This window comes from Sphaerodactylus townsendi, linkage group LG16 (assembly GCF_021028975.2).
Source record: "Sphaerodactylus townsendi isolate TG3544 linkage group LG16, MPM_Stown_v2.3, whole genome shotgun sequence".
NCBI classification, from domain to species: Eukaryota; Metazoa; Chordata; class Lepidosauria; order Squamata; family Sphaerodactylidae; genus Sphaerodactylus; species Sphaerodactylus townsendi.
This window is the reverse complement of record NC_059440.1, coordinates 19,165,545-19,304,651: the sequence shown is the minus strand read 5'-3', so window position 1 is coordinate 19,304,651 and position 139,107 is coordinate 19,165,545. Positions and strand designations below refer to the sequence as shown.

The window sequence follows — 139,107 nt, the reverse complement described above, 5'->3', positions numbered from 1 at the left end:
CATTTGACTTCTCTAGAAGCACACAGCCAACATTAACCAACGACATTTCAAGTCGCCTTTGTCCACATTTAATAGAACAGGAAATTACAGCTGAGAAAATGATTAAACTCACTCAAGGCCACAATCAAAAGGCAGAGCTAACGCACGGGCAGCTCTAGAGCGTTTCCCTGAAACTTTGGACAGCATACATTAGGGTTGGACCTGCATTATATTCTTAAGGACCTAAAGCAACCTGCCCTACAGCTCTCAAGGGTTGGGCGGTTTGAGCACTTGAGGACTGAGGCTCAGCCCCACAACCAGTAGCCAACAATATTTTGCTAGACATCCCACAGATCTGTGGTTTCCAAAAAATGCGATTCAAGAACACGAGTAGCAAAACCACCCAGCTCAATAGAAGAGGCAGACTGCAATTTCTTGTGCCCCCAAACGGCTGAGACATTTGGAAATCAAAAGTAAAGGATCCATTTAGACATAACCTGAACCCTTAGCAGTTGCCCAACATTAATTACTTCTGAACCATTGCCACAATCAAGGGTCTACTGAACAAGAAGGAAACCTCTGCCCCAAAGAGATTACACATTTGCTAACATGGCTGTAAAAACTGTTTATACACAAGGCATCCAATTTCTTCACACCACGAAATCTCTGCTGAACATTGGCCCGAGTCTGGTGCCAAGTTTTCTCCACTCTTCTTCCAACTTGTAAGGAAAATGTTTAGCCATGCTTTGCAAAGCGGCCAAGAATGTACTTGAATTCAGATCTCTTGAGGCAGGGCCACCTGAACGGCAAAATGCTTTCTGTGGCTCATAAGCCTCCATAGAAGAAAACATCTCCAAACGATGACCAATAGCAGATAGACTTCTTACATGGGCATACAATATACTCCTAAACAGGATTATGCCTTTCTAAATCTACTGAAGACAATGGGCTTAGAAGGGCATAACTCTGTTTTGGAATGTGCTGCAAGGGTTCCAACTCCTTCTTTTAGAAGCTGACCTACATTTGCGCTGTAGATGCTTTTGTTTTGCTTTTGTTGTGTTTTTGCCAAGTCATAGCTCTCTTGCAGGATCTGGTGAGGTTTGGGAAGAGACAGTCAGAGGTGGTTTGCCTTTCCTCTGTGTCGTGACCTTGGTATATCTCAGAGGTCTCCCATCCAAAAACTTGCCAGGGAAGACCCTGTTTCGCTTCTGAGATCTGCCAAGATCGGGCCAGATTTATGGAGGAGAAGTCGATCTATGGCTACCAATCTTGATCCTCCATGATCTGAGACTGCAAATGCCTTAGCAGACCAGGTGCTCGGGAGCAGCAGCAGCAGAAGGCCATTGCTTTCACATCCCAAAGGCCACTGTGAGTAGCAGAGTGCTGGACTAGATGGACTCTGGTCTGATCCAGCAGGCTCTTGCTTATGTTCCTATGTTCAGGGTTGCAGAGGCTTGCAACGAATCAAAACCTTATTGGGATAGCCTGGGCAGCTCTCAAAAGCCAAGCAGGGTTCGTCCTGGTTAGTAACTGACAGGACACAATCAAGGAAGTCCAGGATAGCTACCCAGAGCCAGGCAACGGCAAACCACCTCTGTTAGTCTCTTCCCTTGAAAACCCTACGAGGTTGCTATAAGTTGGATGCAACTTGACGGCACTTTACGCGCACAAGTAAAGCAGAGGATGGAGCACAGGCTCCATTCCACTCCCGCCAACAGAAGCTTCGTAGCCCTTTCCCATAAAGCGATGCCCAAAGAACACCAAGCTAGTAAAACCAAGGCTGGTTCGCATCTGGCTTCACAGTTTCTGCAGGGCCTCGCCCACGAGAGACTCCGGGGGTAACCCCAGACTCGGCTCAGTTAGCACAAAGATGATGGAGACACCGAGGCTCCCAGAAGGGGCTGCCTCCAGCAGGCGCTTCACGCCACCAGCATAACAATGAAAGGCTCGGAGCCCACAGACGTAGCACGCCAGCACTGTACAGCTTCGGTGGATACTGTGCGGCAGGTACAGGGGCCAGGCACGCAGGCGGAGCTGCCCGTTCTCCAAAACACCAGCCACAGGGAGCATCGGCACAGGCGAGCGCTCCCAGCAGCATCCACAGGGCTTCCGTCACGTTTCAGCAGAGATGCTCACGCCAACAAAGGGCAAAGCAGCACGGAGGATGCCGCCAGCCACCTTGTTTTGGTAAGGGCTGGGCGGCACTCCAGCAGGGGTAGGTAGCACACGGGGGTTAGCCGCACACTGCCACTGCGGTCCTGGGCAAAGGAGCTACTATCCAGAGAAAGCGTTTAGCAGACAGCCAGGGATGTACTGAGATCACCAGGTGTTTTGCCAGGCTGTACCATCGCCCGGCTGAGATGCTGGCACACCCGGGTCTGAACTTGCCCACATCAAGTGCAGTGAGGCGCAGAGGGCAACCCCATGGGGACCTCTCCGCTCCACCCAAGCACAGGTCAAATCGGGTCTGGTCCCCCCAACCTGTAGACCAGGGGGCATATGGGGCTGACCAATGCACCAGTGGGGGGGGGCCCTCCGGGCACGCCTTCTCAAGCCTCCCGGACCGGTTCTTTCTACCGCTGCCCTCCCCGCACATCCTTTCCCTCTAATCCAGAGGAGGGTCCTGAGCGCAGAGAAGGGCCGGGCATCTGTGCCAGCCTGGCTTTGTGGAAGGGGGGGGACTGGTCCCCACCTGCCCCGGCCCGCTTACCTGGCGCAGGTGCCTGAGCAGGTCGGTGGCCTCCTCCTGCCTGCCCTGCTTGACCAAGCGCAGCATGTCCTGGATCATGCCGATGCGGCGGTGGTAGGGCGGGAGGCCGCCCCCCTTGCCGAACTTCTCGCCCGAGCGGGCCACCAGGGACGCCAGCAGGTCCCCCCCGCGCTCCCGGGACGAGGCCGCCACCCCCTTGCGGCGGGCGACGGGGCCCGGCGGCGGGCTGGCCCCCGAGGGCGCCGCGGCGCACCCCTTGGTCTGCTTGGCGCCCATGCCGCCCCAGCCAGGCCTCCCTCAGCAGCAGCAGCAGCAGCAGCAGCAGCAGCACCCAGGCATCCGGCTCTCCGGCCGGCGGGGCGAAGGCGCGCCGCGGCGCCCGGCTCCTGCTCTCCGCGGCGGGCGGCGCCTGGCAGCCGCCTCCCTCCGCCGGGCATCTCCCGCCCCAGCCGCAGTCGCCTCCTCGCCCAGCCGCTGCAGCGACCGGGCGCAACTTTGGAGAAACTGTTGCACGGCGGGCGGCAAGGAGGGCGGAGCGGAGACGCCGAGGAGGACGTGCCCGCCCAGGGGCCCTCCCTGCTTGGCGCGGCTGCGGCCGGCGGGGGGCGCCCCCGAGGCGAGCAGACGGAGCGCGGGCGGCGCCCTCCCCTCTGCGTCTGGCCGGCCCTCCTCGCGCGCGGGGGCGGAGAGAGGCCTTTGCCGCAGGGCGCGCGGTCCTCTGAGCACGTGCAGAGCGTGGCGTCTTTCTCCCGGAGAGGACTCTTCACATGCATGGATTCCAGACTTTTAACCGTTTGGATCCCCCTCCTCTGCACATGCTCCAGCTTCGCAATAGCCTCCTTGAATCGTGGCGCTCAGAACTGGACACGGTGTTGTCCCAGGAGAGGGCTGACCAAAGCAGAATGGTACTGTTGTACTATTACTTGCCTTGATCTAGATCAGGGGTCTCCAAGCTATGGGCCTCCAGATGTTCATGGACCGCGATTCCCATCAGCCCCTGCTAGCATGGCCAATCGGCAGTTGATGGGAATCATAGTCCATGAACATCTGGAAGGCCATTGGTTGGAGACCCTGATCTAGACACTATCCTATGGATACACCCAACAGTTGCTGGTAGAATAGAAACCACCAATTTCTGTAAGCTTTCTATTACATTTCTTCTTAACCCTTTCTGTTCACTGCTACGTTCTGGCTTGTTGCCTCTGGGCAGTGTCACAACAGCTGCCACAGTGGTGTTTGTTCCATTGCAATAGAACTCAATTAAATAATCAGCGCTACTTCTCAGCAGGTGGTTCACATAAGAAGTTTGGATTTATATCCCACCTTTCTCTCCTGTAAGGAAACTCAAGGTGGCTTACAAACTCCTTTCTCTTCCTCTCCCCACAACAGACACCTTGTGAGGTAGGTGGGGCTGAGAGGGTACAGAGAGAAGAGTAACTGGCCCAAGGTCACCCAGCCAGAATGCAGGAGTGCGGAAACACATCTGGTTCACCAGATAAACCTCCATAACTCAGGTGGAGGGGAATCAAATCTGGTTCTCCAGATTAGAATCCACTTGAATTTGGACAGCATGGAATATCAAACTAGAGTTAGCTGAAACTCAGGGGCAGCCTGAGTGGGGCAGATTGTACAAACTGTCCCTGGGAACGAGATGCAGATCGTCTGTTTAGCTGCAGTGTAGTGATAATCATTCAGTGAAGCAATAGTACAAACTAGGTGACTTTTTTTCCCTTTTGAAAGGCGGTGGAAGGATGTGTGCTGTAAATGTTGATGAAGGAGGCAAAGTCACAATGAAACCACCTTACACAGACAGGGTAACCCAGCTGGTGAAGAATTTCAGTGGCACAATATCTACTAACGTCTAGCACCTCTGTTGTATGTCCATATATAGCTGACTGGAAAGGGAACAATTAAGGCAATGCCAAGAGACTGCAGGGAGTAATTGCCCTCAGCATTCCCATTAGTGGTGTGATGGGTCATTTGAAGTACTAGCAACCACATACTTGTGTGTAGCTGAAGCTTAACAAAACTCATACTATTTAGAATTAAAATGTTGATTTTTTAAAAAATTGGCATTTTTGTTGGTTACTAGCTAAATCATCAAACCTGTGTGTGGAATCACTGGGGTGCTTTCACACATACCATGCACTTTCAGTGCACTCTGCAGATGTGTGAAATGGCAAAATCCACTTGCAAATCATGGTTAAAGTGCACTGAAACCGACTGAAAGTGAATTATTCAACATGTGCAAGAGCACCTGGATCACAGACTCTCCAAGCAAACCTAATCCAGCCCTAATTCATCTTCCTACTATGCTTCAATTCTTGCCGATAATAATTGTGCAGGTGAGGGAGTGATGGCAGGTTATACTTTTCAGTGCCCTGAAACACCTCTGTCCTGGTGAGCCGTACCTGGTGTGTTCCTTTCGCACACACAAGAAGAGCACATCAAGATGTCTGCAACAGTCGAGACTTCCAGCAGAGTCTTCCCCCGGGGCCTCTGTGGGTGTCCTCTTGAGGAAAATTACTCCAGAATGGGAGCTGTGCTAATGACTCTTGCAGCAAAAAATAAACAGAAATTGCCACTAGACTTGTTTATTCCTGCGTAAATGAGCTACTGGATCGCAATGGGAGGGGAGCAGAGGTAGCAACTGATCTGTTTTCCACTGCGAAGACAGTGCACAGGTAGTTGCCAGAGGACATTTTTTCCTTGTAACAGAAGAGGAGTTGGATTTATATACCCTCCCCTTCTCTCCTGTAAGGAGACTCAAAGGGGCTTACAAACTCCTTACCCTTCCCCCCCCCACAACAAACACCCTGTGAGGTGGGTGGGTGAGGCTGAGAGAGCTCCGAAGAACTGTGACCAGCCCAAGGTCACCCAGCTGGCATGAGTTGGAGTGCACAGGCTAATCTAGTTCACCAGATAAGCTTCCACAGCTCGTGGCAGAGCGGGGAATCCAACCCGGTTCTCCAGATTAGAGTGCACCTGCTCTTAACCACTACACCACGATGGAAATAGCAAAAATACTGGGTTTTAACTATCTACTACTTTATGGAAGTTTCATGACGGGAGCCACTGAGGTATGACTGGCATTCCCGTCTCTCTTGAAGTCATCCAAGTCATTCTAGTCACAAGAAGAATACACAGAATGAGTGGGAGGAATGCAAAAAAAAAACCATCTTCCCTGTTGCTGGCCGACGCAGCTACACCATAATATTCAGCAGAGAGGAAATAGGCAAAGGCAGTAACAGGTACAAAGACTTTTGAACACCTGCCACAATACCCCCTCTATGATCAAAATTGCTCAGATCACTTTGGTCACTGACCTCGTCCAAAGTGATCCAAGCAAACTGGATCACTGGTGGATTTGGACCTTCAAAAAAACAGGTAAGGCTACTGATTCCCCCTCCTACCCCCCCCCCCCACCTCGTGGCTCAGGGCTTTTCCTTCCCTCCCCTATTCCCACATTTTTCTGCCAATTATTGCTGCCAGTATTTGGCAGAACTAAGTAACACTCTTTCAAAAAGGTAGCTCATATTGATATCAAGTGGAACATTTTGCTTCTGCCAAGGAGAGTATGAAACTGCTGAAGAGCAACGGGGAACATGATAACAGAAAACAAGGCCACTGTTCCTAGAGACAGAAAGCCTCGATAGAACATGGGAACTGGGTGTGAGCTTCGCTACTGGGAATCTTCTACAGGGGACTCTTCTATGAAATCATGGGTATCAGCAGTGCTTTACAACAGTCCCTTTTCCTCAGGTGGATAGATGCCAGTGCCTTGCCATAGGGCAGTGGTGGCGAACCTTTTCGAGACCGAGTGCCCAAATTGCAACCCAAAACCCACTTATTTATCACAAAGTGCCAACACGGCAATTTAACCCGAATACTGAGGTTTTCGTTTAGAAAAACGGTTGGCTCCGAGGTGTGCGTTTCTTAGGAGTAAGCTTGGTGGTAGTCAGTGCAACTCTTCCAATGGGTGAAAACATCAATTCTAGGAGGGTTTTATCTTTCAGAAGCAAGTCCCCATTGCCAGCAACCGGAAAGCTTTACTCCCCAGGTAAAGTTGATCACGCCTTTTAGTTCTTCGTGATGAAAAAATCCTCAGTGCGGGCTTAACAGCGCTTTAAAAAGGGTTACCTACACTGCTTCCCCAAAACTAGGTCTTAGGTTTAATGCTAATAATCGAGCCCAGCAGCACAGGCCAGATTAGATGTGGGGGGGGGGGGGCACTCTGCGCGTGCCCACAGAGAGGGCTCTGAGTGCCACCTCTGGCACCCGTGCCATAGGTTCGGCACCACTGCCATAGGGGCTAACGAACACTGCAAACTTTTATGCAACTGCTCTGAGTGCTTCTTGAACACGGCTTCATTGTTTGCATGGCAAGAGGAAGTGGTTGATCTTCTGCAGTGGGAAACAAGGAGAACTTCGGCCACAGCAATTACCAGGATGGACAAAGCCAATTAAAGTTTTATTTGCAACCTGCTCGCCAGACAGGTGTCTTGTGTAGCTTCCTCTGTTTTTATCAAAAAAGATGTTCCATGAAGCCTCCTGAGGCATATAACAAAGCCTATCTTGGGATTGTGTGGGCTGGATATTCTCCCCATCAGCCTTAGGAAGGGAGGGCTTTCAAGCTCGAGGCATCATGGGGAGTAGCCTTTTTCTTCTGCCCTTGGATAATCACAAGCACCGTGTCTCTAACACAATACATAGGAACATGTTCTTTGAGGCCAAAGATCACATCTGCCACCAATTTTGGGGAAATCAAGTTGATAGGGTCAAAGATCAGGCTTCCTCACCTACTTGGGAATGCACGTTGCCCGATGGCCTGAAAATGTAGCAAAAGAGAGGGTAACACAATTAAGCTGATCAACCACAAACATAAATAGTAGGAGAATGAAGTGCAAAATCCTTGTTCTTGGAGAAGGAGGTCTCCAGGCGCAGTACTGGCATTCCGCTCCTCATGAATGGGCGATTCCCTTGGTCGCCAAATTCTAGTGACACAGCGCCTCTATAAATGGGGCCAAGCAGTTCCTCAAACTATTTCCCAGGGATCCGATTCTACACCTATCTCACATCTTGGGCTGTTTCTAACCCCCAAAAGTGCAGAAAAAATAAAGGCAGAGTAGGAAATCAAGCTCCTTCATCAACGGCCGGCTTCCTGATTTGCCAAGCCTAAAAATGTCAAGGTCTGCAGCAACATGCTGTATCGCACTGAAGCCTTCAAAGAAAGGCTTAGGTTACCAAGTGAAAGAGGGAAAGCCCACTGAAGTGGTCGGTGTTCCTCTTTCAGCCCTCCCAGGAGCTCCCACTGGGAACTCCGAAGCCTAGTTCACTTGGTAGCCCCCCCTCCCCTCCCCGACCATGCTCCATATTCTCATCAAAGTTAGAGCCTTGTGCAAGTTAAAAGTATGTTCAAGAGGATTTAAGAGACAATAGAGAAAAGCCACCTGCGTCAAATGAAATGCTTCACGCAGCAAATATTTTCAAGGGGACTGATAGTAATAAACTTTATTTTTGCAAAGCAATATCCACATCTCACAAACACACAAATAAAATTAAAAGAGAGAAATGTCATTACCAAAGTCAGTTACTGACCATCAGGCCCAGAGGCAAGTAAATAGCCATCTTAACCATACATCTCCTGCAGAGGAGTTGTTTTGGGGGAAGGGGGGGGCACAGGAAGAAAAATAAAGCTGTGAATCTTCATATAATGCCAAAAGAACAACACAACAGGAATGGAAGAGTTTCTAACAAGAAAACACAAACAGAATCAAAACTGATTCAAGTAATAGTGAAAAACGAAAACAGGAAAAAAAAAGTTAAGATCAATATGATCCGAACAAGCACTGTGATATTCCATTTGAATCATTCTGTTTGGATACGTTTTAGCTTCTGCGCACCCACACACCCCTCTATGACTGTCCCCCAATTCCCCTCTCTCTGTTATCATGACTGAACCATCGCTATCTAATGTCTGGAACGGACCATAAAAGCAAAAGGAAAGAGGAGTACAAGATTTTTTTCCCCCAAAGCCCACAATTCCAGGCCAGGACACTTAAAACTTCATTTCGTTAACAGTTTTCTTCAAAGAGGATGCTTTTTTTAAACTTCACTCCCAGACTTTTACCCAATATTAAAACCTGAAGGTTCCTGGATATAATCCTATCTGGGAGACATGACAACGTAACAAAAAGTAATCCAGAGAATGAATAAAGGAACTCCGACATGAAAGCAATCTACAAGCTTTGTTAATTTGTGTAAACACTAAAAGAAGCCACTTACAAACTACTCGAGGAGGAAGAAGAACCCAAGACAATGTTGCTATCAGATAGGGAAAGCAGAACAGGAGAGTCATTAAGGCAACCAGCAATGTCTTCAACGCAGTGGCAACAAGTGTGTTCAGGAATTCTCTGTTATGTTTAAGTGACACTGAAGAATGGATTCAAAAATAGTTGTGCAAACAAGAAAGCTGAAGGAAGGGCAGAGAAAGGAAAGCTGTGCATAATCAACAGAACTCCCAACAAGCAAATGACTGAGCAGAGTCCAAATCTGAATGCAGGGACTACCCAGGTGGAGGTCTGTCTGTCCAGATGGATTCCTCCACAGCGCAAGTTTCCTGCTGTTTTCTTTTTGCAGACAATGAATAAGCCAAAAAAAAAAAAGTTAAAAAAGGCTGGATCAACGGGACTACTTGCCCAGACTGCATGAGTCTGGCTTCTTTCTCCTTTTGTTAAAGATCCCCAAATCCCAAATGGAATTTCAGTTTTCACACAGTGACCAAGACACGCAGATCAACCACAGGGCACAGGCGGCCCAGGACAAGGCTCCTTCAGATAAAAGAAGAGGCATTGCATGTTTGAACAGCTCACCCCTCCCGACACACACTCAAACAAACAAACAAAAATACCTGCATACTGAAAAGTAGCATGTCAGGAACAAGGCTAATCTACCTCCTGAAATGCAAGAGACTGTTCTACACCTCAAGATATTTCCCCCCCCTCTTCTTGCAGGGAAGCATTGGAAAATTGTCCTCCCTGCCTTCAGCCTGAAATGAGACAGTTCCAAGAACTCCGTATTCTATCATTTCCCTGCATGCACAGATTATCATTAAAAGCTGTGCTACAGGGACTCCTCTGATTCAAGATCCAGGATGAAACCAACAAAGAGGCAGCCTGAAGCAACTTCAACATTTTAGCACTTTTGACGGAAGTTTTGCTTTTCTGAATCTAAAATGACAAGCACGCTATCTTTCCTAGCTACAGCCAGTAGTAAAACAGGAATATGGTGTTGTTGTTTCCACCCCTATACATCTAGGGGTGTCTAGATATATATATATCTAGGGATATTGGTATCTTTCTGCAAGCATGGTGTGAATGGAAAAGAAGAAACTGTCTCTCTCGCACACTGAGTCCATGTAGAGTTGCAGTATTGTAGCAGAGATGCAGATCGTCTCCAACACGCTGTACATACCACTGGGAAAATAAGGTGCTTTTTTTCCTTTTGAGATGCTTGCAAAAGGCATCTTAACTGTCCCAATGCAGCAAATAATAATAATAATAATAATTAAAAGAGACACCCCCTCTGGCTCTGACCACACAGAGCCTCACCGTCACAAAACAGTCCAACACGAACAGGGAAAATGGTTCCAAACAGTACCAGCTGCACTACAAATGTGATCGAGTGCCCTGGCTTTAACCGGTTCCAAGTACACTTTATATAAATATCCATTACAGGCACTTAAAAAGTCTTTGGTTGGAATAACCCAACGTCACAAGATACTGAAACCGTAAAGAATGAGGGCCCAGTTCTGGGTTCAGCAGGCAACGATTGCAGACTCGGTCGCTTTTGGAGGAAGGTACTGGCGGATCACGCTTCTGTAAAAGCGGCCTGAAGAAATCAAAGCAAGAAGATTAATTACCAAATTAAAGAAATGATCATAGCTACCCCATCAGCGTGTGGCTTGAGCAGAGAAGGTGCTCACGGTGTAGTGCCAGACTCAGGGGTTTCTGGTTGTGGTGGGTTTTCCGGACTGTGTGGCCGTGGTCTGGTAGATCTTGTTCCTAACGTTTCGCCTGCATCTGTGGCTGGCATCTTCAGAGGTGTATCACAGAGAGAAGTCTGTTACACACTGCGTCTGTGTCAGGGGTTTCTGTTTCTAAGCAACCGTCAGCAGGGTACAGTGTACAGCTTAATAGATGGCAATGGTCTGGGTTCAAGTACTGAAGCTCGTGGCACATCCTTTGGTAATTCAGTAGCTGTCTCAGCCTGGATATCCTTTGCATGGGATACCCTGAGATCCATGAAAGCATAGGATACGAGGCTAATAAAAAGTAAGCTAGCAGAGGCTGAAGTATGTTCAAAGCCACCACAATGAGAGGCAGATACAGCCAACTGGAGGTGTGGTATGAAATCCTTTACAGCTGTCCCCTGAGTATGAAGACCAAGAAGATACCTGAGCCTGCTTGTTCTTGCATGTTGCCACTGGCTGCAAGAGCAGGTACTCCCCACTGGATGGTTTGGAGTCAACCGATGACTGGCTTTTGTGCCAGTGGGGAAACCAAACTGGAGTGTTTTAGGGGGGTTTAAGCGTCCCATAATATCATCCTCACTTCATCTACTTTTCTTTCTCAAGCCTGTTTTGCTACATGTTCTGAAAGACCACGGTCACACATTAACAGCTGTATGGATGAAAAGGTACACTGTTTCGAAACTCTGCCTAGGATTAGCACCATTGTGTTGTCATTATCCCTCACACCCATTTCCCTCTACTGAACCACTGGAGGGCTTTTTGACTGCTTTTAAAAACAATGGCATTTGCTATCGCTTAACAGCGATATACCAAGAATCTTTTCAGTCAACAAAAAGCCCTCTAGAAATGAGAGGAAATGGCGAGCACAAGGGGATGATGAAAGAAAGCACAGAGCAAATCCCATGAGAATGGTCTGCCACTGATGCAAATGTCTCCACAGTTGGTATTTGGTCATTGACCGTAAATAAAACTTCACTTCACTTCCATAGTTGTAGCAGCAATGGCTGCCAAACAGAAGTGTCGTGCGTGGAAGTAATCTAATATGAAAGCACATGGGCGTCTTTTTCAACTGATGTCAATGCTCTTGTTCAGGACCAGGAACTGTTTTCCACACCTACCTTCTCAGGGCAGAACTCTGAATTGCTTTGCCGTAGTTTGCTTGGTCTGCCTTTGATGACAGCGTAGCAGAACATGGTGATGACCATCACAAAGAGGAAGTAACTGGTGTGCATTAAGTGCAGGTTAATTAGGGAGCGGTCATCCTGTGAGGAAGAGATACAAACAATTTCCTGAGCCCATAGGATAAGCTTCAAGAAAACCATATACAGTCACTGCCATGGTGGCAAGAGACATACCACACTCCCAAGAGAGAGCAAGCATAATATAGTGGTTAAGAGCAGGTGCACTCTAATATGGAGAACCAGGTTTGATTCCCCACTCTGCCACTTGAGCTGTGGAGGCTTATCTAGTGAACTACATTAGCCTGCGCTCTCCAACACATGCCAACTGGAAGACCTTGGGGTAGTCACATTCTTTGGCGCTCTCTCAGCTCCACCCACCTCACAGGGTGTTTGTTTGAAGGGGGGAAGGAGTTTGTAAGCCCCCCTGAGTCTCCTACAGGAGATAAAGGGGGGAATATAAATCCAAACTCTTCTTTTTCAAGGTAGAATTTCTCAGTCTATCCCTCTATGCTGCATCCCACAAATTTACACCAACAGGATCTGTCCAGTGCTGCATCCACAAATTTACACCAACAGGATCTGTCCAGTACTGAAATGTCCCTGAACCCTATTAAGTCACAGACTGAAACAAAGACATTGAGAAGATGATTCAAAGCAACTAAAAGATAAGGAGGTGACTTACATCTGGAACAATAACAGTCAGTTTAGGATTTAATGCGTGATAGACTTTTCCAATAGCTCCTTTGTAACACCAGAAAGGGTTGTAATCTTGGGCGTATTTTGTGTTGGAGTCCCGTGCAGTGGTAAAGATCTTGTACCAGAAAGTGGCGTTAATGTACGTTTCCGGAATGCAATGAGGCGGCTGACTGTGGAGCAAAACATCAGGCTTAGTTGCACACTGAAGCTCTCACTAGTTTCCCCCCCCACTAGCTAGCTACAAATCAACTGATGGGTGACATAAAAACATAAAGATAGACTGAAACCTAATAGTGCTACCAACATCCTAATTAAGGCTCCAATTTGGATATTCATAGTGTGATACTATGTTCCTATATGACACGAGAAGCTGTAAATCTCACTTTGCAGACAAAAGGGCACACAAACACCACACACTAGTACCAGACAGACACTGGCCTCCAGTGTTTTCTGAACACTTAAAAACTTGCTCTCCTCCCAATGAGCTCCACCCACATCTACGCCGCTACTCTCAGTAACTCCAACTACACTCAGTTTGTTTATGTACACAAAAAATCCATGCAGGAGTCAAGATGGCTCTCAAAATCCAGTGGTGGTACTCAAATTCCTGTATTTGGTGACAGGAGGGGTCAAATGGCAGTGGGGCGGGGCGGGGGCGTAAAATTGCCCTCCACCCCCAGGGCCTGGGGGGGGGGGGACAGGAGGCAGCCTGAAGGGAAGTGGACGGGTGGCTTAGTCCACTGTGGTGCCCATCTGAGCTGCCCCCGTCCCTGAGCGCAGAGGAGGCGCGGGGGTGCCCGGAGCAGGTGTTGTCCCCGAATGCCATTCCCCCCCGATACGCCTCTGCTGCAAACCCATAGCCGTAGACTGTGGAGGAGGAAAAAAAGGGCTCTGCAGATGTACTGTCAAAGGTTTTCACGGCCGGATCCAACTGGCTGTTGTGGGTTTTTTGAGCCACGCAGCCTGGAAAACCCACAACAGCCATAGACGTTTTTAGCAAGACAGTTCTCTGCTTTTCCTCCCCATTGGCCCTCCCGCCCCACCCCCGTTTTCTTGTCCAGCACTTGCTCATTTGGGGAAGGTGGCATGAGTGCGTGGATGAATTAAAAATCTGCATTTGCAACTTTTCAATATGTGAAGCTCAACTAAATATAGTCTTTAAAAAACAACCACCACACAGTATGCATGGATAGCCAGCTTTCCACCGCACTGACTGTCTCACTGCTTCAAAGCAAGCCCACCGGCCCGAAAGCAATGGTGAGAAGTCAGCCCGGCAGGAAGCAGTATGGAGAGACCCTTACACTGTGACTGGAAAGACAGTGCTGGCTGCTGTAACCGTCATGCAGGTGGTGAAGCTGACTTGCTCGCAACGAGCGTGGAGAATGCAGTCGTCTGAGTTCCAGGCGGCGGGCAGGGTAAATGTGATGTTGATTTCCTCGTGAGCTTCTCTGCCTTCAAGCGGGAGGGGGGGAAAACATTTTACATCAGTTGGCTAGAACTGCACTTCCCTTGAAAGAGTCCGGCTATGTCTGGTACATTCCCCACAGTTATTAAAGTGCCTTTGTTGTACAAACTGCACATTTTTTAAAAGACAGAAAAGAGTGTAAGAGCGTGTCATGGGCCTGCAGTTTCCAACCTACCAGGCTGAATGGAGTTTTGCACAGTAAAGAATGGCAGCCCTTTGGTATGTCCCCTGCTCTTCTCCTGCCATGAATCATGAAGAAACAAGAGGCAGGCCCATTGGGCTTAGCAGGCTACAAAACTGGCAGATCTGTGACATATATCAGGGCAGTGTAGCCCCGAGGTTCATATTGACACGTGCCCCATTTTAAATGCTCTACTTTAACAATACTTGTGAGATCTGGGATTTTTGCATCATGTGGATTGGGACTATCCCCTCCTCCTCCTCCTCCAACCAATCAGAAAGACACCTTTTCCCAGAAGCAGACTCGTGCAGCTCCCAGTCTTCAGGACTAAGGTTAATACAGATTGCTGGCAATTTCTAGTGACATTTATGCTCGTGGAACTATCCTCCTGCAGGCTGTAATATTTTGGAACACTAACTTCAGAAATGCAATTTAGAATAAGATGTACCTGAGAGCCCAATTTGGTGTCCAAAAAAGGTGGAACTCAAGTGTGTGACGTTTCGGGAAAAGCCACCAAAGGGTTTGAGGGGGTCCAGAGTCAGAGTGATGACTACTGAGATGTTGATTGGACCAGAATCCTCAAGAGTCTGCGGCGACGGTGTGGAAGGCCTGGCTTGGCTACTGGTCATGGCACTTTCCGGAGTCGTGGTGTCATTAATTAGATGCTTTAACGTTTCGTTCTCCGAAATACAGAAGTCCAAGTCATTAAACCGCAGAAGGAAAGTATTCCAGTCCTTAAAGGCAAACAAGAACTTTACTGCTTCTCTCTGTCAAGGTAGATACTAGGTCTTGCTATATCAGGGTGCATTCAAACATCACTGGGTAAGCAGTTCACAATGACCGGGCTTTGTCCAAAAGCCAACTGTAATATGGGTCTAAGAAATACCACCATTGAGAAATTCTGCATGAATTTCAAGGCAGCAGGCCACTCAAATATTATAAATGTTTACGAGACTAATTACTCTTTGAAGACTACAGAAGATATCCAACATCCTTTCCCAACCTTGTGACAAAGACAATAAAATAAAATTCAGCAAAAGCTGGGCAATGATGCAGGGACATCTTGGTAATTGCTGTTTAAAAACTGAATGTCCAGGATTTATTGCATAAGAAGAGAGAGAGAATAGGGTCTTGGCCTGGTGGAAACTTCGGCCTCAGCATTTTGAATGTCTCCTCCTAGGCTCCAGGCAGTCTACAATCAGACTTGGTCTGATCAGCCTAAATTAGTATCATAGTCAGCATACAGTATCAGTTTAGAACTTGGGTGAGCCAGGTTTGAATCCCTGTTCTGCCATGGAAGCATGCTGGGTGACCTCAGACCACTCAAACACTCTCAGCTTAACCTCCTTTGCAGGGTAATTAATAGGGTAAAAGGAGAGGATTTTGTGAACCACTTTGGGTCACCGCTGGGGAGAAAAGAGGGATATAAATAAAGTGTTGTGCACTCAAGAGGGCCCTGGCTTGTGTCTACTGAACAGAAAACTGCAGTGTCACTTGGCAAACTGCTTTGATTATGTGCTTTGATTGTGTGTTCCTGCATAGCAGGGGGTTGGACTTGATGGCCCTTGGGGTCTCTTTCAACTCTATGATTCTATGGCTCTATGAAACCATTTCTTATACCAGTGGGATTTTCAAAAGCTGCCAGAGACTTGAGGAGATGCAGACACGTTTCTACTTGGGCTATTCTTTGGCTTCTGACCCTTCACCCATGAAATATTACAACTCAAGCCAATAAACCAGAGAGTCTGTTCCAACCATTTATAGTCATATTTATTTTATTTTATTATTTCTATTCCGCCCTAGACTGATTTTAGACTGTCGAGGATATAAAGCTAGCAGGAAATTACAGGGCAACCCACACCCTTCCTACCCTCAGCAAGAATGTGCAAATATGTACACTGTTTCATATTTTACCTCTGCCATTTCAGGTGACTTGATCTCCTTAATCTTAAAGAAATAGCCCAGGGTCAGGAAGGCAATCGCCATTGCACTGACGCTGATCATAAACACCACAAGCGGAGGTCGGCTGCTGATGTAAACCTTGAGGTTCTCCAGAGGATGGATGTTCAACATTATTCTTACAAGGCCCACCTGTGAAACAGCAACAGCAGAAACTGGAGATATGACCACACTTCCTGAGAAGCACCCCTGATCAAGCTAGTTGGCAAGCACCTGCAAGACTAAGAAAACTCAGCACTGTTCTCAGATATAAAACACTCAACAGCCAGAAAACCTTTGAGAACGCTAGAGGGCCAAGCAAGGCGATCAGGAATCTGAACTGAGTCCAGCACAGGGCACACACCTGCTGGGTTCCAGCACACACAAAGGCTCTGTGTCCTGTTATTGTGAGCACTGCATTTCACCTCTGCAGCCGGAAGAAATGTGCTCCCTCATCCCTCCTCAGGTCAACTGGCAAGATCCGTGTTTGCTTTGTAATTCCTTACTACTCCCTTTGTTAGGCATCAGTAACACCTGCTGGCATTTGGTGGCTCCCGGAAGAACACACCCATACTATAGGGCCATTCAAGGGAATTTTTAAAAAGCGAAGGGGGGGAGCATATGCACACAATGGCACAGTCAAGACAGGGCATGATCCAAACCTGCTACAATGGTTCCTACCCTGACATGCGCACCACAGCGGTGTTCCTTTTTGGGTCTGGCCCCAGCCTGGTGGAACTCTCTGTCAATTGATACCAGGGCCCTGTGGGATTTAGCTCACTTCCACAGGGCCTGCCAGACAGAAATGTTCCACTGGGATTGTGGTTGAGGCAGTGATGGCTTTTCTAACTTTGCTGGCCTCCAAATCTCCCCCTCCCCTCCTTATTTGATATAAATTTGGAAGAGCGGGACAGGAGTGCATTAATCTGGCCATGGATGCCATTCCCTTGCTGGCACTAAATAACTGTTTAAACGCCAAGTGGAATAGGAATTTTAATGTTTTATTGTTGTTGCTATTTTGTGATTGTTGATGCTAATGTGGCAGAAGGCATTAATGCCCTGTGTCCTAATAAAATATCTGTGGCTCCACAAAACTCCTGCACACTATTTTTTTTCTAAACAGAAACACAGGAAATTCACATTGGAGTATGGAGACAGCCTGTGAAAGTCGCAGTTTTTCCGGTGAGCAGCCAGCCACCAATGGGTCTCCGCTGCATTCTTTTTGTGTTCTTTCTGTTCCCGATGTTTTAAGGCGTATTTCAAATATGGAGCTAGCCAGTTTTATACCGCTAGAACATGAAAAGGGAGTCTAGCCATCAGCAGATTTGCCTCCGTTCTGGAACTATTCTCAGCCTAGAGAACCCTGGTTTGAAAGAAATACAACCCACTTTTACACTTATAGTAGATCAGCTGCTGTTTTATATACAAGTTAAGAGCCTCACTGGATGGACCGGTTCTAATCAAATTTGTCCTAAATGTCAGGAATTGAGCAGCATAGGAATTGTGAAACAGCCACATTTACAGGCTTTCCTGAGTTAAGTTATTGAGAATGTGACAGAGTCATAAGAACATAAAAGAAACCTAGCAGAGCTGCTCTCTCACATGACTCAAGACGAGAGGATGACATGAATTCATTCCAAAAATAATTACAAGTTCCTTGACTCTGAAAGAATGTTAGCATATGAAATATTTTTGATCTGAACAGTTTGCGTAACTTCCCTGTTGAAAACACTGGGTCACAAGGTAGTGAATGGCCAAGAACACAAGCTACATAGCCCCAAGACACGTCAGTACAGCTTACTGATGGAAGAGATAGCGATTTTGCTCTCCTGCCCAGTTCAACTCCATTCAACCTGTATGGCTATTAATATACATGGGCCCTACAAGCTCTCAGAATCGTGTTTCTACAGGTCGGAATGTAGGGGAAAGAGAATACAGTAAAGATCTGCCCTCCAACAACTGGCAGTAGTTAAGATTGAAGATGTGAAATATTCAGAAATGTTTAAGCCATAGGAAAATGCAATGTTGGGGAAAAATTTTGATACACGCAAAAAAGCAACATGAGCAATCTGACCCAAAAAGGAAAAGGTAACTTCAGCCCTAAGAAAATTCTTCTCTGTAATTATTAGACCAATTTATGAAACAGAAGGTACAGGTGTGTGTGCATGGCTGTCAATTTTTAGAAAGAAACTAACAAGCAGTGATCAATACATCTTAATCCACTAAAACAAACATCCCTACATAACTGGTTGTGGTGGGTTTCTGGGCTGGTAGATCTTGTTCCTAACGTCTCACTTTCAGGGCTTCAGGGAAGGAAATTCTCTGCCTTCATTTTTCCTTTCTTGATATAGAAGGAAAGAAAAAGGAAGCATACTTCTGGCATTGAGGCGCAAGACTACACAGATTAGAAGCCAGGTTCAGTTACCAAAACCACCTACTCCACCACTTCTCTCAGAACTCAGAGCATAATAGGGTAGCTCACCTGCAGCATGCAGGCCACAAGTTTGCTTCCTGCAGTAGCTTTCTTTCTAAACAGCTTGGCAATGGGAAATTAAACACAGTCCAGTTTTCACCCAAAACAAACAATTCAATTAACATCTGGTGGAGCAGGAGGGACCAGTTCAAGAGCTCCATCTCTGAACACCAGAAATAAATCTAACAAAGCCAACTTGAAGCACATCCTGTGTTCAAGAGGCTGTTCTGATTTTTGCCAGACTTTTCAGAGCTTTTCCTTCTTGGGGTGAATTTTTACACCTGCCTCTTCCTGGAAAAATGTTTGGGTGAGAATGTATTTCCAAAACAAGCTTGCCAGCCAGGCTTCTTTGCACAACCACTTTCAAGTGGCAAATACTGAATGTTGGAGAGGTGAAAACAGAGACAAGCATTTCCCAGGACAGACCAGCTCTACATGATCCTGTCTAAAACATTCCCCTCTACAAAAAAAAGGCCCAAGTTGGCCTTCACCAACATCAATACCCCTTAAAATATCACAAATCGTTGGACATACTCTCACCATTGAAATTTACTTCAGTTGCCAATGAATCAAGAGCCACTGACCTGCAGTGAAAAAATGTGCGGAAGCGAGTAAGCTTGCAGCAATTCTTACAGCTCTATAAAGATGGAATCAGAGATGTTGAGGGAGGAGCATAGCTGGCATAAAGGTTCATAAAGGACTCCTTTATGCACCCAACAGTGTTAAATCAGCCAACAGGATATAGGATTTTCCCAGTCAGTCACTTGTTCATTACATTCAGAAACGTTTGGAGAGCCTAGCTTAAAACTCGACTTATCTTCTGTCTGTCTCTGCCTAAGAGTGCCAAATCTCCACTCACTGAGTGACCCGTTGACCTTGAGTCCAGTCATAAACTCACAACAGGATTGTTAAAAGGGAAACCCTGAATGCTGCCCCAAACTCCCTAAAGGAATGGGTAGGATAAACATATATTAAAGAAATAAAATGAAAACACTTTTCACTTCTACCAAAAAGCAAATGTAAATCCAGTGTCTACGCCAGTATTACTCTGGGCCAACAATGAAATGAAGCAGCCAAAGAGAATGAGGAAAAGAAAAATGAGTTAATTGTAATGCTTCTTGTTCACAAGCCAATCCACTGCGCCAACCCTAGGCTTCCTAGATTATCAAGATGAGCAGGAATAGAGAATAAACAACAAATCCAGCATACATACATACTCACTAAAGGCTGGGCTTCCACCAGAAGATGCCACATCATCATTAGAAAATGGATTTAATCTCTCAATGACTTGAAGCTTAGGGTTTAGAAACTGGAATACCACAACCTATGTATAAGGGCAATACTGGCAGAAGCCAATAGTTAATCTTTATGTGCATGATGGGATGTTGGGATGAGGGATTTTAGGCTAAGATACCTGACCAGTCGCCATCTTATTGTTCTATTGTATTTTATTACAATTAATTAGTTAATGCTTTAAGTTAAATTATTACAATTGCATGTGTGAAATGTTTTTATTATTATGTGTATAAGATGCCCTGAGTATCAGTCAGGTAAGGATGTTGTATCAAATTTAATAAAATAATAGTAATAATAACCAACATCATGACAGATAAAGTGTTGGCGCATAATACACCGGACATCACAGTGGTCGAAGACAAGAAAGTGACCATCATTGATGTGGCAATTCCTGGTGACAGCAAGATACATGAAAAAGAACATGAGAAGGTCACTAAATACTGTGATTTGAAAACTAAGACTCAATTACTATGGCACAAACCAGCTGAGGTCATCCCAGTGGTACTTGGCACCCTGGGTGCCATTCCAAAAACACTAGGGCTGCATTTGAAACATCTTCAAATTGACAAAATCAACATCTGTCAGATTCAAAAGGCAGCCCTGCTGGGATCTGCACGAATACTACGTCAATATATTACAACACCCTGGGCCTCTGGGAGAGGCTCGCATTGTATTGGAAGGCCAACAACCAGCGAAAGCTGTGAAATTAATAATTACCCCACATTACCTGTACAGACGCATCTGAGAAGATGCACAAAGGCCCGCACAGAAACAGAATGACCAGTCATGAATGGTGAGATTCCCAACAGCAGTTCTAGAGTCTCTGGGAATTCCACCAACCATAGCGGGATTCCCTCAACACTTGGAAACAATGAATCCCTTCAGCCCAATGAAAGGCAGGAACCATTCTCAATCCAACAGGCCCTACCTCTCAGCCTCAGGTAATCTGGGGAGAAGGAATGGGCATCAGAAATAGGGCTTCCTCGGTGGCGGCCCCTTGCCTTTGCAATGTCTTCCCCATTGATGCTCCGCTGACTCGTGCTTCACTGTCCTCCAGAAGCCAGACCAACATTTTTCAATCCACTTTCACAATTGTTTGCAAGTGGATTTTGCTATTCTGCACAGTAAAATCCAGCTGCAAAGTGGATTGAAAGTGGATTGTTCTGCAGTATGAGTGCGTTTTATGCCTGATTTTTTTTTTGTCGCCTGTTATCTTTTAATCGTTTAACGGGGGAATTTTTTTTTTTTGGTCATCTTGTGAACTGCCTCGAGCAAAGCTCTAAAACGGCAGCAGCAGCACCTCAACTGTCTAAGCAACGGGATCGACAGATCACCCGGCGCCCCAAGCTCCAGCCGAGAAACTTCGTGTGATAAGAAGGAAAAGGAACCGAGCCCGGAAGTCGAAGTAGCTCTCGGCATACTCGGGCGCCACTGAAGCCCCGGAAGGCTGACCGGGCAGGGCTGCTAGACCCGGGAGGCTCAAGGCCCGGCGGGCGAGGGAAGAGCGGCCTGAGACATCACCTCCGGGTGAGGCGAGGGGGGGACCTCAAGTCACGTGGTCACGTGTGGCAGGGAGGCTCGCAATTCTGTCAGGCCTAAAGTCTGAGGGAAAGAAGAAGCGAAACTGAGTCTTCCACCACCACCACCACCCCACGAGCTTCCCCACGGACCGTCTGCACACGCTCAGAGGCACCACGGCTGAGTCCTGCTTACCACCGGCGGGCTCAACGTGAGCGGCGTCGGGGCTGCAGCATCGTCCTGGCGGCGGCGGCGGCGGCGTCTCCCTCGGCCTGTCAGGAGGGCGCGCGGAGCCTCCTCAGCTACCCCGCCCGCAGTGGGCAAGAGCGTGCGCAGAGCAGAGCAGCGGCTGGGAACGGAAGCGCCGGTGGGACAAACTTCCTCGCCGCCGACTTCCCGCGAAGGGCTCGACGCGCGGAGTGACGTCGACGCGACGCGCCAATACTTGAAGTGCGATTACCGGCCGCGTTGGGTTGCCAGCCTCCAGGTGGGGTCTGGAGATGCTAGAACTTGTCTTCTCTAAAAGTTTGTTGTTAATACTAATAGGAAAGAAAAAACTGTCATCGGAGCACCCCTTCTAAGGGGCGATGGCGCAGCTACACCTCTGAGCAGGTGCCCAGTGTTTCTTGAGCTTGCTGGATAAAAATGCTCAGTCACGATGTGTAGTAAGGGGGCTGCATTCACTGCCTCTGCATTGGACTCTGGTCCCACGGAAGTTTAGCCTACAATAAGTCTTCACAGTGCGCCAAGAGCAAGGCTCTTGTTCGCTATTGCTGTTAAGAACCTCACCACGTCTTTCTGCTCCAATCCGTTCTTTGGCATGAATTGATCGTTTCCAAACTTAACTCAAAGCTAATCAGGATCTGCCAGGCTGGGAAAGGTGTACATTGAGAAGGCTGGGCTGTCCCTCGCCCAGGCAATTCTCAGTTATACCTCATCATTCATATGCTCCCATCCCTTCCAAAGAGTAAATAATGTCCCTGCAATCAGAATGCCTTCTCATGCCCGTAGTAGCACCCTAACTGAGCCATGAGGATACCCAGGGTGACAAACATGGTGCCTGATGATACATTACACGTCTATAGACTACTTTTGAGCTAGCAAGTGCACAGCCACACAGATTTCCTCACAGCACTTGCCTATACGAATGGTTCAAGCAGGTCAGTTTGTTGCAGTCCTTTGCTGCATAGCAACAGCCAGGTTGTAGCTGCCTTTGGCTAAAGAGAAATGTATTATCAATTGAAGCTGGACATACATAGGTGGTACACTGGGTTTGCAGCAGGAATTGAAGTATCAGATCTGCTTCAAAGTCTACAGGTGAAACACATCTCTTGTACAACATACACGAAAGAGAGCAGGGGTGTGTGTGTTAGGTTTACTCCTCTTTTTCATCTACTGTTAGCCCAGCTCTTCATTTGTGGTTATTCACAAGGCAGAGGCTTAAGGGTAACTGTTACTGCTAGTAGTAAATCTCAGTTTGCTGAATTTAGCTGCTCTGTGAAGATTAGATTTCACCACCCATTTCTTCCACACTTCCAGGCTCAACTTGAGATCTGGAAGCCTGCCTGCTGAACCTGTTGAATTGTGGTCAAAGCTCTTCATACTTACTTAGTGAAAACTCTGCGTATACTTAGAAAGGCAGTTCTCAGTACTTTCCGGGCAGAAATTAGAGCAGAAAGTGCAAATTTCAGAACAAGAAAAAGTGTAATCTACACAGGTGGGCTAGGACAGGACTAGAACCCACCACATTAGTGCTTCGGGTCAGTACAAGAGTTAAGGGTTGCCATTTTTTAAAATAGAAACTTTAATTGTAACAGGAACCTTTGATAGAATAGTAATTGAATATGATAATAGTTATATATTCCAGGCTTCAGATAAATAAAATGCATCAACACAGTCTATTACAGTGATCAAACATTGTGTTTACTTGCTTTCACTGACAGTCTTCAGAAGACGTACTTAACAAATGAGGGTCAATATTGAACAGGGAAGTTGAGACCAAATAGTTTTCATTCCTCCTCCTTGTTGTCTTCTTGTTATTCCCTGCATTGTTCTTCTCAGACAAAAAGCTCACAGCTGATCAGCTCTTAGTTTTCCAAAGCCTCAAAACATTTGTTGCATACAAAAAAAATGGGGAGAGGGAGAGGATACGGGTCCCCAGAGGAATGAAAAGAAAAGAAGGAAGACAGAAGAGATGACTTGACACATTGCCAGATAGAAACTGAAAATGCTCCTGGCAGAATTCTTCTAGGGCAAGAAGCTCTATAAATTCTGTCCAAATAACATAGCAAGTGTCTCCTATACCACAACACGGAATGAAGGAATCCACTGAACAGCATTAACTTGCCTGACAAAAAACAAATGGTCAGATGGTGGGGGAAGAAAACAGGTCATACACATCCACATACCAGGACAATAAGAAATCAGGACAGGAAGCAATTGCTCTGCCTTGTAAGAGTCAATATCCCCCCCAAAACGTCTCCTGTTACATACTTGAACTGCACGGATGAAATCTACCTATTAAAATGTTCACTGTAGGCAACAGCAAAAAAATTCAAAATATATAAAAGAATTAACATTTCCATTGCTTAATTTTTTTCCAAACATTATACAGACTGTAGATAATTTTAAAGTTAATTTCAACAACAAACAGAAAGCACCTTAGAGGACTCTGTGTACCCAGCTGCTCAATCTTCATTTCAGATTTTAAAAAGTTCTGAAAATGTAGGAAGCTAGTTCTGGTGGGTTATAATCCAGAATTGCTTGCATGGGATGGCAGAGAAGACTACTGCTTTAGAATCAGCCATTTTACACTTGGGCCAGTTCTGGAGGAGAAGCCGGCGTTGGCCCACAGAGATGACATGTGCTAGCCACCCGGAGAAGGACCAGGAAGGCAAAGGTGAGTTATTAGCAAGAACAGTACCATGTCCCAAAAGGAGGGGGCGACCAACAATTTTTCCTTCTTCTTAGAGACACAACCTGTGAAAATATAACACCACAGAAGTCTCCTACACACACACCTGGCCAGACAGTTCTTGATGGCTTCCAGGGAAACACACCTCCCCCTGCCCCCAGTAATGTCTCCTCCACCACACTCTAGATGAAACAGGATTAGCCATGCCGCAGAGCACAGCTCCTGGTCCTAGACTTTCCACTTTGTGGCCACCAGCAAAGTCACTAGGCTCCAGAGAATGCCAAGGGCTGTCATGATTCTGTGTCAGAGCCAGAGCTGCTCTCCCGGCTGATTTCGATTTGGAGCGAGGGCAGGTTATCTAGGCGGCTTTTCTTCTGACGTGACTGTTCCTTCTCCTTGATCAGGGCCCCCCATGCCCGCTGGAGTTCAGAGTCATCCTCCTCAGGAGACGTGGCCGACTTTTCCGCTTTATCAGGGGTCTTCTCCGGCATCTTGGATGCTGACCCTAAGCGAGTCCACAAGTTTGCTGAGAAGGTAACAAAAAAACAAAAAAAGAAGAGAAATCTTAATGTGAACCGTAGATAAGGAATGCTCTGGAAAAAGCAGGAAGCCACAGGTGGCAGACATTTCCTACACTGGAATTTTACTATCTTCTGAATACTCAAGGTTGAAGGAGCATTCAAGGATGTCTCTTCATAAAACACTTCTGGCTTTTCAGCAGTGTTGTCTTGCCTCTATGCATTTAGATGACAGACATCTCTCCTTTGAGGCACTCTGCAATGCTGCCTCGCCTCACTTGCGTAGGATAGAACTATAGGAACCAAGATGCTTATACCATGCAAAGAAGAACCCGTCCCCCAGGAAAATTACAGTATTTGCTTCCAGCAGAACAGGGATCTGCAACCTGCAGGTCTCCAGGTGTTCATGGACTACAATTCCCATCAGCCCCTGCCAGCATGGCCATTGCAGACCCATGCAGCAAAATATTGTTGCCTCGCATGGTTTTATTTACTGTAAATTATTTCTTGAAACCTTTAAATTAAAGAACATATATAAGTTTTTTTATTTTGTTAAATGTAATCTGGAATCCCACGCTAGTAATTTCCTCAGGACCACGCAGCCCTTCAAAACTGCTTTAAAGTTTAAGCACACTACTTCAGGAGAAATTATAAGGGGGTTGGAATTAAATTCCTGGTGGCAGTGAAATATAGAGAAAGAAAGTAATAAACAAACATTATTTTGCATCTATTGTATTAATTTACTAAGAAATAAGAGAGTGGGTACTGGATTTTTTGGGTATTTCCCAGCAGTGGACAATATACCCATCTAGAAACAGAGGAAAGGCAGACCAAAATACAATACTCCACTTCTGGAACACTGGGGCTGACCTGATTTTTTCTCCCTGGTGTCCGAGTACAGGCCTTTCACATCTTGCTTGGGTATGCCTAACCGGCTGTGCACATCAGAGATGGGCTCGCGATGAGAAACAGAGGTGCCGCTGAGCTGTTTGGGTTCTGGAGAATGGGGTCTCTTGCCAAGCCTCTGCCGAACATCTGGAAACAACAGTAATGCACTGAATTTAATTTTTTAATATTCAATCTTCACCCCAGTTCCCAACCCCTACTCATTTCATATAGCCTTTCATCAAAGAGTCAATGGGTAGAAGAGCATTGTTGGAGATCGAGCAATGGCCTAAGCCACTAGGTCAGAGGTCGGGAACCTTTGGCACCCAGGGAGCCATTTGGACCCGTTTTCCATGGAGGGGAGGGCACTTGGAGCCGCAGATATTTTTGGCATTTGAAATGAGGATATCACTGTATATGTTGTTTTTTGCCTTCATACTTTGTATAGAGTAGACAGTTGTAGTGTGTTGTTATGGAGTCCATGCGGTGCTACAGGTGAGAAAATCTTTCGAATTTTACTATGTATGGGAGTAACAGTGGATTTTGAACATTTTTTGTGGGGGTGTGCGGGTAAAGGGTGGAGAGCCTCATGGGAACACGTGCAACTGGGGAGAGAAAAGTGGGGAGGGGATCCCTTTTGTAGCGGATGAAGCTCTGTAGTGGCAGCTGCATGCTTGCTTGCCTGGGCAGCTGGGGTGAGGCTTGGGACACCAGGACCTCTGAGTTTCTGGCTTTCCCTGGCACCACCTCCTCCTCCATTTTTCCCACCTTCTGTCCTTTTTTCCTTCTCCCGGTCTCTCATGCCCTCCTCCCTCTTTGTCCCCTCCTCCAGCACACACACACACACCTGATTTCCATGCGGGCGCTCCGACAAGTTGAGAGCGCCGGTGGAGATGTAGCTGCCGCCCTCGTCCATCTGCCAAAGGTCGACAGCGATGGCGAGCGAGCGTTAAAGGCTACCGTCAGCTGCCCAAGCCGGTGCTGGCGGGGACCGAGGAGGAAGGGGCTGGCGACGGAGATGCAGCGTAAGCGCAGCATAGAGCCTGTGATCTGGTCGACAGCAGCAGGCGGCAGCGGGAAGCCTGCGCCGGCGCAGCTGATCTCGAAAACCCCACAGAGGGCCCCAACGCGAAGGCGCCGGAATCGATGCGCCCGGACAGGCGAGAAGGAGGGGAGCAGAAGGAGGAACCGACACCCGGACGGGGCCGAGGTGGAGAGGGGGAACTTTATGGATTCGACAAGCTCTGGAAGTGAAAAAAGGTGGAGGGCTGGTCGCAGAAGAGGGCGGTGTGCTCTTCTGCGACCAGTCCTCCACCTTTTTTCGCTTCCGGAGCTTGTCGGATCCATAAAGTTCCCCCTCTCCACCTCGGCCCCGTCCGGGCGTCGGTTCCTCCTTCTGCTTCTCTGCTTCTCGCCTGTCTGGGCATCAGTTCCGGCGCCTGCTGGGGCCCTCTGCAGCTGGGGCCGCTCGGCCTAGGCTTGCGCGGGCGCAGCTCCCTTTGCCGCCTGCTGCCCTGGCTGATCCGGCCAGGTCCGCGGGCTCTATGCTGCGCCGCTGCCATCTCCGTCGCCATCTCCATCCTCCCTCCGGTCCCACCCAGCCGGCTTGGGCGGCTCGGTAGCCGCCTAACGCCTCGACGCTGCTGACCTTGGCAGAAGGATGAGGGCTGTCGCCAGCCATCTCCACGGCGCTCTCACTCGTCGGAGCGCCCGCGGTCAGGGGCTGGCTGGGGCTCTCTGCGAGGTCCAGGAAGGGGAGAGTCCCCACTCCCGGACAACTGTGTTGTGCCCGGGCGGAGCCGCTGTGCAGGGGTGAGGGAGCCGCATGTGGCTCGCGAGCCGCAGGTTCCCGACCCCTGCACTAGGTATACAGAAGCGCTGACCCAGGATTTATTCATGTCAGTGTGAGATATGCTCTGGCCATGGCTGTGAGGCCCCCACCTTAACGAGACTCTGAAATACCACAGCTTCAGAACCTTCCCCTCCTCCCAACACACAGATATATCAAAATGGCTAACCAGGAAAAAAATTCCTGCAGCTTCACTGGATCTCTCAAAAGATGTACAAAATGATCCTAAGCAATACTACTGTTGTGGCATCGAGGCAGCAGAGGAGACACAAACTTCTACTTCAGAGTGTGAATGTTTATTTATGTAGAACAGGAGAGTCCAACTCTGGCCCTCCAGATGTTCATGGACTATGATTCCCATCAGCCTGTGCCAGCACTACGCTGGCAAGGTCTGCTGAGAATGGTAGTCCATGAACATCTGGAGGGCCAGAGTTGGACACCCCAGATGAAGCACTTTACAGCGTTCAAAGCACTTTATATCAATCAATCATTAATTCTTACAGATCTGCACCCCCACCAAAGGAAGCTCAAAAAAAAGCAAGTCCAGTCTGCCACACTACCTGATTTCACCAAGCTGGGCGGCTGGTGCTTCCCAGTACTCCCGTGCCGTTTTTCCTCTAACAATAATCGAACATCAGCAACTTTCTCTGAAGGTCCTTTGCTTCCGATTCGGTTTTTCACATTGCTGAGTGCTACAGTGTCTGCTCTCATCGAATTCCTGTAGTGTTGAAGAAAACAAAAACCCCAATTAGGATGTCCATTAGCTCCTTACATTAGCTATGAGCATGAGAAGAAAGAGGTTTTGCTTTGACAGAAAAAAAACACAGGATACTTTAAGGGTGAATCCCAAGCATCTGCAGAAAGAGAGTAAAATTTTCCTGCCCACTGTTCCTGGATGTTCATGATTTACAGGGATACAGAAGGCCACTGTGCAATGGGTGAAGTGCAGAAATGGGCTGCTGTGAACACTATTCCACAAATGTTAGACAAGACCTATCCCACTGCTGTTTATTAAAATTTGCACTCTGCAAAAGATGCATTTAGGACATTAAGAGGGGAAGGCAAAATGGCCAAGAAGCTTATTGCAGACAGCCTGGCAGCAGGTTAGGCCACATACCAAAAGAAGGGCTCCCTGCAGCTTAGAACAGGCAATCTCAGCCCTGTCCTTAAGAAGAAGAATTTGGATTTATATCCCCCCCTTCCTCTCCTGTAAGGAGACTCAAGGAGGCTTACAATCTCCTTTCCCTCCCGCCAACACCAAACACACTATGAGGTGGGGGGGGGGGGGGCTGAGAGAGCTCCAAAGAACTGTGACTAGCCCCAGCTGGCATGTGTTGGAATGCACAAGCTAATCTAGTTCACCAGATAAGCCTCCACAGCTCAAGTGGCAGAGTGGGGAACCAAACCCGGTTCTCCATATTAGAGTGCACCTGCTCTTAACCACTACACCACACTGGCTCTTAACCTTCCCTCAACACAGCCAAGGAAGTCCTCAGAGTCTCTCCACCATCATGACTGTAATTTCCTTATCTGAGAAGGATTTGGGGGTCTTGATCAACACTGGCCGACAGGCAAGAAAAACAAAGGAGGACACTCCTGCCTTCTTGACCCCAAAGGAGCGAGCTAGACATTGGGGATCCCTGCCAAAACCGCTGCTGCAGAGAAGAGCACGGGCGCTTGACCTGGGAGGCGAATGACCAGCCAGGCAGACCAGACAGCATCAGACTTACCTAATGCTTTTCAACTGAGACTCCACTGCATCTGCGTACATGGTCATTTTCATGGTCTTCTTAGGCGAGGGAGTAGAAATCATCTTCAACTCAAGGTCGTAGTCCATTTCGTCTGAGTCCGATTCGCTGGCGCTGGACCGCCGAGCAGCGCTCCGCTCTCGGGACTGCTTGAAAGCCTGCAGTTCGTCTCTGTATTCAACAACCACCCTGTCATCTTCATCCATATCCTGGTCATCGTTGTCGTCTTCCTCCTCTTCCTCCTCCTCCTCCTCTTCAATGGGCTCCTCAGGAACATTCACTAAACCTGCAGGGCAGAAAAGACCATTTTGACAGGCTATAAATCAATATGTGTGTGTGTGTATGTCCCACCTACAACGAAAAACTTAACATGGATAGCAAAGTTCTATTTCCTTCAAGACTCCCTATGTTGAGACAGGTCTCACTCTTCTGTCTGTTACTCTGGAAAGCACCACGTACATCAGCAACGTGATCTCTGCTTTCCAAAGATCATAGCAGTGAGTGGAAAGATCGTGGGGAGCAACTCTTGAAGTTCATTTAGTTTATGCAGACAGGAATGGCCATCCTGCTGCAATTCAATGAAACTGGGGCCACACCAACACCACAGACAGATGCAGATGGCAAGGCCACTCCCTCCTCCCCTGCACGATGATTTTCACAAGGTTCTGCCACCACGCAAGAACCGCTTTCGACACACATAGGTTGCACTGCCGCTATCACCAAGCCCTTCTTGAGCATGACCACAGAACGAAAACTCAATGAGCAACCTAAAGAGGGATAACACCGACTCCCAAGACAAGTGAAAACAAAGGTGACAGAAAACATCCCACTTCACCACTTTGGCAAGACCCACATGCCAGCACTATGGGAAGTCATGCGCAACTCCATGGGCGGGCGGGCGCGGCAGAGAAGCAAGTTGCCAGTTACCTGAGTGGCGATGTTTGTAAGGTGACGCCAAGCCAACATCGTCCCCGATGAGAGTCCTTTTCTTAATCACGTCACGGTGGACTCGGCGTGAATGGTACCTCCGCTTCCTGAGATGATGCGACACGGGAATAAGGGAAGGCAGTCGTCACTCACAGCAGCACTAAGGACGAGGCAGAAGAACCCGCCTGCCCACACCCTTCAGTGGCTTCAGAGACATAGCAAGCAGAAGGACAATTCCACTCTCCCCTATTTCCCCCACAAATCAAAGAATCAAACAACGGATTTAAGAAAACCTAGAAATGAAGTTACGTGCTAAATGTATGGGGAGCTGATGGAGCCTGAGGATGAAGAGTTGTGCGATCCAGGAGGCCTCTGCCATGAACTCTCTAGGTGGTCTGAGACAAGACACTCCAGCCAAATCTCATCCCCTCACCTGTGATGTACTGAACATTGTATGGAGTACAAGCAAGACAGCACATGGAAAAGGACTTTCAACACTGAAGGCACCGTAGCAGGGGTGCAAAACTAATTTGTTACAAAGGCCTGAATTTATTATGCTGTCAATGCATTCACAACTCCTTGGGGCTTGGCAGAAGCATGTACAATTATCTAGCGCTGGTTCATATCTATGGCTGGGAGAGGAGAAAAGAGGCCAAACTCTTAAAATAGAAAGGGGTCCCATGATAAGAGAATCAGATCAACAGTCTGGCAAAGATTCCAGGTGCCCCATTTGCCACTGCTACTCACCATGAGTTGCTCAAGATTCCTTTCATGCCGCCATAGTTGGGATTCCCATATTTCATGTAATACTGGCTCCTCCTGGCAGCTCCGAGCTCCTTCTTGTCATCTGCAGAAGGAATATAACAAAGAGATCAAAGCTCTCCTTGCAGGAAAAATTTTCATGGCAAAAAACTGTGGGCCATATAAGAGATGGGAAAACAAGGTTCTAAAAGTTGTGTGTATGTGATAAACCTAGACTGTAACAGCCCACTTGTGCTTCTGTCACAGCTGGTTTATTCTTTACCTTGTGTAGCAAACCTCATGAAGAGTTTGTTTCCTTTGGCCAGCTTGCAGGCAGGACGAAGGTCATTGCGCAGGAGGGAGTCTTCTTCCGCCTGGGAGAGCGTGTCCAGCTATGGAAAGAATACCTTTCACGGTTCAGTACTGCAGTTGGCATGTAGGCCCGCCACTGTCCTAAAAGAGGCATCTACTCCAGCTCAGCTTAGGGAGCAGTGGATCATTATAGAGTGGCCTGCCTGCCTGCCATCAATTCAGCATAAGGCTCTGCTGCTCCCACGCCAGACCCTTACAGTAAAATCCTAAGCAGAGATGCCCTCCTTTATGTTCAAGGGATGAGAAAGGGGCAACTTTGCTCAGAGCTGCCCTGCGAGATGGGCAGGGTTGGCCAAACAAGGTTGACAGGAGTCGCCATCAGTGGGTTCTGCAAGCATGAGCAGACGGCCAGCTGGGCAAGGTCCAACTCAAGTAATAACAGTGACAGGAACGCAGGGCTGCAGTCAGAATTTTTCGCTCTGTATCAGGTGTCACAAGTCAAGCATTTGTAGTTTCCCGAGAGGTTTCTCCATTCATGCACTGACTAGACAGGGCCCTCGATGGACACAAAAAGAGTAAATATTTTCTGAGAATCAGACTAAATAACAGCAGCAATTAAGAAACTCAACAGAGTAACAAATGGACACTGGCTATTGTCGTCACACTGAAATGCCCATTGTTCTTTAGACAGGGAGATTCCCTCCCAGTGGCCATGACCGCAGTGTTCTTTGTTTCTTCTAAAGAACTGCATTTTCCTCTACAAAATGAACACAGTTTTCCCCATGATCACATACCCAAACTTATAACCCCTGTATAATAAACCTGAGGCGCACCTCTGTGTCACTTGGGTGGTCATCCTCTACTTCCCCTTCTTCAGTTTCATCATCTGAGCTCTCCTCTTCTTTCTCTAAAGAGAAGCAAAAAAATGTTTACATTTCCAAGCTTCCCTGTGAGTCTGGCTTTCCTTAGAGGACTGTATTTGGTGCGTGTTGGTAATGAAATTACTTCATCAAAACTATAATCGACAGGGCACTGGTATGAGAAGGAGTGGAACATTTTAATCGAAGAAAAGGTATCTCACAACTGAAAATATCAAATCACTTATCTTGACAAACTTTTGAAATAAACAACTTCCCATTCTAGAAGACATGGAGAAGAGGGCATCGCAAAGGAAACGATGCCCACGAAACTACTGTACCATTTACATTTATTATGTACTGCTAAGCGAATACAACAAAAAGTATAATTTCTGTAAAAGCATTAATGTACAGTAGACCAAGTACTGGAACATACGGACAGTACTGGCATGTTTAACCTACTGCTGTTCAATTTTTATTTTCTTAGTGTCGTACGCTAAACTTAAAATGAAGTAATGGGGGGGGGGGGGGGAACTGTAATCCACAAGTATCCTGCCACATGGCTGGAGCAGACAGGAAGCTACAGTTGCAATAAAACCAGCACTCCAGACCCCCAAGCACAGGGACACGTAGAAACAATATGAAGGGAAAGAACAGCAGTGACAACAATAACTGAAATGGAAAGTATTGTGGATGCAGTGCTTTGGTTTGATATGAAGAAAGACACCTTTGGGAACAGCCCATCAATCAGTAGAAAAGTCCACGCTTTGCTCATCGAAGGCCACAGGTTCAATGTACTGTTGATGGTTTTTACAGCCAGAATCAACTCGTTGTGTCATGGAGAAGAACGCATCTTACCGTGACATGCCTCTGAAGATGCCAGCCACAGATGTGGGAGAACCATTAGGAGCTAAAATCTCCAGACCATGGCCACACAGCCCAGAAAATTCACAACCGTCAGCCATAGGTTCAATTGGCATTCCCATCTTAAGAACATAAGAAAGAGCCTGCTGGATCAGACCAGAGTCCATCTAGTCCAGCACTCTGCTACTCGCAGTGGCCCACCAGATGCCTTTGGGAGCTCACATGGAGGATGTGAAAGCAATGGCCTTCTGCTGCTGCTGCTGCTCCAGAGCACCTGGTCTGTTAAGGCATTTGCAATCTCAGATCAAGGAGGATCAAGATTGGTAGCCATAAATCGACTTCTCCTCCATAAATCTGTCCAAGTCCCTTTTAAAGCTATCCAGGTTATTGGCCATCACCACCTCCTGTGGCAGAATGTTCCAATATCTTCAATGAGAGACTGAACCCCAGACTCAAACCAAGTGCTCTGCAACTGGGCTCTAAGGTTTGAATTTATATCCTGCCTTTTCTCCAAATGGAACCATAAGAATAGAGAACATGTGTCTGGCAGATTGATACCTTTCTTGCTCTTCTCCCCTGCTTTCTTGCTCTTTTCTTGGGGCTTCATCTTCTCTTCCTCAGGCATGGAGCTCATGTTGATGAGAGCTCGTGTTGCTGTCACTTCGTCAAGCCAGACGACGTTGCCTGGAAAGGAAGCAGAGATCCAGCTGGCTGCAGAGCTGGGGAAAGCTCCAATGACACCCGATTCTAAAAAGCTCAACTCATAGGTAAGAACACCATCACAAAGACAGACAAAGAAATATCCAGGCAAAAAAGGAGTCGCTTTTTTCTATCCTAACATAGTTGTCCCCTTTCTACAAGAATGTTGTTCTATTCATCTGACAGATGGGAAACTGAGTCTGAGAAAGAGCGATTTAGTAAGTCCACTTGGTGAGTCTACAGGAGAGATCACCTCAAACTTATTCCAGTTTTTTAGTGGCTGGACAGCCATAGCTCTCTCCCCCTTCAACCAGATATAGATTCTGTGGTCCCTGTCTTGTGGCACTTACTGTAAAGACACCATTTCTCTAGTACTTTGAAAATGCCTCAGAAGTGGGAGCCAAGCTACCCTGTATGACTGAAGCAGTGCCTACAAATGACCCACACACTTCAGAGGTGAAGGATTCCCCGCCTCAAATCTCACATGAGAGCAGCGATGAAGAATATACAGAATAAAAGCATATTTGCTCAGCATTCTTTTCCAAAATAAAGTTTCATAGGTTAAAAAGAACAAGTGGGAACATTACAGCCAGGGGTAGAAAATAAATTCTAAAAATGGGGGAAAGGACTGTGATTGTTCACTGGGATATTCCAAACAAGGTAGCACGTGAAAGGAACAAGGCAAAGAGGATAAGTTACAAAGTTTTTGTGAGTGCACATACCAATCTGTTTGCAGTGTACACTTGATTAACTATGTGCATTGAGTATGTCTCGTGTTACATTCAATACACATGCAGCTTAAAGTGTGATACAAACTCCACATTTATTTAGGAACTGGTCCCTGTTTTCAATTGCAAAGTGATTGCATGTTGCCTTTTCCTTAACAAACAGATGCACATATGTTCACTGTAACACACAAACATGGCTGGTGTGTGCACCCAGAAACGGAAGAAAAAAAGACAGACACTGAGCTGACCCAAAGCCACAAAAGGATGCCTGCGGGTTATGAGTCCCAAAGGTACTTACATGATGTGTCGTCCAACCACTCAATATGAGCAGAGGGGTACTCTTTGAAATAAGCAAAGATATCCTGAGTGCTCATTTCATCTACGCCGCAAACATATAAGGTGTCCAGGCGCACTTTTGGAATAGCTGCAAAAAAAGTCCCCAATCTGGTTTAGACATCAGTGACAGGTTGGATTAAAACAAACAAATGTGAAAGCATGCATACATACACAAAAACATTTTGAAAAGTAAAGAAGAGCATCACAAGATGGCAGCAATGAGGCATCACTTGCCCATTCCACCTCCCACAATCCATTGTCAAAGTCCAGAACTGAAGCACGAGAGCCCAGACAGAAGCACCAAAGGACAGGTAACCCAACATCTCAGACTGAAACATCAAACAGATTTGGAGGCACCAAGCCACACTTCTTAATTATCTAATTTGTACTTTAGTTATTTGTAACCTGAGTCACTTTGGTTTATGTGACAGGCAGCATGTAAATATTTTATTAAATAAACCAATGAGGGGCAATTTGATGATAATGTGATGCACTTGAGGGCAGAGTGGTAGTGGAGTAAAGGTCAAGAACCACAGAGCCAAACTACTTGGTAAAAGCAAGCAACAGGCAACTTTTCGTACCTTTCTTCATCATGTCCCGATCCAACGCCACATTTCTCTGGGACAGATTCACCTCCGCTCGAAAATGGAAGCGTTTTGCTCTTTGCTCCTTCTTCTCAATTGCTTCCTACAAAAGGAAACGGTACCCAAAGGAGAACACGTGAACTTGCTTTGCCCAAACTAGACGCTACAGCAGTTTGCAGGAAGCAAATAACACTTGTAGGAAAATTAAACGAATGCTTTGTGATTTTTTTTAAAACAGGGTTGCAACATTCTTTGACACAGAAGAGAAACCATGCAGTTTAACAGGACTAGCAGCTTGCTACCTTCTATGAACTCACTAGGTAATCAGGCAAATTCTAAATCTCCATTTTAATTGGGGTGACGAAATTCAACGCTAGCATAAAGCAAACCCTGCAGAGAAGTAAAAACTCAAAGCTGATTTTGTTGTAGCTGGAAGTGACTACATGAACTACTTAAAAAAAGGAAAATAAACAACTGGAAAGTTTCAGGGTCTAAAAAATGTAAGGTTTCTTGGTCAGATTGAGCCAGCATGGTGTAATGGTTAAGAGAAATGGACTCGAAACTGGAGAACCGGGTTTGATTCCTCACCCCTCCACATGAGCAAGAGACTCTAATCTGGTGAACTGGGTTTGTTTTCTTGCTCCTGCACATGATGCCTGCAGAGTGACCTTGGGCTAGTACCAATTAGTTCAGAGGTCTTAGCCCCACCTACCTCACAAGGTGTTTGTTTTGGGGAAGGGAAGTAGTTTTCAAGCCACTTTGAGACTCTTTACAGGAAAGAAAAGGGGTATGAATTCAAATTCTTTCACTCTTTGGCAGGAACTGTATTATGAAAGCATAGATTACTGCCATCACTACCCTCATGTATCTACAAACTAATGGAAGTTCACCCTCCCAAACACAGGCTTGTCTTTCTGTCTGACTCAGTTTGGTTAGTTTTGCATGGAGATTTCAGGGCTACGTAAAGGAATTCCCCGCATTTGTTTCTTTGCCCCTGGCAAACATGCACTTCCAGACACAGTACTCTAATCTCTTGGCAAAATACAACTTTTTTGTAGGCTGGAAACAAAACTTTGGCTACAGATCCATAGAAAGACACTGCATTCAGTTCCTCCACAAACCTGCTTCAATGAAACATCACAACATACTTAAATTACATCTGACACAAAAAGGAAATCATGACAGCACTGGGGCACTGTGTACCATTTATCAATTAAACTCTTCTGAAAAGTCAACTCCAGAAAAGAAAGCAAACTGTAACAATACTGTCTGCTTTCTATATTTCAAAGTTGTACAGAAAACCCTAGACTCTTCAACCAAATACATACCTTTGAATTGACATCTATGCCAGTGATAAAGCTTCCAGCTTTGTTTTCATATCTTCTGCTCATATCCTTAAAAAAATCACAATAGATTGCAACAAGTCTAGCAAGCTAGGTTGTTGTTATATAGTTTCCAGTACTGACAACAGGAACGCACAGTTTGAAAGACTAGGCTAGACCATAATATGTAAAACAGAAAAGGGGTGTGCAACAGAAATAACAAACCAGCAATAGTTGCACACAACATGGCTAGCAGTTGTAGATCTGTGAGTTATTAAGTCTACAATTTGTGCATTTAAAGGGCTTGTGTCTCAGTGATGCCCCAATACACCTTCAAGTGTTTCTCTCATACAGACATAAGTACATTCACAAACACTAGTTAACACTATTACAATACCACTATTACACACAATTGCTTCCCTAGTCTCCTCAAGGACAGCTATTAAGTAAATATTGAAAACCCAACAGGAACTGTCCAGCTTTTGGATATGTTGCGGCTTTGAAAGTCTTCAAGGGCTCGTGAGTACTTGGCATTTTCAATTTTGACCAGGAAGTCACATATAAGCTTGTTCTTACAGAAATCAAGCCAGATTTCATTTGTTTCTACAAAGCTTTCTCTTGCTGAAAAAAACATCCTTCAAATTTTCAAACTGCAAAGGATGCAAGAGGGTTTTCGCTTTCCGTGCATCTCAACCATTATACACAGAAACCTACTCCTTTGCTGCAAATCCTTCTCCCTCCTTTCCAATATTATTCATTCTTAGGGCCTTTCACAGGATCAAATCACACAATCGCTTGTTCCTTGCTGTCCCACACTGATGTTTTCTGCTGGATAAGAAACGTGTGGGGGGAAACACCACATGCCCAGTTTTCGATTGCCCTGTCACTCTTAACTTACATAAGTTTTAAATTGAATCCTCAAAATTCTTAACAGCCCACTAGTTTCCCCCCTCCTAAGATCTGAATCCTCGATCAAGGGATGCCTGTGTAAATGAACTTTCCGCATCTTGTCTGTCTTCCTGAATGTAGCAGACATGTAGCAGAATGTAGCCGACATCTGCCACCCTTCCTGTGGAGGCTTGTCAACGTCCAAGCCTTTTTGGGAACCATTTCCCACCCCCCTTTCCTTACTGAAGGCTATTCCCGTTCTGGGGTAGGCGGCCATGCTAATGGGTGGCCAAGGAAGAAGAAGAGTTTGGATTTATATTCCCCTTTCTTTCCTGTAAGGGGGTTTACAAACTCTTTTCCCTCCCCCCCCTTCACAACAAACACCCTGTGAGGTAGGTGGGCCTGAGAGCTCCTAAGAACTATGACCAGCTAGCCGAAGGTTATCCAGCTGGCATGTGTTGGAGTGCACAAGCTAATCTGGTTCACCAGATAAGCCTCCACAGCTCAAGTGGCAGAGCAGGGAATCAAACCCGGTTTCCCAGATTAGAGTGCACCTGCTCTTAACCACTACACCGCACTGGAAGAAAAGACATTTCCCAGTACTGACAGTGGGAACAGTGTTCGGCCTCTCCCGCCTCGCAGGCCTGTCCCTGCCCTCCACCCGTGGGGACTCTGACTCCTTTTGCGCTCTGCACCTACTCAGAGGCACTTTCGCCCAATCTGACTTGTGGCGGCGCCCAGGTGGGGCTGGTGGCCTTTTCCCGCCTACGGCGAGGATCGAGCCCAAAGAGGCGCGGGGGGACTAGGAGCCCCTCCCTTCTCCTTCAGTTACCGGCAACAGCTCCCGCAGCGAGCGCCGCACCGGGACTGGGCCCGCGGCGGCATCGGAGGACTCGTCGGGAGGCGGCGGCGGCGGCGCGGCTCCGGCTTGCAGCTCGCCTTCCTCCACTTCCATGGGCTCCGGGTCAGCCGCCTTGACCGAGATGCGGAGACCCCGAACGGCCGCCATCGCCTCCCGGGAAAAAGGAGAGGAAACGGCCGGAAACAGGAAACACTGGAGCGGAAGTGGATGCTGTAGAGTCGGAGGCACAGAGCGTCGCCGGAAGTTGCTGCCTTCCTCGCTGAAGGGACCTTCTTCCGAGGTGGCGCAGGCGGTTTACCGTGAACTGGTGGCACGTGGGCGAGAAGTCGGGATGACAACACGAAAGGAGAAGCCCTCCTGGTCCCGACCTTCCCTGAGCTGGGGGAGAGACATGGACAGGCCTTATGCCCGAAGCCGTCGCGGGTTCCAGCAGATCGCCAAGAAAATGAATGGGGCTGGAAGCAATGCTGGGGAAAGCGAAACCCCTGCGTAGAGGATGCAAGAAATGTGTGAATCGCCACCATCACTTAGGATCTGGATGAAAAAGAGAAAAGCCTTGCACAGAGGCCACAAAATATGTGTGGATTGCAACCACCATTCAGGATGCAGATGAAAGAGTGAAAGTCCTTCCTTTCCCCAGACTTCTTAATCTGGAGTAGTGGGGTGGGGACGACGACTATCTGAACACTTCAGGCCCATCATGCTGTTTTACTATGTGTAAGAAAAGAGGCCAGATGCTGGAGAAACACCAGCCCCCTGAAAGAATTAATTGGGATGCTTATTATGTAAAGCCACATTGGAAGCTTATCTGAATTCACATCCAACTGCAAGTCAGTAAGTCAAGATCCTCTGGAGATGCCAGCCACAGATGCAGGCGAAACGTCAGGAGAAAAAAATACTGCTAGAACACATCCATACAGCCCAGAAACTACACAACACCCCACCAAAAAGAGAGCCGTTTTTCCATTTGGCTGGAGGGTTTAGAGGTGGTGGATATTGGGTCTTTTGTGAGACATTGTCTACCTGCATACTTGCTTCTGTGCCTGCCCTGTAACATTTTCATGAATGTACATCAATTTATAATTGGTAATATTGCAAATTCACTGGGCTGCTTCCACTCAGAACATTATCTGTGCCTTGGCTTCCAAATTGGAACATTTTTTTGGTGTTATATTCAGCCTGCTTCTAGGTTTCTACCCTTCCTCAACATACTGTTCCCCAAACTGGCTTAACTCTTTTTGGGAAGAATGCAACTGAAGTTCATTAGCACACAATCTGTAAGGAATGGTGTACTTTTCCCTGCCAACATCTGCACCATGTCAGCCACACTGTTTTCTTGCCATCATGCTCTTGTGGGTGTCATTTTCCCAGCAGGGTTTTTTTTTTTAAAAAAAAGGTAACGTTTATAGTGTTATAGTGCTATAACGTTCCATTGCCACTTATTTCTACTGCTATAGCGATTGTTACAGTGCTATCGCACATGCAAGAAGAACAAAAAAGGAGTGGCCAGTCACCATGATGGCTGTGATGACCACAGCCTCAACCAAAGCAGAGTTACTGTAGAACATACATGGAAGGGAAAAGTTAGAAACGAAGAAGAGGAGTTTGGATTTATATCCCCCCTTTCTCTCCTATAGGAGACTCAAAGGGGCCTACAATCTCCTTGCCCTTCCCCCCTCACAACACACCCTGTGAGGTGGGTGGGGCTGAGAGAGCTCCGAAAAGCTGTGACTAGCCCAAGGTCACCCAGCTGGTGTGTGTGGGAGTGCACAAGCTAATCTGAATTCCCCAGATAAGCCTCCCCAACTCAAGCGGCAGAGCTGCGAATCAAACCCGGTTCCTCCAGATCTGAGTGCACCTGCTCTTAACCTCCTACCCCACTGCTGCTCCAGGAACAGGAACATGCACACAAACACTGCACATGTGAAAATTCCTTTGCTAACATACATGCCTCTGCATTTGGTGACAAAAGTAATATGGAGAATTTTTGCCATGTGGAAACAGCTTTATTATTCAGTGTCCTCTATTCCTGTAAAAGTAGCCCTGGGCTCCCCACCATTTTCAAAGAGCAGGCATGCCAAGCAGGGAATTGCTCCAAGCTGCAGATCATGCACTTGTTCATACTGTGCTTTATATTCTTGGCTCCTTTCCTGATTTCTGAGCTCTGGGCTAGGAAACGTTCTTCGCTCCCCTCCCCGCTGAAATGTTTTCAGTGATATTTTGAGAGCGGGAAAGGCCAGCAGGCCCCAGCCAGTGGAAATGTCACCTCTTCATTTAACTCCTAACTGCGGGTCATTTGGCATTTCAAGCTGAGAGTCGGTTTGTCTTTGCTGATGAGCCTTTAAGGATGTTTAGTCCATTAAGTTCTGTGATGCCACAGCTGGCCCTTAGCTCTTTGCCCTGACATTTTCTTGCCCTCTGCCAAACACTTTAATTCTGTATGTTCCCCACTTAGACGACCCCACCCCAGAGACTTCTTCAGCATACCTCCTCCCTTTCAGATTGCAAAGAGGTACTATGATTGATGAGTCTGTCATAGTGAAATAAAAGTCCTCCATTGCAGGCTTTCCTCTGCCTGGAAAAGCAAGCCCCCGGTTCTCTCTCTGTGTGTTGGATTTCCTCTATAGCCACTCAGAAATCCTCCTGCAAACATTGCGTTTGTTTAGATTTTTTAATTTGCCCTTCCCTCTTTGGGCTTAGGGCAGCTTCCATCCAATAGTCAAACTAACAGCTCATAAAATACTATAATAAATATAATTTAAAACAATAGCTTTATAACATTCTCCTGCTGCACCCTGCACACTGTTCATCAGAGCCTCCTTTGGGGGCACCCCAAGTATTCCAGTCTCTTCTGCATATTCTATGAGCCAGATGCTCCTTCGGTAGCCTATTGTCTTGTGAATTCTGTGCTCTACCTTTTGGAGGGGCCATTGGCCAACCAGCAATCATTAAATTTTTATGGCAGTTAACACATTGAAGAAAAAGAGTTTGGATTCTATACCCCCTTTCTCTCCTGTAAGGAGACTCAAAGGGGCTTACAATCTCCTCCCCGCCCCTCCCCACAACAAACACCCTGTGAGGTAGGTGGGGCTGAGAGAGCTCCAAAGAACTATGACTAGCACAAGGTCATCCAGCTGGCATGAGTTGGAGTGCACAAGCTAATCTGGTTGCCCAGATAAACCTCCATAGCTCAAGTGGCAGAGCAGGGAATCAAACCCAGCTCTCCAGATTGGAGTGTACCTGCTTTTAACCACTACATTATATCGCTACTTCAAAGACAATGTTGCTGTTTATGTCCGGCAAGGAAGGGGTTGAATTATTTCCATCGAAATCCCATTTTTTCAGCCATGCCCTGCTGGGAGCAGCATGTGTGTATGTGAAGTGCCATCAGGTCACGGCTGACTTGCAGCAACGTCAAGGCAAGTGAGAAGCAGAGGGGATTTGCCATTGCGTTTTTCTGTAGAGCCTTGCTTGGCATCTCCCTTCCACGTACTGACTCTGCTTAATTGCGGAGAGAGATCTGACGAGATTGGGCTATACCATGCCGCCTTCCCTCCTTAAAACAGCATACAACAGAATTAAAAACATTAAAAGCATCAATGAATTATATGACTGGTGAGACAATGAGAAATAATAATGCAAACAATCTATATTATTGACAACTGCTGCTTAAGATGAGAAGAGCTGTTATCGCATGCAGACACCCTTTGTTCCCGTCTCTATTCCTTTTGCTGGTGGGTTTGCTTTGCTTCCAATTGCTGATGAAAGATGGGAGGGCTTCTTCTCTGGAAACTATACAGTAAGCACAGAGTCTCTGGAAACTATACAGTAAGCACAGAGTCAGGTATTCCTTTAAAGCTCCCGTTCCTTTGAAGACGGTAAGGCCGCGCTAGCAAGGATGAGTGGAATAGGATGGTGTTAGGCTTAGCTCTTGTGCCATTCAAACCTGCCTAACTGGAAACAATTCAACAGACGGAGCTTTTCCGCAACCCAGGAAAAGTGCAGCTGCCAAATTATGTCTGTCATGCTGCTGTTAAAAACGTAGGAGCCCTGTCATTACCAGGGAAATGCTGGCAACCATACTGAGTGTAGAAAACAGGGCTTCCTGTTCAGAAATCAAATGAAGTTCAGTGCCCTTTATGTGGCAGTGCTCAGAAGTAACACTTAACAGGCTCTCATAAGTTTTCCACCCAGGATGAGTCCCTCCAGACATAAGCACAGCTGGCTCTGCAGGGGAGGCCGTCTTCCAGTCCTTCCCAACAGGCAACAAATCTGCAGGGGGAGGATGGGGGGAGAATAACCCCAGGTGAGAAGGGAAAGAGAAGGAGAACGGGGAGACCAAAGAGGCCAACTCTGTCCCTATCAGCATGCCAAGAATGCTTATATCTCGCCTCAGGAATGTGCTAGAGGATTGGTTAGACTACTTGAGGAGTGTGGCTATCCATGTGTTATCAGGCAGGAAAACCACTATCAGCTGGAGACCCAATAGACACCAGAAGAGCCCCCAAGAATGTCCTATCATGGCAGCTGGAGTGTTTTGTGGAATGCAGAAAGAGCACTCTCAAGCCGAAGGGAGATGAAGGAGTCAGGAAGAGGAGGGAACTCATAGAAGAAATGCTGGAGCCTGAGGGGAGCAAATTCCCAGAGGGCTAGGTAGTGGAAGGCACACATTCAGAGAGTTTGAGCCAACTAAAGGTTATCAAGACTAAAGTCCCTCAGAAACCTACAGAACGCCTCAACTCCCACTGCTTGGATAGGGCTGAGGTACTTCTCATACACATGTGCAACAGCATGAGAGGAAATTTGGCAGAGTTGTGTGATGTAGATATATGTCTAATGTGATTGTATGAGCAAATCCTGGGGAATAGTGACCCCAAGTTATTCACACGTGTCCCTGCAGCATTGAAGAGGCTCTCATGTATGTAAAAGGTGATCTAGTATTACCTGGATCACAGCCAGAGAACCCGCTTGCTCAGTATTTGGTTGAGCCATGCAAGTCGTGGGATTGCTCCATGAAACCAAAGCTGAACTTTGCAGAACGCTGGATTCCGTTCAGACACAGATGTCACACGTTCGTGCCACAATCAGCTAAAAGCTGGTACAGCAATGCTATCATGTAGCAACCCTCCAGGTTTTAGAAGAAGAAGAGTAGAAGAGAAGAGTTTTGGATTTATACCCCATCTTTCTCTCCTGTAAGGAGACTCAAGGTGGCTGACAAGTTCTTTTCCCTTGCTCTCCCCACAACAGACACCTGGTGAGGTAGGTGGAGCTGAGAGAGTTCCAAAGAACTGTGACTAGCCCAAGGTCACCCAGCAGGAATGTAGGAGTGCGGAAACACATCTGGTTTTCACAAGATAAGTCTCTGCCAGACTGCCACTCAGGTGGAGTGAGAAATCAAACCCGGTTCTCCAGATTAGAATCCACCTGCCCCTAACCACTACACCAGCATGGGGTGCTCTGCAGCCCTGCTGCTTTCTCTGGTTTGGGGTCTCTTCCCTTTGGTGCCACTGTATGGTTGTACCTGGCCCTCTCATCGACTTTCTGTCTTCCCATTTTAGGAGAGCATCCTATGGCCACACACAGCTTGGGGTAACTGGGAGTTGTTCTAAGGTTTTGGCCTTTCTCTTACTGTATGCACGTGCACTTTCAATTCACTTCCAATGCACTTTAAATTACTGTCTGCAAGTGGATTTTGCCATTTCACAATAAAATCCAGCTGCAGCGTGCATTGAAAGTGCATTATTGGGCAGGTGTGAAAGTGGCATTAGTCTTCCTTTCCCCCTTTGCTTGCTCAGAATTATGCAACCATGCCTTTGACAGCATGGTGTTTACCACTACAATATTTGGTTTCTCATCATGGAAACAAGCCATAATTGTAGCAAAGCTAGAGATCAGATTGGAAAGTGAGTGGGGTGAAGAGTCAGGTCGGGACAAAGCGTAGACTGTTTATCTTACCGGGCTGGATGCTTCATTCCTTCGCCTTTCCCCAGATAGCGTTCAACGTCCTGAGCAAAGTGATAGTCCCATCCAGACGCCTCTTCTCTCCAGTGATGCTGTTTTACTGTCTTTGCTACACACAAAAGATAAAATATCATACACTCAGATATCTGAAGGGGGGAAGAAAGAACACAGAGTTGATCTTTTCAGAGATGTTTTGGTTTTCTTTGCTTACATGACTGACTGACTTTCTAAATGTTTACTGGTGGAAGTTTTCTCTCTGGCATCCCAGATCAACTCCCGAAGGCAATTTGAGAATGATTAATCCCAATCCGGCATGTGGCCATTGCAGAGAATGAATCATGGGCCTAGGGCAGTGATGGCAAACCTTTTTGAGACAGAGTGCCCAAATTGCAACCCCAAACCCACTTATTTATCACAAAGTGCCAACACGGCAATTTAACCTGAATACTGAGGTTTTAGTTTAGAAAAAACGGTTGGCTCCGAGGCACGCATTACTCAGGAGTAAGCTTAGTGAAGCAACTGCAATGCTTCCAACGGGTGAATCACGATCCTAGGAGGGTTTACTCAGAAGCAAGTCCCATTGCCAGCAACCAAACTAACTTCCAGGTAAAGGATCATGCCCAGGCCAGCCTAGATGTGTGTGTGTGGGGGGGGTGATTTTCCACCCCCCTCCCACATGATGAACTTTGTGCGTGAGTGCCCACAGAGAGGGCTCTGAGTGCCACCGCTGGCACCCGTGCCATAGGTTCGCCACCACTGGCCTAGGGTGTTAGCTCCCCCCTCCACACCATGACCAGTGTGTGGGGGGAGGGGGTACAGGATGCCCTCCAATGTTCAAAACTGCACTATTGGTTTCTGTGCTACGTTGCCACATTTGCTATGCTGCTTTGTTTTACAAGCGGCTCTCAAGATAATGTTTAAATTCTAAAAAGCAGATTGAAATAAACACTTCACTTGGGGGGCTCTTCATTGAATTAGGGTATATTTATTTCATTGAATAAAATGGACTTCTGGGACTAATCTTATTCACACTCAGTGGAGACCAGCTAAATGCAACAGTGGTGGGAATTTGCCTTGGGGTTCTCTGGCCGTTGGTTTCTTTGTTTTACAAAATGCACACCTCGCCTTTGTGCCCTCACAAGATCCACCAGATGGCTGACAAATAATAACATCACATTTTAAAACCATTAACCTCTCCCCCCAATACACATAATTAAAACGCTTTTTTAAAACAACTAAAATACATACAAAGGCATTAAAAAAGAACACTTTTAAGCATGGGTCAGAAAGAAGGGATCACTGAGGAAAAACAAAACATCTTCACCCACTAGTGGAAGATTTGTGGCAGAAGGGAACAGAGGAATCTCTCTAGGCAGAGAGTTCCTGAGCTGGGTGCCGTGAATCTCGAGAAGGTTTCTCTCTCTGGTTTGGAGCACCTTCCTAGTACCGCATAAGTTACCCCAGTGGCTTGACATCCGAAAATGACTGTTGTGTTTTCTTGATCCATAACACGAGCTCTCCACTGCTCTCTGACACAGCAATTATGATCTTGGGCTGCCAAAAAGATACCTGTCTTGAAAGATGGCAGGACAACAATAATGTCTTAAAACAGGTTTATTTACAGCTAAAAATAAGAACTCCTAGAACAGCTAACCGAAGCTCTTAGTCTTAACTCTCTCAGGTCTCAGTTCGAACTGCTTTTCCTGGGTCCCTAAACTCTGCCCCTCAACTCAAACTCTTAAGGGCATATCATCACAATACCCACTAAGTAACGTCAGCAGTGCAGTTCTACCTTGCAGTCCTCTGTTCTCTAGATTACTGATATAAGTTATCTGCTGCTCTTGTCTGGAGCAACAATGGTCCAAGGCTACCAAGCAGACATACTGGAGACTTATTAAATAAGGTGTCCCAGTTATGGATCTGCTTTTGGGACACCACAATGGTTTGTTCGATTCTGAGCACAGGTTCTCTGCTGCACTGTTCCAAAGCAACGCAAAAATATAAGTGGACATGCAAAGTTTTTGTTGTTGTTGTTGTTGTTATTATTATTATTTATTGGGTTTATAGACCGCCCTTCCAAGTTCCACAATGGAAGAGGGTACAGTTGCTTTAAAAAAAATGAACGCTGGGTATTCACAGAATCAATTACACTTATTGTTATAATAGTATGTAGATTTACGATTAAAATGGGGAAAGTCCCAGTGGCCCAAAGAGGGACAGAAGGTCACTGCTTGGGACTGAGGCAGAGAATCTGCAGGGAAAACTGTTGTGTGGAAGCCCGGTTGGCACTATGCTGTATTGGCACTAACAAGAGGGAACCACACAAGCGTGGGAGCAAAGAGGCAGCCAGAAGGATTTGAGGCACTGAATAAATGCAAGAACTCTGCAAACAAAAATCAGCTAATGAGGAGTCCCACTGCAAGATGGAGCAGATGCCAAGGAAGCTGTCTTTAAGGGAGGAAGGCTGGGGAAGCGACTGTATTTCCCACCTCTTCTGCAGCAAATCTCTGAAAGACCACAAAAGCCCCATATCCCCTCACCAAGCCAACTGACCTTCTCCTCCCTCCCTCCCCACCCTCCAGCCCTCTGCCATGGGGGTGTCATATTGCCTTAACACTGCAAACAGCTAGAACTTTGATCTGGAAAGAATGGGAGCCACCCCAGGAATGCTGTCAAGACCCTGGTCAGATAACCGTTTTGCTGAAAAGAGGGCAGCCAGCCCCTGCTGTTGCCTGGAGCCAGTATTGGGGAAACAAAGTTTGCAGCCATGGCAACAGCCACTGGCTGCTTGCTCACCCCCAGGCATACCAGGGACTTGAGGCTCTGAGGGGGACTCGGCCACAGAGAGTCGGAGGCTGTCAGGTCAAGCCGGAGAAAGAGCAGAAGCCCAGAACAGAAAGAGGAATCCAATGTTTCCCATGCCAGTGTTTGGAACTGGGTTGCCAAACCTTTCTTCAAAAACAACTGAAAAGCCAATTGAAGGGTCAGATGCAGGATGCTGGTGCTTTTCATTGTAAACGGTTGGATCATGGTTGGAAAGCATAGTTTATACCCCTGTTCGGTCACGTGGCTGCACTGGGAGGCCTTGGCCAAGCTAGACTGCTAATTTTGCCACCTCTGAGTTGAGAAATTCTTGGGAGTTTCTTGGAGGGGGGAGCCTGGGAGAGTGGGTTTTAGGGAGCGGGGGGACCTCAGTGGAATATAAAGCTATACAGTCCACCTTCCAAAGCAGCCCTGATCCCCGTAACCTGGGGACCATTTGTAATTCGGCTACCACCTGGAGACTGGCAACGCTACTCAGGGTGTTCAAGACAACATAGGGCTACTTTTCGACATAGGGTCATTTCCTCACTTACCATCGACCACCCTTTGCTGCGCGCGTCATTTCTGGAGCTCTCCTGGGCTTCCCCATGACCCCGCGCAGACATCAAAAGGCGCCGTTTTGAGGAGCGCCAGGAATGACGCGCGCTGAGGGGGCACGAGAGCGGCAGCATCGGGGCGGCTGCGTTGTCGCTGCCCCTGTAGTGGGGAGTGCCACGGGACTCCGCGCTACTTGGCGAGAGTAGCGCGCAGCAGATGGTAAGTGGGGAAACGACCCTAGATACACCTCTGGACAACACCAGGCCAGTCTCTATGCAAAGCCCTAGAGAGGCTATGGGAGGCTGCAGCGGCTCCAAGTCGTCTTCATCAATACTTGCAGAAGCTGTTTAATGTTCCTCCTTCCTTTTTAATCTGGTTCTCAGCGCTGAGTGGAAATAGCCTCCTCCCTAGAGATGGGGTTGTGGCGCACAAAGGGGGAACCAGCTTGATAAAGAACAAGAGATCCAAAGCGTCTCCAAATGACCCTGGTCTTGAAGGAAAACATGATTCACAGGGACCTCCTGGGAGTTAAACAGCTGCAGCCAAAAACATTTCGGAGTTAACTTCACATGGATATTTTTAATGCTGCACTGGCTGCAGCGTTCAACCACATCACAGTGCAAAACGGGGGTAAAACTAATATCCTTGGATCTGGGCCACATAAAGACACATCCCTTCCAGGATCTGAAGATCCTCAGAAGCAGACTGCGCAAAAGGCATGGGAAACAGTTGCACGGGCAGATTTCCTGACGAGATTCTCCTTGCAACGGAAGTAGACTTTTCGTCCTGCCTTTATCGCTAGGTTGGTTTGGATTGTGATGAGTTGCGCATGGGAAGGGGCCGGGGGTCCCCACGTCTTTCTCACAGTTTCTCTATCTGGTGCAAAAACAACTCTTGTTTCCTGAGCGCTGAAAATCCCAGTAGTTGGGAAAAGGATAAGCCCTTTTGGTTATGCATGCGTGCACGCACAAGTTAATCTGCAAAGAGCAATCGTTACTCCAGCTAGTTGGCTAGAAACGCCGCAGTCCTCGAGTGTTTATTGAGGAGCGAATAAAACAAGCCTTGACATTTTTTTTCCTCAGGGGGTACACGCAATCTCTGTTGCCTTTGGAGTCTGTCTGACAGAGGCACGTACCAGCAGTTCAAACACTGGTTCCGTCACCTTCCTTAAATTCACCCAGCTGTGCCGCAGAGCCCTTTTTAAGATTGTTTATAAGATTATTCAGTGGAATGTTTGCTTGTCACTCTATTTAAACACACACACATTACTTTCAAGATGCTGAATACCGCTCCATGGACAAGGGGAAACGTGTTAGTGACGGAGTCGGTATCAACCAGTCAGTGCTGTGCAGAGCCAAACACACAGACCCAGTTTCCCCTGAGATACAGAGAAGATGTTAATCTGAACATAATATAGCTGCTTTTTAAATTGCATATACATTAGTATGCACATAAGTAGTAGAAGAAGAAGAGTTGGATTTATATCCCCCCTTTTCTTTTATAGGAGACTCAAAGGGGCTTACAAACTCCTTTCCCTTCCCCCCTCACAACAAACACCCTTTGAGGTGGGTGTGGCTGAGAGAGCTCCGAAGAGCTGTGACTAGCCCAAGGTCACCCAGCTGGCGTGTGTTGGAGTGTACAGGCTAATCTGAATTCCCCAGATAAGCCTCCACAGCTCAGGTGGCAAAGTGGGGAATCAAACCCGGTTCCTCCAGATTAGAGTACACCTGCTCTTAACCACTATGCCACTGCTGCTCCCTTGAGAAGAGAAGGTTTATGCAAATCATCAGGAGAGTAGTTACAGTTCTGGACTTTTCACCCAGTTATGGCCAACTGAAAATCTTCAGCCACCGTCTGGACCACTAAAAGTTTGATAGGTTTGCATAACCCTTCGCTATGCAAGGAGCTGGGTGTCTCCAATGAAATGACAGATATATACAAGCCCCAGATCCAACACTGTTGACCCCTTCTTCCGTACCACTTCAGGAAAATAGTCTTTTTGTATGAAAACAGCTTATGTGTAATTCGGTTTGGGGATTCTTATCCTTCCAGTCTCGAGTGTGTAGGAGCTACCCATGCAATCTAAACATGCTTAGGATCACTCTTTTCCTCAGTGCCGCTCCCCAGGTTTCAAATGGGAGTTCTGACACCAATCTATGAAAGCAAATTCTGGAGCTAAATCCTGGCTCCCATCAAGCCCAGAATAAAGAGAAGAAGAGTTTGGATTTATGCCCCACTTTTCACAACCATAAGAAGTCTCAAAGTGACCTCTTCCCTCCCTCTCCCCACAACAGACTCCTGGTGAAGAGAGTTCCGAGAGAACTGTGACTAGCATTGGTCACCCAGCAGACTTCATGGAGAAGAGAGGGGAAACAAATCCAGTGCACCAGGTAAGACTCTGCCGCTCATGTGGAGGAGCGGGGAAACAAACCTGGTTCACCAGATTAGAGTCTACCACTCTTAACCACTACACCACGCTGGCTCTCAAATATTGCTACTTGTTCAACCTGGTCCTTCCCCTGTGCCTAAGACACAAAAGTGAAGCTTTTCCCCAATAAGACTTTCAAGGAACACTCATGTGTGTTCTTCAAAGCCCATGAGTAGGGATCATTAGAACACTTGCTACCCATAAGCCGCAGAGGAAATACATGCTTGCAGGATAGCCAAGTGCTTGTTTCCATTACATGCACAAAGAAAAGCAGAGCCAAGTCTGGAAGGCAGCAATCCCCGCTGCAGATAAGCTCCCAGTCTTCCAACCAGATAAAGCATGAGAAAGCGAGGTGGAGCTATGGAAAATGTAAGCCAGCTCCGGGACCGGGAGCCTGTCACGACCAGCCAGCGTCCTCCTCTTGCACGTTGCCAGAAGGAGCACTGGTGCGCTCCCCCGATGTTGCGCCGACTCCATTCTCAGTGGCTAAGGAAGAATGACGCATACGATTTGTGACACTGACCAGGCTAAAGGCTCACATCCTCTTTGTGCCGTGTCCGTCTTTGGGAGTATGAAAAAGAAAGGACGTGTGGATTGTGACTGATCACAGCTCTCGGCCCAGTCCTGCTGGTCAGTTGTTGATCCTGCAAAGCACAATTTTCAGTCAGGTGTTCTTTGCCTCTGGTCGGTGGTGAGTGATCTGGGCTGCCTTAGATGAGGCCTTTCCCCACTTACCTTCTGCTGCGCGCTACTCGGGCCAAGTAGTGCGGAGTCCCCCAGCACTCCCCACTACAGGGGCGGCGACAACGCAGCCGCGACGCTGCCGCTCTCGTGCTCCCTCAGCACGCGTCATTCCTGGCACTCCTCAAAATGGCGCCTTTTGATGACCCCGTGCAGAGCCCGGGAAGCCCGGGCGCGCGCCAGAAATGACGCGCCCAGTGAGTCGCGCAGCGAAGGTGGTAGAAAGAAAAGTGGGGAAATGGCCATGGATAACTTGGCTGGGGTGTGGGAAGGGGATCTGAATTCTCACCGCAATACTCTTTTGCCAAACATGCTCCATTAAGAGGGGCAAAACCTAGCATCCCAGTTAAACCAGTGTCACTGAAACCGCTCTTTCCAGTATTTTGTAGTCTATGCTGGTCTCCTCAACCAGGAGCCCAACATGCTACTGGGGTGTTGTGGGGTCTCCAGGCTGTATGGCCGTGTTCCAGTAGCATTTTCTCCTGACGTTTCACCTGCATCCGTGGCTGGCATCTTCAGAGGATCTGATGGAAGCAAAGCAAGTGGAGTATATATGCCTGTGGAATGTCCAGGGTGGGAGAAAGAACTATTTGCAATGGTTAACAAGTGTAAAGGGTCCAATTACCAAGTGTGATTTTTCAGTCAAGTGTGAATCACACTTGCTAATTGCACCCTTTACACTTGTTAACTTGTTAACCAATGCAAATAGTTCTTTCTCCCACACTGGACATTCCACAAGTATATATACTGCACTTGCTTTACTACCATCAGATCCTTTGAAGATGCCAGCCACAGTTGCAGGAGCAACATCAGGAGAAAATGCTACTAGAACACGGCCATACAGCCCGGGGACCACACAACACCCCAGTGATTCCGGCCATGAAAGCCTTCGACAATGCAATCAACACGCTATCGTTCCTTTATTCTGCTCGTATTTCTTTATTTCATTTCATTGGGAGTTTGGAACACTATGAACATTAGCAGGAATGCCTTTTCCATCTTTCGCAGCAGTCTTGGCCTGCTAGGCTAAAAATAGGGGCTCTCCAAGGCAGGCATGTGCCTCACGGTGTAGGTTAAATATGAGGTGTAGCTTAGCCCGGTAGTTAATTGTCATCTAGGCTGTGGGCCAAGTTCAAATCTGGCAAGCAAGGCAGCAAACTCGCTCCGTGCCCTTTGTCAGTGTTTAAGTCCTTTCCTTGGTGTAGGCTGGTTTCTCTTTAGTAACGATCTAGCAGCAGAATCCCACTGATAATAAGAGCCAGCGTCACCTCTGGATTTGCAAATGGCATTAGGAAAACCCAGGCCCAGTGGGCTTCTGCCTTCGAGAGTCACCGGTTGCATCAGTTTTCATCTATGAATGGAAATCTGCAAATGTAAATTGTGTCCTTTGTTGAGGTGCTCTTCAACACCTCTCCCAGTTTACTCAGCCAACAATCCCAGGACAATTTGCCACAAACCACCCAATGGCTGCCAACTATAGGATGGGGAACTCCGAGAGATTGCCAGGGTGCCAAAGGGTTGCCAACCTCCAGGTTGGGCCTGGATATCTCCTGGAATTGCATCAGATCTCCAGACTACAGAGATTATGTTCCCAGGAGAAAATGGCTGCTCTGGATGGTGGACACTATAGTATTTTACCCTACTAAGATCCCACAGTTCCCCAAGCCTCATCCTTCCCAGCATGCATCCCAAATCCCCAAGTGTTTCCCAACCCAGTGTTGGCAACCTAGAGAGAGGGGGGGTTTCGGGATGTGATGCCATGGAGCAAGGGTTGGTCCCCAACTGTTTCGAACCTGCAGGCATCTTTGCAGAGACATAGCCAGGAAAAATGTACCCCAGGGCAAAATCTGAGGGGGGCCCCCGGTGTGGACGGCTGCCCTCCCCCACCACAACCAAAAAACTTTTTTGCACCAGATCTTGAAGTCAATGTACGGACCTGGGGGGAAGGAGGAGGGGGGTTGGGGCAATTTTCTGCTCCCCATGTGACTTAATGGCAGCAGCCCAGGGACATTTGACCCCGTACGTTCCTCTGGGTGGTACGCGTACGTCCCTGCATCTTTGGAATTCTGACAAAGGACAGTAGGCCTAATTGCAAAAATGGGTGCCACAGGAAGCAAAGCCGACCAAAAATGTCAGGGATCAAGGTTATATAACAGTAACAGCATTTCAGACTGAAACTTTGTTTAACAAGATTCCTGTTCATCTACACAGCCAATCAGAAGTCCTGCTGGGGAAAAAGCCCCACCTAGCCCCACCAACCTTCTAAAAGCCAGGAAAAATGTTGACAGGCACCGTGGTGCCCACACTGGAGACCCCTGCCATGATATAGTCCACCTTCTAAACTGGCCATTTTCTCCAGGGGAATCTGATCTCTGAAGTCTGGAGATTATCTGTATTTCTGGGAAATCTCCATGCCCCACCTGCAGGTTACAAATTCTAAACTATACCCATTCTGTGTTCTCCTTTTTGCCAAGTGGGAAATTCTGAAGCACCTCAAATTGTTATCTGGAGATTCCGGAGCCTTCTCCTCATCATTCTTGGCTGCCCTACGTAATGTTCTGTCAGGAAAACAAGATAAGAGGAAGAAAGTGTGTTACTCAAAGCCTGGCCGGCAGCCAAAGCCAATGACCTCACTCTTCTGCTAATTAATCTCTACCTGTTGCAAAGCGCAGCGGGAGCCAGGGGAAACAAAGGAAGGCAGCTGGATCTGGGAAGGGTTGTGCCGTCATCCACCAAGCCAGGTAGCCATGTTATGTAGATGTTACACCTGCATGAATAAATCACATATTTTTTAAAAAAGAGGCACCCCATAGAATGTGGAAGGCAAATGATATTCACAGCAGATTGAAAGGGTGCATATACCACACCAGGCAGTTCTCCTTCCTTTTCTCTCATTCTCTAACAACTCCCACAAACACACACACACAACTTTCAGGGCTTCTTTTGACAGCTTGTTAAAAAGAATCCATAGGGGATATGTAGCAAAAATGTTGCACCCAGCCAAAAAAAATCAGAAGAAGTGAACAACAAGCACTTTTAGGTCAGCAAACAGGGTCTTTTTGGCAGGGAGTCAGGTGGCCTGGCACTTTTCTTCCATATAACCTCTGGGGCCAGCTGGTACCACTCTTCAGGTACCCAGGTGGAGCCTGGGCACGTCCCACAATTACAGCTGGTCTCCAAATGGCAGACATCAGTTCCTCTGGATAAGGTGGCAGTTTCAGAGGGTGAACTCCAGTGGTTCGCACCACTTTGGCAGAACCAGTTGTTAAAATAGTGCTTGCAAACAACCAGTTGTTAAATTATTTGAATCCTACCACTGGCATGGCAATTATACCCCACTAAAGTCCCTTCCTCCCCACACCAAACTTCACTTTTTCCAAGCTCTACCCATAAATCTACAGGGATTTCCCAAAGTTTGCAATCCTATCACTTGGTTATTTGTGGGTACCTTCCTGACAACGCCTTATGCCTGCTTTCCCAGTTGAGCCCACTGTGACACCTGGTATCTTTCCTATCTATATCCAACCCCTGTCCATGGGCTTCTTCTCATCCACTAGTACGCTTTTTATCCCATCCATCGTCTAAGAAGCTCAGTGCAGCATCCGTGGTTCCTTCTTCCCTACTTATCCTCACAACAGTCCTGTGAGGTAGGCTATATTCACAGAAAGCAAGTAGCCAGAGATCACCCAGTGAACTACATGGCCGCGTGGGTTTTTAAGCCTGGATTTCCCAGATGTTAGTCTGACACTCTAACCACTAACCACCTTATCCTTTCATAGCCTGAGCTTGTTCCACGGCCTGCCCCACTAACCCAAACTTCTCAGCTGTGGCAGATCTACTTTGTTGTTTAGAAGAACACAACCACAAACATGCAGGGCTCTGCCATGGATGAGTAGCTGGAAAGGCATTATGGGAAAGGTGCATGCTGGTCTTGGTCTAGAAAATCTTATTTAAAAGCAGGCTCGTTTTTTGACACCAGAGCCCACTGGGGCCGCTGTAAGCAGCATGCGAGGAGAAAGATGAAAGAGCCCGAGATGCTTGGCCCGCTAAAGGCCTGAAAAAGTTTCTTTTGCGGCTTGAACTGGTTTCGTAAAGAGCTTAGCTGCAAACCCTGGGTGATCCCGCTGTATATATCCCCCTTGGAAGCGAGATGGCCACAGGGGGTGCCCCCCACCGTTGGAATGCCCCCCAGCACTCACAGGGCAAGCTGATTTTAACTTTTCTCTGTTGTACTTGGCAACCTCTGGTAAATATTGACTCCCGAACGCAGGGCTCTGCGTGCTGGGAAGGCAGCCCAGTTCAGCATCTGTCATCAAGCAGGGTTGGCATTAGAGAGGAGAAAGGGAGGGGGAGAGGTGAGAGGTGAGAGAGATCTCTGCGGGCCGAAGGCATCTACCTAACTGCCAGGAATAATCTCTTCTCACCTCCTTCAGGTTTTCCTGCCCAGGAGAAAATGACTACTCTGGGCTGTTGTCTCATTGAGCAAGGGTTAGAGCCTGACAGATTTACTATTCTTTGTTTAGATAAATATACCCACTTTTCTTCCCTTTCCATACATGCAGAATGATGCACTTTCAATCCACTTTCAAGCTGGATTTTACTGTGCAGAATAGCAAAATCCACTTTCACACAATTGTTAAAGTGGATTGAAAGTGCATTATTCTGCATGCACAGAAAGGGCCTGAAAGAGAGCAACCAGCCTGGCAAAGAGGGAATCCGAAACTGGGTTTCCAGGTCCTAGTCTGGAGACTAGTGAAATCCTAACACTTTGGGGTCATTGCTTTTAGGATTCAGGCAGAAGTTATGTTGATGCATGGCTGACATCTTTTGTCCCTATGCCCTGTCCCCTCCAAGTTTTCTGTGAGTCCCAGGCCATTTCCCCAGTCACACAGGAGAAATTTAAAAAAATTACTGTTGTGCCAGTGACATTATGTTATTTCAGGGGCAAAACAGAAGCACCATCATTGCCATACCAGAATTCAGGGGAAACTGACATCATGCCACCATAGGATTCAGCAGGAACTCTATGGTAAAACCATAGGATTTCCACTGAATCCAAGAACAGCACGATGTCCCTTGCAGGTTCACCCCAGAAATAATGTCATGCTGTCAGCATGGTAGCACTCTCCCATGTCCCAGCTACCCCCCAGTCTCCCACCAGATGCTAGGGGTTGCTTAGCAACCGTCGTGGCAACCCTAAAAGTGGATTCTACGTGAAATCCTTCCCACAATTCCCCCATTCTCAGGTGCCAACCCCACATTTCCAGGAATTTAACTGAGTTCACGGGGCGACCCTAGCTTGCACAGTTTTCTGAAGAAAACTTGCACAGTTTTCTGAATGCTCCCAATGGCGACTATTGACTGGTCCCAACTCCCATGACAGCCCATTTTGTGGTGGTGTTCACTGCCTTTTCTCAACATTATACAGGTGTCCACAGGTTCAGCAGTGATGGAGGTGACCTGTAATAGAGCAACTGAGCAACTGAAGTAAGTCTAAACGAGGGGCGAGAAGGCTGAGAGACTGTGTCATGTAACCAGTAGATGAGTTGGGATCATGGCGGAAATAGGCAGAGTTCAAAAAACCTTACATAGCCCTGTATAATTTTTGAGATGAAGTTGGATCCATTTTCCTGATGGCATGAGAATCCTTTGATGCTATTCCTGCCTGTCCTGGCCTTTCTTTCTTCTTCTGCAATGGTCCGAAAGGCAGAATCTTAATCTGTATTTAGTTTAAATTTTTTAAAAACCCATAAACTATGTTGTACTCACTAAGGAAATCAAGGCTGGGTTAAGATGTCAGGAAAAGGACCACGGAGCTCCTTCCAGCTTATTGAGCATACCATCTCAGGTTGACATGTTCCTTAAGCATTCCTCTGGCAGCGTTTATCAGAGTGGCCAATGTCCTTTACATTTCACCCCGTGGCCTTTCAGACATCCTCAGCAAAGGGACATCGATTAGCATAAAGAAAGGCCTGGGCACTTCATTCAAAGGCCAATTGGATCACAGCTGAATTTTCTTGTCAGTTCAAGCTGCAGTTTAATTTCAGTTGTTTATTTCACAGCAAGGCAACCCAAACAACTAGGCGTGAATTTCCCTTTTTCAAATGCAAATCTGCTCTGCCCCCTCGGGTAAAAGCCTTAGAAATGTGACCGCCATACTACCATAAAGTTTTTATCTCAGGGCTCCTTTTGACCACGCAGCATCTTATCTTGAATGGTTCAGGCTTCCTTGAGCACATCAAACTTTAGAAGTAAGCAGGGTTTGTCCTGGTGAGCGCTTGGATGGGAGATTATACTATGGAGTGTGTCAAGACACTCCCACACATTTGAAAACAATGTTTTCTGCACGATATTTTAATGCAACAAGACAAGGTTTAGCACTAAATCTCCCTAAACTGTAAACAGGCTCAAGTCCACGGTCAAATGTGGCTATTTTGGGAGCTTCCATCCATGATGTCTATTGTTAGCTCAGATAGAATGCAAGGGTAGCGGTACAGCGGTATGAACATTCCCCAAATGAAGGCCACCTCCACCACAGAACTCAGGGCTTCCAGGGGAGATAATGATTTTCAGGAGGTTTTCCCTCACAGCGAGGCATTTGTGGCAGAGGCCAACAAAGGTCTTTGCCAGCAGTTCAGGCAAACGGGGTCTAGGGATATGAGATGATCCGTGCAGACAGGTGGAAACTTGTGCCGCTAAACTGGCGGGTGGATATTTTGGAAGCAATTTCCACACAAACAAATGGGATTCATTTCAGTCAGAGGGTTTAGGAGGAGGATTCCTCGCTGGCTGCAATCTGAAACACATGCAGTCCCAGCATGCGCATTTACTCGGAAGGAAGTCCCACTGAATTCAACAGGACTCGTATCCAGCTAGTAGACGGATGCAGAAAGTCATCCCAGTGACCTCAAACTGAACTTGCTTCCAAATGTGTATGCCTATGAAAGGGGTGTTACAAATAGGATGAGTTAGAAGCTCCGTGTGGTAGACTGATTCTGCAGACATCTTGTAGAAAAATAGATTCCAGGCTCCAAACCTGTAGACATACAGTTCATTTAGATGAAGAACAAGATTCAAATCAAATAACACTTGAAAGTCCAGCAAGAATTCCAAGGCATAAGCTTTAGAGAGTTAAAGCTCTCTTCATCGGATAGCTTTGACTCTCAAACGCTTACATCCTGGAAATTATGTTGACCTTTTGGGTGCTATTGGACTTTAATCTTGTTCTTCCTCTGCAGACCAACAAGGCTATCAACCTGAAACGTAGGCCCCTTCCGCACATGCAGAATAATGCACTTTCAAACGTAGGTCCCTTCCGCACATGCAGAATAATGCACTTTCAATTTACTTTCACTATTGTTCGCAAGTGGATTTTGCAGAGCTACAAAGTGCATTGAAAGTGGATTGAAAATGCATTATTCTGCATGTGCGGAAGGGGCAATTACTCCCAGATGGGGGCTCATGATCTGGGGTTGCTCACTGGTCGGGGCATGGCACTTTGCCCATGCTTAGCTGCGCTCTTTTGCCATCATTCCATCACATTCCAAGCCAGAGGCCTGCCGTTGCAAAACAAGTGTTGAAGCAGAGGCTGGCCAAGGGAAGTCCGAGCCACAAAAGAGGATAGGAATTTCTAGGTAGTTAATTCCAGGCACCACACGTTGCCCAACACATATTATTTATGATTACACAGTTCCCAAGAGCAGGAGCTGAGTCTCATTCTGTCTGGGAAACACAGGCTCAAGCTTTTCTCTCCAAGGTGTCCAAACATTATGACCACTTAAAATGCATTTGGAGGATTAGTAAGCAGTCCCCTTAGAGCTTTTAAACAAGGGCAGCACTCTCAGGGGGCCTCTCTCTGGCCAATGAGAGCTGACTGAATTCACACTGGCTCCAGTTCTATGTTCCTCTGCTGATTGAATAACAGCCTGGTTTTGCTGTTCTGCCAACAGGCTCATAAAGATTCCAAGACTAGATGTCAGTTGATAGCAACTGAGGGTAAGTGCATGGGAATTGAAATAGGTTCGGGGGATTTAGGACATGCTGGATTTTCATTCCTGAGTCTCCAAAAGAAAACATTTTAGGATCAGAGCATAAAAATAAGGCAGCAAGCTCTGCCTAACAATGCCATGAATCAGTACGACGCTGATATCTGAGATTCCAGACAGTGTAAAAATAGGGCTGTAGGTGAGCCCAGCCATGCCAAAAGAGATTATTTCTTTACAAAAACGTTATGTGCACTGTTTAAAAAAAATGCTGGCATTGAAATCAAATGTGAAGTCATTTTTGGAAGCATGCGGAGTTGGAATCAATGGCTCTAGTTCCCTAATCAAGCTTCCATAGGCCAGTACTCAAGAGTTTTCTATATACAAGCTGCATACAAACACGACATGCTTTCACCATATTCTGATCTGTCAGCTTTATCTGCTGAACTGAGGAAAATACTTCTGCACATTCACAGCGTAATGCATAGCACTGACTGGCTAGTGGTCGTTGTGTAGATACTCTTGTCCCCAAAGCAATTTTGCAACGTTATGAGACCAGTCTGGGCATGTTTAAATGACTAGATGTTTAGTTACGCAAATGTGCATGTGGCATGTTTACAAACAAAGAAGGCCAATATCCAATCAAAAGCATGGGTATAGATAAAACTTAATTGCTAGTCACAGACACTTCTGTTTGGCAGGATGAACCTGGAATTTGCCCCCAATGGTTTGTGCCTTAAAGCACTGCAGAATAGTAAGCTGCAGTACTGCAGTCCAAACTCTGCTCATGACGTGAGTTCGATCCCAATGGCAGTCAGTTTTAGGTAGCCGGCTCAAGGTTGACTCAGCCTTCTGTCCTTCTGAGGTTGGTAAAGTGTAGATGGCTGGGAAAGGCAATGACAAACCACCCCATCATGACCCAGTGCTTGCACAGGGGACTCCCTTTTGAACCTTAACGCATCTCTGGTGGGTGCCTGAAGGTGAAATCCTGGGCAACCCAATTAAACAATGCCAGATCTAACACAACTTCTTGTGGAACCCCACTGCTTACTCCCCCGCCCCCCCATTGTGAGAACCAACCATTTATTTTGCTTCCTCTCATTTCCCGATGAGGGGGAGGGGAAGTGTTTCTCGGCTAGATTTAAAGCACCATCTATCCTGTAGCTCCAGTGTTGTAGAAATGCAATTTATCTTTCACTAAAGTACCGGTACTTTCTAGATCCAAGGTTTGGGGGGTGGGGAGGAGTACTCACCTGTACTGAATACCTGCATCTTTTCTGGGGAAACTAACTTCTAAGGGGGAAACTGGCGCAAATCAGGGTAACCTTATACATGAATACTGGCACGAGAAAGAAAAAAAAACTAAAAAGGACTCTCTAGATCTTTGCAATAAGAATACAAGCATTTGCAATTCATACCCAAAAATACATACAATACTTCCAGCTGGAAAGGCACAGACGGTTCCAATTTCTAGGGGCCACTTTGCCTGAAAATGACCCTGTGTCAAAACCTATTTGAGGAATTTTGTCCAAAACCCACAGCTCAGAGCCTATTTATTTATTTACTTATTGACTTATTTGCCATTCTGGCAAAAGAAAAAGCAAGGCTGTTGTGACGGAGAGGCAAGGAGGCTGAATTACTTCTAAGGGGAAGGTGTAACCCCTGTGTCAGAATGGGATGACCCAGAAAGGGGTGGAGTCTGAAATGAAGTAGAATGCTGCAGAACTCATGAGGTTGGAGGAAGCGAGACTACCAGGCTGGGACCTTGATTGATTTTATTAAGCCCTTAACACCTTGTTTAAGGGTTTTTGTGTATGTAAATGGTGAGAGTTTTCTGGGAACCTTCATCATCTTGAAGCCCATTCACCAAGCCTCAGAAGTCTTCAAAACCAACCACCAGCAAAGAAGAATTGGACTTGGCAATATCAGTAGACTGTAAATAAGGACTTGAAAATGCAAACTTAACAGGACTGCAAAGTGTAAATGTTAAATGTTTTAAAAGTGTTATTTGTTAAGTAAAGTAAACTGTTTTGTTTAAATTTGGTTCTTTGCAACTCCTTCCAAGTACTGCCCCACAGAACCCACAAGCTGAGGTTACAAAGGCACGGTGCTGCCACCAGACATTTGTATCTGTCCTAATTCACAAAAGCTACAATACCCAATTAAGATAAATGTCTCTTCTCCCTACTGATAAGAAAGACTGAAAGAGCAGTAACTCTTGCCTGTGATTTCCTTAAAGAAATGAAAAGTTTTTTGTATTGTCGAAGGCTTTCATGGCTGGATTCAACTGGTTGTTGTGGGTTTTCCGGGCTGTGTGGCTGTGGTCTGGTAGATCTTGTTCCTAATGTTTCGCCAGCAACATTTCGCCAGCATCTACCAGACCACGACCACACAGCCTGGAAAACCCACAATAACCAGCAAAGTTTGTGTTGTTGTTGTTGTTGTTTTAAAAAAAGGAATAAAGAATGAAAGGCCACTGTGATCCAGTTCACATAGTGTGGAGGGCATAGGAGAAATGATGGTCTCGGAGTTCAAGTATCTTTCAATCCATCAATGATGTCTTCTTTCTGGTCTCAGACTGATTCCAATGCAGCTTTCTGAGGAACTGGGCTCTGACTCATAAAAGCTCACTTTGAAATAAACATTGACAATCTGTAATGTATCCCTGGGCTTTTGTCTTATTTTGGTTCACACCTGCTGGACAATGAGGTGACAGAAATGGGCTACATCGCTTTGGGCTGTAGGAGGGGGAATCACGTTTCAGAACACTACACTGTATGAAGATCTCTCTGCAGACAGAAAGCTATCCCAGCAAGCAGCCTTTCTCCCAGCGATGCTAGTTTTCTGTTGGCAGAGAGGGACATTCAAAGATGAAACCCACTGTATGCGTTTGGCAGTGGTGTGATCCATTTTACCTCTTCCACACTGAGGGGCATACTGTCTAGTACCATCTCATTCTCTCTTTAGGTAAGGGGTATCAAAAACAAGGCCGTTTAGGGATTGCCAAAGCAGTTCACACCACTGTTATGGAATTGTAGTTAGGGCCATGCTATTCCCTATTACTATGTATGACTGTGAAAGCTGGATAATGAAGAAAGCTAACAGGAAGTAGATTCCTTTGAATTGTGGTATTGGAACAGAGTGTTAAAGATGCTGGGGACCACTAAAAAAACACCCCAAAACAAATATGGGTTCTAGCTCAAATCAAGGCTGAACTGTCTAGAAGCTAAAACGACTAAACTGAGTACCGAATTTTGCATTATGAGAAGAGTCACTGGAAAAGACAACAATGCTAGGAAAAGTTGAAAGCAGTAAAAAAAAAAGCAAGTTACAAGACAGAGTGACTTGATAAAGGACGTCTCAGGCCCCTTCCGCACATGCAGAATAATGCACTTTCAATTCACTTTCCATGCCCTTTGCCACTGTGCGGAATAGCAAAATCCACTTGCAAACAATTGTGAAAGTGGATTGAAAGTGCAAGACCTGAACAAGGCTGTTGACGATAGAGGACAGGGCGTTTCGGAGGACATTGATTCAGAGGGTCGCCATGAATTGGAAGTGACTTGAAAACATACACATTCAGGGCTTGATCGCTGAGGACTGGAAGCAGAAAGGTTGTTGCCTGCCAGAGCAAAATACCATGTGCAAACAGGTCTACTTGCCTGCCATAGCTGCAGGAGCCCCGGTGTCTAATTGGAATTATTATATGGGTGTTAAATTATGGGTGGAGCCGCATGTCTCAGAGGATAAGCGAGCGTGGCCTGCTATGCTTTGGCAGCCTTCCTGTTTCTCGAGAAAGCTGCTTTGTTTCCATCCCAGTTTGGCTCCGCTAAATCCCCTGCCCCAAGGAGCATCCGAGAGAACCAGTGTGGTGCGGTTAAGGTGCTAGATTAGGATCTGGGAAATCCAGGTTTGAATCCCCAGTCTGCCATGGAAACCTGCTGGGTGTTCTCGGGCCAGTCACACACGCTCCAGCCTCGACCCTGGCAAGTGTTGGGATGGGAAATGGCAAACTACCGACCTCCCAAAGTCTCTTTGCCTTGAACACCCTGCAGGGTTGTCATAAGCCAGCTGTGAATGGAGGGCAAAAAAAAAAAGGGAACACTTGTGATTTCCACCTTCACATCCGTTTTTGATCACTGTAGTCTAAAATGCAGTAAACAAGGATAGTATAACCAGTTCAATATTCTGTACAGTGCTTCAGACCCCGTTTGCCAGAGCATCAGCCTAAGAACCACTGGAACAATTTCCCTGTTAAGGAGACAGTGTTGAAACCCTCCCCTCCAAGTTCTCCGGGGTAACCTTGCCCATTCTTGGTGTAACTGAGGTCTACCCTGCAGGGCTGTTGTGAAAACCTCAAGGCACTCCCCCTCCCCGCTTAAGAGGCCAAATGCAGGTTTTGTGTTCTAACCAACCATTACCTGCAAAGTAAAGCATCACCCCAACCAAAGATGCATAAGCCAAGCCACGTGTGCCGCCTGTCCCAACCTTGCCCATTCTTGGTGTACCAGAGGTCTACCCTGCCGGGCTGTTGTGAGAACTTCAAGGCATCCTCTGCTTAAGAGGCTAAAGGCAGGTTTTGGCTAATAACCAAACCTTACCTGTAAAGTCAAGCATCATCACCCCAGCCCCCCCCCCCCCCACCGAAGATGCGTGAAAGGCCAACCCAGACGCGCTGCCTGTTCTGTTCCCACTGTTTGCATGCAACTCCAGGCGGGTCGTATTGACACCCCTCGACGCTCCCAGGACCCCGGGCCGCCTCTTCCTCTCCCCGCCCCCGCCCCCCAAGGGAGCGATAAGGGCTGTTTGCTTTGGCAGCGCGCCCCGGCAGCGCAGGAAAGAAAGCCCAGGGACGCTGCTCTCCCCTCTCCATCCGCGTTCCTCCCCCGAGGTCTGCGAAGTAGCAGCCGGGCAAGCCCCCTCGTCGAGGGTCTGCTGCGGCGCCTTCGCTCGCTTCTCTCCCCACCCCCCAGCCAGGCGCTGGAGCCGCAGCTGCCTCCCTCCCTCCCTCCCGCGCCCTCCCACTTACCCCCCCCCCCCCGCCGCCCAGCCGTCTATAAAAAGCAAAGTCCGGCTTGGCAGACAGAGACGCCAGCGAAGGGGCCCGGGCGAGCCAGGCGCAGCATTGTTGGACGTGCGATCCCTGGAGGCTGCTCGAGCCGATCCACAGCGGGGGGCTCCGGAGGGCGGGACCGGAGGGGCCGATTTGGTGGGCAAGCGGGTGAGGGGCGCCCCCTCGGACGGGCCACCATGGACCTGAGCACGGCGCGGCCGTCGGCCGGCGACCTCGCCGACCTCACCAGCCAGGACGCGCAGACGGTGTGCGAGGCGCTGGGCCGCTACGAGGAGACGCTGCGCGGCGCCGTCCGGGAGATCCACGTGGACATCCAGGTGTTCAAGAGCGGCGTGGACCGGCAGGTGGCCGAGGTGCTGCGCCTGGCCAGCCCCCTGGCCCACACCGTGGCCGAGCTGCAGCAGGAGAACCGGCTCTTGCGGGCGCAGGTGGAGCGCCTGGCCAGGCAGGTGGACGCCCTCCGCGGCGCCGCCGGGCTGAGCGACGACGGGACGGGCGAGCTGGGCGGCGCGCCCCCGGGCCGGCTGAGCGGCGGCGCCCGGTTCTCCAGCCACGCCCGCCTGGCCTTGTCGACCAAGAGCCAGGTAAGAGGCAGCCCCCGACCTGGTCTGTGAAGGGCAGCCACGAGGCCCGGGGCTCGGCCCCTTCCGCGTCCCCGTCCCCGCCCTGCTGCCAGCCAAGGAGACCCCCGCAGACTCTTCGCTTCGGCTCCCTTCTTTGCAATCGGTCGATCAGAACCTGCTGGCATTTCTGGCGGGGTTTTTAGATTGTTTGATTAGATTGTGAAACGGGGTTTTTGTTGCATCGCCTCTGCAAGCAGCCCGCAGTTGCAACTTGCAAGGTGCTCTAGCAGTGAGCGAAAGGATGGGAATCGAGTGGGTTGCAGAGACAGGGCAGCCGCTGCCGGGCGGGGGTCTCGGGGTGGGGGTCCGAGCAGAAGCGGGCCTCCGTGGCAGAGCCGGTTGCAAGCCTGGGAGAATCGAGGGGCGGCTGCTGGGGAGCTCTGCAGGGGCGGCTTTCTCTTCTTCCTCTACCCTCGCCCCCCGCCGCCGCCGCCGCCGCCGCCGCCTCCCAAACCGGCCCGCCTGCCGTGCAAGGCGCTTGTTTGCATTGTGGAGCCGCTGCTGGATAGAGAGGGGGGTGGGGAGAAGGACTCCCCCCCCACACACACCCGGTGCCTATTAAAGACCATCGGGGGGCTACAAAAGGCAGAGGCGGGGTTCGCTCTCTGTACGCCCCCACGTTCAGAGGCCCGGGCTGAACTCTCGTTCAGAAAACCTTAGCTGGGGGCGGGGGCCTTATTTGCCTGGCTTGGTGGAAAACTTTGGGGGGAGGTGAAGGAAAAAGGAGGCGTTGACCCTTCCCTTGCTGGGAACAAAGAGGAGAGGGAGGCTTTTGCTCAGCCTGAAAGCAAAGGTCAGGTCAGGGGAATCTGCCTTAGTCTCTTATCTGAGTAAAATGCCACGTTTGAAACCCCCCCCCCCCCATTTTAAGAGACAAGTTTCAGACGCGCCCTGGAGCGTGTGCAGAACATGTCCCTGTGGTTGCTGAATAACAGAATCAGCCCCCTTTTCTTTGGGCCGAGATCTTGGGTGGATGGGGGTGGCCTGAGGCACCGCTCCGAAACCCTGGTGCCACCCTGGAGAAGTTAAACCATTGAGAAGAGCTGCTTCCATCTTGTAACTTGACCGGCTTGCTGGAGCTGATCGGTCTGCAGGTGCCTTCCCAGAATGCCTTTGCCTGCGGCGTGGTGGGGAAGGGAAGGCGTTGGTTTGAACCTAACTCTGGCCTACTTGGGTGCTGTAAGGCTTATTGAGAGGAAGTATCTTTCAATCCTACAGCATTCCCCTTGGAAAAGATTCTTGGAGTTGGGTTGAGCGGAAACATCGTCCGTTTCTGGTGCCAGGGATATAGCAAAGGAGACTGCATCTGAGCATGTGCAGAATCAACCTTCCTATCCATGAAACAGACCTCAGTGGTCCCCACCAGTCGCAGATGGGAAAGGCTGGTTCTCTTGTGGAGCTTTGAAACACAGACGTTTATTGGAGGAGATTTTGACAGTCTGGGCTCATAGAGAGCTTCTTCTTGACATCGAGCTTTGGCCCAGGATGAGATCTTTGGCTGATGGAAGGGTCACATTTGATGCATGGCCCCAGATAGAATCAAGTTAGCTAGCTACAGTCAAGGAAGGGCACTCTGCACATGCTCAGATTCTCCTCCCTTTTTTAATTTATTCAAGGACTCTAAAACAGATCGGCCCCTTTTAAAAGAAGACACGGGGAAGGTATTTTTGCTCCTGTTTCAAGGCATGGAAACGCGGGAGCTGTGCTCGGATTTTGACTAGTATAGGAATCAAGAGGCTTGGGGGGTGGGGAGAGACAAGGCCAATTTTAGGGACAAACAACTTCATCAGCCTCTTTAAATAGACGACTGAGTGTCTGGCCCAGGTGTTGTGTTCCAGTTTTTTACGGAGCTACACTCTCCTCGAAGCAGCTGAGAGTTACCCAACCTGGGTAGCTGAGAGAGCCACGCAGTTCCCTCTGGGAGATCAGTTTGTTCTCTTGGAGAGCATGTGCCAACCCTTCCTACATTGAAGGCTGGGGGATGCGAGTATTAACATCTTGCCAACAGATTGCATATATTGGGCACTCTTTTGACACATCCAACAGATCCTTGGGGCCAGAAAGTTGGTTTTGTTCAACCCCGGAAACGGTATGCAGAGATATGAAGCCAGGGCTTATTTCTGCTGCCTTAGAGACCAGGACACCAGAGTCATGGGGTCAAGGGGCAGGAAAAGAGATTCCACTTAAACATTAGGAAGAATTTCCTGACTGTCAGGGCTGTTCGACAGTGGAATTCACTGTCTCGGAGAGTGGTGGAGTCTCCTTCTTCGCAGTTTTTAAGGCTGGATGAACATATGAGTGCTTTGATTGTGTGTTCCTGCATGGTGGGAGTTGGACAATAGCCTCTGTGGTCTCTTCCAACTCTATGATTCTTTGAATGGGCAGTACGGATGTAGGGAGAGTGCTGCAGGGCTGATAAAAGGGCCCAGCTATTCCCAGCATCCTGACCATCAAGGTACTTCTGGGAAATTCAAAGGGCAGGACATGAAAGTGCTAGCCACCTTCTTTTTATTATCTCCCGAAGCTGGGATCCAGTGGTAGACTGTTTCTGAGCAGGGGCTTGTCTTACGCTGTCCTGGTGGATAGTTGTTGATATCATTGTCTTTGCGCTCCAAAACTGTCTCACGCTCTTTTCAAAGCCATCTAAGCTAGCGACCGCACTCACATCCTGCATAAACAAACTCCGTATGTTAGTTAGGCATGGACTTCCTGGAGTTGTTTTGGTTCTGTGAAACTGACGGCCCTAAAAAAACCAAAGATGTCACCACGCACAACTTTAGGGGATGTTGCAAACACCAAAGTCTGTTTGGGTCACTACCTATTTGGCTTTTGGTCAGCATGCACGTTTGAGGCAGGGGGTTTCTTTCTAGACTAGCATAAATACGGCCGGGTCCCCTCCCCGTTGAAGCAGATGATAAGTGAGGGTGAGAACGAGATACTGCCCCACCAGTAGCTATTAGGGAAAGGGAAAGATAGTCGCCTGTGCAAGCACCCGTAGTGTGACATAATATCACAACACTTACTAGGCAGACTGCGTTTCCCATTACCACTTCCAGTTGTCCACACTTTTCTCATCGGCAAACTTATTTTACCGATCTCAGAAGGAGAGAAGGCTGAGTTGACCTTGAGTTAGCTATGTGAAACTGATTTCCCGTCAGGACTGAACTCGGGTCATGAGCGTTGACTTTATTATCATGGGGCTCCTTCTTTGTAGCCGTTCGCTGCATAATTAACCAGAGATGATAACCCTTATACTGATATAAAAAGAGGTGACTCGGGAGTCCCTGTTCTTGCCAGGACAGCTGACTCTGTCTCTTGTAGGTCTCTTGAACCTGGATCCAGTCCAGATGCATGGTTATACATCTGGTAGAGCACAGCTAACAATGCAAACAGGCCCTTGGTAGCAGCTGTGCCACCAGGATTTGTTGAAAGGCCTCAGTTGCGCTGTAAGCAAGCACTGCAAATGCTTTCCAAAACCAAACAAATGCCTTGTAGGACCCGCTCCAGCCTTTTTTCATTTGGTTGCATTTGGGGTTATATTTAGGGCTCCCTGTTCCCCTTGTCTGGACCTGTGGGGTTACCTCAGCTTGTCCCAATAAGCCTTGCAGACGGACAGTCCTCTAGCATGGGCTCTGCAGTCTAGACAGCTGGTTTCTCACCACCAGTACAGGACTGGAAGGTATGTTTGGGGTGGGGGTGGGGGGAATACTCTCAATTGTGCCTGATCAGCAGCAGGGGTGGTGGAGGGGAGGGTGCTGGACAGATCTCATCTGAGTCGTCGAGCAGCATCTGCTGCTTTTGCGCCGCCAGCCTCTAAATCCAGGTCAGCGTCCACTTCTTGGCGCAGCTTGCGTCTCCGTTTATATATCTCCATAACCAGAGCGTTCCCTTTACCCCCGTCCCCCCTCCCCCAAGCAGCTGCTGCTCCTAACTCCTCGATGGTAGGAAACCGGCACGGCTGTTTGAGTTCAAGTGAAGGCAGCGTGCCGGTGGTGTGGTGTGTTCCAGGCGGCTTTCGCTCAGAGCTGTCATGACTACTTAGCAGTCACGTCATCCCGGCAGCTGGGCCTCCCAACCGCTCCGGGGACAGGGGAGAAGAGCGCTTGCAGCTGGAGTTGTCTTAAACTGCCATCAGGCTCCACCACGGCCGGCATTTCCATCATGAAGATGAATCGCTTTTGTGCAGAGCGGCGCTGGCTTGTATCACGCCGAGCAGCTGCAGCTTGGCTCTCGCGCAGGGGTCTGGGTTTTGTTTCCCGCATCCGCTGCAGCGTTGGTGATCCCGAGTGGGTTTCTGGTGGTCAGAGCTTGCCAGGGCTTTGCTGCGAGGGCTGAATATGAGCCCTGTGGCCTCATCATGTAACGGGACACGTGCCATGTTTGGAGTGGTAGCGAAACCTTTTGTCCCGGACTGAAAAAAAGGTCAGGCTGACTTGGAAACTCAGGACACGTGACGGCAGAGCCAGCCCTGTTCTCCTCAAGCTCCTTCAAGATGGGGTCACACTAGTTGGTAATGGTTAACAGTCTGCGGGGGCCTTCTGACATCATCCAAGACTCCCTTTGGTGTTTCTGTTTCCATCAAGGGATGGGACAGAGATGGGGAAACAGTTGGCTTGGATCTTGCTTGTTTTTTCTTTCCTGCCTAGCCTTAAGATTGTTTCTTTGGGATGACATCACTTGGGAACTGAATTCAGACCAGGTCAAGTCTGGCTGGCTGCTGTCAGCTCTGGCGTTGTGGCTTCTGTGATAGCCCCCCCGTCCCACTTGTATCCCAAGCAAGAAAGGCTACTCAAGGGTTCAGTATCTGACGATTGCTCTTGCATGTGCAGAAGCCAGTAGTCCATTTTATGATAACAGCTTTGAGTCCGCTCTTCTCGGCATGCATCTGTTGACAGTATGGAAAGCATCTCCAGGGACAGTTGGGAGCCTGGTTTCCGGACTGTATGATCGTAGATTCTAGCAGCATTCTCTCCTGACAGCATTTCATCTGTGGCTGGCATCTTCAGAGGATCTGATAGTGAAGATGCCAGCCACAGATGCAGGTGAAACGTCAAGAGAGAATGCTTCTAGAACACGACCATACAACCCGGAAACCACACAGCACCCAATGATTCCGGCCGTGAAAGCCTTCGACAATACATTCCAGTAACTGTCCTGTCCTTGTTTTGCCAGAACCCACTAACACCCCACCCCCTCTGCTTTTCTTATCCCGGATATGAAGAGAAAGTTCTACCATGCTTGGAAATCCTTTTTGCATCTTCTACTTTGGGGGTTGAATCCTATAAACAGAATCTCGAACAAAGACCTCTGGGTTGGATTCGAACTGTAGGAGTGCAGATATTTGGTGCATTCTTCTTTTTTCTGCATTCCTTTCTGACCCATGCAATCTAGATTCAGGGAGCTGCAAGACCTTATGAATCGATTGCTGCTTCCAGATCAGATAACTTCAATGGTGGCAGGGGAAAGGGCTGTTAAGTTACAGCTGCATGATGGTGACCTGAAGGGTTTTCAAGGCAAGAGAAGAGATGACTATGCAAAGGACTAATTGGCAGCATCTACGATGTTTTGAGGTCATGTCCCTCTGACGAAAGAGAGAGCAAAAAGTGATTATGACCCCTCACTAGTGAGGTGCCTCATAAGAACATAAGAACTAGCCTGCTGGATCAGACCAGAGTCCATCTAGTCTAGCACTCTGCTACTCGCAGTGGCCCACCAGGTGCCTTTGGGAGCTCACATGCAGGAGGTGAAAGCAATGGCCTTCTGCTGCTCCTCCTCCAGAGCACCTGGTCTGCTAAGGCATTTGCAATCTGAGATCAAGGAGGATCAAGATTGGTAGCCATAGATCGACTTCTCCATAAATATGTCCAAGCCCTTTTTAAAGCTATCCAGGTTAGTGGCCATCACCACCACCAGTGGCAGCATATTCCAAACACCAATCACACGTTGCGTGAAGAAGTGTTTCCTTTTATTAGTCCTAATTCTTCCCCCCAGCATTTTCAATGAATGCCTCAACCTGGATAGTCCAGGCGAGCCTAACCTTATCAAATCTTGGAAGCTAAGCAGGGTTGGCCCTGGTTAGTTCTTGGATGGGAGACCATCAATGACGTCACAAACACAGGTAAATCACCACTTCCGCTGCAAATCAGCAGAACCACTTTTCCTGAACATGATCATGGTGAGAAAATTGTTCATTTGAACACAACAAAGTGAGAAAGCTTCCACTGAGGCTACTCTGGTTATGTCTGTATACAGACCCAGGTACATAACTGACCTCTTTCCTGACCACTATTGGTGGAGAAACTGGACTTTTGATAGCACCATGTGACTGACTCCCAAAAGTCCTCGGATGTGTCCATCAACAGCAGACCCCATTCCACTCAATCTGCAGTTCCATTTGTTTAGAGGCGAATGAAAGCCATATTTGCAAATCAAAGCGTTACATTGGTGTGGACTTTTTTAAATTAACATCTGGCCGAGGCTGCCTGTTGACTGCTGGGAACCAGAAACACCGTCAGTGCCTGTTCCGTACAGATAATCCAGGATGCTCGACAGTCACAGAGGAGCAGCTGTGTTTTCATTTTGGCAAGAAAGAAATCGAGCGCTGGATCGGTGGGGCCGATTGGATTGTTTAAGCTTGGTGTTTGCTGTGATAGCTCCTTGACAAGAGACCTTCCTGCTATGGATTTCTGTGTGTGTTCATTAGTCTGAGAAGTCCTTTGCTGGCGGGGATCCCCGAGGCCTGATCTCGAACAAACAAAATTGTCAATAAGACCGTTCCCTCTCCTAAAAGCAGAGGCTAGAATCCTGGTTGACAAACCGTCAGACAACAGTTCCCTCTGGGGCCCCCCGCACGTTCGGAAAAATACGCAGAAGAAGCTTAATTTAGAATAGGTATGCTGCTAATATGCCCCAGGGAAACTCAGTTCCTTGGAATGTTGTACTGCTTTCAGCAACCCAGTCTGCAAACCTTTGCTTTGGTGGCAAGCAGTCACCACACAGTTTGTCGCTCCAGTATACAAAGCCAAGTCATCCTGGTGCTGTCAAGAGCATTTGCTTGGCATGTAGAAGAAGAGGAGCTTGGATGTATACCCCCTTTTTTCTTCTGTAAAGAGACTCAAAGGGGCTTACAAAACTCCTTTCCCTTCCTCTCTGAGGTAGGTGGGGTTGAAAGAGTTCCAAAGAACTGTGACTGACCCAAGGTCACCCAGCAGGAATGTAGTCGTGGGGAAACACATCTGGTTCACCAGATAAGAGTCTGCTGCTCGTGTGTAGGAGCTACCCTGTTTCCCCGAATATAAGACATCCCCGGGAAATAAGACGTAGTAGAGGTTTTGCGAAAGTGTGAAATATAAGGCATCCCCCAAAAGTAAGACGTAGCAAAGTTTTTGTTTGGAAGCATGTCCGACGAACAGAACACAGAAAAATAAGACATCCCCTGAAAATAAGACATAGTGCATCTTTGGGAGCAAAAATTAATATAAGACACTGTCTTATTTTCGGGGAAACACGATAGGAATCAAACCCGATTCTCCAGATTAGAGAACAACCACTATATTACACTGCATTGTTTTCCAATTTGAAATGGTCTTAGGGAGCCACTCTCAGCCTGTTTCGGTAAACTTACACATAGAGACCATCAGTAAACATAAGTTTCCCAAATGATACAAATAGCAGCTCTGTGGGGCCATTTCTAAGTCAGGAAAACAGTGTGGGAAGAAGGTTTGCGGTCCTGATCTAACAATGCGTCTGGGGGTTTGAATTTCAACCAGGAACACCTGCAACATGTCTGCTTGGTGGGGCCCAGGGTAGATCTCAGAAGAGTATATGGTGTAGTGAATTCCAGCGTGTGATCATTGGCAAACTTGTATAGTAAGAGCCTTATTATAAATCAGTGAATAGCAGATGCATTGATTCCACCCCTGGAGAGAGTTCACAGAGCCCCCTGCCTTTCCGAGTTGCAGAGTCTTAAAATGGGACGAGGGCAAGAAGCCTGAGCGTTCTTCCTCTCCTGCGGTGATTGTACACAGATCTACTGTGGGGTTCTCACGCTGTATATTTTTAACATGTTCTAAATGATATATTTAGACCCTGCCTGTGACCCATTCAGTTCTCCACACAGTTTCCAACAACAACAAAGGAAGCGCACATTTACATCAATAGTCACTAAAATCAAAATTCTCGTTAAAAAAAATCAAGACAGACGCACAGCAGCTAAGTTCGTAATTCAATAACTGGAAAGAATAGTTAAAAGATGACATGATGGAGAATGCTGTCAAGTCACACCCCATTTTTATTGACCCTGTGGGGTTTCCTAGGCAAGAGAGGAGCAGAGGTGGTTTGCCATTGCCTTAGATTTCCTTGGCGGTCTCCCATACAAATACTAACCAGGACTCACCCTGCTTAGCTCCTGAGATCTGATAAAATCAAAAACAAGGTATTTCCTTGCTGCCAACAACCTTCCTGGTTCTGTGTATCACTGAAGGGAACGAAGTCCACAACTGGGTGTCGCATCAGAAGATTGATCTCTTTGTGCAAGGTTTCTTTTCTAAGGACTAAAGTAGAAGGACCTTATTGGTTTGGAAGAAAAGTGTGTTTAAGCTTAGCATCCACCAGTGGCGTAGCGCCAAGGGGACAGGGGTGTGTGCAATGCACCAGGAGCACGCCCCTGCAGAGGCTTATGGGGGCGGGGTATTCCTGGGGCTTGGAGGGGCGTGGGGCGCACTCACGCACCAGGCGCAGTCCCCCCCTTTCTCCGTCCCTGTCATCCACTCCACTGAGGGATACGATTTCTGTACTGGATTCTGAACTGATGCTTAAGTGGTGAACTGTGCCATGCATTCTCATCTCCTTACATACAAGAGGTGGTGGATCAGGACAGGCGTTTTGGACGCAAAAGGTCTTTTGTTCCTAGTGGAGCACCACTGCTAGTCTGAGTAAGCAGTATTGGAGCTGATCAGGCAATTTAGTGTATTTGTTGCATGGATGAACATCTCCAAACAGAGGCTGCTTGAATAAACAACATAGACCTGGGTGTCTCTGCTGGTTGAATCTTTTGCTGCCTGATAGTTTTCATTCTGCATAATCAATATATTCAATCTTCATCCCCCCCCGCCCCCCCCCTTCTCATGTTCTGTTATCCCTTTTTCCAGAGTTTGGACTTGGAGGATCAGAATGACTCGGAGAGCAAGAACGTTTCTGATTTCCCCATAATTGAAAACGGACATCAACCATTAGGAAGTAAGACGAAAAACTCTTCAGGTGAAATGGACAGGCTTTCTGAACCCTTGAATTGGGGTGGGTCCCAGACTTGAGAACATCAATACAATCTTTGCAGTGATGAAACAACTTGGCTCGTAAATGTTATTGCAAGGTTCCTCCCAAGCGCGGGGTGCAGGATACCGCTCTGTCACCATGCTTTCTCTGATCCCCACTTCTGTTCTGAAGAGGAGATCGCAATTGGTGGCTTCCTATATTGTTGTTTGGGATTTTGAATGTTTATCACACCTTCCTTTGACTTTAAAATCAAGGTATACATTTCCCAAATGGCCACTTGGCACACTACCTGTATTGCTTAATAAACCCTGTTCAAAGGAGAGCCATAATGCTCGCCAGGTTTAATTTTATGCCTTCTGCCTTGTTACATGGCAGATTTAATAAGCAAGAAAAGGCTAAAAGATTGTGCCCATGTAACGATGGCTCAGTTGAATCTCTGGCCCACCAATTACTTCACTGTCTCAGATTCAAGGAAATCAGATCCAAGTATGTGAATCTCACTCCTTTACATTTACCCGATCTCCCCAATTTATTTAGATTACACTACTTGTTGGACAACCCTGATCCTTCTCTCTGTAGGATAGTGGCAGACTTTCTTCTGGAAATTACTAAATGCCAGTAGATTTCCTTCGTCCTAACATGTATATCCTGTATTGTATATGCTTTTTAATCTGTTTTTATTATTGTTGTACTGCTGTCTATGCCAATAAAGGCTTGCTTAAAAACATTTCCCAAACCTCTCAGAAAGTTAATGAAAAGTTTTTAAAAGGCCACAACTAGGGTTTTTTTTCTGTTGTATTGTAAACACGAAGCAAAAGGCCATTCAAATGTGAGAAAGTGGCCCTTCTTTTCTGTGGCTCGCAGTTGAATTCCTGAACTGGAAAATGTCATGTGTGAAGAAAGCGACTCTTGCAAGTCGGGATGGAGTTTTTGTGCCGCTTTGCTGCTGTGTTTTCCACAAATGTTCATAAACGGCGACATTGTAGCAGAAGACAAATGCAAAAAAAAAAAAGAAAGAAGTGAAACAGAACCTTTAAAAATAAATGTAGAGTGAATGTAGAGCACAGTCAGGCGCTGGATTCTCACATGTCTCCCTACTGGCTTTGTTTTTAATTTTCAGGCCTGGCGAAGCTTGCTCCGGAACCAGCCTCACCTCTTCGCTCGCCTAACGCGCCCCCTGAGGCACACGCTCCAGCTGTGAGCTCACGGATGCCGCACCTTCCGGTTACCTCGGTAACCAGAGTATCAGAAACTTTTTCAGGAGAAACCTCTGGGGAGCCGACCGCCCCGAGCGTCCCTGGCGGGCAGCAGAACAAAAGCCACAGTGAAGCAGTGTCGAAAACGTCAAATCAAGCAGGTGAAAAGGCAAGGGGCCCCCAAAGGGAGAGTCAAACAGGTGTAATCCTGGTTCGTTGCAACCCGCCCCCTGCCCCCCCCAGAAGCTTTCTGATCTCTCTCCTTGACAAGGAGTTGGTACATTCTTAGGTATGGGGGTAATTTCCCCTTTGATGTTCCCAGGCAGTATTACAGTGTGATCCCAAGTGGAGTTGCATCTTTATAAATCTATTGCAAATGAGTTGGTTTAGGATGGTGTAACTCTGCTCTAGGCAGTAGTGTTAGTGTAACAAACTGAACAAGTACAGCTGCAGCGGGAGGGGATTTCCACACCTCATTTTCTCAATAAACTAAATCCAAAAAACTACTGGAGGGGATTAGAAATTAGATCCGATGTCGTCAGGGCTTTGCTGTAGAGAGGAAAAGGTAGCCTCTGGAGAAATTTGAAAGGACAGGGTTTTTGCATTATGGAACTGCTGATGGGAAAAGCCAGGCCTGTAGGCTGATGTCTGTAAAAGTGAGGCTATATTTAAGGGACAATATTATCTAGGCACACTTTGTCCACAAGGTGCCAGCCGGAATGGTCCCACAATCCCTCCGCTGGTGGCATAACTGAGGAACCGCTCCCAAATGCTTGTTGGATATTGTTTGCTCATGCAGTGCCTTCTTCAGCAACCAATTTGCTGCACCCCAAACCACCTACCTCTGAGACAATTATTTGCTGCAGTGTGGGGCAGTATCCTGACAGTAGGTCAGAGGAGTGTGGGATGCAAATGAAAGTACTACCCTGCTTGAGGGCCAGCTGGAAAGGTCCGCCCAGGAGAAAAGTTGCATGTGTTAGAATTCTGTTTTGTACCAAAATCTCAAATTTACACACTTGAACAAAATTTTAAACACACTGGGAAGTTAGTTACTTTTCCTGTTCCCTACCCACAGTGAGTGCTGTGAAAAGCTGGAGTTCAAGCTCTGTTCGGACAAGCGCCTCCATCACCTCAGGTAAGATTATTTGTTTTGCTCCCCCTTTCATGGCCCTCCAAAATGCTGTTTCCAGGGCTGCATCTTGGCGACGAATGCATGTACTAGTCTGGAGGAAGGGCCAAAGGGACCAGTGATTTTTGCAGTGATTTTAGATTTTTGCCAACATCCATTTCTTTATGCTGTTTATCTTCTACTTTCTCCAGCGTTGAATGCAGCTATCTTGCAAATATGTAAAGTCATTCTTCTTAATCACTAAAACGAGCTGATTCAGATGAGCTGTGAATAAACCTGACCACCTTGCAGCGATTTTAGATGTTTAAGAAGTCAGCTAGCAGCCTGGTAGTCCAGCCTATCCTGATCGCGTCAGATCTCAGAAGCTAAGCAGGGTCAGTCCTGGTTAGTGCTTGGATGGGAGACCACCGAGGAAGCGTAGGGTTGCTGTGGAGAGGCAGATACTGCCAAACCACCTCTGCTCATCTCTTGCCTTGAAAACTCCATGGTCTTGGGTTGGTGGTGACTTGATGGCAAATTATTATTATTAGGGACTCTGCTCAAAGTAGCTGGCTGTCCTTCAACACACCAAATTTATGAGTTCAGTCAAAAACTGCAACATAAACAACCCTCTGCCGGGCACCTTTGCTCAAACAGAATAGATGCCAGTCCAAGCTGAAGGAGGGAGAGTCCTCAGATTGGGCACCATTATTGAGATGCTCCTAGCCTTGGTCACCACTGCCTGCTTCCTCTCCAAGGGGGCCCCACCCAGAGAAGGCTCTTTGTACAATGTTGTAACAGACAGGCTGGTTCATACTGCAGGAAATGGTGTTGAACCTAAAAAGTTGACCAACACTTTGTGCTGTGCCCAAAACCATAACTGTCTTTTAGTACAGGAGTGGTAATGATCACTACAGCATGTCTCTATCAGCAATGTGGCGAGACCATCTGGTGTCCCCGAAGTCTTCTAAGGCAGCCCCACACAGAGCGCGTTACAGCAGTCAGGCCTCAATGTGACCTCAGTGTGGGTTGCTGTAGCCAGGTCATGTCTTTCCAGGATAGGTTGCAGTTGTTTAGCTGGTGAAGTTGTTGGCTTTGAGACACAGGTGTTACTCAGCTGTCCAAAGTTAGAGACAACTATAAAAGCACCTCCAAGCTGTGTAGGTATTCATAAGGTGGGAAATCTCCCACTTTACAGCACCTCCAAACTGGAAGAGCCAGATTTTTGCACAAGCATTTAGGGCAGCTGTTCCAAAACCACAGCAGAAAAACTTCTGGCCAAGGGCAACCACATGTCCCTCTAGGAATTTGTTAGGCTGACCTAAGCTATACATGGGCCTGCCCTCCTACATAGAAGAAGAAGAGTTTGGATTTATATCCTCCCTTTCTCTCCTGTAGGAGACTCAAAGGGGCTTACAATCTCCTTACCCTTCCCCCCTCACAACAAACACCCTGTGAGGTGGGTGGGGCTGAGAGAGCTCAGAAGAACTGCGACTAGCCCAAGGTCACCCAGCTGGCGTGTGTGGGAGTGCACAGGCTAATGTGAATTCCCCAGATAAGCCTTCACAACTCAAGCGGCAGAGCTGGGAATCAAACCCGGTTCCTCCAGATAAGAGTGCACCTGCTCTTAGCCACTACGCCACTGCTGCTCCCTGGTTCCACTGTCAGTGAATGAATGATTTAATCTAGTCTAAAACCACCATCTCAGAAGTTCCATTGCAAACTTTACAGCACATAGCAATATCCAGAAGCAGAGTCCCCCAAGGACACGGCGGGAGGGAACTCATTCCTTTCTTTTGTTTCTTGTGCAGAAAAATTCTCTTCCGTCACAAAGTCCATGTCGGCTGTGAGCTACGGAGTGACTGGTGGAACCCAAGCTAGTGAGAGGTGAGCCTTCTTGGATGGGCAAGTAGCAGCTTCTGTGGGGGCTGGAATTGTCTGAACCTTAATGCAGGCTTGTATGCACACATGTAACCTTCTCCTTTTATGCGACTTCTGTAAAGCCAGAGGCGGAGCTACCAGAGGGGGGAAGAAAATCGGTGCGTGTTGCACTGGGTACGTGCCCGGGGGTGGGGGGGAGAGAAAATCGCGCCCCCCTTCTGCTCCCCCGTGGCACCCCCCCTTACCTTAATGAAACAGTGCAGGCTGGACTTTTGTGGGTATTTCATCAGTCTGAGAAGTCCTATGCTTAATACCCGTCCCTTCAGACTGAAAATGGCCGGATGGGAACTACACTTCCCAGGAGACCTTGTGAGCCCCAGGTCTCATGGGAAGTGTAGTTCCCAGCAGGCCGTTTTTAGCCTGAAGGGAACAGGCCGCTTTTCCCAACTGAACTAAGGAAAGGGGCGGGGCAGGGAGGCAGGGCGCCATGGAGGTCGGGGGCAGAAAACACTGAGTGTGCATTGGCGCACTCTGGCCCAGCTATGCCTCTGTGTAAAGCACTCTAAGATCTTCTGCCGCTGCTTTGTTTTCCTGGAAGTTTTGTTGATTTTTTAATCATTTTTTGTACAGCGTGACCGCCAGCCAGCAGGACACAGTCCCCAAATCCCATTCCTCGCCTCCGACGGCCCACCGGCCAGTGGAAAAACGGAGAGAGTTGGTGAGGTCTCAGACGTTGCCTCGCACTTCGGGAACACAGGCCAGGAAGGCGCTTTTTGAGAAGTTTGACCAGGACCGTGGAAAGTATGTGGCTTCTGGGAGTCTTAAATTGGGGGTGGCGTGGAAGGTTCTGAGAGCGGCATGGAGTTTGGGGCAGAACTGCACAATGGTAGAGGGTGGGGGCAAGTTTGTGAGAGCATTCCCTGGTACAACCACCACCACCACCACACAGTTTTCGTAGTCATTTGGATAAGTCCAGGATCAGAGCTTGTGTGTTTCCACTATTTGGTATAGTGTAAATGCTGGAGTAAGACTAGGGAATTTAGGTCTCCAGTTGACCATAGAGGTCACAGAGTGACCTTGGGCCCTTCTTTGCAGTCTAACCTACCTCATAGCGTTGTGAGCATAAAATGGAGGAGGGGAGAAATGGAACATAAACAGGAAGAGGAATGGCAAGATAAAAAAATGTGATGAATAATAACTCTTGCAAACTATGTAAGCAAAGCCAAACTTCCTTAAAAGACGGGCTGGTAATCTCCTGTTCTGCACCAAGGCCAGTGCAAACCAAACACACGTGCATACCACAACATAGCCTCAGTGTGAATAGTTTAGCACATCAGCAAGCCACAGCTAGAGGTATTTGGAGGTTTTTTGTTTTGTTTTTGCCAGAATAGGGAGATGTAGTTTGAGGCCAGGCTAGCTGGCAAAAGGAAAGAGGCGTTGTGTGGTTATCCTGACAGATGTCAAGAGATATCCAGAAGTGGAGAAAGAACAGAAGCAGAAGATACCCCCAAGGCGGGCGGACACTTCCGCAGGGTCCCTGTGCCAGAGGCATCCATGGTTATGTCGGGAACTGAAGGACGGCCAGCTGGACACTTGTGAACAAACACAGCTGTGCTGTTGACATCTAGTCCCAGCTGAAGACTCCCAGGGCTGTTCCTTCTGTCCCTTCCTCACAATGACCTTTTCTTATGCAAGCCGAAGTACTGGGGAGCAGAAGAGAGAACGTGCATCACGGGAATAGGCAATGCTTGCACTCTGACCTTCCTTTCTACTGCTTATGTCTAGGGGCAAAGGGGAGGTCAGGCCTAAGCTGAAACGGTCGCAGAGCTTTGGGGTTGCCAGCGCAAGCAGCATCAAGCAGATCCTCTTGGAATGGTGCCGCTCCAAAACCATTGGCTACAAGGTAGAGAATCCCCTGGCCTGTTTCCTGCTAGGCCTCCTGCTCGAGACTTCATGGGAATGGAGGTGGGGGTAGAGCTCCGCAGCATCTGCCCTGCGCAGTTTCAGGGCAGGGCGCCTTCCCAGTGGGATCGGCAACCTTTCATTTGGTCGGAGTAATCATGCTTGACCTCCCCCTGCCTTTTCACAGCATATCGACCTGCAGAACTTCTCGTCCAGCTGGAGCGACGGGATGGCTTTTTGCGCCCTCGTCCACTCATTTTTCCCTGAAGCGTTTGATTACAACGCTCTCGACCCTGCCAAGCACAAGGAGAACTTTGAAACGGCGTTCACCACGGCAGAGTGAGTATTCCATCGCCCTTGCGGAGATAGCCGGCTGGCCAGCTGGTTTACGGCAAATTCCCAGGGGGTCACATCAGCAAAGCAAAAACAGAGTGTGAAACCAAGCTCATAAAACCCCTTTTTCAAAAGGGGGCATTTAGTGCATTCTTGTGGAGTCTATGTGTGGTTTTGGAATGTTGAAAATGGGAGGTGGGAACCACCGCTAGGAGGCTCCCATTGGAGGGCTGGGGCTAGTCACAGAATGTTGGGAGGTTCCAAGCCATGTATTTTCTTGTGATGGAGGCGGTTCTTTCTCAATGTGTGCTCCTGGATAGGTGAGCTTCCTGGATTCTTCTGAGCACCTCCTGTTCCCATGAGGTAGAGGAAGGACAGGAATGGCTCATTCCAGTGCTTTGGGAAAGGAGCAAATAGGCACTAGGAAATGCATTGGCAGGTGTCATGGTGCCGTTGGGGATTGCTGATTTGTAGCATGCTGGTTTGATTTGTTGCATACTGTTAGGGGTTGCTGATTTATAGCATATTGTTGGGGATTGCTGATTTGTAGCATACAGGTGCCATTGGGAAATGGGATGAAATAAGGCTCCAAGGAAACCCTCTTACGGTGGCGTCCTTGTAGACAGCCTGTCTAATCAAGCTCCCCTCCTTTGCAAATTACCCAGTTTCTCTCTGGACCTGCCGCGTATGGCTGCCACTGACCAGTTACCTCCTTTTGTAGGAAAATGGCCAATTGTGACCGCCTGATAGAAGTGGAGGACATGATGGTGATGGGCCGCAAGCCGGACCCCATGTGCGTCTTTACCTACGTGCAGTCCCTCTACAACCACCTCCGCCGATTTGAATGAAGCCGGGAAGGTCCTCCTCCGCCCCGAGAGGACTGTGACGGTGAGGACGGGGCTCGTTCCTCTTGTTCCCGGCGCTTGCTGTTGCTCCGCCGCTTGTGTCGCTGACATGACAGCCACAGGGGAGGCTCCCATATGGCTGGACGCCGGTACTAGCCGACGGGAAGTCAGGCGCACGGCTCCAGGGCTGGTCAAAGCAGGATCTCCAGAACCAGAACCGATCCATTCTCTGAAATGGATTCCAATAAGCAAACTGAGTGGATGCTGAATAGAAGCTGAATGGGGTCTGCTGAACCTGGCAGCTTCAGTTCTCTGACTAGGGAACAGGACCGTTTCCTAATCCTCTTTCTTACGTAGCAAAGCAGGGAGAGCTGGCTGCACAGGGGAGCCCTCATTATGTTGGACAGGGACAAGCACAACTGCATGCTGAAGTTCCTGGAAGTTGCTCTGCCGTGTGCCAAAAACTGCCTCTTGGAGCATTACAAAGACTCACAACCGGCCATTGAATCCTCACTTCCATGCCAGGGAAGTGTTCCTTGAGACTAGCTATTGACAAAATGGGTTACAAAATGCAAACAGGGAGGGTGTTGCATGTCAGGCAAAAAATCCTTGCCCCAAGCTGGGCTTGCTGATGAATTACATCCCCTCCCCTCCGCTGCTTTCAGGAATGAGCAGTTGGTTTGTTGGTGGAGTCGTCCCTCACTTTGTAAGTGTCTGGGGGGGAGGGAGCACGCTAGCTTACTCCCTTTCAGACACACTAAACTTGGAAGGTGCAAGGAAGCTATCAACAGCCCATATCCCAATGCACAGGAAGCCCTACCTGCCCTTCTGTGCAGCTATAACCTGCGCTTTGAAAAACCCAAGCAGAAAGACACAGATTTGCTCTCTGAATAAATTATGCCAATCAAACAATATGTTATGAAAATAAGCAACCCTGCTTATGCTAGCTGCAGGGAGGAATAAAAAGCTAAGCAGTCTTTTGAACTCACCCCCTGCCCCACCAAATTGGGAATTCTGTTCTGACTCCTGCAGCTTTACCTTTTGACCTTTCCCATGTTCACCTCCATAGCCACAAGGACTAGAGGTGTAGAGGTTTATCCAGAGTGGAGGTTCTGTATCTCTCGATTTCTGCATTAGAAAGACTGTGATTGCGCGGTGCCACCAGAGCGGGCAGAAAACAGGGGCTTGTTTTCCACTTTGCCACACAGCCCAGCCTACCAAAGACCCTATAAAGAACGGGGTGCACCATTTTCAGTCACCCGTAATCCAAACCACGCAGGTGATGGGAAAGGCTGCAAACTTTTGCCCCTAATTTCAGATTGGGGTGGGGAGGATGACTAATCAATGAGGGAAAGGATTCCGGTGCTCTTTCGGAAATGTTGAAGTGGCAGCTTTTGTTGCACGTGTTCCACAGCTGGGATTCAGACTGGGAGAGGTTTGGCTGCCGTGGCTGTAAAGTGCTGGAGTGTTCCATACGCCTCCTTTGGTGCCCAAGCATGCCCCTTTTCCAGCCGTGATTCCAGCAGGACACTGTGCCCAGCCCAGGTTGCTCTGCCAAGCACTGCTGGGCTGGGCAGGGCTCTGCCAGAGGCTTTGGATGAAATCTGTACATCAGCGTGCTGCAATATCAGGCTAAGATCACGTTACCTGCTTTGCAGCTTTGAAAGCAGCCCTAATGGCACAGGTGGGCAGAGGGGGGTGCTTGTGGGCCTGGGAATCTCTGGCTATTAGCCCATGTGCAACATGTTCGAAGAAAACCAGGCCCAATCCCACTGTCGTTTGAGCCAGGTGGGCAAAGGTGCTCCCTGAGAAGCCAGCCAAGCTTGCTCAGGCTACCAGGAGCCATTCCTGAGTTTTGGCTCCGTGTTTCGTTGCTGTTATTTATAAACCGAAACGACTTCTGGTTCTGTACCGAGGGCCATTTCTAATAAAAAGTTATCAAAGACAGCTGTATGTATAAGACTTTGTTTATCCTTGAAAGTGAAACGTGTGAACCTGTACACCATGAACAGTGCTTCAAAAGTAACACAACGACAAAAAAGCAGCAGCAAATCAGAGAGAAAGTTCAAAAGGCCGATGTTAGAAAGGCACAAACAGAAGAAATTCTTTTCTCAGGCCAAGGATGCAGTGAGGTGCATCTGTGTCGAGAACAAACCCAAGGGACGATCCCAAGGACAAATCCAAGGAACAATCCTTGGATCGACTTCTCTGACCACTGGCTTCTCCTTTTTAACACTGACGGTCAGCCAAGTGGAGTGGTTGCATTTGACCTCAGAAACAAGCACCATCTCTTCTTCAAATGCTTTGGGGGGGCAGGGATTAAACCAGTCTGCAATAGTTTTGCTACAGGTTCTTGCAAGGGAGTTGGACGTCTGCAGTGCAGCAAAGGAACTTGGAATCAGCTCTCAGATGGGCTTCACCAAGATTTTCCGAGCCCAAGATTTAGCTGGGAGCCGCAGCAACAAGTATGAAATGAGTTTAAACAAGCGGAGCACAGACAGGCTAAGGCCCAAGTTGCCTGAAACCGGAGCCAAGGGCAGCTCAGGGCAAGCTCACAAAGTGGCAAAATATTATAGTGGCACAAAACAGCTTCTTCGCATGCTGTATCTAAAGAGAAGGCAGCCAATACATCTCTCTGTGCCTTCTGTCTTAAGACATTTGTGGGGGGACGGAGAGCCAGATGTTGGGTTTAGCTGCACTGATAAGAAAAAAGGCAACTTAAGGGCATTAAAGGTCCTCGACCCGGAAAAGCCCCAGCTCTCTGGGATTTTACACTACTGCCTAATCTTGCAAGGATTTGCACAGAGAGGATTTCCAAGGGCAGGGTGGAAGATGCATGTCTTCCCCTCTGTAAAGGCTTCAGAAGTCTATGTTTAAGACCAGTATTGTGTTAAAGAAACAGCAGCTGAACTGTACATATGAAGTTCAGTTTGTCAACCCGGACGCCATTTGCCACTTAATTCTCCCAGACCCCTCATGGATCAAAAGGTTGCTCCCTTCCCCTGCTCACAAAAGCTGTAATGCATCACTCTCCATACTATCAAATAGTAGTGTATGGTGGTCCTTTGCCATGAAAGGACAAAATAGCATTCGGTAATGTTTTAAGAGGAGTTTGTAAGCATACAAGTTAGTTGGAGTAAATCTGTTAGCCCTAGTTTGGTTTATGCTAGAGCAGCCCCTGCAGATTCTGGTAGCAAATGGGTTTCAATCATGTTTCCCGTTAAGTACTGCATAAGGAGTGTATCCACGGGAGCTTAAACCACATTGGACTGCATTTCAGTGCTCCGAAAATGATACTACCGAACAAAGCTTGGCTGCATTGCCACCCTCAGGAGGTGAGATACATTGCGTTCTTCAAGCATCTGTGGGCCTATACAGTGCCACAGTCCTGAAGTAGATGGATGGGGGGATATCACCAGTTCTTTGCTTAGCCTTTTCATTTAAAATGTTCCCACAAGTAGTCCACTGCAGCGATCAAGAGTCCTTTGGTGCCAGCGGCTGGCACAGTTGGCCCCACAAACAAAAACATTGCTTTTCCTAGTATTTTGAGAATCCATCAGCCTTCTCAGATCCTTTTTTGGTCAAGTCCATCAAATGGTTTTCCAGACCTTGTTGAGAAGTTTTACCACTTCTTCGTAAATCACAAACACAATGGCCACATCCAGACAAACCCGGCCGAGACGTGGAATGGTCCCTTTGTAGAATCTGCCAGGTGGGAAGATGCAGAGTAAGAAAAAAACTTTTGTTTTCTGGTTTGTGAAACCAGAAAGTACACACACACACACAGACACAGAGAGAGAAAGTACACACTGACAAAACCTAAACAAAAAGGGTATTGTGGCCTGCTGTCCATTCAGTGCACCTACTAATTCACCCAATGAGAGTCACAAGAATCCTACATGGAGAGAAAATTGTTCCCAATGATTCAAGCATATGAGCTAAAAATACCTGATGAACTGGCCTTCCTATTTGCAAATATGGATGATCACCCTAAGAATTAGAAAAAAAAGCCCAACTATCAAGTGTGGCTGTACCCAATATCCTGTCCTGTATTTTATTTAAAATACCAACTATCTCACAAATTCCAGGCCTCCTACCGTGTTTCCCCGAAAATAAGACAGGGTCTTATATTAATTTTTACTCCAAAAGATGCGTTAGGGCTTATTTTCAGGGGATGTCTTATTTTTTTCCATAACTTTGCGGGGGGAGGGGGGGGGCACGTGACCAGATCAGCTGCGCCGGGGAATCTGTAACTAGGGCTTATTTTTGGAGTAGGGCTTATACATCAAGCATCCTCCAAAAATCCCGAAAAATTATGCTAGGGCTTATTTTCGGGGGAACAGGGCAGCTTATGCCAACAACAAAAAATAAAAAAGGGGATTAGACCAGGGACCCTCTACATGTGAAATACATTCTCTTCCACTATAAGGTAGGTGCGTACTGTGCAATGCAGTACTCCTAACAGAAATGTTACAAATGAATAGATAACAGTGACAAGATTAGATTCTTGCAAGAAGGAGGTTGGGCTAGTTGCTGAAAGACTCAGCAAAAACCACGGGTGCCATCTGTGTACTCAAGTACAAGGCCAGACCGAACAGCACTCCAGAGCTGAGAATTTTCTCTTTTCTGGGGAAGGGCAGCCAAAAGAAGCTGAATGCCAACTTGCAAATCAACCTCTATCAACAAAACTTCCACCTCATGCCACACTTCTGTTTATAAGCACCGATTTAGCCTGCTATTGTGCTGCTCCCCATAAGGCGAAGTAACATCACACCAGTGAATCTGCAGTGAATAAACCAAGTTGTGAGTACAATCCCTAAAGCCCATCCCTAAAGCCCAGCACAGTGTGGGGTCTGGCCTTGGACACAGGATGACCTGCCCAGCAGCCAAGTTCATGCACTGGCTTTAGGGAAATCAGTCCCACACAGACGGACCTCCCTTGAAGAGTTGTCATGAAGCTAAGATACCACACTGGGCACTTTGGGAAAGGGTGGGATCTAAAGGTTACAAGCATATGCTATTTTCATGTAAGTCACTGCGAGACCCTCTGGGCAAGTGGTGACTTTGAAAATCTGATAAAACAATAAAGATTTAAATAAATTAAAAGCAATAAATAACAAAATAAAGATTTATCAGGGGCAAGGTTAGGGTTAGCAAACGTGAATTGACTTACGCCACGGGGCCCTCGTTTTTAAGGATCTGGTAAGCACAATCCAGCGTGCTCTTATATTTGTGGGCTTCCAATCCCTTGAAAGAAAAAGAAGAGAGGAGCAAGTGAGTGCAAACTCTTGCCAACTAGTTTTGCTTTCCAGCAAGGGCAGACCAGCTGTTTGAAATGTCCCCCCTCCCCCAGCAAGCTGCTCCTCCCCCTTCTGTGAGTTGCTGGCGATTCAGAAATAGGATTCTGAGTGAAGAGGACACCAGAAGCCAAACCAAGATACAGGGGGTGGATCATCTTACTTAAAGTTGAGCCCTGTTCCCAGATTAGCTGGGAGGTACGTGAGAAGGGATGAGCAGGGACCACAAAGCCACAGGAGAACAGTCTTTCAAAACATAAGAGCTCTGGGAGAGCTGTTAAAAATGATGAGACAGCTGTTGTAAGTTATGCCTGAGGATATCCATCACTTGTCCAGCTTCTAAAACTCACTGCCAAAAAGGAATTCAACAACAAGCAGTTCTAGCAGTAGGTAGTAAGTACAAGAGCTTAGATGCTGAGCCTTCATGTTGAAAGATAGGCTGTTCGACAGTGGAATTCACTGCCTCGGAGAGTGGTGGAGTCTCCTTCTTTGGAGGTTTTTAAAGAGAGGCTGGATGAACATATGTCAGGAGTGCTTTGATTGTGTGTTCCTGCATGGCAGGGAGTTGGACTTGATGGCCCTTGTGGTCTCTTCCAACTCTATGATTCTATGATTCACTATGGGGATTACTGGCACATTCGCGTGGAGCTGTAAGGAACTGCAGGAGCTCCATTTCGGAAGGCTGTTTTTGGCAGTCTCAAAATATGGAATTCAGTCTCTCATTTCAACTACGTGAGGTTTCATTACCTGCATCCTGGTTTTGATGACATCTAGGGGAGTGTTGCCAAAGACGCTGACGGCACCTGCAGTTGCCCCGAACATAGCTGTGACAAAGGGATTCATCTCCTTGTGGGGACTGTCCCCTGGTGGGCCAGTGGGTAGACAAAATGAAGATTATAAAACCAGGATCCACAGCATTGGGGTTATTTATTTATTTTATTACATATTCCACCCTCCCTGTCTGAAGTCTGGCTCAGGACAGTGTACAAACGTATTTAAAACATTCTACTATTACATAAAATTCACTATTCAGACATATCGTTAAAAACTCAAGATGGCAAGAGCCTATACGAAACTATCCAGCCAAACTTGAACATAAACCCCTGCTAAAGAACTGTCTGAGCCTGGGAGAAGTCAGGGTCCTGCAGAGTGACAAGACGTGTTGATAGTTCATTGTTGTAGGGAGACTGGTGTATGACATCTGGACATATGAGTGGCCTCAACCAAGGTTATTCAGAAAAATAACCTTGGGAAACCACCCATGAGGAGCTACCACCAGTACAAAATGGTTTCCTTGCATTAGCAGACTCAGACATTTATTTATTTCAAGTTTATATCCTGCCCTATCCCCGCAGGGCTCATCCGAGTTCTGCGCCCAGGGATGAACAACGGATCCCCCGCTCCTTACCTAAATACCAGTTACGGAAAGAAGTCATCACAAAGAATCGGATGGCCTGGTTGGAACCTTGTTTGAGGACAGTGGCTGTGAGGCCTTGATATGTCCCACGCAGACCTACAAGAGAGAGGATCCTCTACACTTTGCTGGCTGGTTTACTAAGGGTTACCAATAGCTGAATCTCCAGTGACTCTGGACAAGGGCTACTTGGAAACTATAGGGATTCCGGATCAAGAGTGAAACTGACCAGTACTGGGTACTCACACTCACAAATTACCCGGGTTCAATTCCCTACATATTCATTATCCAACGTTTGCAAGAATGGCCATGCCTGCAGCTGAAAGCAAAACCCCTCCAGTTCAAACAGAAGCTCAAACCATCCTCTTTAAAGCCATCACAGTGGCCACATTGCTGGAAGTGGATGGGGCAAAACCTTAGTTCCAATCTCCACTCAGCAGGGGAATTTAGAGCCGTCTTGGGCAAGTCATGCTTTCAGCCTAATCCTACCTTACAGGGTGGAAGGCCAACCGTGCCATTTTAAGCACTGCTACGCCCTTCTTAGCCCATTGACTTTAGTTGGGTTAGAAGGGTATAACTTTGCTTTGGATTGCACTGTAGCATGCTGTCAGGATCAGAGTGCAGATCCACAAAACAAGTCAATAAACTCTCGTATCTCTAGAACTAACGTATCATCTGTGGACACCAATACTCTGACATCTATTCCCTTAAGGAAAATTAATCAGGAAAGAGTTTTCCCCCTCGGTCACTGCAAAGACTGAAGCTTATCTGCGTTTCAGCAAGACCTTACCTTGTTCTTGCACAATTTCACGCACCCCGTGGAAAAATCCTCGGTATTTGGGATTGGGAGAGCCTTGATCATGGATAAACTTCACCTGAACCAAATGCAGAAATTATTTCAGCATAAAAACTTGGAGGGAGGAAATGATTCAGGGGGGAGAGAGAAGAGGCATTTCTGGGAAAATATGTTGGCAAAAGTCTTACCAATGTGAAGTGACAAACAGACACACCTGATGCTGCCTTATAATGAACCAGTCCATTGGTCCATCAGGGTCAATATAGCCTACTCTGATTGGAAGTGAGTGACTCAAGTCTTTTCCATCAAGTGACACTCTTGTAACTGGAGATGTGCAAGATTAAACCTGGGCCCTTGCGCATCTAAAGCAGATGCTCTGCCATTAAGCCATGGACCCATCCATATAAGCAGTAGTGGTATGGCATAATAAAGATCCCTAGGTCTCGTGCTGATGGAGGAAGCGCTCATCACTGAGCGCTGCATCCAGGCTGATGGCAAGCAGGGATATCACTGAGGCTGCATCCAGGCTGATGGCAAGCAGGGGTTTTCAGAACCATGGTGCCCATAACCCACTTCAAACTCTGGATTTCAAATACTGATTAGTGCTTGGGACATGTTAGCATTCAGCTCAGTTAGCATCAGTGGCATATGTTATATGAAATTATAGCGATGCCAAGAAAGAGGGGGATTTATTTGCCTGCAGAGTTCTCAGACATAAAATGTTTGAGTTCCCTTGAGCTCCAGGCAATGTTCCTCACACTAGGGGTGAGTGGGGGGTGGAGACTATTCTCTCAGCTGATGCCAAGCAGTGAGGAAGGGGGTCACTGACATGGTTTAGGAAGCCCTCTCCACTGTGTGCAAAGCAAAGAGGGCCCTTGTCTGGCTGTACAGTGTCCCTTGCTTGCTGAGGTGTCTGGTTCCTTCTCCCTTCAAGACAGACTGTCGACGTTCATTGTATTAACCAGAGTTGGTGAAAAATGCATTGCTGCAGTCCAATTGAGAAAGGCCTTCTCTGTGGAATGTTGTTCCTATTCCTATTCCACTCCATACAAGCAAAACCTAACGCTCCAGATGATGATCCGCAAAGGGAAACCAACAAGATTCTCTGATCAACAGAGCTCTGAACGCAACCGGTCGCATTTGGCCTAGCAACTGAAAGGAGAGAGATCTCAGAGAGCAGCCCTTGAGAATTTGCTTGCCCTACCTTGACAGTCTCCATGGGACAGACAACCACCACGGCCTCTGCCACGCCTGCTCCAAGGCCACAGAATAAACTCTTCTTGCTGTCCAGTTTTCCATTTGAATCCTTGGCATAACTGCTGAGGAACTCAAAGACTCCAAATCTGCAGGAAACCAGGATTTTGTCAGTGCATCTTCCTTTAGATAATGGCCGGGGGTGGGGGATGTACTTAGATGCTGCATAGATTGTGAGCCTCATGGCCACACCCAATCCAGATCCAAAAAAGCCAACATGAGCAAGAAAGCTGGGATAAATGGCATTGACAGGGACTAAGTCCTCTGCCCATAAGTTAGTTTCAAAGGATAAATAGATGTAAGAATGTGGAGCATCCTACCTGACTGCAGATTTTGGAATGGATCCATAGAGCAGAGAGCTGAGGCCCCGGTACAGCCCTCGAAAGCCGTGATCTTGTACAGTCAGCCTCACGCAGTGACCTGCAAGGCATTACCCAAACCTTAATGAATACAGTGAACATGCACGTAGCTTGGCTCATTTGCCTTGAGCAGTTAACCTCTTGGGCATTCTGTACTTTCTCAGAAACTGACTTTTTCATTCCTACCTGATGGGGCCAGAATGCATTTCCTGGTCTCAACCCAGCCACAAGGGGAGAGCCTGAGGCTCAGTGATAACGCAGCTGCTTTGCATGCAGAAGGCAGTGGGGTTCAATCTTGGAAATTATTTCAGGTATTTGGAAGGAGATTTTGGAGAGTTTCTGCCAGTCAGAGCTTCATAGCCTCATGCTTTATGAGGCAGCTCCGCCTATCCAAGCCCTGCTTTCTCTAAAGAAGAGGATCAGGTACTACTACAGGTATCTGTGGCATATTTGTTTGGGGTAGGTTGTGTGGCAAAGGGCTTGCACATGATTGGACGAAAGGGGGGCTTGCACAGAAGAGAAAGATCATTATAACAGACTACGTGATAAACTGACAGGTAATTAATCTTAACAACGCAGAGGTGCAAATACTACATCCATAATTTAAACTTAGTGTTTAGGTAGCTGAGCGCATGCACTAGAATCACTGAGATATTGCTTCACATCTAATTGCGTGTCTTAATAACTTGGAAAGGAGAATTTTGCATGTTCACAAGCATGACATTAATGGATATCTGAAGAAATGAGAGAGTCTATAAACTACAAAACAGGCATAGAATTTTGGGGCCCCATTAATAACAGCATTATCTATATCCTGATGCTGGCATAACAGTTTGGACTTTGGAGATTTTTGCATGTCTGCTTGCATGAAAACTGTATCTTCGTGACGTTGTTGAACCGACATGTGAATCTTTATTGTGAATGTATTAAATTATAGTTGTAGTATTTGAACCGCTGTGTTGGTAAGATTCATTACCAGTCTGTTTATCGTGTAGCCTGCTACAGTGTTCTCTCTCTCGGGTCGGATTTTTGTGCTATAACTGTTGTTTGGTGATTGTGGGGTACAGAACAGGACAGCCAACATGACCGGATGGCAAGACAGGGTGAACCCAAATGGGCCCTGAACCTTTGCCATGATGTCATTGGTATCAGCGAGGGGCGAGAGGCTTCCCTGCCTGCTGTCTGCACCTTCCATTCGCTCTTGCACTAGACAAAATCTCACCAATGCCTCTGTACCGAGGAGGGTTGGCCCTTTCGTCCAGTTGCAACTGTGTTTTGACATATTCCGTAGGGAAAGTGATGCAGATCTCAATACCTCCAGCGATGCCACCTGTGCGGAAGAGAAAAGGAGATGTGCTGGCCTGGGGGCAGACAGGCTTCATTTGGTATGAGAAAGAATTGGCACAGGCCACATTCATGGCACAGAATGTGCAGGTGACTGATGCGTTGCATGAAGAACTCCACCCTTTTGTCTGCGTTGAATTTACTGCTGGTCAATTGCACGGGAGTTTGGTCGGCCAGTTCAAATGGGAGGATTCAAACACCGCTGCAAAAGATTCCCGGGGTGCAACTGATGCACACGAACGTATCTCATGCAAAGCTGGCGGGGGGGTCCACAGGTTGCAAAGTGCAAACTCCCCCACCGGCCCGCCCATCCTGGCTACAAGACTGAACTGTCAAGCAAAAGGATGCCACGCGCATGCGCACCTCTGTCCCTCCCCTCCCCCCCTCCCTCAGCGTTCTGCGCCCCTTTGAATAGCGAAGAGGGGAGAAACGGCTCGCGACGCCTCACCTGCCAGGATGGCCTTCCCCGGGTGGGTCAGCTTGGCCCGGCCTGCGGGGGCTGCGGCTGCGGCTGGGGCTCGGCCCCCCCTGGGCTGAGACGCGGCCATTCCTCCCCACCAGCCGGTCTGAGGCGGCAGCTGGTCCCTCACTGTTTTTCAACATTCATGAGCGCTTATGAATATTAGCGTATGGCGCGGCGGGACCGAGTCGGGCTCGAGACGGTCTCACGAGGACACTGATTGGCTGCGGCGGGCTGGTGTGGCTCCGCGATTGGCTGTGGCCGGAGGTGAGGCGAGATGGGTGGGGCCAAGCGGTTCCTTTGATGCGGCGTAGGGCATGCGCAGAAGGGACCTACGGTGGGGACAAAGGGGTTTCCTGCAGACCTTGGTGGGTGGGTCTGCGCTCAACGCCTTGAGTGATTGTTAGCTGGGTCTAGTGCTTCTGCCATGTAGACAGTCTGTTATTGCCCGTAGGCAAAAAGGAAGTCACTGCCCCGAGTAGCTTCCCATGCAATATTGCAAATTGTGGGAGAGGTCAGGTGCCCCTGAGGATGAGGCAGAGAAGTGGCTACTCCATGTCTTTTAGGGAAGAGGGGAGGGAAGAACACCACAAGCACATTTGAACGGGAAGCCTCCAGGAAGAAAAGTTTGGATTTCTCTCCTGTAAGGAGACTGAAGGCGGTTTACAACAGCCCTGTAAAGTAGGTCAGCAGTGTTGCCTAAGCCTTCCCACCAATGAGGTTCACTGTATTCAACCCGAGGACCCTCCAACTTCTCTTCGCAACAATTTCAGCCACGTGGAACCGCTGCTGAAACAGAGATGTGTCGGGGCTCTTATGCCCGGCACCAGCTCCCAACCTAGTCCTTCCAAAATTCAGCAATCTCGCAGTGGCCCCCTGACAAAGGACTGAGGGCGGGATTCTTGGCCTGGCCCCATTCAAAGCCATGCGCGGGTTCCCGTTCATTCATTCTTTCTTTCTTCCTCCCCGCCTCCGAATGCGGCAGCCAATCAGGGCCGCGTTCTGAAGTCCCGCCCCGTCACCGCGGCGAAGCGTCTCTATGACGACGGGTTTGTTTTAGATCCTAGGCTCCGGAGCAGAAGTCGCGCGCTGGGCTCTTGCTTGCCTGTCTACGAGGGCCACGGGAAAAGGACTGGCTGCAAAGGGGTGCGTCGCCGGCGGGAGGGACTGGCGTGTGTTTCCGCTTGGTTTGTCCACAAAGGCAATGAAATGGGGGAAGTTGCATTTTGCGGTGGGTCCGGGGACCCCCTTTTTTGAGCTAGGAAAGGGTGCCTCGGAGCTCGTGCAGAGTTCCTGCTGGGAAAAGACCACTCACCCCCTCAAGGTGCGGCGATGTATAATCCCCTTCCGCACTTTCAATCCACTTTCAGTGTACTTTGCAGCTGCATTCTACTGTGCAAAATAGCAGAATCCACATGCAAACAATTGTGAAAGTGGATTGGAAGTTCATTGTTCTGCCTGTGCGGAAGGGGCCTAGATAAAGGAACCACCAAGCCTTTTTGCAGGCTGCTATTCTGCTTCAGTTGTTGCTCGGAGATGCTTTTGGGGATGCATATTCTGTGATAATGCTTAGCATGCTTTTAGCCACATGTCCATTGGTTGGGAAAGGATGGGATATAAATCCAATGAATAATAAAAATAGGGTATAGGACTCAAAGCTCCCATTGTCGCATAGGAGCTCTGAAAGCAGAGCATGAGATGTTATACTACAATCAGAGAGAAATCAAGAATGAGAAGGGAAAAATAGCATCCCCCCCAGTGGTGGGATCCAAAATTTTTAGTAACAGGTTCCCATGGTGGTGGGATTCAAACTGTGGTGTAGCGCCAATGGGACTGGGCGGGGCACAACAGGGGCATGGCCGGACATTCCGGGGGCGGGGCATTCCTGGGTGGGGCTGTGGCAAGGACGCAGCTGCTGCGCCGGTCCTTGGGCAGGAAACGAATGCACACGGGCGCAGGCTGCCACGCACGCCGGCATACCTCCTGCTAGACTGCTTCAAGTTCTGCGTGCTACTGCTGAGAGGAGGGCGTAACTAAGGCAAAAATCACATGGCAAAATCACCAATTAGTAACCCCCTCTCAGCACACACAAATAATTAGTAACCTACTCTCGGGAACCTGTGAGAACCTGCTGGATCCCACCTCTGATCCCCCCCCCCAATTATTTTATTTAGTACTTGGACTTCTTGCTAAAGCAGCCTGGGTCTTCTCTTTGCTTCTGTCTCCCACGCAGGTTGGCTTCGCCAGATCTCCAGGTTCTTCCAATTCCCGGCTTGTCTCCCGAGTTCTTTCAGAAAAGGCCATGGCCAAGCTGTTGCAGGTGCCCCCCAGGTTTCTCCCCCCAGAATGGTACATTGCCAACAAGACCCAGTATTCCACTGCTGAGGCCCAGCAATCCCGCTCAGAGCGCCTCGTGGATGAGAGCCAGCGGCTGGTGGATGAGATTGACAGGACGACGCAGAAGACCCAAAGTGATGTGAACAAGAGAATAGGTGCGGACTGGCTGAGCAGCTCTCGAACTCAAGCCTCGGGTCATGAGGAGCTGGATTCACGTCTCTGATGGGTCACCACCAGACCAGTTATCTGCTGCCCAAACTTAGCAGTATAGTGCAGACAAGCAGGTTGATCCTTGAAGTTATTTATTGAGAAAAGCAGTTATTTGAAATTAACAACATTTGCAGTAAATTGACACAACTGGTTCCATTTCACAAGTGAATGCAGCATTTGAGGGTTGATGGGAGCTTCCATCCATAGGGACAGTATATCTGCTACTAGGACCAAAAGTGTTTTGTGCCTTGCTTGTAGGTTCCCAGGGTCATCTGGCTAGCCCTTTTTGGCAAGAGTACTAGACTGTGTCTTCTTTAGCAAGGCTTTTCTTACACTCTCAATAACAGAGGGGTAAATGGAAGATCCAAAACTGAGATTTTTAGCCCCGTCACACAGAAGTAATGATCATCTTTGAGTGCTGTGTGGTTTCCGGGCTGTATGGAAACCATACAGCCCGGAAACCACACAGCACCCAAGTGATTCTGGCCGTGAAAGCCTTCGATCATCTTTGAGTTTATCCACCATCTTGTTCTCCATTTTAGTTTCTAGTCACGAGGGACAGTTGCTTACATTTGCCAGGACAGTTCTAGTTATACCAAAAGCTCTGAGTTCTAGTTACCTCTTGCCAGGCCTGGCCTTTTCCTTTTGGGGAGAGGTGATCTAATGTTCTTTCACTGCTCCTCTTGCAGAGCAGAGGCTAGAAGAGATAAAATTCTGGAAGCAGCAGCTGGATGACAAACTCGACCAGGTTGTGAAAGAGACAGAGGTGCTTTTGACCTTTAGAACTCGGCTGGAGAAGGCCTTGGAAGGCTGCAAAGAGCCGCTCTTCATTGTACAAGAGTGTCTCCTAAACCGGTGAGAAGGCAAAGGGGTGGGGATTCTCTCCCATCAGTAGATCCCAGCTTGGTATGGGCCAGGAAGAATCCAGTGGATTTGGTCCCACTGCTTGTGGTTATTTATATATGTGTAGCCCACCCACCTGACCTGGATGGCCCAGGCTAGACTGATCTCATCAGATCTCTGAAACCGAACAGGGTTGGCCCTGGTTAGTACTTGGATGGGAGACCACCAAGTCGAGGGTTGCTATGCACAGGCAGGCAGAGGCAAACCACCTCATCTCTTACCAAAGAAGAGAGCCAGCGTGGTGTGGTGGTTAAGAGCAGGTGCTCTCTAATCTGGAGAACCAGGTTTGATTTCCTGCTCTGCCACTTGAACTGTGGAGACTTATCTGGTGAACCAAATTAGCTTGTGCACTCCAACACATGCCAGCTGGGTGACCTTGGGCTAGTCACAGTTCTTCGGAGCTCTGTCAGCCTCAACCACCTCACAGGGTGTTTGTTGGGGGGGAAGGAAAAGAGATTGTCAGCCCCTTTGAGTTTCCTTACAAGAGATAAATCCAACTCTTCTTCTTCATCATCATCAAATCCCCTGCCTTGTCCTCAGGGATGCCTGCTTGAAATCCTGCTATCATGAAACCAAGCCCGGGAGAGCCAGGCCTGTTTCAATAAATTCTGGGTCCTTTTCTCCAATAACTCCAACCAGCTGAGTTCTCAAAGATTTATTGGAAAACAGAAATCAAAGAAATAAAATAAAATGCAGTTACAGAGATTTGCTCAGCTGAATAAATTCTTATGGATCTCTTGGGACATCCAGCCCAGAGGTGCTTCTCTTTGCTTAGCCCATGATAGAGTCACCTAGTCTTTGTTCTCTTACTTTCCAAGAAAACTTTCCCCCTTGCCATGCGGTCCCCACAATGTTTGAAGTGCCTTATTTGGGCATCTTCCTGTCCTGGGTAATTTCCATGGCCTTTTGGTGTCTCCATCTGGAGGTCTTGAGATCAAAGGCCGATTTTAACATGTAGGTGTGATTCTGCTAGTTTACCTGCCTATGACTGTGTTGGCACTTTTGAATTTCTCCTGATGTACCGGAGAGGAAAACCCACAATGTCACCCCTTTCTCCATCCTTTATTTTAGGGAGCGGCGGGTTGGGATCGATCTGGTCCATGACGAGGTGGAACAGGAGCTGATCAAAGAAGCCGAGGTCCTCCAAGGTGTGATTGCTCTGCTGGAACGCACCCTGGAACAAGCCAACGAGCAGATTCGGTATGGGGGTGGCTGAGGAGCAAGAAAGTAGCTCGGGTTTTACAGGTGGGGTGGGCGGGAGAAGAATGCTAGATCTGGGGGGTGGGGTGTATAGGCAGAGGCAGAGCTGCAAACTAGGTGGCCGTGAGCATGTGGCCGTGCTGGGGCACACCAGTATAGGGTTGCCAGCTTCCAGGTGGGACCTGGAGACCCCCCCTCCGGAATTGCAGCTCATCTCCAGACTATAGAGATAATTTCCCCTGGAGGAAATGGATGCTTTGGCAGGACGCAGCAACTCAGTGTGGGACGATTTACCGCATTTCCATTTCTAGGCTAAATCGCGCTGCCAAATACAACCTGGAAATGGACCTGAAGGACAAATATACTGCATTGACCATTGACAATTACTGCTCCAGCTTGAACAATAACACGCCGGATATCCGATATGCCCAGAATGTCACGACGGTGGATGACAGGCAAGCCCCTCCCCAAAAGCCCTGGTTCTGGATCTGAACCATGTCCTTACTTGAGAGTAAGGTAGTGCCAAGGTGAGCCAGTGGAGTATAGTAAGCCTCTCCATGTAAAGAGAAAGCATGGGGCATTTTCTGGAGCTTCTGAGTGGGAGGGAAGTCAAACCCGAGGGACCAGCTGAATTGTCAGACGGTCGCAGGAAGGCAATGGAAAACCATTAGTCTCTTGCCTTGAAAACCCTACTGGGCCTTCATGAACGGGCTGCCACTTGCTGGCACTTTATGCACATAGACATACACAGAAAGCACAACTGTATGGCCAAAGCCCATTGGGCTTCGACAGAGTAATGCTACATATGGGTGCTGTGTGGTTTCCAGGCTTTATGGCCATGTTCTAGCAGCATTCTCTCCTGACGTTTCGCCTGCATCTGTGGCTGGCATCTTCAGAGGATCTGATGTTGGGAAAGCAATATATCTGTTGGAGTGTCCAGGGTGGGTGAAGAAACATTGTCTGTGAGTATCAAAGAAGGCAACCAGGTCAATAGTTGAGGGCATCTGAATAGAAGTATGAGTAACAATGAAGTCTATAGCATGGGAGTAACAATGGAGATAGCAAGGTCACTGGTGGGAGCATCTGAAAAGAAGTATCCTGGCCTTTGTTTCCTTTGTCTATGGTCATCCTGTGTTTGGATGGAGCTGGTTAGACACTGTCTTGACCTGCTCTTAACCACTACACCATGCTGGCTCTCCACATAACATCTCCACATTTTTAAAAATAATATCAGCTACTTTCTGTACTGCATCGCCCAGAAACCTCAGAAGCGGCTCTTTTCTATTCAGATGCCTTCATTTCTCAGTTTCGGCATCCAGAGTCAATCTAATCTCACTCCACCCTCTTTCATTTTCTCGATAGCTCAGTGAGCCCTGAGGAATGGCTCGAGTTCTCAAATGCGAATGTCGAAAAGGCCGACAAACAGCGGAACAATTCCTTGGCCCTCCGTGCCTTGATCGACAGCATCCTGTCCCAGACGGCGAGCGACATGCGCAAACAGAACAAGACGGTGAACGTTGCTTTTCAGAACAGGGTGAAGGAGACGAAGGATGCGAAAGCCAAGCTAGAGATGCACCTGGCAGAGGTGAGCACTATGCAAACAAATACCCAGTACAAATGATAAGAAGCAGAGCTAACTCAGCATGCCTTGTGTGTGCTGGCACAATCAAACAATAAATTGCAGTGCACCTGTGCATAAAGTTAATATACCTTTGTTGCAATAATAGCAAAAAGCCGTGGAGGCTTATCTAGTGAACTAGATCAGCTTGTGAACTCCCAACACATGCCAGCTGGGTGACCTTGGGCTAGTCACAGTTCTTCGGAGCTCTCTCAGCCCCGCACACCTCACAGGGTGTTTGGTGTGTGTGTTGGGGGGGGGGGAGATGGTTGTAAGACCTTTGAGTCTCCTTACAGGAGAGAAAGGGGGGATATACATCCAGTTCATCTTCTTCTTCTTCTACTACCACTACCACCACCACCACCTTGCTGGGGTTTAACCCTGCATGAAACAGCAGAGAGCTGACCCTGGGAACTGGCTGCTGGAGCCTTGGATGGAGCAAATGCGATTGGCTGCTGCTGAGCCATCTGCCTAAGCTCCTAACGGGATGAGTGTGAGTGACGGGCAGTGGGAGCTTGCTGGATTTTTCCCCTTGTCCATCAAGGGGGTGTGGCCTTGGTGGGCCCCAAGGCAGCTGTTCCTGTTGCCCACTGGCTAAGACCAGCCTCATTTTCCTGTATCTCGTCCTCCTAATTTCTGCAATCACCATGTTATGAGCTTCATCTTTGGCTTTGGTCACAGGTGATGGAGCAGATCAGTTCCCAAGAGAAGAATATTGCTGCCCTGAAGAAAGCCATCCTCGACAAGGAAGGGCCGGCGAAGGTGGCGGCGACGCGCCTGGAGACTCGGACTCACCGGCCCAACGTGGAGCTCTGCCGAGACCCGGTGCAGTACCGACTCATCAAAGAGGTGCACGAAATCAACCACAACATTCAGAGGTGAGTGAAATGCAGAAAGGCAGCTGCAGCTGGGCCTGGTTTGAAGACCTTTCTCACTTGGGCCCCACCTACCTCGCAGGGTGTTTGTTGTGAGGGGGGGAAGGGAAAGGAGTCTGTAAGCCCCTTTGAGTCTCCTTACAGGAGAGAAAGGGGGGATTACAAATCCAACTCTTTTTCACCTGCATGCCCTTTCCTCAATGGCACTGGGCAATGTGTGTGGCTGGGACTACCACCGTTGCGACCAGGTTTTCATCACTTTTCCCTGGTGGTGTTGAGCAACCAGAAGCACAGGAAGTTGCACACTTGCAAGTGGGCAAGGGAAGGGCATGCAGACAGCTGGCAGACAAGGTGTGCAGGCAAGGGTCAGGGTCAATGGACCCTGCCAAAATCCCTGGCAGATGCCCCACCTCCAGATATGCTGCCACCAGCCTTGATTTGAACACCCTGTGCTGTCTAACAGGGTCTGAAACAGATCGTCCGACACGGCACCCGCTGTCCTGAGCATCAAAACTTCTCTGTTGTCTTTCAAAGCCTGCTTCTGGCCCTTCTTTGCTCAGCAGCCGCCCTTGAACATAACATAGCATCAGCACTCCCTCAAGAAATCACAGGCTAGAATGGGACCAAGCAGGACTCCCAGGGGCCACCAAGCATTGATGCCCTGAATTACTGTGTACCTCCTCCTGCAAAAAAAAAAGCATGCAAACCTGGTTGATCAAGTTAATCAAGTTATACATTTGCTTTTTGTGGCACCATTTTTGTCAAAAGCAGAGGGAATGCCTCCCATTGACAGCTGTCAGATAGGACTGCTAGAAGGCATTATGAGGATGTTGAGGGCCTGTTTGTCCACTTTGGCTCAAATAAGAAGAGTTTGGATTTATACCCCACCTTTCTCTCCTGTAAAGAGGCTCAAGGTGGCTTAACAAGCTCCTTTACTCTCCCCACAACAGACACCTTGTGAGGTGGGTGAGGCTGAGGGAGTTCTGAAGAACTGTGACTAGCCCAAGGTCACCAGGCAGGAGTGCGGAAACACAGCTGGTTCACCAGATAAGCCTCCGCCACTCAGGTGGAGGAGTAGGGAATCAAACCCTGTTCTCCGGATTAGAATCCACCACTCTTAACCACTGCACCACACTGACTCTTGGCCCCTTGGAAGACCACGGGATGCTGTCCTTAAAAGTCTTTTCCTTTGCTCCTCCCTCCTTTAGGCTGACGGACACACTGGCTCAGGCTAAAGTAGAACTGAAAGGGCTGTGCCGGCAGCAGCTTTCCCTGGAAGAGGAGATCCAAGTCAAAGCAAACACCCTGTACATTGACGAAGTGCTTTGCATGCAAATGAGGGAGTCCATCTGCATCCACAACTTCTAACGCCTCAATGCCACCCGGGCCTTAGTTAGCCCTACACAGAACTGCTTGGATTGACCGCTTGAAACTGCCTAAATTTCACCCCCGCCTTTGCATTGACTGAATGCCTGCTGTACGCTTGAAATAGAAAAAAATAAATTAGGGAACATCAGTGGCCCACTGGCTCGTGTTAGGAGTCAGCACCCACCTCTCCTGTAGCCATTAGGTCCCCATTACAGGGAGCTGGTCCAGAGAGGGCTGGAGGGTAGGAAACCCAATGGGACTAGAACCTGCAACCAAGTTCCAGTTTGCACCTGAACATATAAGAAGGGTTTGGATTTATACCCCACTTTTCTCAAATTTATGGAGTCTCAAAGCGGCTTACAAACGCCTTCCCTTCCTCTCCCCACAGCAGACACTTTGTGAGAGAGTTCTGAGAGAACTGTGATTGGCCCAAGGTCACCCAGCAATGTCGAAGTGGGGAAATAAACCCGATTCACCAGATTAGAGTTCGCCACTCATGCAGAGGAGTGGGGAATCAAAGCTGGCCCTCCAGATTATAGTCTGCCACTCTTAACCACTACACCACGCCGGCTCTCTATACCACACTGGTTCCTAACTATACACATCTATCTATTTGCATAATAAGAGTCTACACTGGAAAACACTGTTTGTGCCAATTCCTTTTGTATGGCTCCACTCCATCCATTGCTAACTCACAGGGCTTGTTTGAAACTCTACTGCTTGTTTGAGAGTAAAAAGAGAAACAAAAGCAAACAGGCTGAAATACTCAACGAGGCCTCTCAAGCAGTCATCTGCAAACTGTCCTTCAACTGGTTGTGGTGGGTTTCCCGGGCTGTGTGGCCGTGGTCTGGTGGATCTTGTTCCTAACGTTTCCCCTGCATCTGTGGCTGGCATCTTCAAAGGTGTATCACAGAGGAAGTCTGTTACACACACTGTTACGCAAACTGTCAGTGTGTAACAGACTTCCCTCTGTGATACACCTCTGAAGATGCCGGCCACAGATGCAGGCGAAACGTTAGGAACAAGATCCACCAGACCACGGCCACACAGCCCGGGAAACCCACCACAACCAGTTGAATCCGGCCGTGAAAGCCTTCGACAATACACTCTCCTTCAAGCGTCACAGAGACCTCTTACGATGAAATGCCTCTAAAGATGTTAGAAATAGATGCAGGCGAAATGTTAGGAGCAAAACCAACAGCCACGCAGCCCGGAGAATCCACAACAGGCTGTCCAAGTTTCCAAAGGCAACTCTTATGTGACAAGGTAAATTTCAGAGCGGCTTTTTGTTCTCAGGTGCAAATCATAGCTCTTTTATTCTCAGTAAGGCAGATTCACGCTGATGTGATGCAAAGGACTTTACTATACGGGGCTGCTGGGAAAGAGAAGAAAGTTCTGGCTGCCGCCATGCTTCTTTGCCAGCTTTTCTCCAGAAGGGATTACATCGTCTCCTCTGCAAGACAAGGAAAGGGCATCAGCTTCGGAACTGGAAAGCAGGAGCACTTCCCCTTCCTGCCGGGCTTCTGGGAAGGAGGGGGGCCCCTTCTCCCTGATTCTCTTTGCGAAAAGCTAGGACGTCAAGGGACATGCAATTCCCCCCACCCCTATACAGCAATTGGTGTAGCAGAAAATGCATCATCTGCCCACCCCATATGAACATTTGAAGCTGCTTTACACTGAATCAGAATTGGCTCACTGGGGACAGTCTTGCCTACACCGATTGGCAGAGGGTCTCAGACAGAATCATAGAGTTGAAAGAGACCACAAGGGCCATCCAGTCCAACCCCCTGCCATGCAGGAAAACACAGTCAAAGCATTCCTGACATATGTCCATCCAGCCTCTGTTTAAAAACCTCCAAAGAAGGAGACTCCACCACTCTCCAAGGAAGTGAATTTCATTGTCCAACAACCCTGACAGTCAGAAAGTTCTTCTTAGTGTTTAGGTGGAATCTCTTTTCCTGCAGCTTGAACCCATTACTCTGTGTCCTAGTCTCTTAGGCAGCAGAAAACAAGCTTGCTCCCTCTTCATGGCATCCCTTCAAATATTTAAACATAGCTATCATGTCTTCCCTTAACCTTCGCTTCTCCAGACTAAACATCCCCAGCTCCTTAAGCCTCTCTTCGTAGGACATGGATTCCATACCTTTTACCATTTAGTTTCATATCACCAGCTACCAAAGCCTTTTTAACTGGAGATGCCAGCAACTGAACCTGCCATGCAGAAGTTCTGCCACTGAGAAATGCTTCCTCCTCCCCTTTCAAAATCAGGGCTTGGGATAAATGGAGGAAACTGTGCTGGCCCATTGCCCTGTCTGTTTTCTACCCATAAGCAAGTGTGTGAGATACAATTTCCACATCAGACATGAGGGTGCTAGCCAAGTGACCTAGTTGCCTACAACTTCAACCTCATAGAGCTAATATTAAAGGGCAAGGGGGAACAAAGGAGTCTTTAGTGGTGGGTAAACATGGCTCCCCACACCCCCAGCTGAATTTTGAAGCTGCTATCACAGTTGTCCCACAATGGGCTGGTGTCATTAAAAGGGTGCCACGTGACTCTTCCACCAACCACGGTGTCAGAAGTGACAAAGTACCTCCTTTGTCCATCTGGCGAGGACTTCGACGAAGCATCTGCAAAGAAGTCCGTCCCTGACACTTTTTCTGAAACAAGGAAGAAAACAAGGAAGAAAACCAGGGTGAAGATGTGTGTTTATTTTACATTTATTCATTTACTTGCCCCCATTTATTATCTGGCATCCACATTTCTCTTTGAGACTCAAGGTGATGTAGATTGAGGCATTTGTCTTTATGTATATCCCACTTTTCTCCCACAGCTGGGACTCAAAAAAGTGCCTTAGAGTATTGTTCTCCACACCTCTGCTTTCTCAGGCCAAAAATCCTGTGAGGTAGGCCAGGCTGAGAGTCTGTGCTGGGCTTAAAAATCACTCAGTGAGCTTACATGGTAGAAGCAGAGATTCAAACATAGGTTACGCAGGGTCCTAGTCCACCTTTCTATCCACTACACAACTCTGGCTCTCAAGGAGAATTCACACCTCGTATCTGACTCTTCTTGGGACCTTAGACCCAACCTGTGTGTAATACGGTATTTAAGTACTGAGGACGAAGAAGAGTTTTGGATTTATAGCCCCCTTTGTCTCCTGTAAGGAGACTCAAGGCGACTTACAAACTCCTTTCCCTTCCTCTCTCCACAACAGACACCTTGTGAGGCAGGTGGAGCTGAGAGAGTTCTGAGAGAACTGTGGCTAGCCCAAGGTCACCCAGCAGGCTCCGTGTGTAAAAGCAGGGAAACCAATCCAGTCCCCTAGAGAGGAGTCTGCCACTCAGGTGGCGGAGAGCGGAATCAGACCCAGTTCTTCAAATCAGAGTCCACTGCTCTTAACCACTACCTGACAGACATTTTCCCCTTCCTCACCTCATGTTTCTTCAGAGTTGGGCTGGGCAGGAGGATGTTGCACTGAGAACAAGTCACCAGCGTGTCATAAAGAGAGTCCTCCAGGGCCTGGGGTGCAGCAGAGGCCAGAGTGCTCACGAAGGCCAGCTTTCTGCTCCTCGGAGGCTTCAGCGAGGGCCTTCCGGTGGAAGCCAGCTCCTTCTTCTTGGGGTGGGCACCTCGCTCCACGGCCTCAGAAGTGGGAGTCGGAGGGTGCTGAGGAGATGTGGGAGAGCCAGGACGCTTGGGTGAGTGAGTGGTGAGGTCCCCCAGAAGCCGAGGGAGCGGAAAGCATTCATTCTGTGGAGGAAAGAAAAACACCGCTTGGGATGAGCATGGGGATGTACTCCATAAAATGCCCCCCAAACGTACAAACAAGCAAGTTACCACACTGATAAGACAATCTGTATTAGCCAGCCCCCCTAGTATATTTTTATCCTGCCCTGCGTCAAGGGGTTCAAAGCAGTGCACACAGTTCATTCTCACTTGGCCTTTATCCTCAAATCAACCCTGTGAACTAGGTTAGGCTGAGAGGGAGAGAATGGCATCACCCACAGAGCCATCCCAAGCACAGTTGCACCGCTGAATTCAATGGATTCAGGAGTGTGTTGACTCAGTTTTGGATTCTACTCCCAGCCTACATCGTGGCATTCGAACCCAGGTCTCTCCGATGCATTTCAACAACGTTTCCAAATTGGCTGATCTATACACACAGAGGCGAGGGCAAAATCTATGACGGGGCATCCTCTGAAATATGGTGATTATAGGTGGGATGGGGTATACCATTGGAAGGGGGTATACCACCTCTCATATTTCCACAGCAGGGCAGAACTGTCCACAAACAGGTGGAGGGGAGAGATCCACTGCTGAGGCAAGGGTGAATTCACCCCCGCAATGACCCATAGTTCTTGACAGGGCAGTTCCGGCCTTCCCACTACGCTGGGTGAGGTGGAGGGTCCTAAACTACCATGAAAAGGACCCAGATACCTGGTCCTTTGCAAAAAGCAGAAAGCCTCCATTGTTGTGATTGTCAGTCATAATTCAGCCACTATGGGGACAATGTGCAAAAGAGCTTACCAAGTGCTGGAGGAATTTCTCATCAGGGAACGACCTATGGCAGTGTTGGCATAAGTTGGCACTGGAGTCTAAGGAAGATGGAAAGAGAGAGTAGAGAGCTCAAAGCAAAGAAATGGCCACTTGGCCATGCTGGCAGGGGCTGGTGGGAATTGCAGTCCATGAATATCTGGAGCACCATAGGTTGGCCACTCCCTGCCCTAAGGCCTCTTAAATGATAGGAAAGGGAAAAATCTTACTGGTTTACATTAAGTAAATGTTACATTAGCTTTAAAAGGGGCTTGGACAGATTTATGGGGGAGAAGTCGATTTATGGTTACCAATCTTGATCCTCCTTGATCTGAGGTTGCAAATGCCTTAGCAGACCAGGTGCTCGGGAGCAGCAGCAGCAGAATGCCATTGTTTTCACATCCTACATGTGAGCTCCCAAAGGCACCTGGTGGGCCACTGCGAGTAGCAGAGAGCTGGACTAGATGGACTTTGGTCTGATCCAGCTGGCTTGTTCTATATGTTCAACACTTGTTGCTTAAAGTGAAGCTTTAGAGAAGAAGAGAGAGGAGTGTTTGATTTATATCCCCCCTTGCTCTCCTGCAGGGAGACTCAAAGGGGCTTAAGCAAGCCTCCCTTGCCCTCCCCCCCTCGGGCAACAAACACCCTGTGAGGTAGGCAGGTGGGGCTGAGGAGAGTCTCCCGGTGAAGCTGTGGGATCTCAAGCCCAAGGTCACCCAGCTGGCATGTGTGGGAGTGCACAGGCTAATCTGAATTCCCCAGATAAGCCTCCACAGCTCAGGCGGCAGAGCTGAGAATCAAACCCGGTTCCTCCAGATTAGATACACGAGCTCTTAACCTCCTACGCCACGGCTGCTCCTTTAGGTATTAAATTACAGCTGCTTCAATATAATAAAAGAGTTCATTAGGAATGATGGGTTATTTTATTTGTATGTATGCATAAGTGTCTTACAACACCATTCTTCCCTTCTCCATTTTTATCTCCTCAGCCACACTTTGAGGTACAGCAACCAGCCCAAGAGGAGTTTCTAAGGCATTTGTATCTGGGTGTCCCAGATCCTACTTTAACCCCTAGGATAACCTATACAAAAACTACTATGCTAAATTATTAAGAACAAGCTGTTCTCTGTGCAAGGCAGCACAGCCACTGCAGGTCCGAGCTCCTGTTGCAGACAGGAAAATCTGGGTCTGGGATGGGGGGATAAGATTTGAACTCACCGTGGCTCCTCCCTTGAGCTTTCGCTTTGCAGATGACTTTGTGCTCCTTCAAAGCTTTGTACATGACGTACTTGCCGCAGTGCCAGCACGATGTGGTCCGGCTACCACAGGTATCCAGGTGAGCCTGCAGCTTGTGGTCGGGAAGGTCCAGTTCGCAGAATTGACACCGGACTGTCCGCTCGGGGCATTCCTCAGCCTGCGGTCAAGGGGAGAGAAGGAAGCCAGTGTGAAGCGCGTGAGGCAAAAAGTGGAAGGCAGGGAGAAGGACCGCTGGGCCGGCAGGATGCTGGAAGAAGTATAACACAGGCCTCCGCTCCCAGACGCTCTCGTGAGCAAGTAGGGGAAAAGAGAGAAATCCAGGTAAGTGCTGCAGAGACAAGGAGTTACCAGGTATGTCAGCCATGTCCCGTCGTCCGTCTCAGCTCACTCGTGCCTCAGGGCCAAACAACATCATACATTTTTTAATGAGCTGGGTCTATCCTCTGGCAGAAATATGGCCTATTCTCCTAGTCTTACCTCATGCCGTTCCAGTAGGTACTGCTGCGTCAGCTGATGGCAGAGATTACATCTTACCTGTGGGTGGGAAAAGCAGGGAGGGGAGGACGCTGTTTGATAGAAATATCCACAGGTTGTACCGGGGGAAGCCCCCTGGTCCTGCTCTGATTCATGATGCAGTCTGCAATGCTGACCACAGAGTAGGGGGCTTCCTCTTGTCCAGGGGTAGGGAACCTGCAGCTCGAGAGCCGCATGCGGCTCTTCTGCCCTTGCACTGTGGCTCCACGAGCCGAGCTGCCGGCCCCATCCTTGCCCGCCCTGCAGCGCACCAACTGCCCACGGTTGGCTGGGCCGCGCTGCGGGCTTCCCCTCTTGCCCACCCCATTGGAGTGGGGCAGACGCTTTCCCAGCGGCCGGCGAGGCCAAGCCACCAGCTTCATCCTTGCTCACCCTGCAGGCAGCAGGGCGGGCGCATCCATGCGCTTCTCAGAATGAGCGGAGTAAAAGATAAAAAAACCCCTATATATATAGTGTTATCTTTATTTTAAATGTCAAAAATTATTTGCAGCTCCAAGTGTTTTCTTTTCCCGTGGAAAACGGGTCCAAATGGCTCTTTGAGTGTTAAAGGTTCCCTATCCCTGCTCTTGTCTAACTTCCACCAAACAACCCTGTACAAAAAAAATGTTCTTCAGATGCAGTTAGAGATGTGAAGCTCTGGCAGGAGAGAGGGAACCCTGGGAAAATGTGAGGAATCTTATCCATTTCCCCCCATTTTTCCAGGGGGTGAGGCAGGAGGAACCCAACAGCATTTAGTTTGTCCTCATCAGGTATCATCTGCCTCGGGCATAAATGCCACAACAACGTCTAAGTATATTCCTTGCCCCTGTCGCCTCCGGTGGTTTTCAGAGAGAGACCCTTAGCCTTGGAGGTGGGGAACGGCACCTACCTCCTTGTGGGCTTTGGCAAAGTGCTCCTTCATGTCCTTTAATGCGATGGGTTCATCACACTTGGGGCAGACGGCCAGAAAACGCACACAGTGAGCCTCATGGAGGGAGAAGTTGCTAGCTGTCACCTCATGCTTGCTGAGCAGGAAGGAAGGAAAGAAGGAAGGAAGATCCAGTCAGACGCCAAGGCTACAAAGCTGATTTCTGGAACAGTTTTCTGGGTTTATAAGATTCTCTGCTGAATTCTTGCGTATTTTTATGCTGGTGTTTTTTCTTTGTGTTTTGTTGCTATTATTGTGCATTATTTTCAATGGTCTGTGTCGGTGTGCGGTATGGGCAGCAGCCCTCCCCCACCATGACCAAACGACTTTTTTTGCACCAAGTCTTGAAATCAGTGTATGGAGCCTGGGGGAAGGAGAAGGGGTGTGGGGAACAATTTTCGGGGGGGGGGGGGGCATGACTAAATAGCCAAAGCCCAGGGACATTTGACCCCATATGTCCCACTGGGCGGTGCACCCCTGGTCCTGAGAAGGGGAACAGTGGAAGGGAAACTCACCAACCAGCGCCCTCCCTTCACATAAGAACCCTCCTCCCAAAGCACACACAACTGTTATCATTCATGGCAATTACACTTTCTATGCAACAAAAGCATCAAGTTTCATCATGAAACTTCGCAAGTGGTCCTTTAAAAAAAAACCTTTACAAAAAATGAAATTAGATCCACATACAATATAATTCTTGCTTGTTGTCAGCTAGCCTGATCTCCAGATCTCCAAAGCTAACCTGGGTGGTACCTGGGTGGAAAACCACTGAGGAATACCAGGATCATTATGCAGAGGCAGACAATGGCAAACCACCCTGTTCATCTCTTGCCCTGAAAACCCTACTGGGTTGTCCAAAGTCGGTTGCGACTTGGGCACTTTTTACACAAACAAACGTAGAAGAGTGGCTTACAAACTCCTTTCTCTTCCTCTCCCCACAACAGACACCTCGTGAAGTAGATGGGGCTGAGAAAGTTCGGAGAGAACTGTGACTAGCCCAAAGTCACCCAGCAGGCTTCACATGTAGGAGTGGGGAAACAGATTCAGTTCACCAGATAAAGAGTCCGCCACTCAGGTGGAGGAGTGGGGAATCAAACGTGGTTCTCCAGATTAGAATCCACCTGCTCTTAAGTACTACACCACACTGGCAATGGGGCCGATGCAAATGAAGTCAGTACACAAATACTGCCTTGATGCCTCCCTCCTCCCTTTATATTTTGGAGGCATCTTTACAGGGAGATATTTCTTTTCAAAGGCAAACAAACGTTGCCTCTCCCTCCCACACAACTATTTTATGTTTGCTCTCGAAACTGGAAGCTCTTAATAATCCCCAAAGAGAAGAGGTGGGTGAATGATCATTCCAGAGGAGAAGCGTTTGAATTTGCAGCAGGTTTTGTCAAATCTTTAAGGTGGCGCTAAGCCTCTGCAGGATTTTTGTCAGCGAAAGAGAAGATCTAGGAAACGCAGGCTCGCCCACCGGCCAGGAACTGCTTACCAGTTTTTGCAGAGCTTTCTCTCCTCCATCTCTTCCCTCGGCTCCTCTTTCACTTTCATTTCTGCAATATTCTGCAAGGAAAGGAAACCAAAGTCATCCAGCTGACTCACCAGCGCCCATAAGTGCTTGGAGGCCGCTGGAGGGCAGCAGAGGACTTCTTTTGACCCCTTCACTGCCCCAAGGCGAGTGTTAAACCCTACTCACAGAAGGTGCCTGATGCCGGGCAAAAGCAGAGCTGGAGCCTTTGGACTGTTCACACTGAAACTGACAGATGATTTGGTCAAGGCCCCTGAGAGATCTCTTGTACCTTTACAAGTTCAGAGGAGGGAGAATCCTGCTCATTGCCACTTCTCTTTTCACGCCGCCACCCCCCCTTCCGCACATGCAGAATAATGCACTTTCAATCCACTTTGCAGCTGGATTTTACTGTGCAGAATAGCAAAAACCACTTGCAAACTATTGTGAGAGTGGATTGAAAGTGCATTATTCTCAGAGCAAGGGGGAAATGTGCCCGGTGCACGGGTGCGTCCTCCGCCCCCGCCCTGCCCCAGAACGCCCCCGCCACACCCCTGGAATGCCCCCACCACGCCCTCGCCACGCCCCCACAGGGGTGCACGCCCGGTGCATCACGTACCCCTACCCCCCACCCCCTTGGAGTTTCGCCTCTGATTATTCTGCATGCGCGGAAGGGGCCTGAGAGCCCAGCAGACAAACCCATGAGCTCTGAACTATTTGGAGTCAGCAGACAGCCCGGGGAAGGCAGCCAGGCAGAGAAATCTACCTTTTCCTTGGGTCACTGTCATGATGTCTGGACCCTTTCTGAAGGAAACAAAACACCTGGTCACTTAATCTCCTTTGCCCGTGACCAGGTCACAATAGCCCTTGTCGAGCCAGCCAATCACGGCTTTGGTGACCAGTCACCAGAGGTGGGATCCAACCAGGTCTCACCACTTCTCTAGAAGTGGTTACTAATTTTTTTCTGAGTGCCGAGAAGGGGTTACTAAAGCAACCTCCCTGCCCAATAGAGACTGGAGGTGCGTGTGTGCGGCGGCGCCACTGTTTGAATCCCACCACCATCGGAATCTGTTATTAAAATTTTTGGATCCCACCACTGCCGGTCACACCTCTTTGGATGGAACTCGGCCAGAAAGGGACACTTTCTCATAAAGAGGTGCTGGGGCTCGGCCGCATGGGAAGTCTTTCCTTTCTTATGGGATTCTGCGCATGTTCAGATGCAATCGGTCCACTGTTATTTTGTCGTACGCTACGGGCCTGAGCGCTGGCACCAAACACAGGCCTGGGCCATCACTATGGAGATCAAACCTAATACAAAAGGTGGGATGCTGCTGCATATTCTTTCTCCCCTGTGTGGCAGGGGAGGGGAATTCTTGTGTTTTCCACACTCCTACATTCCTGCTGAGTGACCTTGGGCTAGTCCAGGGGTCTGCAACCTGCGGCTCTCCAGATGTTCACGGACTACAATTCCCATCAGCCCCAATTGGCCATGGTGGCAGGGGCTGATGGGAATTGTAGTCCATGAACATCTGGAGAGCCGCAGGTTGCAGACCCTGGGGCTAGTCACAGTTCTCTCTGAACTCTCTCAGCCCCACCTACTTCACAAGGTGTCTGTTGTGGGGAGAGGAAAGGAAAGGAGCTTGTAAGCCACCTTGAGTCTCCTTACAGAAGAGAAAGGTGGGGTATAAATCCAAACTCCTCCTCCTCTTCTTCTTCTAAGTCTGGATGTGGCCAGAGGAAAGGCCCAAAGGCTCTTAACGTCTCCAAGACAGACTATGCCTCCAAGACAGACTGTCTTGGAGGCATAGGTTACAAACTGTGCATCAAGAGCCCTTGGGCCTTTCCAAAAAGTCCGTGCCTCTGGCATGAATTCGGGATATACTCTGTGCTTTTTTGTGTTAGTTATTTATCTGTTCTGCATTTTGGTCCTCCCTCCGCCCCAAGGAGAAAAATCAACAAACACACCCACCCACACAAACAACTGAAAATAACACGCAACAATATTAACAAACAGATTTGTGCTATTTGTTTAGTACATTTCCTCCAAAGAGATTAGGACAGCGAGCATGCTTATCTCTAACCATTATGCAACACTCTCTCATCACACATTTTGTTGCGGATTTCAACACACGTTGCAACTTATGGACAGACAACACAAATTAATCCTGCTACAAAGTGCTCCTTATCAAAATGGCAGCTGACGAATGGTGGACTTAAAATGCTTGATTTTTCTGCCACAAGTCAACTTTACCTTCTCTTGAGGAGTGCTGAGTTCCATTTGCTTTTTGGCTCACCTCTCAGGGCTTGCTTTGAATTCTCCTTCTTCTCCAACAGCTGTCAATCAGCATGTCATTTGCTGTTGACCTGACATTTTTCAATCTAAAACAGAAGCAGGTGGAGGCACGAGGCCTATATTCCCAGTGTAAATGGGCATCAGACAGTAGAAAGTCTGGCTTTTCACAGGAGTCCTGGAGATGGCACTGCTGTTCAGGGGAAATGAATCATAGAATCATAGAGTTGGAAGAGACCCCAAGGGCCATCAAGTCCAACCCCTTACCATGCAGGGACACACAATCAAAGCACTCCCAACATATGTTCATTCAGCCGCTGTTTAAAAAACTCCAAAGAAGGAGACTCCATCACTCTCTGAGGCAGTGAATTCCACTGTCAAACAGCCCTGACAGCCAGGAAGTTCTTCCTAATGTTTATGTGGAATCTCTTTTCCTGCCCCTTGAATCCATTACTCTGTGTCCTAGGCTCATTCTGCACATGCAGAATAATGCACTTTCAAACTGCTTTTAGTGCTCTTTGAAGCTGTGGGGAATAGCAAAATCCACTTGCAAACAGTTGTGAAAGTGGTTTGAAAATGCATTATTTTGCGTGTGCGGAAGGGGCCCTAGTCTCTGAGGCAGCAGAAAACAAACTTGCTCCCGCACCAACATGACATCCCTCATAAGATCTGCTCTCTCCAATGTTATTTTTGTTACAAGTGAACCTATTGAGAATTCTTTAACCACATATTGGCTGTCACTTCCAGAGCTGAAACAAAGCTCAACCCCCACCCACTCCCACATGACCCGGGTTCAAATCCAGGTATAGTGGCTAGAGTGTAGGTTCGAATCCCCGCTGTGCCCAGGAAGCTTGCTGAGTGATCTTCGACCAGTTATTCTCTCTCAGTCGAACCTATCTGCGAGGATAGAAAGGAGGCAAGGGAACTGAGGTAAGACCCCATTGCCAATAAAGGTGGGATATGCATTAAATAAATAATTTTGGCTTTTTGCCTCCACACTTAGGGAGGGAGGGCCTGAATTCCATAAGCCCCCTAAGTCACTCTTTTCACCAAAGGCTTGGGTGAGTTGCCCCAGAGTCCGTTGCCTGGAATTATTTATCCCTCAGCCCAAGTCTAGGAAAAAGCCCTCTGCAATATAAGCAGTCGGACCCCCACCCTCCTGCTAAGGCAGGGGTGGGCAATTATTTTTTCCATGGGGCCGCATAAGAAACAGAAAATATTGTAGAGGGCCGGGCCAAAAGGCAGGGGGGGCGAGGTGCTTTTGAAAGCCCCGCAGAAGCTGGCAGCCAAGGCAACCGGCTTCTGCGGGGCTTTCAAAGACGCCTCGCTCCCCAGCACGGCAGGGGGGCCAGTCAGGGTCATCCGACGGGCCGGATGTGGCCCCCGGGCCGTATAATGCCCAGGTCTGTGCTAAGGGGTGCCATAACAGCATGGGGACCAGAGTCCGGCACAAGAATGCGACACCGCTCCCCACAAACGCGTGCATCTCAGATTGTTTTGGGACCCATCTGGAGTGTCATGCTTGGGCAGGAAGTGATTGGCCCCTGAACTTTCCCCCTGGCACTAAGATGTGCCTGGCTGGACAATGGGGCTAGCTAATCCCCACTGTGTCACCCTAAGGTAATTATTAGCACTCGGGGCAGACCATTATTTACTCTACTTGCACCCATCCCAACAATCAATCACTATTCAAGAGATTAGTCCAGGCATTTTCTTGGATCCTGACCACTCTTCAAGCCTCTCCTATCTTTTTGTTGGAAGAAATAAATCCTTTGTCTCTGGCTTTTCTGGCCACTTACCTCATGCTGCCTCAGGATCAATTTTGGGGTATATATATTGGTCCTTCGGCCATTCATAGTGTGTTTGTGTTCTGCATCCATCCGCGCACCCCCCACTTGTGCGTGGGCTCGTTCCTTTGCTCCTGAAAATGCTGGCCGTTGTCCTATTCAGTCTGGTTTTCCCAGAATGTCCCATCAAGACTGGTAACTGTTATCCATCCCTGAAACCCTCCCTTTTCTCAGAGGAGTATCTAGGGAAAATGTAGCCTGGTGAAAAAGCTGAGTTTTCTGTGCCCTCCCCCACCACGACCAAACAACTTTTTTTGCTCCAGGGCTTGAAGTCAGTGTATGGACCCGGGAGGAAGGAGGAGGGGTGTGGGCACGATTTTCCACCCCCCACGTGACTAAATGGCTGCAGCCCGGGGACATTTGACACCGATGTCCCCCTGAGCGGTACGCCCCTGCCTTTTCTCCTAGCCAGCTCTTTTATGCTTTGTGTGAGTTACGTTCTTGGCTGAAAATATATTTCTTGTTTTGCTGTTTTTAGTCTTCAATGAGACCATATTTTACTTATACAACCGCCTGCTTGTTTAAGAGCTTTTACCCAGGTACACATGGGACATAAATCTCAGTTACCCTCTCACCTTCTGTCTCCAGTTGATTCTCCCAACTAAATTGCCTACTTAGGATAAAAGCACGTGCTCCAAAATACTCTCTCCCCTCTGGTCTGGGAGCACTCCAAGATCCTCTTGGTGTTCCTCGCAGGTGGTCCAGTATCACCCCTGGCTCTGTCGCAGCTCAGCAGGCCAACACAATTGCGCCTTCTCCAAAGAAACTCTGAGAACATTCTACAGGGACATTCTGCTCAGGCGCTACCACACCCCACCGTTTTTTCCCTTGAGTTGCTGAAAAGTCCCTCCCTGCCTGGCTCACCTTCCTTTCTGACTAAGGCTGGTTTGACCCTTAAGAAAACTCTTCTGAACTGGGGCTGGGGGGCGGGTTCAAGGTTTGCAAACTGACCAGAGCTGGTTGATTCCTTTCCACATCATCATAGCAAGACGGGAAGCAGAATCTCAGCAGTTGGAGGTGTCTAAGTGACTATGAAAATGATCTGTAGCTTAGTTATGGGAAGGCACCTGATGGCAGCGACATGATATAGTGTGGTTCAGGTGCCAGACGAAGATCTGAGAGACCAAGGTCCTTTCCGCACATGCAGAATAATTTGCCCTGGCGGCTAGGAAATTGCGAGCAAAGCATTTAAAGCGCTGTTTGAACTGATGTTCCAAAGTACTGGAGATTAACTTAGACTAGCTGAAGAAGCTGCAAAAACATCTGACGTACTTGATGGGGCATTTTAATTTAGAGATTGCGAACACTAATAATTTATATTTTAATGTAAAACTAAATTATTGTTTTAATTTAAATTATTGTCTTAACTAAGGTATTGTTTTAACTGCATGTATCTCTGTATTGTTATAGCCAATGGCTCAAACAATAAATACTTGACTGACTGACATGCAGAATAATGCACTTTCAATCCACTTTCAATGCACTTTGCAGCTGGATTTTACTGTGCAGAATTGCAAAATTCACTGGCAAACAATTGCAAAAGTGGGTTGAAAGTGCATTATTGGAAGGGGCCCCAGATTCAAATCCCCACTCGGCCGTGGAAACTTGCTGGGTGACTTCGGGCCTTTCACACATTCTCAGCCAAACCTACTTCACAGAGTTGTGAGGATCCCATGGAGGAGAGGAGAAGCATGTGAGCCACTTTGAGTTCCCAGCAGGGTTGCCAGCTCTGGGATGGGAAATTCCTGAAGATTTGGGGGTAAAGGCCTAGGGAGGCCAGGGTTTGGGGAGGGGGACCTCAATGGGATATAATGCCATAGGTGTAGTGGTTAACAGCAGGTGGATTTAATCTGGAAAACCGGGTTTGATTCCCCACTCCTCAACCTGAGTGGCGGAGGCTTATCTAGTGAACCAGATGTGTTTCTGCACTCCTGCATTCCTGCTGGGTGACCTTGGGCTACTCACAGTTCTTCGGGACTCTCTCATCCTCACAAGGTGTCTGTTGTGGGGAGCGGAAGGGAAAGGAGCTTGTCAGCCACTTTGAGTCTCCTTACAAGAGAGAAAGGTGGGATATAAATCCAAACTCTTCTTCTTCAAAGCGGCCATTTTCTCCAGAGGGAACTCTGTTGTCTGGAAATCAGTTATAATTTTGGAGACTGGCATTGCGGAGAGTCCCCACTGAGGAGAAAATGGGGTATAAATGCAGTGAATAAAAATAATTCAGTCAGCCCTTACTGAGGCTAATTTTCTATGCGTGCCAGAAGGTTTCCAGGAACTCACCAGTTACCACCTGGACACTGACAACCTAAATCTCCAGTGAGGAGAAAAACTGGGTATAAATGAAGTAAATACATAAATGAAATAGTCAGCTTCTTCGCAGGCTAATGTCCCCATTGTTCCGATAAGGTTTCCTGTTCTCCCAGGCAGTAGGGCCAGAAATGGACAGGTTGTACCTTGATACACAAACACACACTAGCCACAAATCCCTTGCCCCCTGGGTGGGGGAAAGAGAGTTTGAGAGCAGACTCACGGAGTCTCCCCAGCGATGTGGGTGAGCCAGTTTTTCTGGTAGCCACTTAACACCTGTCTGGGTGACAACTCCCTCATAAAGAAAACACCGTTTCCCAGCGCATGAGGGCAAGCCGTTGCTCCAACAACAGGCGGTCTCACCTTGAACGTTTGGGCATCGCCTGAACAGCCTCCCTGCCTATCAGGGAAGATCATCTCTCATGCTGGCTACAATCCAGGGGGCTGGGTGACAGCCTCTCTTTGTGCTGTACGGGGAAGGGAGGTGTCCTTTTAACAGCCTGGGGATTGGCAGCGTTTCTATTCAGGACAAGCCACGAAAGGTTTGGGTCCCGTGCAGTCCACCGGCACGTTTTTGGCGGTTCAAAGCCTCCTGCTGCCCTGGCTTGGATGGCTTGGGCTGGCCCAGTCTCATCTGATCTCAGAAGCAAAGCAGGATGAGCCTGGCTTGCTGCACACAGGCAGGTAATGGAGATGAGTTAGAGTGGATTTCCAAATGCCAGAGAAAGGACTGTGCCGTTTCAGATCGGGAGATCACATGCTTCAGTGCTCCGGCATTGAAAAATAAATATATACATTCCCAAGCAGAGAACTAGAGAAGAAGTGTTTGGATTTATACCCCACTTTTCTCTACTTTAAAGAGTCTCGAAGCAGCTTATAAACTCCTTCCCTTCCCCTCCCCACAATCAGTGCCAGATTTACCTATAGGCTTGGCAGGCGGAAGCCCAGGGTTTCAAAATCTAGGGGGCCTCCAGCCAAGATGTGTAATATTTTCAACACTGTCCTAGGCCTATCTTACACATGCTGTCACAACGCCTGGTAGTCCCTGAACAACCCTCCAGTAATTTTCCTTGACCTCATTTCAGAATAACACTGTCTTAAGCCACTAACTCGACACTTGCCTTGATTTTGTCCCTCCAGGACTTCCCTGAAGTGGGAATCAAACCCAGATTAGAGTACACCGCTCTTAACCACTACTCCACGCTGTATGTCTTTTGCCCTGTCTTGGATTGCCTGGGCTAGCCAGATCTTGGAAGCTAGGCAGGGTCAGTCCTGGCTAGTACATGGATGGGAGGTCACCAAGGAAGTCCAGAGTCGCTTTGCAGAGGCAGGCAATTGGCAAACAATCTCTCGCATTGAAAACCCAAGTCAAATGTGACTTGACAGCTCTTTGCACACACATGTGCGTTTTCTCAGCAGGTCTCACAAATGATCTTGCAGTCAGAATGATTATCCTTGTATTTTGGTGGTGGAGGAAACTGCCTTCCCTAAGGTAGTTCACGGCTGGTGTGAAATTTGAGGCAGGGACTTTCCCGAAGGCTATTGCTATAAGTTGATTGCACAAGGAGGCGCTTATCTAAAAGAGACAAACTTATTCTTGTTGTATGTGAGCTCCTGTAGGCAGCAATGAATTTGCCTCTTGACAGATGTCCAGGCAAACATGCGATTGCACTTCTCAGGGTTTGCGCAAAACCAGTTCCCGGCAAGAGGCCAACATCTTTTCTCTGGGTCCAGTGAAAAGTCGTAACACAGGTCCTGCATGCAATGTGCCCGTCATACATATGAATCATGGGAAGGGAAAACTACGGTATTTTATTTCTAAAATGTCCCAAGTCGGATGTGTCATGATTGACAGTCTGGACTGCTCTTCCCCACACAGTGAGCTTCAGGAAGAGCACCTCCCCGCTTCATTGGGCCTTGATTTGGGGTTCCAAAGGCATATTTTGTATTTCTGTCATCTTCCATTCATAAGACCGTGTTAATGATGTTCTACCCTCCTTGGCGACGGTCTGCAGTCATTAAAAGGGGCTTGGACAGATTTATGGAGAAGTCGATCTATGGCTACCAATCTTGATCCTCCTTGATCTGAGATTGCAAATGCCTGAGCAGACCAGGTGCTCTGGAGCAGCAGAAGGCCCTTGCTTTCCCATCTTGCAGGTGAGCTCCCAAAGGCACCTGGTGGGCCACTGCAAGTAGCAGAGTGCTGGACTTGATGGACTCTGATCTGATCCAGCAAGGCTCTTTCTTATGTTCTTATGGCTTCTCATATGCCACATGCCTTTCTTGTTGAAGCGCACAGGTATTTATTTTGCCACTGAAATTCGGTCTGTGAGTGTTCGGACCTGCCCTTCTAATAGAATGTATGAGGTATTTGTTGGGAGATTTCAGAAATGCCTCTGATTTCCAATAGCCTCCTGCCAAGTGTGGAGTGACACGTTCCGAGAACCGCTGAGTGAGATTGTGCCATTGGGGGTCAAAGGCCACGACCTGAACACAAAAGCCCCCGTATAAGCAAAGTAGTGTGGCATAGTGGTTAAGAGCAGTGGACTCTAATCCGGAGAACCAGGTTTGATTCCCTGCTCCTCCACGTGAGCAGCGGGTTGTGATGTGGCGAACCAAGTTTGTTCCCCCACTCCTGCATATGAAGCCTGCTGGGTGATCTTGAGCTACTGACAGTTCTCTCCAAACTTTCTCAGCCCCACCTGCAAGGTGTTTGTTGTGGGGAGGGGAAGGAGTTTGCAAGCTGCTGGGATCCTCTTTTAAGGTTGAGATGAGTGGAGTCTAAATGCAAACTCTTCTTCAAAATGTAAGATGACGCCCACAGCAACTGGCCAGACCCCCATGCTCTGGTCTGGCAAGTTCCCCTGGGGTCCCAAAGCCAACACAGGCAGTGCAAAAGAGAAGCAGCCAGTCCTTTACTGTACTACCCTGCCAGGCAGGCACTTAGCCAAACGGAGAGCTGATGCCATTCTAGGCATGAACAGGCAAACCCTCCCTCATCATAGAATCATAGAGTTGGAAGAGACCACAAGGGTCATCAAGCCCAATCCCCTGCCATGCAGGAACACACAACCAAAGCACTCCCGACATATGTCCATCTAGCCTCTGTTTAAAAGCCTCCAAAGAAGGAGACTTTACCACACTCAGAGGCAGTGAATGCCACTGTCAAACAGCCCTGACAGTCAGAAAGTTCTTCCTAATGTGTAGGTGGAATCTCTTTCCCTGCCCTTGAATCCATTACTCCGTGTGCAAGTCTCTGAGGCAGGGGGTCGGAGGTCCACTCAAACTTAGGGCGGAGTGAAGAAGGACACTCTGCACGCGCGCAGCGGCCCCCAGGAGCGCCGGGATCGGCAACGGGATGCGGGGGGGGGGGGCCTTCCCCGGGACGCCGGGAGGAGGAGAGAGGCCGGCGCTGCGCCCAACGGGGAGGGGCCGGAGCCGGGGCTGGCGCTAAGGCGGCCCTCTTTAAAAGCTTCCCGGCCTTCCTACCTCTGTGCCAGCCCGCCGTCCGCCCCGTCCGGGCCGCCTCCCGCCGTGGCCATGGCTCGCATGTCGCTGGTGCTGCGCCCGCTGCTCCGCTGCAAAGACTTGCTCATCCTGGTGGGCACCCCCCTGGCCTTCATGCCACTCCCGCTGCTGGTGCCCACGCCGGTAGGTCCCAGCGTCGGCGAACCCCGACGCCTCCCCTCCGCTCTGGGCTTCCCTGCCTAGTGGGCACAGCGCGGAGCCCCAACGGAGCGCCAGCTGCCAGCCGAGGTGCCCGTCGGGAGCCAGCAGCTTGGAGCAGCCTGCTTCTTCCCCAAGGGGGGCGGGGAAGGATGATGCCAGCCTTACCCAGGGAAGGGTGGGGGGAGAGGAGGAAGGGGGCGTCCCCGCACGCCGCACCGGTTCAGCTTTCAGCACCAGGGAAAAGAACCAGGGCACTGCTATAGGTTCCCCGGCTCGGTTCAAATCCTTTTCTTTCCCCTGAGTATAAAGAACTAACAAGTCGCAGTTAACAGAGGGAGATGCCTGCTGTTCCTGACCGGGTCTGTCAAAGGCAGCAGGAGCTAAATCGAACCTCCATATATATCAGCAGTCTACCTCCTGGGCTTATAGGGGGATGAAAGGACAGCATATGTCCTGGAGTCCCGCTGGGGGTTTTTTCAAGAGGCATGTGGGTGGCCTGTGATGAAGTAGATAGATCTCCACCCTGGTTAGGTCCCTGGGTTTTGGCCTGGGCTCACGCCCCCGCCCCCGCCCCCGCCCCCGCCCCCGCCCCCGCCTTGTCTTTGCCTGGGGCATTTAAATACTTCACAGCAAGAAAGTGTGTCTGTCTAGAACAAGGGGAAGGGGGTGGGGGGAGCCCAACCTGTCATTAATGGGATGTTGAAAGAGAAAGTTAAGCGAAGCTCAAATATTGTGTCATCTGTGTTTGTGTCAGTGCAGTAAAAGTTAACCTTAAATTACAGCGTCCGGTGAATGAGGGCAAATTCCCCGGTTGTGAACTAGTGTTAGGAAAATGTCACCAGGGGTAACAAATGCTGGTTACACAGCAGCTGGAACAGAGTGGTTGGATCCGTAAAATGCCGCTGGAGGGGACAGTTTAACACGGCAGGATCACTGATTGGATCAAATGCAATCGTTTTTAGGGGAAGGCCTTAGCAGATCTAATGATACCCCCGTGCCAAATGCTCAAAATCGTACATTTTTTGATGCAACCAAAACTCATCAAAACCTGGACACTTCACTAATTCTGATACCATATCCGATATCATAGAGAGACAGTGTGGTATAGCGGTGAGAACATCAGACTAGGATCTGGGAGGCCCAGGTTTGAATCCCCACTCTGCCATGGAAACTTCCTGGGTAACCTTGGGCCACTCACTCACACTGTCAGTATAGCCTTCCTCACAGGATTGCTGTGAGGACAAACTGAAGGAGTCGGAAACAGAATGCGAGCCACTTGGGGTTCCCTTTGGGCAGAAAAGGAGAGTATAAATGAATAAAGAAATAAATCTCTTTAGTTGACATCCAGAGACCCGACATACAGTCTTGAATTGCACTGGAAAGTTCTAGACTGGCAATTCCCAATCCAGTGCCTGTGGGTACCACTGTGACTAGCAGTGTGTTCCCTACAGCCTATTTGCTTCTTCTGAAAGCCTCTTGCCACAGTTAAAGCAGTGATGGTTACCCCTGGATACACAACACCTCACCTGGAATATTGTGTGCAGTTCTGGGCAGCGCAATTCAGGAAGGATATTGACAAGCTGGAACGGGTCTAGAGGGCAACCGAAACGTTCAAAGGTCTGGAAGCCATGCCCTGTGAGGAGAGACTTAGGGAGCTGGGGATGTTTAGTTTGGTGAAGAGAAGGTGAAGAGGTGACACGATAGCCATGTTTAGATATTTGAAGGGATGTCATGTTGGTGAGGGAGCAAGCTTGTTTTCTGCTGCTCCAGAGACTAGGACCAGGAGAAATGGGTTCAAGGTGAAAGCAAAGAGATTCCACCTAAACATCAGGAACAACTTCCTGATAGGAAAGGCTGTTCGACAGTGAAATGCACTGCCTCAGAGTGTGGTGGAGTCTCCTTTGGAGGTTTTTAAAGAGAGGCTGGATGGCCATCTGTCAGGAGTGCTTTGCTTGTATGGTCCTGCATTGCAGGGGGTTGGACTTGATGGCCTTTGGGGTCTCTTCCAACTCTATGATTCAAAGAATCCAAGCAAATGGTACTCTGAACAACCAAACTCCAGTCAAGTGCCAGGAAAGAAGGAATTACGATTTTGATGGAGTTTTAATCAGTTAGAGGGTGGACAGTTAGAAATTATAACAAAATGGTATTTAATTACTTGGACAGGAGAATGGATTAAAGATTTGGTTAGGCATTCAGAGACCTTTGCTTAAATTCTACTGCCTGGGTAAAGATATAAAAAGGTGTCGCAATGTTCCAGCAGAGTTTCTCCATCCGAGGAAGTTTCCCGAGACTAGTAAACCCACTGAGTTGCTTGCGAGTAATCTTTTTCTGCTGACTCTGAGCATCCAAAAGAAATACCTCTCTGTAAATACTGCATTCCGGCCAGCAGGTCAGCATTAGTACTATTGCTTTTGTAAAAGTGACTCGATTGTTCTTGGAGAAAGTGATGATGGAAGAGGGCGAGATCCCTCTGGTTTCAGTACAGCGAGGCCTGAAAAATAATGATTTTGGGCACCAGCCAATTAAAAAGCGTTTATACCAAAGAGCCCCGACGCACCCTTTACCTCCAGTTAATTGGCGGTGTCTACCCGCAAGAAAATTGACTTGACAAATTAAAGGCTATTGAACTGTCCTGGTTTAATCAGGTGTGTTTATGCCACCTTCCAAGAAGTCCAGGTTATGGGAGCTTTAACTGTGGTCAAGCGGAGATACGTTCTGATTGCACTCAGTCAGAGGTGTGACTTAGTGGCCTCTTCCGCACATGCAAAATAATGCACTTTCAGTCCACTTTCAGTGCACTTTGTAACTGGATTTTGCTGTGTGGAATAGCAAAATCCAGATTTCAAACAATTGTGAAAGTGGATTATTCTGCATGTGTGGAAGGGGCCAGTATGCAGTACTTCACAAATGCAAAGAGGGACATTCTTGTACACAGAGTGTTCATACTAATTTTATTCTCACAACACCCCTGCGAGGTGGGCTAGGCTGAGAGTATGTGACTGCAAAACGTCTCCCAACAAAGTCTGAAGCACGTATGAGAACTTGAACATGGATCCAAAAGATGCTGGCCTAGTACTCGAGCTCTAACCCTACACTGACTAAATGCCTGTCTGTTTCCCCGCCTCTCTTTTGTCTGGCAGGAGGCCCGATGTGGCTACATAATCATTATCATGGCCGCCTATTGGTGCACAGAGGTGCTGCCTTTGGCAGTCACGGCTCTGCTGCCCGCTGTCTTGTTTCCATTGTTTGGCATCCTGGAATCCCAAAAGGTAAGGAACGAGGGCAGTGGGATTTACTCTGGAGCTGGTCCCGAGTCCCTGTCACATTCTTATCTTCTTTTGTCTCTGTTGAAAACAACAGTCCTGTTGAGGCCACGTGAACAGCACCCAGAAGTAAGCCTGGGAGGGTGTTGGAGAGAGTGGGGCAGAAGGAACTGTTGATGGGGTCCATGATGGGATGGGATCCAAAATTCAAAAGGGAGGCAGAGAGGGGTACATCCCCACAATCCCAAGTGGCTTAGTAGCAGCCTGGCTTGACAGCTTCCAGGTGGGAGATATCCCGGAGTTACAAATTATCTCCAACTCAAACAGATCAGTTCCTCTAGAGAAAATGACTGCTCTGAAGAGTATATTATGGCATTAAAGGCAGTCGTGGCCCTCCCTGTCCCCAAACTCTCTCCATATTGCCCCAGTAGGCCCCTCCGCTCCTCGGAGGAGGACCTGCTCATGATCCCTGGCCCAAAAATGATCAGGCTGGCCTCGACGAGGGGCAGGGCCTTTTCAGCCCTGGCCCCTACCTGGTGGAACAGACTCCCTAGGGAGATCAGGGCCCTGCAGGACTTACAGAGTTTCCGCAGGGCCTGTAAGACAGACCTGTTCCGCCAGGCGTTTGGCCAGCCTGGTTAAAAATTACATCTACCATGTCATCTGGCCTCCCGTGGGCACAAGGGGGGGGGGAGGGGGGTAGCCAGACGCCATCCACATTTTTAAATGGGTTCTGTTTTTATGTAATTGACATTTAAATTATGTTTAATGTTTGTTTTAACCTGTTGTGAACCGCCCTGAGCCCTCAGGGGGAGGGCGGTATATAAATCTAATAGATAGATAGATAGATAGATAGATAGATAGATAGATAGATAGATAGATAGATAGATAGATAGATAGATAGATAGATAGATAGATAGATAGATAGATAGATAGATAGATAGATAGATAGATAGATAGATAGATAGATAGATAGATAGATAGATAGATAGATAGATAGATAGATAGATAAAAACCCACCCTCCTCTCCCAGATCTCTAAGAACTCCCCAACCCAGAGTTGCCAGTCCTAAGCAGAACAAACCCCCTCAGATGCTAACCTCACCTTCCTCCCTTCACAGGTGTGTATGCAGTACCTGAAGGACACAAACATGCTTTTTGTTGGGGGCCTGATCATGGCCGTGGCGGTGGAGCACTGGAACCTTCACAAACGGATTGCGCTGAGGGTGCTGCTGACTGTCGGTGTGAAACCTGCTCTGTAAGAGACTCTCTTCCCCCTTCAGTTGGGCCAGGATCCCTCCCGTCTAAGATGGGCTTGTGCTTAATTTTCGACCCAAGCCTGCTGGCCCAGACCGACCCATCTGTCATGTCTCGGATGGTTACGGCCATTCAGAATGGGAGAGAGGGGCATTCCACAGAGCGACACTTTCATTTGGAAGATGGCCGCCATTTTCCCTGCCTCAGTCTCTGTGGTAGAAGAAAAGTTTGGATTTATACTCCGCCTTTGTCTCCTGTAAGGAGTCTCAAAGCGGCTTACAATCCCTCTCCTTACAACAGGCACCTTGTGAGGCAGGTGGTGCTGAGAGAGTTCTGCGAGAACTGTGACTAGCCCAAGGTCACCCAGCAGGCTTCTTGTGGAAGAGTGGGGGAACCAATCCAGTTCACCAGATAAGAGTCTGCCACTCATGTGGAGGAGTGGAGAGTCAAACCTGGTTCTCTAGATTAGAGTCCACCACTGTTAACCACTACGCCACGCTGGCCATTCTGTTCCCCTCAGCAGGGCGGGGCTTTTTCATGGATTTAAAAATAATAATAATTGACCTAAGATTTGCCATTGTATATCTCTCTCAGTTAACAATAAAAAGAATCTTCATAGACGTCCCTTGAGGAATGTCAGCATCGTGCAGCAAGAAAAGGAAAATGTCGAAACAGAGAGTTTGGATTTATACCCTACCTTTCTCTCCTGTAAGGAGACTCAAGGTGGCTTACAAGCTCCTTTCCCTTCCTCCCCCCACAACAGACATCTTGTGAGGAAGCTGGGGCTGAGAGAGTTCTGAAGAACTGTGACTAGCCCAAGATCACCCAGCAGGGATGTAGGAATGCGGAAACACATCTGGTTCGCCAGATAAGCCTTTGCCACTCAGGGGGAGCAGTGGGGAATCAAACCCTGTTCTCCAGATTAGAATCCACCTGCTGTTAACCACTACACCACACTGTATTACATGTAAATGGGACAAAGGCAGTCTGGACTTTCCCACCTAGATGGCAGGCCTCGAGACTTTGCTGTGACCTTTCCCAAAACTTCACAGCCAAGCAGATTTGGAAAAGATCCAAGAAAAGCCCAGTAAAGCTTAAAAGGTGCACAAACGCATCATGGTGCTGTGAAGAAGGGGGGGGGGGGGAACCTGCTTCCCAGCAATACTGAGTCTGGGGCTAATGATCTGTCTGAAAGAAGGCCAGTCACATGCTACAACATGCATTTCTTACATGCTCTGAGAGATACTTTCCTCTATTAACATTTGACATTGTATTCTCCTCAGAACATGTCAGTCCAAAACCTGAGGACTTGTTGGGGGTGGGGCTGTGGAGAGGGAAATTTGGAGAGGGATTTCACCTAGATTTTTTGAGGGAAACCATGGAGTTTGTCATCAGAATCTATCATGTTCTCCAGGAAAGCTGACTTCTGTATTCCGGAGATCAGTGGAAATATCAGAACTCCAGGTCCCACATAGAAGCTGGCAAAACTGGGTCATAGTCTACTCTGCCACCATGTGGGCTTGGACAGATTTATGGAGGAGAAGTCGATTTATGGCTACCAATCTTGATCCTCTTTGATCTGAGATTGCAAATGCCTTAACAGTCCAGGTGCTCGGGAGCAACAGCCGCAGAAGGCCATTGCTTTCACCTCCTGCATGTGAGCTCCCAAAGGCACCTGGTGGGCCACTGCGAGTAGCAGAGAGCTGGACTAGATGGACTCTGGTCTGATCCAGCTGGCTTGTTCTTATGTTCTTATGTGTGTTCAAAAATCAGCAGCTGTGCCCTTTCCCACCCAAGCCCCTGCACCTCTTGGAGGAAATCCATTGCACGCAACCCTCTCTTTTCCACTCAGCTTGCTTTTTCTTCCCTAGTCCAGTGGGGAAAGAAACCTAAAGACCACCCTTGCTAAGAAGTCAACAAAAGCCTGCTCAACCATGTATTTGTGATCTAAAAGAAGATTTTAAAAACAAACAAAGCAAGCATACATGGTCTTTTAGAGAGAGACATCTCATTTAGAACAGGTGAATATTTTGGTCTTCCAGCTTTCTCATGTCTAGACCTGGATGGCCCAGAGAAGTCTGATCGTGTTGGAAGCTAAGCAGGGTCTGCCCTGGTTAGCATTTGGATGGGAGACGGCCAAGGGAGTCCAGGGTTGCTACACAGAGGCAGGTGATGCCATACCTCCTCTGCTCATGTCTTGCTTTGAAAATCCTTTGGGGTAGCCATAAGTCGGCTGCAACTTGATGGCATTTCCCCACCACCATCAGCTTTCTCACAGCGTCTGTGTGTTCCCCTTCCAGGTTGATGCTGGGCTTCATGGGGGTCACGGCTTTCCTGTCTATGTGGATCAGCAACACGGCCACCACGGCAATGATGGTTCCTATCGTTCAGGCGGTCCTAGACCAGATGAACAGCTCCGAGCAGGACGTAGTGTTCTCGGAGTCCAACGGTGGACATGCCAACACCATCAGTGAACAGGAAAATAAAACCACAGAGGCAATGTCACCCATGCAAGGTAAACGAAGTCCCCTCCCTCCCCTGAGAACAGATTAGGTGGTTCCTCCTCCCACCCCTTAAAAAAAGGACAATTCCAAAACTTGTTGAGGATTCACCCAAATGATGCTCTTGGGGAAAACCACTCAACTTGAGACTAGAACAAGGAGAGCCAAAGAAGTCGGAAGAAAAAGACAAAAAATGGTGCAAATACAATCTGAGTGCCGCCATTCAGTTGAATCCAATTTAAACCTTTTGGTTCTCACTTAGAGAAGGAAGGGTCTGGAGAAGTCTTTCTGCACCTTTTGAGAAGAGTCAGTCTTGTTTATGAGATGGATTGACTCTATAGAGGAAGGCATGGTTTGCAAGACCTGAGCAAAGCTGTTAATGATAGGACATTTGGGAGGACATTGATTGACAGGGGCGCCGTGAGTCGGAAATGCCTTGACAGCACCACACACACAAGTCTTGTTACAGAGTCACAGAGCAATCCTATCCTGTTTCCTATCCTGTGTTCCCATCTAAGGCCACTGCAATTGGGCTGCGTGGTAAACAGCTCTCTTGCAATCCTGCAAATGCACATCTTGTCTTGTTTTATGTACGTACAAGCAGTGGTGGGATTCAAATAATTTAACAACTGGTTCTGGTGGTGAGATTCAAATGATTTAACAACTCATTGTTTACAAGCGCCATTTTAACAACCAGTTCTGCCGAAGTGGTGCAAACCAGCTGAATCCCACCACTGCGTACATGCTGTAAAAATTTTCAAGAGGCCCAGCAATATTTTGTTTCTCAGTCATAGGCAATGGCTACCTTCCCGGCCATACCAAAGAGAAGGATGAACGAACCAGGAAACTAATCAACAAAGGGATGACGCTCTGTGTCTGCTACGCCGCGAGCATTGGTGGGACAGCGACTCTGACCGGGACTGGGCCAAATCTGGTTCTGAAAGGCCAGATGAACCAGTAAGCTCCCTCTGACAATTCCCCCATGGGATCTGGAAATGACCTTGCTGTCCAGCTTACCACATAAACCTTCCTTGTTATTGTTATTACCAGATTGTTTCCCGACAACGGCGACATCTTGAACTTCGCCTCTTGGTTTGGGTTTGCTTTTCCCAACATGATCCTGATGCTGGTATTGGCTTGGTTTTGGCTCCAGTTTTCCTTCATGGGATTCAAGTAAGATTTCGCCATTAATTTTTTAAGAAAGCATTTTATACATTCTTACTTTGCCAATATTGCTACTAGTGCGAACAAAGCCATGCCCGTGCTTGGAATTTTGATCATACAAAGTCCCCAAATCGTTCTAAGTAAGCTGATTTCCATGATGCAAATTTATCAGAAGAGAAGGAAGGGTAATTGAGTGAACAGCCACCGATGGTACAAAGTCTGGATGTAGGGACATTTTTGATCGGTCTGGTTGTGGGAGGGGCTGTGGCTCAGTGGTAGAGCATCTGCTTGGCATGCCAAAGGTTCCAGGATCAATTCCCGGCATGTCCTATGAAAAGGCCAGATGGGAGGTTAGAAAGACCTTTGCTTGAGACAATGGAGAGCTGCTGCCAGTCTGAGTGTTTGTTGTGTGGGCGGGAAGGGAAAGGAGATTGTCAGCCCCTTACAGGAGAGAAAGGGGGGATATAAATCCAAATCCTCCTCCTTCTTCCTATCAAGCTCATCCTCTGTCCTCCAAAGACCTTCTCCAACCTTGGTTGCTCAATGTTCAAGTCCTCTGGCTGGTCACCTCCACAGCAAGCAGCTACTGACCAATCATTTTGTCTCTTCTCTTTCCAGTTTCAAGAAGACTTGGGGCTGTGGAACCCAAAGGACCGAGAAAGAGAAGTCTGCTTTCAATGTGCTGAAAGCTGAATATGGCAAGCTAGGCCCCATCTCCTTTGCAGAGTACAACCTGCTCCTGCTTTTCACACTGCTGGTCATCCTCTGGTTTACAAGAGACCCCGGCTTCATCCCCGGCTGGGCCACTGTCGCCTTCAATAAAGATCACGAGTGAGTGGGTTTTGCAGCTGCTTCTCCTGTCTGAGTCAGGCAACCACCAGGTTCATGCTGGGACAATGCAGATCCCTGCCTGGGTCACCTAAACATTGTGGCTTTTGCGTTCTTGGTGACTACCATGGGCAAATTGCTTGCCACAAGCCCAGTGCAGTCTGCAGAGCAGCTGGATAAAAGCAGATGACCCGAAGCACAGCATGTGTCAGCAGTGACTGACTCTGGCCCAAGCAGCTGGAATGGCTGGATGGTACAGTGTAGCAGTTAGCAAGTCAGAGGAGATATTGACAAGCTGGAATGGGTCCAGAGGAGGGCAACCCGAATGGTAAAAGGTGTGGAATCCATGCCCTATGACCGTGGTGGTGAACCTTTGGCACTCCAGATGTTGTGGACTACAATTCCCACCAGCCCCTGCCAACATGGCCAATTGGCTATGCTGGAAGGGGCTGATGGGAATTGTAGTCCATAACATCTGGAGCGCCAAAGGTTCGCCACCACTGCCCTATGAGGAGAGACTTAGGGAGCTGGGTATGTTTAGTTTGGTGAAGAGAAGGTTAAGAGGTGACATGCTAGCCATGTTTAGATATTTGAAGGGATGTCAATTACAGATTACAGATATTTGAAGGGATGTCAGTTACAGATATTTGAAGGGATGTCAGTTACAGATTACAGTGCACCTGCTCTTAACCACTACACCATGCTGGCACAAAGGCTTCAGTACACTTGGCCCTTCCATTTGAACCAGCTCATTTCTCTTCTGGCTGTGGAGCAGAACAAAACACAGTTTCCTCTTTTCTTTTGTCAACCCCCCCACCCCAACCTATTCCAGGTACGTGACAGATGCCACAGTGGCTATCTTTGTTGCCTTGCTGCTGTTTATTGTTCCTTCCACCAAGCCCAGATGTGGTTCTGGCAGTCAAAGAAGCTGTGATCTAGAAGAAGCAGAGGAAGGTAATGGCATGGAGATTTCTGCAGTCAGTTACAGTAGACGTTGAGTATTCCAGGCTGGTCTTCATAAGAAATTATCCATTTCTACTTTCAGCAGATGGAGCTTTCAGGGGTTAAACTGAGGAATATCAGGAGGGAAGCAACTCTCAAAGGGTTGAGTTTTGGACCATTTTGGACCAAATTTCACCCCAGTGGTCTTCTATGTAGCTGAAAGACTAGAAGAGTACCTGTGTGGGGATAGTCAATAATAATGCCTTTGTACACATCCTAGGTTCCATCCCTGTTGACATTCATTTCATTCTAGGGCAACTGCTTGTGAGAGACTCTTGGTTGGTCAATAAAAGCTATGACAGAGATTTGGGATTTTGCAATTTTCTGTGAACCAGCATGGCTACCTGGAAGATCTTCTACAGCTCCTCGTTAGCCATTCTCTCTCTTACAAACCTTTCTTTTAAATTTTTTTAAAAGCAGTTTTTTTGAAATAAAAAATATATACATATCGGTGTTGTCGCAATCGATTGGTTACAGATATCCAAAAAAAAAGGAAAAATACATAGTATGGTTGCTCTTATTTTACAAACTCAGGAAAAAAGAGTTGAGAAATGCCCCCAACTTCTATTAAACTACTACTAAAGAATAACTTTTAACACTTCTACCACCAAGGATGACTCCATTGTTTCTGACCTATTTTTCCCCCTCGAGGATAGTTAATGAATTCTTCCTGTATTTCTAATACGTTAGCGACAGCAACTTCACTCCTTGTATACTTAAACTTTGCCGGTTCCTTTCATGCTGAAAAACGTATATCAGAAGTGAACCTTTCTTAAGCACTTCTTCTGAAAATATAGAACTCGCTCTCGGATCTTCTGCGATTCTCTTCGAATGGCTACAGATTCAACCAGTAACCTCTGACTTTTCTTTGCAGCTTTGAAGGAGCCGTTTCTCCCACCCCCACTGTTGGACTGGAAGACGGTCCAGGAGAAGATGCCCTGGAGCATCGTGCTACTACTGGGGGGAGGCTTTGCCCTGGCCCACGGGAGCGAAGTACGTTTTTGTGGCGCAACCCTTTCCCTCGGATAACAGTTCAGAAATAGTGACTTTGTATAATCTTGAGAAAGGCCAGATTTGCTTTGGAACCAAGCATCCGTGCATCCTGGCTTTGGTTCATCTCTGAACTGGATGCGGCCACTTTCACAGAGAGTCAGCGTGGTGTCATGGTTAAGAGCAGGTGCACTCTAAGCTGGAGAACTGGGTTTGATTCCCCACTGGAGCTGTGGAGGCTTATCTGGTGAGCCAGATTAGCTTGTGCACTCCAACACATGCCAGCTAGTCACAGTTCTTTGGAGCTCTCTCAGTCCCACCCACCTGACAGGGTGTTTGTTGTGGGGGGTGGTGGGAAGGGAAAAGAGATTGTCAGCCCCTTTGAGTCTTCTTACAGGAGAGAAAAGGGGGGGGGGTATAAATCCAAACTCTTTTTCTCTTCTTCTTCACTGTAATAGTCCTGGAAGGACGCATAACTCTTGAGATGTGAAGCCAGATTTCCACGCTGAACCTAACCCAAAACATCCGAGGGGGTGCCTGTTCCCTGTCTGGGAAAGAGTCAGGGGTAAATGATCAAGAGGACTCTGCAAAGTTATTGTAGTGCAAGACACCCCTTTAGTTTTTCCAGCCTTGGCAGCTCCGAGGAGTGATTCATTCAGTGCTGCCCGTGTGTGGCATTGCTGGCTTTTGGGAAAGTGCCCCCCCCCCCCCATGCTGCCACTTGGCTCGAAACCAAGGTGCTTGTGCTCGAAATGCGAGCGGCTGCAGTTTGTATTCCGATGGCATCAGGACAAGGAGAGCTTGACCCAGTTTGAACTCGTTAGGAAATCTCCTCCCCCAGATATTGTGGCCGCGCCCCGAGACGGATTATTCGGTGCCATTGATCTAGGGAGGCTTTTAAATTGGGAGTTCAAAAACGCAGCGACCAGCCGTTCGGCCGGGACAGCCCCAAGCATCCTCCGACAGACACGTCCTGTGCTTCCAAAAGCCCTTTTGCTTGAGCAAAGAAAGACTGAGCTCAGACAAAGAGGATTTTGTGCCGGGCGGCCCCCTCGCAAAAGGCTGCTTGGCACCAGTGGAACGCAGAGCAAGTGGCAGACAGACAGCCCGGTGTGCTTCAAATCAGGGTGGGGGATGCTTGCTGATTTGGAGAAGGGAGCTGCGGTGGGCGCCTTGCAGTCATCTTCAGGAATGGCCCAAATGGGAAGGGTGCAATCCAGCAAATGGATGTCCTGTACAAGCACCTCTGGAATGAATGGGAGCTGTGTGGGAACTGCAGGAGGACGTCATGCTGCCGGATTGTGCCCTTTGAGCTTCGCAAACTTGGCTGTCTCGAGTGGTAGTTTTTCTTATGTAAATATTATCTCGCTGGGCAAAAATTGCCTTCGTTCAGGCTTTGCCCACCCTTCCAACAGCAACAAAAAAAATGTTGAATGACGTGTGGAAGCCCTGAGAATGGAGCACTTATTACTTGTGGCCTTTGGCAAAGATGGCGCCCGATGTACAGAGCTGGGAAGGGATCTTTTAAACCTAAAAAAACACAACCCCTAGGTGTGTAGTTAATGGGTTAAAGGTTCTGGTCTAGAGGAAGCCTAGGAAATGCAGGACACTCTTAACCTCTGTAAATTACCCATTAAGCAGAGCCCGGCTGGATCAGGCCAAGGTCCATCCAGCCCAGTATCAGATGCCTGTGAGCACAGCAAGAGGTAGTATCCCCCCCCCCCACTTTGTTTCTGCTCCCTCTGTAAAGCGAGCCCTGTGCAGTAGTTGGGAGGCACAAATCCCTCCTGCCGTAAAGCATGCTGGCTGACCCAGGGCCATTCATTACTTCTTGGATTTGCCTGCCTCGTAGGGTTGTTGTGCAGATAACTTGGGAAGGGAAAGAACAATGTAGGCTAACAGGAAGATAGGTGAGATGATAACATAGGAAGCAAAGGGAGACTTTGAAAGATTCTCCAGGTCTCTCCAAGAATTGATTGCAGCCTTGTATGAAGAAACTCAGCACGTTTATTTACATTATACCACTTGGGCCTGTAGGCCCTAACAGTGAGGTTGTTGGGGGGTTTTTTTGGATTTATACCCTGCCTATCTCTTCTGTAAGGAGACTCAAGGTGGCTTACAAGCTCCTTTCCCTTCCTCTCCCCACAACAGGCACCTTGTGAGGCAGGTGGGGCAAAGAGAGTTCTGAGAGAACTGTGACTAGCCCAAGGTCACCCAGCAGGAATGTAGGAGTGCGGAAACACATCTGGTTCACCAGATAAGCCTCTGCCACTCAAGTGGAGGAATCAAACCCGGTTATCCAGATTACAATCCACCTGTTCTTAACCACTACACACCACGCTGGCTCTCTGGACTGACGTAGGGTCGACTGTTATCCTTGAAGTTGATGCTTAGTTGTTTTTAGTTCAAGGGAAGAAGCAAAATTGTCCCCTGTGCCGATGGTGTGGATGATATAGTCCAGGGTGGCATCTAAAGACGGCTTGTTGCGAGAATAAAATGGAGGAAGACAGGAGAGTGTAGGACAGGTGGGAGAATGCCGTGTGAGATAAAGGTGGACTGACACCCTCTGATCATGGAAGCACAGGCCAAGTCACCAGTTTCTGACATGGCGGCGGCGGCGACTTCAGACAGCCTGTGCTGCTTCTAGCAGTGTGGCATCTCATTCTCTTTCTTTCTCTCCAGGCCTCAGGGCTGTCCAAATGGTTGGGCAACCAGATGACTCCGCTACACACAATCCCCGCCTGGGCCATTTCCATCATTCTCTCTCTCGTCATTGCTGTTTTCACCGAATGCACCAGCAACGTGGCCACGGCAACCCTCTTCCTGCCGGTTTTTGCAACTTTGGTAAACAAACAAAACCAATGTTTTGCAATGAAAATCTGAAGGGGGTGGGAGTTGGTTGGCAGTGCCTTTTATCCCCACGGCACCTCATGGTTGCGGCCACAAGCACTGCCTCATACGAAAGGACTGTACAGTTAATTTGGAAGAGACGCTACCTGTTTTGGGAGGATTCTGGGAAGGTGAACAAAGAGACGTAAAACGTTTATGGGAGTGGCTGCTGTTAAAGCATGCTGAGACTAGTTCATTGGGTGAGGAGCTTTCTAAGTTTCCACTGTGAAACTAAAGAATATGAACAGCCAAACTGCTCCAGCAATTCCATCCGGGTGGTGGCTTTTGAGACTCTCTCCTCTTGCATTTCATCCTCAAAACAACCAGCTTATCCCCATATTGTCAGACCTCGGAAGCGAAGCAGGGTCAGCCACGGTTGACACTCGGATGGGAGACCACCAAGGGAGTTCGGGATTGCCACACAGTGGCAAGCAGAGGCAAACCACCTCTGCCCATCTCTTGCCTTCAAATCCCCATGGTCCTGGGAAACACCATGAGTCACTCGTGACTTGACAGCACACAATTATCATTAATTATTTCCTGATTCTAATTCATTGCTCTGGGAAAAAACCTCAGCCTCTGGATTACAGCTGCAGCCCTGATCTCATCTCTGTAAGTGACAGGTAGACCGTGTTCTGTTCTACCAATAATTGCAGATGCACTTCAGACAAGACCTGGTTTGCTTTTTGAAAGCAAAAAAAGAGCAGTTGCAGAGGGAATGAGCAAGTTTTGGCTCTCAGAGACTCTGCACTATGTCTTTCTATCCCAGGACGCTAACTATGGCCCCTTCTGAACATGCAGAATAATGCACTTTCAATCCATTTTGCAGCTGGATTTTACTGTGCAGAATAGCAAAATCCACTTTCAAACAATTCTGCATGTGTGGGAGGGGTCTGAGTGTTAAATTTCCCCTCATGTTGTCCATTTTCAGATGCGCATTATGAGTTCCCCACTGGGAATTGAATCTCTGGGTGTGCGGAGGCCTGATTGAAATGGGGACTGTAGCATATGGTCAAAGGGGGCACTTTAGCCTTCTCTTCCGGGCTGTTTTCCTGACCCGAAACAGCCTCTGGGAGATGGTATTTGCCCTCTGGGCTGTGTGTATTCTAATGGGACCATTTCAGATCATGAGGCTGGCATGGTGGAGTTGCAAGCACCTTTTCCCCATGCTATAGTCCTGATCTAGATCTGGCCCACATATGCTTTGGAATTAAGTTTCCAGCACGGAGCTCTCAACACACATTGGATTGTCAGACTTATGGAGAAGAATATGTAATCTGCATTGAGGGTTTTAACATCTTTCTCTCTCTTTCAGTCTCAGTCAATTGAAGTCAACCCCCTCTACATCATGGTCCCTTGCACGCTCAGCTCTTCCTTTGCCTTCATGCTTCCCGTGGCCACCCCTCCAAACGCCATTGTCTTTTCATACGGCCACCTCCGCGTCTCAGACATGGTAAGCCGGTGGTTTGCTGTTGCAAAATCCTTCCTTTTATCCTGGGCACTGCCTTCCACCGGTCATTCTTAGGGCAGCACACTCTGATTGACCCAGTGAGCAATACTTGTAAAAGACAAATTTTCTGTGGCAGAAGAAGCCCTGTGGCGCAGAGGGGTAAGCTGGGGTATTTTAGTCAAAGCTCTGCTCATGACCTGAGTTCAATCCCAACAGAAGTCGATTTAGGGTAGCTGGCTCAAGGTTGACTCCTCCTTCCATCCTTTTGAGGTCAGTAAAATGAGTACCCAGCTTACTGAGGATAAAATGTAGACAACTGGGGAAGCCAATGGCAAACCACCCTGTAAACAAAAGTCTGCCTACTTAAGGGTGTGGTGTGATGTCACCCCATGGTGTACACCCCATGGTGTTCCACAGGGGGACTACCAGCGTGGTGTAGTGGTTAAGAGCAGCTGGATTCTAATCTGGAGGACCAGGTTTGATTCCCCACTCCTCCACCTGAGTGGCAGAGGCTTATCTGGTGAACCAGATGTGTTTCCGCACTCCTACACCAGAGACAGGAGGGGCTGCAGGCACTTGCATAAAATGGATGGTTGGAGGGGGAAGAGACCAGAGAGTTCAGGGGCAGAAGCCAGGGGATTATAAGGAGCCAATAGAGTCGAGGGGCGCAATATGGGGCTTAGTGTCTCAGCTGTCTATCTTTGCCCAGAGCTCTGCAGCCAAGCACAAGTGGGTTAAGCCCAAGCAGGGAGAGCCTCCATGGCCGTTGTTTCGTGCAAGAATATGAGGTCTGACTTTGGTACCACCAGCTGGTCCCACAGCCAGGCAGGAGGACATACCATGCGCAGCTGGCAGCTCAATAGGCTCATCCTGTCTTTCAAAGCTTCTCAGAAAAGATGGAGAGCAGAGAAAGGATTTCCTCACCAATGCCAACTTGTGTTCTTTCTTCAGTGGTTGCATTCTGACATGCTGATTCTCCCCTCTTGCAAAGGTTTGCTCAGTGACTTGGGCTCCAGCCAGGTACCCAGAGAACTGTCACATTGTCTGTTTTCTCTTCCCCCAGGCAAAAGCTGGAATTGTGATGAACATTATCGGAGTCATTTGCGTCACTCTGGCCATTAACAGCTGGGGCCGTGCCCTGTTCAACCTGGACACATTTCCGTCCTGGGCAAACGCCACAGGGGGGTAACGAAGGCCAAGGCCCGGACGACTCCAGACAGAGGATCTTCTCGCCCCGTTGCTTCATTGCCTTGAGTCTTTTCTTAAGCCCTTAGTCAACCCTATGGGGTGGGCACTTGTATCACATCGTGGCAAATCCACAGGAGCTCATTCTACCTGTCCCTAAACCAGATTTGCTGCGTGTAGACAGACCTCTGAGGAAACATGTTGACATCTCTAGGACCAGAAGTAGCCCAACCATATATTTCCAACCAGTCAGGAGAAGAATACGGGTGACTTTTTTTTTTTAACATGAAGAACATTGGAGAAAGAAATGACTGTGTAAAAAAAAAAAAAGGGACCACAGTAACTGATTTGACAGAACTCAAACTCATTAAGACAATGCCTGTACAGTCCTGGAGCTGATTAACTTTTTTATCTGGCCTGGCACGTTAACCATTGCACAGATGAGTTCTGGACTAATCGCAGGCAAGGCGTGGCAGGAAAACCTGCCAAGAAAGACTGTTCCGCAAATGCAAGGGACAAATATTTGGCAAGGGGACCTGGTTTCCTTTTGCACTAGATGTGGGTCACGTTGGCTAACGCAATAACCCGGCTTCCAAGAGGAGCCCGTTCTATAGGAAGTGAAGGGCACTCAAAGGTAATAGTAGGGAAGCCGACAGACTACGCCTGTTTGGGAGACTCCCCGGGACACGGGACTCGGGTTTCAGGAATGGATTGAAAAGTCACGAAAGAGGTTAAAGTTAAATCTTTACAGGCGGTCTGCAGCCAGAAATCTTGGGAGCAAATAATCCCAAGGGTACCTGGGTGGGGGAGTAAATGCAGAAAAGTAGAATGCCAGTTGCTTGGTGGGGGTAGCAACTTTGGCCTCTGTGTGCTTTCTTCTGGGGCCTCTGGTTACCCACTGTGGGAAACAGAACTACCCTGTTTCCCCGAATATAAGACATCCCCGGAAAATAAGACGTAGTAGAGATTTTGCTGAAGTGCAAAATATAAGGCATCCCCCAAAAGTAAGACGTAGCAAAGTTTTTGTTTGGAAGCATGCCTGACAAACAGAATACAGAAATATAAGACATCCCCTGAAAATAAGACATAGCGCATCTTTGGGAGCAAAAATTAATATAAGACACTGTCTATGTATATCCCCCCCTTTCACTATTCGTGACACTGTCTTATATTCGGGGAAACACGGTAGGTGGACCATTGTCTGGTCCAGTAAGGGTTTCTTCTGAGGGCTTTACATTCAGCACCTAAAAGCAACTATTCTATTACATTTAAAGGTGCTTGTCTTAAGGTAAACGTCTCAAAATTAATACTACATGATGCATCTTTACATTCACTGGCCAGAATATTTGAAGGCAGCAGAAGGTATATTTCTTCAAGTAAACAAGGGAAGGAATAGAGAGAGCTAGACATTTGGGGAAGGGACTTGGGTGACCTTATGGGCATTAAACCTTCATGCTTTTAAGCTTTCCTTCTCCAAGAACACTCCAGGGGGAAATAGATTTTAAAAATATCTGAAATGGCTGGCCGGACTTTAAATATTTATATAATGACTCGCCTGAGGTCACCCGGGAAGATGTTATGGTTGAGTAAGGATCTGAGCTCAGAATTTGAACTGAGGGGACCCCAGGCCAGTCATTATCTCTCTCAGCCTAACCTACCTCACAGGGTTGTTGTGAGGCTAACACAGAGAAGTCCCTACCCTGAGGTCTGCTCAGAAAGGGTGGAATAAAAATGTGATCAGCCAGTGAAGTGCACAAGAATTAATTCTGTGTGAGAACTACTGAATTTTACCAGGACAGCAGAGCTGGATTTTTTCCCCTGTGCTGTTCTGTCTCTCTGCTGCTGCCAAGTGAAGTTAAATAATGTCTTTCGGATGGGATTGTAGGCCAAAAGGTTGCTGCTTAGATTGCCATTCAGATGGGCTTAGCTTAGTGAATCCGAATCAAGAAGACGAAAAGTTTGGATGTATATCCCCCCTTTCACAATTAGTTCAGAACTCTTTCAGCCCCATCTACCTCGTTGTCTGTTGTGGGGAGAGGAAGGGAAAGGAGTTTGTAAACCCCTTTGAGTCTCCTTACAGGAGAGAAAGGTGGGATATAAATCCAAAATCCTCCTCTTCTTCATGGGTGACTGCTTAAAGTGGTTGTGAACTCCAGAAAACTTTCTGCTGTATTCTGTCTCCCAAATGAGCATGAGCACTAGAAAATATGCCGGAATCCACACCTCTTGACCACTGTCATCAATGGGAGCCAGCAGTGAGAGATGGTGCAGGACTTGGATTAGAATATGGGAATGAGAATAGTGATAGGACATAGTTTCCAGTTTAATTTGGCCAGGGAGGTGTAGAGCAAAATTCCCCAATGTGGTTCCTGTGGGCGGCTGCCTGAACATCTACCAACACCTTTTCTGGCCCCTGCCAAGTGTTTTTAGAAAGTGGATGGGACCAGGTAGAGCTTTTGTCCAGCAAAGCTTCTGATTGACTTTTGGAGATTTGATTTGCCATGCAGATTTTTTAAAATGTTGCTTTATCAGCAGCTGCCACCCTAGCATGTGGATCCGCACTGGGTTACGGAAGCTAAGCCGTGGCAAATCGTTTTGTGGCTGCATCTGTCTCCTGTAGCAGTCATTTTGTGGCAGCATTCTGTGTCAGAATTTTGAATATTCCTGTAGGCTGAAAAAGATTGGGGACCCTTAGTGCAGAGATGTAGGCTCATTCCGCACATGCAGAATAAGGCACTTTCGAACTGCTTTCAGTGCTCTTTGAAGCTGTGCGGAATAGCAAAATCCACTTGCAAAACAGTTGTGAAAGTGGTTTGAAAACACATTATTTTGCATGTATGGAAGGGGCCTAAGAGAGAGAAATCAGGATTTGGGAGACCCAAATTCAGATCCCCCTTGGCTTTCTAGGGACCTTGGGCCGTTTCCGCACGGCCTCCAGTCGCCCCCACACCGCCAAGAGTTTTGGCGGCGTGGGGGCGCAAGCCCGTTCGCACGCAAGCGTGCGAGCAGGCGAAGCGGAGGCCAGCAGACGGCAGGCGGCTCTGCACGGAGCCGCCTCTTCCCCCTTCCCCGCCCCACT

General features: G+C 48.2%; 8 protein-coding genes and 1 long non-coding RNA gene across 16 annotated transcripts in view; 3 read left to right on the top strand and 6 right to left on the bottom strand.

Annotated features, from left to right (window-relative positions):
* Positions 1-3,256, bottom strand: part of LRRC75A (leucine rich repeat containing 75A) — a 69,325-nt gene extending 66,069 nt beyond the window's left edge. Inside the window, exon 1 of the mRNA XM_048519396.1 lies at positions 2,690-3,256. Coding sequence (XP_048375353.1) covers positions 2,690-2,965 — 276 coding nt within the window. The 5' untranslated portion in view covers positions 2,966-3,256. The remainder of the gene's footprint in view (positions 1-2,689) is intronic.
* A 4,914-nt stretch (positions 3,257-8,170) lies between these two features.
* On the bottom strand, positions 8,171-21,806 carry TMEM248 (transmembrane protein 248). Its single transcript, XM_048519387.1, has 7 exons — positions 21,665-21,806; positions 16,159-16,335; positions 14,693-14,978; positions 13,900-14,050; positions 12,585-12,768; positions 11,840-11,983; positions 8,171-10,579 (listed from the first exon to the last, which is right to left on the bottom strand). Exons 2-7 carry the CDS (start codon positions 16,315-16,317, stop codon positions 10,559-10,561), a joined length of 945 nt encoding a protein of 314 aa, XP_048375344.1. The 5' UTR covers positions 16,318-16,335; positions 21,665-21,806; the 3' UTR covers positions 8,171-10,558.
* Positions 21,807-23,370: 1,564 nt separating this feature from the next.
* NCBP3 (nuclear cap binding subunit 3) lies at positions 23,371-38,685 on the bottom strand. 2 transcript variants are annotated; one of them, XM_048519330.1, is made up of 13 exons: positions 38,474-38,685; positions 36,760-36,825; positions 35,429-35,534; positions 34,810-34,935; positions 33,643-33,768; positions 32,197-32,270; positions 31,335-31,443; positions 31,058-31,157; positions 30,311-30,417; positions 29,366-29,669; positions 28,196-28,353; positions 25,751-25,936; positions 23,371-24,909 (listed from the first exon to the last, which is right to left on the bottom strand). In XM_048519330.1, exons 1-13 carry the CDS (start codon positions 38,648-38,650, stop codon positions 24,674-24,676), a joined length of 1,875 nt encoding a protein of 624 aa, XP_048375287.1. In that variant the 5' UTR covers positions 38,651-38,685; the 3' UTR covers positions 23,371-24,673. The 2 variants fall into 2 exon arrangements, with proteins under 2 accessions (XP_048375287.1, XP_048375288.1); XM_048519331.1 differs by having other exon boundaries at positions 25,772-25,936.
* Positions 38,686-52,174: 13,489 nt separating this feature from the next.
* On the bottom strand, positions 52,175-53,760 carry LOC125445641. The gene is made up of 3 exons (XR_007246320.1): positions 53,650-53,760; positions 53,486-53,551; positions 52,175-52,358 (listed from the first exon to the last, which is right to left on the bottom strand). It is a non-coding gene; the product is annotated as an uncharacterized LOC125445641 (long non-coding RNA).
* A 10,111-nt stretch (positions 53,761-63,871) lies between these two features.
* SMTNL2 (smoothelin like 2) lies at positions 63,872-83,157 on the top strand. Of its 3 annotated transcripts, none has more exons than XM_048518891.1 (9): positions 63,872-64,633; positions 73,822-73,930; positions 75,066-75,302; positions 76,217-76,276; positions 78,061-78,136; positions 78,761-78,931; positions 79,916-80,033; positions 80,220-80,371; positions 81,087-83,157. In XM_048518891.1, exons 1-9 carry the CDS (start codon positions 64,226-64,228, stop codon positions 81,211-81,213), a joined length of 1,458 nt encoding a protein of 485 aa, XP_048374848.1. In that variant the 5' UTR covers positions 63,872-64,225; the 3' UTR covers positions 81,214-83,157. The 3 variants fall into 3 exon arrangements, with proteins under 3 accessions (XP_048374848.1, XP_048374847.1, XP_048374849.1); XM_048518890.1 differs by having other exon boundaries at positions 73,822-73,966; XM_048518892.1 differs by having other exon boundaries at positions 64,056-64,633; positions 73,822-73,909.
* Positions 83,158-83,159: 2 nt separating this feature from the next.
* On the bottom strand, positions 83,160-92,252 carry LOC125445677 (tricarboxylate transport protein, mitochondrial-like). The gene is made up of 9 exons (XM_048518896.1): positions 92,123-92,252; positions 91,553-91,660; positions 90,292-90,391; positions 89,922-90,060; positions 88,712-88,796; positions 87,916-88,020; positions 87,255-87,370; positions 86,384-86,457; positions 83,160-84,915 (listed from the first exon to the last, which is right to left on the bottom strand). Exons 1-9 carry the CDS (start codon positions 92,220-92,222, stop codon positions 84,801-84,803), a joined length of 942 nt encoding a protein of 313 aa, XP_048374853.1. The 5' UTR covers positions 92,223-92,252; the 3' UTR covers positions 83,160-84,800.
* A 43-nt stretch (positions 92,253-92,295) lies between these two features.
* TEKT1 (tektin 1) lies at positions 92,296-100,793 on the top strand. 2 transcript variants are annotated; one of them, XM_048518894.1, is made up of 8 exons: positions 92,296-92,401; positions 94,368-94,626; positions 95,371-95,536; positions 96,656-96,784; positions 97,096-97,239; positions 98,147-98,369; positions 99,084-99,280; positions 100,486-100,793. In XM_048518894.1, the coding sequence occupies exons 2-8, from the start codon at positions 94,437-94,439 to the stop codon at positions 100,643-100,645; spliced, it is 1,209 nt and encodes a 402-aa protein (XP_048374851.1). In that variant the 5' UTR covers positions 92,296-92,401; positions 94,368-94,436; the 3' UTR covers positions 100,646-100,793. The 2 variants fall into 2 exon arrangements, with proteins under 2 accessions (XP_048374851.1, XP_048374852.1); XM_048518895.1 differs by lacking the exon at positions 92,296-92,401 and adding an exon at positions 93,194-93,280.
* Positions 100,794-101,928: 1,135 nt separating this feature from the next.
* XAF1 (XIAP associated factor 1) lies at positions 101,929-119,602 on the bottom strand. 4 transcript variants are annotated; one of them, XM_048519551.1, is made up of 10 exons: positions 115,487-115,514; positions 111,679-111,763; positions 109,370-109,440; positions 107,836-107,971; positions 106,911-106,967; positions 106,395-106,590; positions 105,171-105,238; positions 104,076-104,393; positions 103,237-103,303; positions 101,929-102,098 (listed from the first exon to the last, which is right to left on the bottom strand). In XM_048519551.1, the coding sequence occupies exons 3-10, from the start codon at positions 109,426-109,428 to the stop codon at positions 102,085-102,087; spliced, it is 915 nt and encodes a 304-aa protein (XP_048375508.1). In that variant the 5' UTR covers positions 109,429-109,440; positions 111,679-111,763; positions 115,487-115,514; the 3' UTR covers positions 101,929-102,084. The 4 variants fall into 4 exon arrangements, with proteins under 4 accessions (XP_048375508.1, XP_048375506.1, XP_048375507.1 ...); XM_048519549.1 differs by lacking the exon at positions 115,487-115,514 and adding an exon at positions 113,474-113,739 and having other exon boundaries at positions 111,679-111,867; XM_048519550.1 differs by lacking the exons at positions 111,679-111,763; positions 115,487-115,514 and adding an exon at positions 119,318-119,602.
* On the top strand, positions 119,343-137,043 carry SLC13A5 (solute carrier family 13 member 5). Its single transcript, XM_048519548.1, has 12 exons — positions 119,343-119,479; positions 122,641-122,769; positions 123,884-124,020; positions 126,320-126,534; positions 127,309-127,477; positions 127,571-127,693; positions 128,303-128,515; positions 129,345-129,466; positions 130,389-130,507; positions 133,187-133,348; positions 134,709-134,846; positions 135,907-137,043. Exons 1-12 carry the CDS (start codon positions 119,369-119,371, stop codon positions 136,030-136,032), a joined length of 1,764 nt encoding a protein of 587 aa, XP_048375505.1. The 5' UTR covers positions 119,343-119,368; the 3' UTR covers positions 136,033-137,043.
* Positions 137,044-139,107: the final 2,064 nt, after the last annotated feature.

Bases quoted from the DNA above. Each gene is read 5' to 3' on its own strand.
- TMEM248 (XM_048519387.1), bottom strand. From the start codon at position 16,317: ATGTTGAACATCCATCCTCTGGAGAACCTCAAGGTTTACATCAGCAGC. The intron at 14,051-14,692 runs GTACATCTTATT...TCCCGCTTGAAG, and splicing joins ACACCAAATTGGGCTCTCAG to GCAGAGAAGCTCACGAGGAA. The intron at 11,984-12,584 runs GTAAGTCACCTC...TCTTCCTCACAG, and splicing joins TGACTGTTATTGTTCCAGAT to GATGACCGCTCCCTAATTAA.
- NCBP3 (XM_048519330.1), bottom strand. From the start codon at position 38,650: ATGGCGGCCGTTCGGGGTCTCCGCATCTCGGTCAAGGCGGCTGACCCG. The intron at 36,826-38,473 runs GTAACTGAAGGA...GATTTTTTTAAG, and splicing joins CGCTGCGGGAGCTGTTGCCG to GATATGAGCAGAAGATATGA. The intron at 28,354-29,365 runs GTAAGTCTGATG...TCAACACTACAG, and splicing joins TCTCAGTTGAAAAGCATTAG to GAATTCGATGAGAGCAGACA.
- SMTNL2 (XM_048518890.1), top strand. From the start codon at position 64,226: ATGGACCTGAGCACGGCGCGGCCGTCGGCCGGCGACCTCGCCGACCTC. The intron at 64,634-73,821 runs GTAAGAGGCAGC...CCCTTTTTCCAG, and splicing joins CCTTGTCGACCAAGAGCCAG to AGTTTGGACTTGGAGGATCA. The intron at 76,277-78,060 runs GTAAGATTATTT...TTTCTTGTGCAG, and splicing joins AAGCGCCTCCATCACCTCAG to AAAAATTCTCTTCCGTCACA.
- LOC125445677 (XM_048518896.1), bottom strand. From the start codon at position 92,222: ATGGCCGCGTCTCAGCCCAGGGGGGGCCGAGCCCCAGCCGCAGCCGCA. The intron at 91,661-92,122 runs GTGAGGCGTCGC...TCTTCCGCACAG, and splicing joins GGGGAAGGCCATCCTGGCAG to GTGGCATCGCTGGAGGTATT. The intron at 86,458-87,254 runs GTAATGAAACCT...TTTTCTTTCAAG, and splicing joins TCATCAAAACCAGGATGCAG to GGATTGGAAGCCCACAAATA.
- TEKT1 (XM_048518894.1), top strand. From the start codon at position 94,437: ATGGCCAAGCTGTTGCAGGTGCCCCCCAGGTTTCTCCCCCCAGAATGG. The intron at 97,240-98,146 runs GCAAGCCCCTCC...TTTTCTCGATAG, and splicing joins GTCACGACGGTGGATGACAG to CTCAGTGAGCCCTGAGGAAT. The intron at 98,370-99,083 runs GTGAGCACTATG...CTTTGGTCACAG, and splicing joins TAGAGATGCACCTGGCAGAG to GTGATGGAGCAGATCAGTTC.
- XAF1 (XM_048519550.1), bottom strand. From the start codon at position 109,428: ATGAAAGTGAAAGAGGAGCCGAGGGAAGAGATGGAGGAGAGAAAGCTC. The intron at 107,972-109,369 runs GTAAGCAGTTCC...CTTCCTGCTCAG, and splicing joins AGAAAGCTCTGCAAAAACTG to CAAGCATGAGGTGACAGCTA. The intron at 105,239-106,394 runs GTGAGTTCAAAT...CATCTTCCTTAG, and splicing joins AGCTCAAGGGAGGAGCCACG to ACTCCAGTGCCAACTTATGC.
- SLC13A5 (XM_048519548.1), top strand. From the start codon at position 119,369: ATGGCTCGCATGTCGCTGGTGCTGCGCCCGCTGCTCCGCTGCAAAGAC. The intron at 122,770-123,883 runs GTAAGGAACGAG...CTCCCTTCACAG, and splicing joins GCATCCTGGAATCCCAAAAG to GTGTGTATGCAGTACCTGAA. The intron at 129,467-130,388 runs GTAATGGCATGG...TTTTCTTTGCAG, and splicing joins TCTAGAAGAAGCAGAGGAAG to CTTTGAAGGAGCCGTTTCTC.